The sequence below is a fragment of the Nuphar pumila genome, chromosome 11 (genome assembly GCF_984573655.1).
Source record: "Nuphar pumila chromosome 11, dmNupPumi1.hap1.1, whole genome shotgun sequence".
Lineage (NCBI taxonomy): Eukaryota > Viridiplantae > Streptophyta > Magnoliopsida > Nymphaeales > Nymphaeaceae > Nuphar > Nuphar pumila.
Genome location: NC_143259.1, coordinates 15,930,421 through 16,074,599, shown reverse-complemented (window position 1 = coordinate 16,074,599; position 144,179 = coordinate 15,930,421). Strand labels below are relative to the sequence as shown.

General features: G+C 37.3%; 1 protein-coding gene across 1 annotated transcript; it reads right to left on the bottom strand.

The window, feature by feature from the left end:
- Window positions 1-41,802: 41,802 nt before the first annotated feature.
- Window positions 41,803-138,061, bottom strand: LOC149822095 (uncharacterized). Its single transcript, XM_089980611.1, has 14 exons — window positions 137,542-138,061; window positions 137,304-137,396; window positions 114,515-114,577; window positions 113,586-113,672; window positions 113,342-113,494; window positions 112,939-113,090; window positions 101,359-101,593; window positions 101,093-101,203; window positions 47,603-48,661; window positions 47,180-47,446; window positions 45,341-45,526; window positions 43,228-44,379; window positions 42,731-43,081; window positions 41,803-42,479 (listed from the first exon to the last, which is right to left on the bottom strand). The coding sequence occupies exons 1-14, from the start codon at window positions 137,950-137,952 to the stop codon at window positions 42,267-42,269; spliced, it is 4,533 nt and encodes a 1,510-aa protein (XP_089836737.1). The 5' UTR covers window positions 137,953-138,061; the 3' UTR covers window positions 41,803-42,266.
- Between the last annotated feature and the right edge of the window lie 6,118 nt (window positions 138,062-144,179).

The following is a 144,179-nucleotide window of genomic DNA, read 5'->3' as shown; positions in this document are numbered from 1 at the left end:
ATTGCGTGTTCGGGGAGAACACTCAACACCCTCTCTGGTGACAGGAGTAAGACTTGCCTTGTAGAAATTAGCCAAAGACAACAGGTATACCTCCAGCTAGGGGTTAACAGGTCTTGTGCCAAACTATCAATAAAAAAGTAACACCTGTTGTGTGTAGTTAAGGGCGTCAATGAGTCAGATTTGGTTCAGACCTAGGTAAATCCAGACTCAGCTCATGGTATCAGATCCAAACTCAGGTTTAATTGAATCCCAAGTAAGAAAAACCATACCCTGACCCGATAAAAACTACATGAACCAGATCACTAGGGATGGCAGTGGACTGAGAGAAAATGGGGCCCCAACCTGCATAAGCCCATTTGGACCATGGATGGAGGTTATAATCAAAACCCATGCGGTGATGGAGGCAAGGATAGACTTAAGACTTACTCTTGCCTCCGCTCCGCTTCGCTCAGCCCCGAGTTTCTGTTAAAAAAATTAGTATCATACCCTTATACATATTATAAAATCATATATATATATATATATATTCTTAACCTTAAAATCCTTTCATGAATCTCTCATCTATCCTTTTTTTTCTTCCTCTAACCAGTAGCACGAGCTCTCATTTCTCCTTTTTTTTTCCCTCTACTATCGAGGGCGACAAAAAGCAGCAAAAAGATTGAGGAATCGGGGTCTCACCCTATTTGGATCGGGGATGGAGGACAAGAAATGGGGAATGATCGGAGATGGAAGCTAAAATCAAAACCCATGCATGGATGAAGGCGGGGATGGAGGGAAAATTTTTCAGCCCCTGACTTAGTCCACTGCCATCCCTAAACCATACCCGGTAAAACAATATTTTATATTGAAAAATTGATCAAAAGTCATGTCAAGCCCAAGTCGGATATAAAATTTCACAAACTATACCGTCGTTCATGTATTAATCCGACCTTCGGGTCCAGACATGAGTCTTAATTGGGTTTTCTTATTTATCACCAAAGACCCTATAGGGTCTGGTACTAGTCGGGTAATCGGGTCTGGATAAACCTGACCCGTTGACAGCCCTATGTGTAGTTACAGATTTGCGTGCCAAACAAGACAAGTTTCATCTCTTTTGTCGTGTTGGGGGAGTTGACTGCTGTAGTAGTCGTGCATTTATTAAGCCCACCAATCGCGGTTGACTCTTTCTTGTCACTGCCTAATGGCCATTAATTTAGTTGTCGCTCTTTTAGCTATCATTGTGCTTATGCAGTATGGATGATTTTATCATCTGCCAGCTATGTCACACAGATAATCCATTTCGACTCCCGTTTAGCATTCCCGTATCTGCAAGTCATATTAGAAGCTTCGTACAAATTACTGTAAGCTTGTGTCTGCAGTTATATGCATGTGATATAATCTATAATTAAATAAACAATAGTATTTCAGGTTGGATGTCTAGCAGGTCAGACTTCTCTTGATTGGATTTATGAAGCACCAACATGATCCAATTAATAAAAGCTTGGACCAATAGATCATAATTCAAAAACAAGAGACCATATATAAATTTGCTACAGTCGTTTGTACGAGCATTCTATTAGAAAACACTATTTTTTCACATTTTTTGTGGATCTAATCTCATAGATATATAAAATAGATTTTGAATCATATTTTTGCAATGTGTAAGTTGGTTTTTAAGTTCCTTAAAAAATCAACAGCCTACAATGTACCAAAATTTTATGACTCAAAAAATCATATTTTACATTAAAAAAGATTATTCAAAGTGCCATCTCAAGCAAACAAACCATGATGAACACATCTATGAGGTCAGATTGGGTGCATACAATTTGCACCTATAATTTTCAGCTAAATTGTATATATAGTAGACGGTAACAAATTTATATGCCCCCCAAAAAGACTAGTAAATCTAAAAAGTATATAATTAAGTCCAATTGCACCATTTCAAACATAGTTTTTCTTCTAAAAGGTTAAAAAACAGTTGTTTGTCGCCTCAAAAATCATAGTCTCCAGTTCTTGCTTGATCCCATTAGGTCCAACTCAATCATACCAAGATCAGAACCTAACGAAACCTGCTTAGTCCTTGCCGTGGGGATGTATAAGAGCCAAGCTAGGCTGAGCTTGTTCTTGAAAAAATACCAAATTTGAGTTTATCTCAAGTCTCTTAAAAAGACCAAGCTGGAGCTCGAATTTCGGCTTATCTCAAGTCTAGCTATCCATGACCGAGCTTGGCAAATTCACAAGCTTTATGTATGAATCCAAGCGCTGCTTCAGGCTAAGATGAAAAAGAAAATTGTTCACTGACCTTTATGGCATTTATTCTAAGATGCATATTATAAATGTATACTTTAATAAAACTTCAAACGCAAAATAGCATTAAGGGAAACAAACCAAGGCCACTGACTAATAATTATCTAGTTAGTGTTGGGACTGGTCCAGCAACGCCTCCCCTGTGACAGGGCAGAAACAGAGAAACTGTTTTCGAAAACAGTAAAACACAAGAGGACTATGCACCCGAGGCAGCCATTGGCAGTTTGTTGTAGGTGGTGGAGATCGGCTGGAGCAGAAGTCGTACTGGTGGTGGTGGTTGATAAAGGAAGGGAAAGGCTTCTCCTCAGTCCGATTGCAGCCCTCCACGAGCGCAGGCTGCTGAATGCAGTCAGTGAGCATGACTGATTCCCTCTTGATGGAAATCGACTATATGGAGAAGTAAGAACCTAAAACCCTCTCTCACGATTTCCCTGTGTTTCACCTTAATCAGAGTTGCTCATGAAACCCCCTTTTTATAGGCACAGAGTGGGAACTGTTGTGCAACCGTTCTCCCTTTATTCTGCGTGGGTTTAACAAAAGGAACACATTTCGTGGGGGAGCGTTATCCACATCGTGGGTAACCACCACCAACGTGGTGGTTTATCCCAACATTCTCCCACTTGTTCCAACGATAAACCCTTAACCGGAAAACCTTATGGGAATAACTTGATGAATAGAATGACCTTTTTATTCTATTCTATAGGTCCTTAGTTGAATCTCTAATCCTTATGAGATTAACAACAAAAAATAATGAGAATCATGAACTGTAAGTGATCACTTTATTTATATGCATATGTCAAAAAGAGTTCAACAATCACATCCTCATTACATGTTCAGAATATAATCCCGGTACTAGCCCTTTAGTAAGAGAATCAACGATCATCTCTTTGGTATCAATATTAACAATATGCACTAAATGATTCCCTGTTCTTTCTTTAACAACAGAATACTTCAATTCCATATGCTTACATGACGTAGTACTTTTGTTGTTATTCGAAAAGGACATCGCAACTTCATTATCACAGTAGACCTTCAGTAGCTTCCCAATGGAATCAATCATCTTTAACTGTGATATGAAGTTCTTTAACCATATAGCATGCAAATTAATCTCGTACAATGCTATGAATTCTGCCTCCATGGTGTGGGCAGTAGTGGTCGTCTGCGTTTCGCTCCTCCAAGAGATCACGCCCCCAACAAGTAAGAAGATGTACCCAGTAGTAGACTTTCTACTATCAAGGCATTCTCCTAAGTTCATATCTGAGTAGCCAATGACCTCGATGTGATCAACTTTATGATACGTCAACATACAGTCTTTTGTCCCTTGTAAGTACTGCAAGACTTTCTTGGCAGCCTTCTAATGGGGGTAAACTTGGGTTAGACTGAAATCTTTCAAGCACACCTACTGCAAAAGAAATATATAGTCAAGAACATGTCTGCTGCAAGCTGCCAACAACTGATGCATATGGATAAGCACTCATGTGTGCTTTGTCAATATCGTTCTGTGGACAATCCTTTAGGCTCAGCATGTCACTCTTTGATATGGGTGTTGAACTAGGAGAACAATTCTCCATCTCATATCACTTTAACACCTCATCTATGTAGAATCTTTAGAAGATGCCTAAAAAACCTTTTACTCTGTCTCGACGGATCTCAATGCCAAGAACATAAACAGCCTCACCCATATCTTTCATATCAACATGTGATATAAGAAACAATTTTGTCTCTGAAAGCAATTTAAATCGTTGGTTGCAAGTAAAATGTCATCCACATACAACATCAATATAATGAACTTACTCCAACTTTCCTTAAGGTATATACATTGATCAATAATGTTTTCTGTAAACTCGAAAGTCACAATGACTTGGGAAAATTTAATATATCACTGTCAGGAGGCCTATTTAAGTCCATATATTGATTTGTTGAGCTTACAAACCAGACAATCATTTTCAGAAAAACCATGAGATTGTTCCATATATACCTCTTCATTCAAATCCTCGTTGAGTAACGTTGTTTTCACATCCATCTGATGTAGCACTAAGTCATAATGAGCTACGAGGGTCAAAATTATCCTCATTGACTCTTTAGTTGAGACAGAAGAAAACATCTCATTGTAGTCATTGCCCTCCATCTGGGTGAATCTTTTAGCAACCAATCTTGCTTTATGTCTCTCTATGTTACCTTTGGAGTCCTTCTTGGTCTTAAAGACCCATTTACACCCTACGAGCTTTACTCCTTTAGGTAACTCGACAAGATCCCTCACTTTATTTTTAGCCATAGAGTCTAACTCTTTTTTCATGGCTTCTATCCAGTGTGTAGATTGTTTGCTTTCCACAACTTCCATAAAAGTCAATGGGCCATCATCCATATCTATGAAATCACCAGGCTCCTGAAGGTACACCACATAATCAGGATGTATGGCAGATCTCCTAATTCTTGTGGATCTCCAAACAGGTCGTTCTTCAGGTTCAGATTGAACCTGATCATCCTGTTCGTGCTCTTTCGCATTGTCCACAATAGGTTCATTTTGGATTTGTGCATCAACAACCGAATGATCAACCACGTCATCATTAGAAATAATAATATGGTATCTTTCGGTGTTTTCCTTAACACGTGACAAAACTGGATCTTGTACTTCCTCAAAATTAAAGCTTTGAAGTGCACTTAATCCTACTGAACCATCTTCTAGGAATTTTGCCTTATCCGTTTCAACAATCTGTGGTGAGTGAGATGGGCAATAAAGCTTGTACCCTTTTGATCTTTCTGGATAACCAATGAAATATCTATTGATTATTCTTGGATCAAAGGCTTTAATGTGGGGGTTATACAACTTAACCTCTACAGGACATCCCCATATGTGCATATAAGACAGTGATGGTTTTCTACCTATTCATAACTCATAAGGAGTTTTAGGCACATATTTTGTAGGAATCTTATTCAAAATATGCACAACAATCCTTAAGGCTTCACCCCATAACTTTATGGGAAATGTTGAATAATTCAACATGGCCCTGACCATTTATTTAAGCATACGATTTTAACTTTCAGCTACATCATTCTGATAGGCACTACCATGCATGGTATATTGAGGCACAATGTCTTCCTCTTTGAGAAATCACGCTAATGGTCCTTCCCTTTGCCCCATCTCAGTAAACCTACCATAATATTAACCACTTCTATCAGGCTTGACTATTTTAATAACTTTATTAGTTTGTTTCTCTACTTCTTTTCTAAATTCTTTAAACGTCTGAAAACATCAGATTTTTCAAAAATCAAGTAGAGATACATATACCGTGAATAGTCATTAATAAAGGTGACAACATATTTCTCGCCTGTGTAATAGGGGGTAAACGGTCCACATACATCCGTATGGACTATCTTTAATATCTCACTACTGCGTTTGGCACCCTCTTTATATGTGTTTGTATGCTTAGCCTTTATGCAATCAACACATGGGTCATTGTCGGTAAAATCTAGAGATTTTATGATCCCTTCACTTACGAGTCTCTTTATTCTCTTTTCAGAGATATGACCCAACCTTCGATGCCAAAGCATATAAGATTTATCATTTATCAAGATATGTTTATTTTCAACCAATGTGTATTCAGAAGTCAGAGACTCTTGAGTTTGGATCTTCATATTCAATCTATATAAACCATCATAAACTAATGCAGAACCAATTTCAATTGAATTTCTATAAATAAACAATTTGAAATTCTCAAATTTAAAACAATATCCAAATTTATCCAACTTTAAAATTGAAATTAAGTTTCTATTATACAATGGAATATAAAAGACATCATGAAGATCTAAAACTATGTCTGTATCTAGAGTAATCCTGGAGGTTCCAACACCCTTCACATGTGAACGTATCTTGTTTCCCGAATAGGTGCTCTTCTCATGCATTATTGGTTCCCTTCTGCTCAGGAACAACTGTAGATAGTTGAAAATATGAACAGTAGCACCAGAATCAATCCACCAGCTATTTTTCAAGAATTTATAATAAATTACATTCATGAGAAACAAATGACAAATTACCTCTCTTTTCCAACCACTTCTTATACTTTATGCAATCTGCATTTATGTGTCCCTTCTTCTTGCAAAAGAAACATTTTATGGGACCAGAGTCAGATTGCTTGCCTTGGTTTGACTTATCTCTTGTTGGCTTCTTCCTAGCATTTCTCTTAAATGCATTATTCTTTGGTCCTACCTTGGATGCATGAGAAACTATATGTGCACTCTGCACCTTCTCTCATTTCAACCTCTCTTCTCCTTCAACACACTTGGACATAAGTTCATTAAATGTCCATTCATCATTATGTGTGTTGTAAAAGATTTTAAAAGGTCTGTATTTCAAGGGTAAGGACGCTACAACTAAATGCACTAGGAAAGAATCAGAGATAGTGAGATTCATGTCATTTAGCTGAGACGCTATGTTCCTCATCTCCAAAATGTGTTGGCGAATATTTTCCCCTCTAGAATATTTCATAGTTATAAGCTTTGAAATTAAGGTACTGGATTTGGCCTTGTTTGAACTCACAAACTGTGTCTTAATGGCATTCAGAAATTTCCTCATTGTTCTGCATTGTGGGATAGCACTGCGAATATTCTTAGCTACTTTAGATTGCAAAAGCAACAAGCTACGCCTATTCGAGCGCTCTCGCTTCTTAAAAGTAATCTTTTGATCAACAGTGCTTTGATCAGTGAGGGCAGTGGGTTCATCTATCCTTAGGGTCAAATCTAAATCCATATACCCTAATGTAAAAAGAACAGTTTCTTTCCAATCACTAAAGTTAGATCCATCAAGAAAATGTATAGAGCTTGAGCCATCTAAAATGACAGGACTAGAAACTACACGACAAAAGACACGTATCAAGAAGCATTCATATGAGACTAAAACTTTAATGGAAAAAGCAAAAAAAAATAAAGGCCCTTAATATGCTTAATTCCAGGCGAGTGAAGGGGGTCATCAGAGTCCTACTTTGGTAAGAGCTCTGACACGCGAAACTACTTTGCCTACCGACCATATTCGGTAAAACTAAGGTTCTTGTGAAGTTAGACCATCAACACAAGGTATCTTTCGATGCACATGTATGATGTATCTCGGCACATTTACCTTATTCTACCCTACTTAAATTCCAAACACAATTAAACAACATTTGTGTTGCTTATCGTTTCATGAATCTAAGTACAACAACAATATTGGCTAAAACTATATGATAGTATAAAATTTTGACAACATACATGTATTCAGTCACTTTGGTGACATGAATTCACTAAGTCATCTAGCTATCCTTGATGCCAATATTTAAACAATCATTCACGCATGCATAATTACAAATAAATGCATGAACTATAACCCAAGTCAAGCTTAAATGGGTAAAACCCTGGGTCCTCAAGCAGGAACCGGTTTGAAAGCACTATGAACCGGTCTGAAATAACCCCAAACCGGTTATTCAAGGGTCTTAACCGGTTCTAAACCTTATGAAACGGTGTCAAGTATGAACAAAAGTTCATAAAAACCCTAAAACTGTATGCCAAAATCCCTGTATTTTCTTATATTTATGAAAACAGGGTTTTAGCATCTCAGAACCGGTGAGAAAATGAAAGGAACCGGTCAAAAACGGCTTTTAACTGGTCCCAAAAGGAACCGAATCAATCCCTGATTCAGTTCAGGCCAAATAGTGCCTGGACTCTGGTGGATCCGGGTCAAAATCAGTTCAAACTGGATCTGGGTCAGACGTGACTTTAAACTGGATCCAGGTCTGACCCAGTTTGATCTAGTTTCAGGTCAGACCCGGTATGAACTGGATTCGGGTCTAACCCAGATAGTAACCAAATTCGGGTCAGACCCAGGATTTAACTGGATTCGGGCCAGACCCGGTACTATCTGGATCTGAGTCAGACCCGATTTAACTTAATCTGGGTCAGACCCGGTATGAACCAGATTCGGGTCTGAACCAGTATTGGACCCGATCCGGTTCCACCCGATAAAAATCAGAAAAAGAACAGAAAACCCGAGGGTTTTTCTAAGAAGAAGAGGGTTTACCCTCTTGGCTTGTCGGTGACCAATGTCGCCTGCCGACGACCCACGCCGCCTGCCGACGACCCACACCAGAGCCCTGTCGGTGACACATCTCTGGCAAAACACATTAGAGCCCCGCCGCACACGGAGCCCCGCCAGCAATGCACCACCGGCAAAACCTACCGCTCGACACAGCCTGCCACCCTGAAATAAAACGGTGGAGTGCCCCGGATGTCATACGTCATCGGATGGTCCTTGACACCGGCGAATCGACCGTCGAAGGCCGATGTTTCCTAGCAATACTTCCTCATGGCAACCCCCCATCGCTCGACGGTAGAGGGGGGAAACGAAAAGGGGTTTTTAAAACCCTTATATTGCATGTTGTCGGATGCAATACCCGAGATTCGACCAAAACAACCCCCCTTTTCTGCAACAGTCCACGGCAGCCACTGGCGATGACGAAAACTCCTGCAGTCCGACGGCCACAGGTAAAAACCTTAATGGCTATTTTTTTTGTCCGTCTCCCGACAACGACTATTGTCGGCTGTCGTCGACACCATGTCACCCCACGACGATCGTCTGTTGACAACCTACAACGTCGCCCCACGGCGACTTCGCTCTGCCGGAAAACACTGTCGCCCAATGACGACAGTTGCCAGAAAAAATCACCATCAAACCCTCACAACGGAGGGGTGGCATGGTGGGCCCATAACCCAATGTTGGGACTGGTTCAGCAATGCCTCCCCTGTGATAGGGCAAAAACAGAGAAACTGTTTTTGAAAACAGTAAAACACATGAAGACTGCATACCTGAGGCATCCATTGGCGGTTTGTTGTAGGTGGTGGAGATCGGCTGGAGCAGAAGTCGTACTGGTGGTGGTGGTTCATAGAGGAAGGGAAGGGCTTCTCCTCAGTCGAACTGCGGACCTCCACGAGTGCAGGCTGCCGGATGCAGTCGGTGAGCAGGACTGATTCCCTCTTGATATAAATCGACTGTATGGAGAGGGAAGAACCTAAAACCCTCTCTCACAATTTTCCTATGTTTCACCTTAATCAGGGTTGCTCATGAAACCCCTTTTTTATAGGCACAGAGTGGGAACGGTTGTGCAACCGTTCCTCCTTTATTCTGCACAGGTTTAACGGAAGGAACACCTTCCGTGGGGGAGCGTTATCCACATCGTGGGTAACCACCACCAACGTGGTGGTTTATCCCAACAGTTAGAGCTAGATGACTGGTTTAAAAGCGTAAAATTAACAAGCCAAAAATGTATCCAAATATAATAAAAAGTAAAAAAAATTATAACTTTCAAGACTAAATTAATTTCAAGTGATTTTAAACTTTTTGAATATGAGCACAAATACACACACACACATTATATATATATATATATATATATATATATATATATATATATATATATATATATATATATATATATATATATATATATATATATAGAGAGAGAGAGAGAGAGATAACATAAAAAAAATAATGGAGTTGTCTGGTAGGCGCGTTGGAGTCTAAAACCACATGCAAGCATGGTATGATTGCTGTGTGAGAGAGAGAGAGGTTCATTCTTTGGGAGAGCAGTTCATAGAAAACGTTTGATGTAAAACAGTAGTACAAGCATAACATCTATCCTGCATAGTGGGACCCACTAGCCATTTGTGTGCCAATCGGGACAGGATGGAATAAGTAATGGGCTTGTCCGTCCAAGGACCTTGGACAAAATGGCCTAAGACACCTTGGATGTCATTCATCGCCAAGATCAGGCAGTCTTAGTTGTCCACTTTTTTGCCTTCGATGTTGTTCATTCACACATCAAACAACAATAGAAACTTTTTGTGGGGCCAATCTAGGTGGGTGCCAGTTTTTTTACAAGTCCTCAAAGCTGTTCATTTTGGTGATGAACGATATCCAAGGTGCCTTAAAATTGTTTTCTAGACTGACCCAAAATTGGGCTCGACCCATTAATAAATGGTTTGGGTTTCACATCCATGTCTAACAGATTATAAGTGTCTTGATTCTCCATAACTTTGACCCAAACCTGGCCCAACTTCAACCATGTTGTTGGGCACATTGCCCACCCTTAGGACAGGTTTTATATCGTGTTGTTTTCTATTTTCTGTCATTCTTAGAGTGGATCAAGTAAAACATCTTATGTAAAACCGAGCAAAATTGGAGTAACTAAGACTTGCTTTGTGTAATGGAACCCTCTACTTATTTGCATGGCTAAGAAGACAAGTGTCATATTGAAACATTCAAAAAATTTCAATATTTAATAATTAAAATTCTGAAAATCAAGTCTTAATGAATTCTAAACCAGTTTGGATATGATTTGAAGTCTAAAAAACTTGATTTTCTTAGTAATTAGTGGATCCAAACAATGATCTGAACTCATATATGAATTTTATATGGATCAAAACAGAGAGTTGTTTTAAATCCGGAATTTAAGGATATTTTTGTCATTAATTAAATTATCAAGAGCAAAATAGTAATTTGTCACTCCAATAGCATTTTTTGATAAATTTCTTAATTATATAAGGGTAAAAAGGTATTTTTTATATCAATAAAATTTTCAAAAAATTAATAAATTTGCCAAGAGTAAAACAATAATTTGCCAACCCCAATGGCAGGTCCAATAAATTTCTAAACTACCAAAAGGTAAAAAGGGTACCTTCTTATTTGTAAAATGGCATTTGTGAAACATGAGACCTGAATAGGGGTAAATTGGGTGTAAAAACTAGTTATTAAAATAAGATATAATATTTTAATATATAATATTCACCAACCTATGGTTTTGAAAAACCATCTACCCAAAATCATGGGCAGACATGATTTTCCAAAACCATAGATTTGAGGTGTCACCCTCACATAGGAGATGTGACACTCATCATCTCTCTCTTGCCAACACTTGGCAGAGAGTGGGGAGAGTCATCACCTCTCTCTCTAAAAATAGGACACCTAGCTAGGTGTGAGGCCCACAAGGGGGGGCACCTCCTCTCTCTCCAATAACTACCCTCTTCTATCAAATATAATTCTTACTCTCACTTTCTCTCTCTAGTACTCTCTCTCTCCTAAAAATCACTCATTTTTTTCTCTCTAACTCAAGCCCTTCTCTTTAATTTTTCTAACCCAAACCTCTGTCAAAACCCAAAGTTTTTTCTGACAAACCCTTCTAGCCTCTTCTCTCTCTTCATAGGTGGTCTTCATTTCCTCGAAAGAGTTCTGACAGGCCAGAATCGGTCTCTAGAATGCTGCCAACAGAAGTTTTGCTTTAGTTAGCAGAAATTCTAAAATATTGTTGTGGAAGCAATGCTCAAATCTTAATAAACAAGGTTAGTACTGATATCCTTCCTCTATAGCCTAATTCGTCCAATAGCAAACACTTGATATTTATTTTTCATGAGAAATAACTAGCAAAACATTAAGTAATCATCAACTAATAGCAAATAATAGTTGAAACCTTCCCAAGAATCCACATGCGCAAGGATCCAGACATATGCATGCAAGAATTCTAGAGCCCATGAATTGTTGGATTGAGAGTGACCAAAAGGCTATTTGTGAGCCTTTCCAATGAGGCAATCAACACAGGTTTTTATTTACGTATTTTTATCAAAACAAATAACATTGCTAGATTTAAGGAATGGCACAATTATCTTATCGATGTGTTTAAGCCACTGATGCCATGTATCAAAAGATTCACGTTTTTTCACATATGCTGGCATCAATGAAGAATCACTGCTTGCCTTGGTTGGATATAGGCTCGCACTAGTTTTCAGTCTCCAAAGTGGAATCTTGCATGTAATGATCCTTAACAATAAAGTGAGATGAAGTAAATTTAAAAATACAATTATTATCCGTAGTAAATTGACCAATAGATAATAAGTTCTTTGCGATAACAAAAACATGGAGAACATTCTTTAGTGCAAATTGAGATCTTCTAGATAAAAGAACTATATCTCATGTATGAGAAATAGGGAGAGTCTTACCGTTTCCTATCATGATGGACTCACTCTATCATTTGCAAAGTTTTGCTCATTCATCGTCAGATGATTAGTAGCACCCATATTTGGGTACCAATAGTCTGTTAGGAAAGTTTTAAAATATTAAATCTTGATGATTTTGTTTAATACCAAAAGTGTTTTGAAAAAGTTTAGTCCCATATCTAAGAGAGAAAAGCTTTTCAAGAGGTTTAAATAGAGAGTTTGTTATCTATTCTTTACTTTGGTAAGCCTTGAGTCTTTAGGTGGATTGCGGACGTTGTTGCGCATCGTGCAGCAATGGATGCGCACATGCACGCGCAAGGGTGCTTGAGGCGCAATGTGGCATTTTGATGGCGCACTTTGCACTTCGCACACTCGCAGCGGTGCGAGGTGCAAATATCCGTTTTGGATTTTCGGTTTTGAGATATTTGGCCGTTTGAAATTTTAATAGCATTTATAATGAGTTTATGGCACTTTGTGACTGTTGGACAGTTTTGAAGGCCTTTGATTGACAGTCAAAGGTGGGTGACCATTCAAGGACCTTTTCATCCTATTTTCAAAACATCTGGATTATGGCCATTAATCTCATTTATCTCAAAATGTTTTGGCCTTTCTCACAAGTCTATAAATCTCTTCCTTTTCCGTCTTTTGAAAAATCAAAATTTCTGACTCTCCAGTTTTCTCCTTTCTTTCTTCTCGGTTTGGCTTGCAGAGTTCATGTGTGGGAGAGGTCATCTGTTCTTGCGAAGCATTGACTCCCTTGAGGTTCAAGCCTAGTTGTATCTTGGGAACTCAGTCGTAACAAAACCCTTTTTTCGCATCTTCGAAATTCCAGGAGTGGGGCGATTGAAGTTCTAAAGATAGCGATCTTAAGAACGTGCCTCTGGGCTTGAGATCTCTTTTCTGAAATCCTTTTTTCACAAGGTTGGAATAACAATTTTAGAACTTCAATATGGTCTCTGGTTCAACTTTCAACTCCATCAATTTGCTTAGCCGTGACCTTGAAAAACTAGATCGATTTGATGGGTCAAACTTCAAGCGATGGCAATCAAAGGTCTCTTTCTTACTGTCCGAGTTGCATATCGACTATGTCCTCAAAAAGCCTTGTCCCACTATCGTTGTTGGAGAAGTTGAGACAGAAGAACAGAAGAAAAAGCGAGAGAAGTGACATTCTGACAACTACCGATGCAAAGGGCACATTCTGAACACTTTAGCTGATTCTCTCTTTGACCTGTATTCACCATTGGAGTCGGCTGGAGAGTTGTGGAATGCACTTGAGATCAAGTACAATGCAGAAGATGCTGGTAACAAAAGGTTGATCATAGATCAGTATGTTAATTTTTCTATTGTTGATGATAAGCCTATACTTGCTCAAATTCATGAGATGCAAATTTTGGCCTATAAGATCAAAGGAGAAGGTATGTATCTTGATGATGACTTCCAAGTTGTTGTCATCATTGGGAAACTACCGGATTCTTGGAAAGAATATAGGAATCACCTAAAACATAAAAATGAGAAAATCACTTTAGATGGTCTTCTTAAGGACATCCGAATTGAGGAGGAGACTCGTCTTTGTGACAAAAAGAATTCGAGTCCTAAAGAAGGTTATCCTAAAGTGAATTTTGTTAGTAACAAAGGTGGCAAAATCATGAAAACCCAGAAAATAAAAAAAAAAATCGTGAAAGGGAAAAAGCCAACTGATAAAAATAAAATTAGTTGCTATGTTTATGGCAAGTTTGGCCATTTTGCTAGAGAATGCAGAGAACAGAAGATGATTGGTCCTAAGCCAAATGAGTCAGAAGAGAAGCTTGTTGATGTAATCTCTGAAACCTTTATGGTGGCTGCAAATAAAGACTGGTACCTGGATACTGGAAGCACCGTTCATGTGGCAAACGACAGAAACTTGTTCAAGTCGTATAAAGTAGTGGGGGAGGGATGCAATCTCTTTATGGGAAACTCTTCCTCAACTAAAGTGCTGAGAAAAGGGAGTGTGAAAATTAAGTTCACCTCCGAGAAAGTTCTAACACTTGAGAATGTACACTATGCTCCAGAAGTACGAAAAAATTTAATCTCTGCAGATCTACTGTCACAAAATGGCTTTAAGATTGTTATTGAGTCTGGGATTGTAACTGTGACCAAAGAAAAAATCTTTGTAGGAAAAGGGTTTGCCACTGGTGGTATGTTCAAGATGAGCATAAATGAAGATATTACTTCTGTTTATATGATCGACTCCTATTTTCTTTGGCATTCACGATTAGGACATATAAATTCTCGTTGCATTCATAATATGAATAACTTTGGTCTTCTTCCTTGTCATGTTAGAATAGAACATAATCATAAGTGTGAGACATGCATTCAAACAAAGCTAACTAGACTCTCGTTTCCTAGTGTAGAAAAGAATTATAAATTGCTTGAATTAGTGCATTCTGATGTGTGTACGATGGATAATGTTTTAAGTCGTGGTGGCAATAGGTACTTCATTACCTTTATAGATGATTACTTGAAATTTTGTTATGTTTATTTGATAAAACATAAATCTAAAGCATTTTCCAAATTTCTTCTTTTTCTTGCTGAAGTACAAAATAGGTTTAAAACAAAGATTGTACATTTAAGAACAGATAGAGAAGGTGAATACTTAGGAGGAGAATTTGATAAATTCTGTGGAGATAATGGTATTATTCATCAAACTTCAGCACCTAGAACTCCTGAACAAAATGGAGTAGCAGAAAGGAAAAACAGGACCCTTGTAGAAATGATAAATGTTATGCTTCTTAATACGGGTTTGCATTCCAACTTATGGGAGAGAATATACTTTCTGCTTGTTATATTCTTAACTGAGTTCTTTATTCCAAATCTGATAAATCACCTTATGAATTGTGTTTTGGTAAGAAACCTAATCTTAGTTATTTTCATGTTTGGGGTTGTTTAGCATATGTTAAAATTCCAGAAAATAAAAGAAAGAAGGTTGGACCTAAAGCATTTAAATGTGCATTTGTTGGGTATGTTGAACATAGTAAAGCATATAGATTTCTGGACATTGTTAATGATGTTATTGTAGAATCTAGAGATGCATCTTTCATAGAACATAAAAATGCATTTGATTTTCTTCTTGATGGCAGCCGGATTATAGTAGATGAACATCATGTTAATGACATGATTGAATATTCTAATGATTGTGTTGATGAACCAGAAACTGAAGTTAGACACAGTAAACACATTAGAAAACCAACTAATTTTAGTTCTGACTTTTATACATTTCTAATTGATAATGATCATGTGTTTTTTCAAGAGGCGATGTCTTCTCAAGATGCTGCCTTTTGGAGAGAAGCTATTAATGATGAAATATAATCAATTATGTCTATTAATGTTTGGAAATTAGTGGATTTACCTGTTGGTTGCAAAACTATTGGCTGCAAATGGATTTTCAAAAAGAAATTAAAAGTTGATGGTACAATCGACAAATTTAAAGCTCGTTTGGTTGCAAAAGGCTTTAAACAAAAAGAAGGTATTGATTATTTTGATACTTTTGCTCCTGTAACCAGAATATCTACTATTCAAATTCTGATTGCCATGGCTGCCATATATAAGCTTCAAATTCATCAAATGGACGTGAAAATGGCCTTTTTGAATGAAGAATTAGATGAAGAGATATATATGAAGCAACCTGAAGGTTTTGTAGTTGTAGGGCAAGAGCGCAAAGTTTGTAAACTTAAGAAATCCTTATATGGATTAAAGCAAACCCCTAAGCAATGGCATGAAAATTTTGATAGTTCTCTGGTACATAATGGTTTTAAAATTTATGATGCTGACAAATGTGTCTACAGTAAAGTAGATAGTAGCTCAATTATTATTATTTGTTTATATGTTGATGATATGCTTATTTTGAGTAACAATAGTGAATGCATAAATCAAACAAAAAGATTTTTATCTTTCTTGTTTTGTATGAAAGACTTGGGTGTTGCAGATGTTATTTTAGGAATCAAAATTATAAGAAATAATAATGGCATTGTATTATGTCAATCACATTATATTGAGAAAATTCTTATAAAGTATGGATATTTTAATAGTTCACCAGCATGCACCCCACATGATCCAAATATGAAATTGACTCCTAATGTTGGTGCAAGTGTTCAACAATTAAAATATGTCAGTGTTGTAGGTAGCCTTATGTATGCAATGAGCTGTACAAGGCCTGATATTGCCTATATAATGAGTAAAGTGTGTAGATACACTAATAATCCTGGTCATCAACACTGGAATGCAGTGAAAAGGATTCTTAGATATCTAAACCATACTTTAGACTATGGAATTCACTATACTGAGTTTCCTGCTATTATTGAAGGGTATAGTGATGCAAGTTGGAATACCGACTTTGAAGATTCCAAGTCTACGAGTGGTTGGGTTTTTACCCTTGGTAGAGGAGCAGTTGCATGGAGGTCTAAGAAACAGACATGTATAATTCATTCTACAGTGGAATCTGAGTTTATTGCTTTGGCATCTGCTTGTAGAGAAGCTGAATGGCTTAAGAATATGCTCGTGGATATTCCACTAGGTGAGAAGCCTATACCTGTTATTTCAATGTTTTGTGATAGCCAATCAGCTATATGTAAAGCAGGTAATATGAAATACAATGGGAAGTTTAGACATATTAGTCTAAGACACAGTTTTATAAGATAAATGATTGATGACAATATTATTTCATTGAAATATGTGAAGTCATGTCAAAATTTGGCAGACCCATTTACGAAAGGCCTTTCAAGAGATGTCATCAATAAAACATCGAGGAGAATGAGAATTAAGTCAATTAAGTCATCGCCTAAGGATACCCAACCTAGAGCGCTGGAGATCCCACATGCATAGGTTTAATGGGAAACAAATTGGTGAATGGCAGATATTGAGCATATTTATGTAAGCACATTACTGATGTGTGCTCATGAGCTGTAACTAATGTAAGGGTTGAGCTATTAGCTCTTAATGAGTTTATAGGCCTTAAGGCTAGGGTGTGTGTTACAGTACACCTAGACAAACTCACTTATATGAGTGTAGAAGTGTGAGCCGTTTCTTATGAGAATTGGCAATTCTCTCTAGAGCACTCATGAATCCAGGGAAGCACAAGGCTCTAAATGTGCCAACATGAAATCCACACAATTGAACTTTTGGAAACCTATGTATGATTGAAAAACTCCGTTAACAATATAAGAACTAAGTTCAATGTAAGTCCACTTAGCACCTTGGTTAATTTAGGTTTTCTTTCAAAAAGTGGGGGTTCAAGTCTTGCAAACACTCTCACTAATGCATAAGTTTCTATGACAATAGGTACTGAAGCCAAAACAGTTTAAGCTGCTGCATTGGCGAGGGCTCAATATTTTGTTTCAGTGCTTGACCGAGACATCGTATTTTGTTTTCAAGCACTCCAATATATAAGATTTGGTCCAATATACACAGTGTAATCGCCTGTAGATTTTCTGTCATCAACATATTCAGTCCTGTCGGCATCTGAAAAGGTGGAGATAGATGAATCCTGTGACGACCATGATCCAGAATACCTTTTAAATACCGTAGAATCTCTTTAACTACAGCCTCAATGAATGGTAGATGGTCGATGCATGCATTGACAAACTTTATTTACTGAAAGAGTTAGTTTTGAACGAGAAAGAGTAACATACTGTAAAACACCTATGATTTGCTGATATAAAGTCGAATCATCAAATGGCTCACCATCATTGATGAACAATTTTGCTGAAGCTGGTAAAGGAGTGGTGATGGCTTTAGCGCCATGCATCGCAGCTCGAAGGAGACTAATAATGTATTTTCCTTTACTTAATATAAGCCCATTGGGACATGAAATAACTTCTATGCTCAGAAAGAAATGTAACTCATGACCCTGTCAATGCAAACTCTTTACCAAGATTTGAAATAAGCTGGTGAAGATGTCTCGAGGAGCCGCTTGTGACATATATAACAAAAAAAAAATTGAATAAGTTTCTTATTTTTTTGATAAAACGAGATAGATCGGTTTTGGACCCAATAAACCCAAGATGCTTCAAGTAACTGCTCGAACATTGAAACCATGTCAGGGTCCTGCTTAAGTTCATATAGAGCTTAGCACAGACCTCACACATGATTTAAAAATTGAGGATTCACAAATCTCAGGGGTTGACTCATATAAACTTTTTCTCAAAGATGCTCATGAAAAATACATTGTGAACATCTAACTGACAAATGAACCAACTTATGGAGACAACAATAGTTAAAACTAGAATACCAGAATGAAAGTTTCATAGTAATTGATGCTCTCCATTTGAGTAAACCCTTTGATGACTAAAGTAACTTTATACTATTTCAAACTTTCATCAACCTCACTTTTGATTTTAAATATCCACTTACAACTAACAACATTTTGATTGAGAAAATAAGGGACCAATCTCCAAGTGCCATTGTAAAGCTCTCTGCAATGAGGGTCACAGTTGCTTGAAGGTGGATGGCTCCTTGAATAACTTACCTGAGCAAGGCTATAGGTAAAGATAAAGACTAGCTTGGAAAACCCTTTAGTTTTAAGGAGCTAGTTACACATGGTGGGTTTGAAGTGGTTGGGGGTGATTCAATAGAGATGAACATTATAAATATGTAGTTAAATAAGGGAAAAGTGGTAGCTGTGCAACCCTTAGGTGTGCAATTACCAGCGATGCTGAGTGCGATGGATGCTCAGAGTCGTTTTCTTCGCCAAAATACATATTTTTTTGGCCGAAAAACATGCTGAATGTCCATCGCGCCGTGCGATTGACACTCAGCGTCGTCCCACTTTTTGTTACGCTTGTAATGGTTGTGCAGCTACCACCTACTCGTTAAATAAGAATTTATAAGACCTACAAGGGCTCGGCACACATGGTTAGGTGGGTCGGTTTATTGTTTTCAAGTTGATGGCTGGGTTCTTAATGATCAGGCTGCATGTCCTTTTATCCAAGGCTAAATCAAAATAACTATTCTTGCTGGAGAAGGAGGAAATACTTACAGAGTTTTACATTGCAATCACTGACTCAGGTCCACGGACCCGGTCAACATGACACCTCTCAGCTGATAATAAGGCATCCAAACCATACCAGTGGTTTCCCACGTAAAATAAAAGAAAAATAGCATTAAGGAAAGGGTGCAACAACTCGCTATGGGCTAGGCCTAGGCGACCCTCACAAAAATCGAACCTTGACCTCGCCATCTTAGGCCCCGCCCCACTAATCCACAAATAGAACACAGGAATTGTGCTTATTAATGGGAATACGTGACTAGGTAGCAGTGACTATCAAACCAAGAAACTTTGAGCTCTGATCAAACTCCGACCTGAGCTAACGTGACTAGGTCTTCGAGCCCAAATGCAGTTTGTTCGGGTGATAAACCACAAAAAGAACTTTAAATAAGGGTCTAACTTTCAGGCATGAATATGAGGAAATTCAAACAAAAAATCCTAGTGCCTTTTAGAACTCGGTCTGTCAGGCTTTAAGTGCAGCCCAGCCCAGCCCAGCCCAGCCCAGCCCAGCCCAGCCCGGAGATGGCCCGGCTTATTTACTAACAGGTCGGGCTTTGGCCTGGTTCTTAACGAGCTTGGGTTTGAAGAGCAGCACATGGCCCGTCCCATTGGCCTAATGGGCCAATTTGAAGTAGGCTGGGCTTTCGGCTCAAACCCGATTAATTAGGTAAATAATAAATAATTAACAAGTTTTCATGTACCCAACTAATTGCCTTTCTAGTTTTCATAAAATTAATGCAACTAATTAGGTAAATAATAATAGTTACAAAGTTACTATACAATTAATTAATTTTTAAATTTTGATATTATTAAATTTTAATAAATAGCTCAGGCCTGTTAGACCGGGTTGACCTAGACTCGGCATATATAATGGGTCGGGTCAGCTTGGCACATCGGGCCGCCCGGCCCGCTGCACACCCCTACTAGTGTCATGTGAAAAATGGATTGAAACAGCTAGCAGTATTCAATTCGAAGCAGACCGACTCGGTGCAATGGTTTTAGCATTGAATGCTGAAACATCGGGTTTAGGTGCCATGGAGAAACCGCGTTCCCTTTGGATTTTTTAAATGATAGAAATGGGCCAATTCAATTTTACTTTTCCGATGCACCAAAATCCACACGGTTTTCTGATTTAAAGTCCAATAATGATTGCTCACAAGGGCGCCGATACAGGTGACTTGTGAACTTCACCAAGTTGATGGAGTGTCACAAGTTCGAAACCTATGGGGGCATCTCTTACCTTAAGGTTGAACCTGGGGGAGGCCTCAAGAATTCTACTGACTGGAGGCCGGCCAAAGTGTATGGGGTTCTACCTTGGCTAGCCCAAAAAAAGACTTAGTTAAAATTCTTGGTTAACTCAAAAAAATAGCCTGGGTTGCCGAGTGACAGCAGGCTTGAGAAGAAGTTGCTGACCCCTTTGTCCCAGGTTCGAGTGTATGGTGTAGGTGCCTTGGTAGATTCTAAAAGGGCTTGGTTGTTGGTGACTCCACCCAGGGTTTACCTTGCTGGGAGCCCATTAAGTGACAAACCCTTGGCGAGAGTTGCTTGTCAAAAACAAAAAAAAAGTTGCGGGACCAAGTTGTTTGCTTGGGTCCCAAATTGTGGTGGGTGTTCTTCATTTTCTATTGGAAAGTGATTAACATGCACTTGGAGTTGGGGGTAGGGGTGTCACAACCTGACCCGACCCGCCAACCCACCTCTTAGGCGGGTTCGGGTTTGGAAAAAACGAACCCGTTTAATAAACGGGTCGACCCGCATAACCCGTTTATTAAACAGGTTGGGTTCGTGTTAGGGGTAGGCCAACCCACCAACCCGGCTGACCCGTTTAATAAATGAGTTAGGCGAGTGGGTCAACCCGCCATCCCGCCAACCGGTCTGCCAACCCGTCAACCCGCCAACCCGACCCGTCGACCTGACCCAAGAACCTGAGAACCCGTTTACTTGACCCAACCCATTTATTAAATGGGTTGGTGGGTCGTGTCAGGTTACCCGTTTATTAAACAGGTCGGGTTCGTGTTTGCCACAGCCGGCCCGTATAATAAACGGGTCAGGTTCGAGTTGAGGTATGCTGACCCGCCAACCTATCGGGTTGACCCGCCAACCCGACACGATTTCCACCCCTAGTTGGGGGTGGGCATCAGGTCAAGTACTTGATGTTGGATGTAAGAAGAGATAGTATATAATTCAAAGAAGAAAGCAATTTGGGGACCACTCTCTTTACGGATTACTTTTTGGACTTTGATGATATAGAATAGTCCCATATTGAAGAATTACAAAATGGTGGTGGGGTTTATATCCTACTTGGTGATTCAATCACTTGTTTCAAAGAACAAGGGGGTGGTACGGTAACTACACATGTGTGCGTACCCGCCTACCCAGCCGAGCCGGGTACGGGTTCAGGTTTGGGTAATTGGCCCTTTAGGGTCATATCCATCAATCTATCCGTTCAGGGATTATAAAATGTGATTAGAGGGTTGTGGTTACGCAAAGGCCAGTAACTCTCAAGACCTTTTATTTTTTGTCTCCCTTCTCTCTCTTGCTTCCGTGTGGGTGTTTTCTGGAAACAGGATTTCTGCAGCATTCGTTCACAAAGGTTGTTTTCGAAGGGTGATCTACCATCGGAGTGCACCGATCTAGATCGTCGAGGCTATTGTATCCTGGGGGAAGGACGTTGGACCCTTCTTGCACCGTATGTGGGGGTGAATCTTCCCTAAGAGAAGTATTTTTATATGCCTTAGCCTATTGCAGAATATTAACATGGTTTCCTTGTTGTTCTTATTATGTTCTATGCATCTGTTTGATTTATTGTCTTTTGGATTTTGGTTTAAAACAGAACATGACATGCTTGAACCCTGGTATGGTTTGAATCAATGGTTTAATGTGCATATCATGTTGTATTATAATCTAATTAGGATTATGATACTATTTTTTATTTTAACAGTCTTAGAGAAGATTTTAAGCATGTCGATTTCATCCAGTTTTATGCCGAAAGTAGACATATCTTGTATGCCTAAAAAAATTGCCGATCAGAATTTCAAGCGTTGGCAACAACGTATAAAAATCTGGTTCACGACTATAGGCTTGATTTATGTTCTGAAGTTCAAATGCCCTATGGTTTCTGATACTGATCCTGATCCCACCACTGTTATTGTGGTTGTAGAGTGGAAACAGAATGATGGTATATGTCGTAGTTGCATTTTGTTGGCTCTGTCTAACACTTTGTTCGACGTATACAGTTCTTCCTCTACCACTGCTAAAGCCCTATGGGATCAACTTGACAAAAAGTACAATACCGAAGACCAAGGTCTTGAGAAGTAGTTGGTTGTCAAGTTTCTGAAGTATCAAATGGTTGAGGGCAAGTCGGTCATTGAACAAGCACATGAGTTTCTGCTATTGCTTCATTGTTTGGTTGAGGCTAATATGAAACTTCCTAAGAAGTTTCAAGTCATGACTATCGTGGAAAAATTTTCTAAGTCTTGGGTAGACTTTGGCATGTCTCTCAAGCACTGTAGAGGAAAGATTTTCCTAGATGATCTTATGGTAGCCATAGCCATTGAGGAAGAGCATAGGAGTCAGAAACAAGTTGTGATGTCAATTGAACAATCTAAAGTGAATATGATGACCAGATCTTTTAAAGACAAGAGCCAAAAAGTGAAACCTGCAATGAAAAACCAATGCAAACCTAAGGCCAAAATCTAGAAAGAGACAAAGAACAAACCTTGATGGAACTGTGGACAGGTTGGGCACTGGGCCAAGGAATGTCCTTCCAAGAAAGCCAAGGCTCATGGGACCACGGATGGTACTCTTCAAGTCAATATGGTGACTGAGGTCGTTGGGACCAGTGTTGGGTATGTTTTCGTTAACCCTCAAATCTATCATGTTTATGAGCAAACTAAGTGGTTGGTTGACACTTGGGCTAATTTGCATATTTGTGTTGATAAGTCTATTTTTGTCTCTTATCAGGCTGCTACAGGTAGATCTGTGACTATGGGCAACTCCACAACTTCAAAGATGTTAGAGATTGGACGCGTGGACCTGAAGTTTCCTTCAGGATGAGTTCTATCTCTACACAGAGTGCACCATGTAATTGTAGTTAGAATGAATATTTTAAGTGATTCATGTCTAGTTAGAAAGGGTTATGAGTTTAATTTTAAATGTAATAAAGTTGATATTTTACATTCTTGAACATTTATTGGCAAGGGGTATTTAGATGATGGGTTGTTTAAACTTTATGTTGAACATGTTTGCAGTAATAAATTAGAGAATGATATTTCTTTTGATTCATTGTCTAATGTTGCTTACAATATAGAATCATCTGATTTGTGGCATAATAGATTGGGTCATGTGAATTTTAATTCTGTAAAACGCATGATGAACTTGAAAATGATTCATGAACATTTCATATATAAAACTAAAAAATATGAAATTTGTATGCAAGCAAAACAATATAGGAAACTATTTCATACGATTGTTAGAGATTCTGAAATATTGGATTTGGTGCACACAAATATCTGTGAGTTTAATAGAGTGTTAACTAAAAATCATAAAAAGTATTTTATCACTTTTGTAGATGATGTCACTAAATACTGTTATGTGTATTTGCTAAAATCAAAAGATGAAACTTTTGATAAGTTTCTTATTTTTAAGAATGCGGCAGAAACACAAACTGGTAGAAAACTTAAAAGATTGAGGTCTGATAGAGGAAGAGAATATACGTCTAACAAACTTTATAAATATTGTCAATTTGTTAGCATAGTTCATGAGTTTACTGCTCTATATTCTTCTCAATCTAATGAGATTGCAAAAAGAAAGAATAGAACCCTAACTGACATGATAAATGCTCTACTTGAGAGTTCTAGATTACCTACCTATATATGGAGGGATGCTCTGAATACAGCTTGTCATATTCTGAATAGAGTTCTCCAGAAGCATAAGGATAGTAACACATTTAAACTCTGGAGAAAAAAGAAAACTATCTTAAAATACCTCAAAGTGTGGGGGTGCCTTGTAAAGGTACTTGTCCCATAGCACAATAGGAAGAAGTTGGGTCCTAAAATCGTAGATGTTGTCTTTTGGGGTTATATAGAGAACAGTTATGCCTATAATTTCTTATTAATTAAGTCTGAGATATCTGGCATAGATGTAAACTCTATTGTTGAGCTTCGAGAAGCTACATTCTTTGAAGATGTATTTTTCATGAAAGTTGGTGTACCTCAGAATCTTTCTTCTTTAAATGCACCTTCAACTTCTGGTTTCATTCTCGAACATGTGGAAAGGATGACAGATGTGGGGGTGAAGTCATCTTGTTCCCACTTTGAACCTAATGAGTCCAAGGAAGTGGTTGAAATAAGGAGCAAGAGACCAAGGATTTGAGAAGTGATTATATCACTTACCTTATCGAGGATGATCCTCTCACTTTTCGATATGCAATGGCTTCACCTAAAGCAAGGCATTGAAAAGAAGTCATAAAGAGTGAAATAGACTTCATTGTCTCTAATGGTACTTGGGAATTGATTGACTTCCCTCGTAGTAGCTCTACTATTGGGTGAAAATGGATCTTTAAGAAGAAGTTTAAATCAGATGGATTCATTGATAAGTACAAGGCTAGACTGGTTGTCAAGTGGTTTAAACAAAAGGAAAGAATAGATTATTTTGACACCTATTCTCCGGTTACACGAATGACCATAATTAGGGTGATTATTGCACTGACTTCCATTTATGATCTCTCGGTCCATCAAATGGACGTGAAGACTGCCTTTTTACATAGCGATCTTGAAGAAAAGGTCTATATGGATCAACCTGAGGGTTTTGTAGCTCTTGGTAATAAAAATCAAGTTTGTAGACTTGTTAATTCATTAAATAGACTAAAACAAGCCCCTAAACAATGTCATGAGAAATTTGATAAAGTTATTTTATCATTTAGCTTTATTGTCAATGAGCATGTATCATTTTATACCTGTATGTAGATGGCATTCTATTGTTTGGTTCCAATATGGGAATTGTGAATAAGACAAAGTCATTTCTTAGTAGTAAATTTGATATGAAGGATATGGGTATTGCAAATATGATCTTAGGCTTAAAGCTGACTCGTTCAGCTAATGGTATAGTTATTTTTCAATCTCATTATATTGAGAAAGTAATTGAAAATTTTGGCCATAACAAATAAAGATCTGTAGCAACTTCATATGACCCTTCTACTCCTCTTTATATGAATATGATTGGTGTTCCTGTGTCTCAATTAAGGTATTTCCAAATTATTGGAAGTTTGATGCATCTTGCGAATTGCACGAGATCGGATATTGCGTTCTCTATGATAAAACTAAGTAGATACACAAGTTATCCAAATCGCACTCATTATAAGGCATTGGATAGGGTACTTAGGTACCTAGACGGAACTATTTTCTTGAGTTTGCATTACAAGATATTTTTTGTCGTTCTTGAGGGATATAGTGATACAAGGTAGATAACCATGAACTCTGAGAGTTATGGCATAACAGGGTATGTATTAAACTTGGGTGGCGGCACAGTCGCCTGGAGGTCAGTAAAGTAGGTCATCTTGTCACATTCTACTTTTGAAGCTGAGTTATGTGCTTTATATATCACAGGAATAGAAGCTGAATGGTTAAAGGGACTTTTAAAAGAACTTTTTTTAATGAGCAAACCAATTTCTGCGATATCTGTGCATTGTGACAATATGGCCACAATTGCAAAGATTAAAAGCATAAAATATAATAAAAAAAAGAGAAGTCACATCCAAGTCAGACTAAAATATGTAAGAATTGATGTCTCAGTTAGTGGTTGTTGTGGAATATGTTGCATCCAAAGATAATACAACTGATCCATTAACAAAAGGACTAGATAAGTCATTAGTCTTGAAATCTAGAGAGGGGATGGGACTGAAACCCATCAGTAGTTCATCTATAGTGGCAACCCAACCTATATTAGTGGAGATCCCACAAAATAGGTTCAATGTGGTAATAACAAGTTGTAGGGTGAACTGAATAGCACCTTCTTAACATGATACTATGAATCTGTTTTTTTTTTCTTTGATTACTCTGGAAAGGTGATGTAGCTGCAAGTAAAGGAAGAGTGAAAACTCTGAATGAGTTCAAAGCCTTCTAGGCGAGATGTTAGTAGTGTATCTCTAGAGAAACCCACCTATGTGAGTGTGACTGTGTGGCCGCAGTTTAAGAAATTGAGTTATTTCTGAAGTCACTCATGAAACAGGATTCGGGCGCATGGCCATTAATACACCGCCCCTAAAGATTATAACTAGAACCTTTATCATGTTGTTGCTAATGGATACTCCTACACCAAAGGTTCACGTTCAAGACTTTAGTTCACTTCGTTCTTGTGGGGGTAAAGTTAGCCAACTAAGGTAGTGGTTCAAACCGAAAGGTAACATTATTGAAAGCATGATATGTTCTGCTTCAGATAACTCCATCTTGCATCTTTGTTTCCTCCTATTTTCATTCTTTGAATTTATAAGAGAATGTTGGATGTAAGAAGAGACGAGTATATAATTCAAAGAATAAAACAATTTGGAGACCACTCCCTTTATGGAATACTTTTTAGACTTTGATAATGTGGAATAGTCTCATATTGAAGAATCACAAAATGGTGGTGGGGTTTATATCCTATTTGGTGATTCAATCACTTGTTCCAAAGAACAAGGAGATGATGGTAACCACACGCGCGTGTCCACCCGCCCCCCGCACCGTGTTGAGTCGGGTTCGGGTTTGGGTAATTGGCCCTTTAAGGTCATATCCATTAATCTAAGTCTAATGTTCTTTTTGTCCTGCATTAATAGTTTTATTTGGATTAAATAAAGGGAAAAGAGAAATGGATAATGGATCATTTCATTGACGGGGCACGTTACGTTGTGACCATGTTTTTAGTATCCGTTTAGGGATTATAAAACGTGGTTAGAGGGATGCGGTTACGCAGAGGCCAATAACTCTCGAGATCTTTTATTTTCTCTCTCCCTGCTCTCTTTTGCTTCCGTGTGGGTGTTTTTTGGAAAGGGGATTTCTACAGCATTCGTTCACAGAGGTTATTTTTGAAGGGTGATCTACCATCAGAGTGCACCGATCCAGATTGTCGAGACTATTGTATCCTGAAAAAAGGATGTTGGACCCTTCTTGCACCGTATGTAGGGGTGAATCGTCTCTAAAGAGAGTATTTTTATACGCCTTAGTCTATTGCAGAATATTAACATGATTTTCTTGTTGTTCTTATTCTGTTATATGCATCTATTTGATTTGTTGTCTTCTAGATTCTGGATTCTGGATTTTGGTTTAAAACAAAACATGACATGCTTGAACCCTATTACAGTTTGAATCAATAGTTTAACATGCATATCATGTTGTATTGTAATCAGATTGGCATTATAATACTATTTTTCATTCTAACACTTGATAGGTAGTTGAGCACTTGACCAAAGATCGATCAAGTTTGGGTTGCTCTATGTAGACTGCCCAATAAATCTTGGCCCAGCTGCCCGGCCCGATTCCTAAATGTGCTGAGTTCTGATTAGAGCTAAAACATCTTGTCAATAGAGCCTCATTCAACCCATCCCATTTACTTTTCAAGCTTGCCCAACCCAACATGACCTAGACACAACCTGATAAGTCATGGACCAAGCCTGAACCAGAAAGGCTGGGGTGAGGCTGTCAGTGGATCAAGGTCAGATTCAAGCCTATCAGGCTCTAATGGCCTCAGGTTAGGGCGACCCAATATCTATCCGTAATTGTTGTAACACGGCACTCTTACTATAGACTCTAAGGTGATATTTGATTTACGGATGAAATGTCGACAAAAAGTGTTCCCCAGAGAGACTTTTGTTTCTTGCTATTTTCCAGTTGCACACCTGGGGGTCTTTTTGTTAGATCGAATTTTGGATCACACAGTCACAATCATCATCATGATATAAAACGGGAAATATAACAGTATAGACATCATGATCAACAGACGATCGAAACAATAACAAGGAGCAAACATATCGGGTTCTACCATATACCAAAATCCAGACATATGCAAATGAACAAACATATGCATAGAACATAATATAAACAACAGAAGCATATTAATACTGTATAAACGGCTAAGGCGTACAAAAGTACTCCCGTTAGAGAAGATTTGCCCCCACATACAGCGAAAAACAGGGTTCGACGTCCTTCCCCCAGGATATAATAGCCTTGACCATCAGACTGGTGCACTCCGACGGATCGGCCTTCGAAAACAACCTCTACGAAGCGAAGTTGCGAAAAAACCCCTTTCGGGATGACTCAGAAGAGAGAGAGAAAGAGAGCAACAAGGAAATGAAAAAACGCAGAGCTTTTCTTCAGAAATCAGTGTGTCTCGGATCTGTTGTAACCCCAGTCCTAACCACGCTTTTATAACCCATGAACGGTTACAAAGCGTGGAAGGAACCCGTTACGGAATCCGAGGAGGCGTGACCCATTAACAGAAATCGAAGAGTCGAGATCCGTTAAAGAAATCCGAAGAGCCATAACGGGCACAAACTACGAGGAGTCGTGACCCGTTATCATTTCTCATAACCCGTTAAAGAATTCAAATATCCACAGAAACTTTGGGCAAAAAGGTACTTTGGTCTTCATTGGATATGACCCTAAAGGGCCAATTACCCGACCCGACTCAGCATGGCGGGCGGGCGCGTGCGCACGCACATGTGTGTGTGGTAGTCATCCCAACCTCTTGTTCTCAGGAACAAGTATAAGAGTTTACATGTGGGTTATAAAGCCCACAACAAACTCAAACACAATCAATACGGGACTATTCCACGTTATTAAAACCAAAAAGAGGGAAAACAACCCACGTTTCATATTTGAATTCTCTCTCCCCTCCTTTCTTACACCTAACACTTTTTACGAGTGCACATTGGGTCGGCCTGTCCACCATTAGGGCCTGACAGGCCCAAGCCCAACCAGACTCAATTATATTAATTTGTGCTCAGGTCGGGCCAGGCCCTTTAAGTCTGACCTAGTTAATGGGACGGGCTTGTGCATTTTGCACATGGGCCCGACCCAACTTCATTCGGACCTGGTCTGCAAAATGCAGCCTGAACCTGACCTGACAGCCCGGCGGGCACCCGGCCTGATGTCCACCCCTAGGTCTTTTTATGTTGGAAAGTCTCTCTCTCTCTCTCTCTCTCTCTCTCTCTCTCTCTCTCTCTCTCTCTTGGCCACTAATTGAAGGGTGATGTTGCTTTCATGAATGTGTGTGTGTGTGTGAAATATGATCCGCCGAGAAGTGTGGTGATGAAAGTAATGGTGCATATTGCACATGAGAAGTTTGGTTTTGAACCAATGAACCACGTGTGTGCCACCAGCCATCATATTTTTCTGACGTCAATTAATTTTCTTGAATAGCAGAGCATCATTCAACAATGAAAACAAAACGGTATTAAAAGGCCGGTGACGATAAATGACTACCAAGATGGAACAGTACAACGCAGCAGTCCAAAAATAAGGTCCAGAATTCAAGATAAAAAAGCAAGAATAAAAAACATTAATTAATGAGGTTGGGTTTTTATTTTTTTATTTAGGGAGAATGAGGTTAGTTATATGCCATCACATCAAAAACGACCTGGGATGGTTCATTAAGGTGAGATGGTTAAGTTTTCTATGGTCCATTAATTTTCTTTGAAAGGTTTTTGCTTTTTTTCTTTAGAAATCCTGTGTATGTATAGTAAAATGATAAGATAATTCTGTCATATCTTTAGTTAGCTAGGTAACCTGAGTTTGTTGGCTCATCCATTAGCTAGAATCAAGGAGGGCATCCATACGGATTTCTCCGATTTTCTTTTCTGTTTTGTAACTGTTGTACAAGGTGTCTTTTTTCAAAAAAACTGTTGTACAAGGTGTATACTGTCCCACGTATTCTGCAATAGGAAGTGAATGAGAAAAATCCCACGAGCGTCTCCTCTTTGCGCAAGCCGACGATGCCCAGCATAGGCCTCGGGGGCAGGGATCCTAGCTTCGGAGTTTTATGCCCCCAGCACGATAGGCTGAGCCAACACTATCAGGTCATCATGCTGGGTGTAGTTTCTTCGAGTTATAAATCCAAAAAAAAAAAGTAAATAAGAAAGTTCTTCATTGTTCCTCTTCTTTCTGTTACCAATTTTTAAAGTCTCAGCATGGGCATTGTTCAAGATAGATAATGAATGCCAAAACTGCTTAATTTCTCATTTGGTACAAAGTATAAAAGGGCCCATATTTTCCTTAAGCACAGTCTTACTTTCACTCTGAATATCCTTTGTTATTTAATCATTGCATCGCAAGAAATAAATCTAGAAATGCATCGGGTGAAGCCACAACCATTTTGCCCCAACCTAGTTGAAAACTATATAGGGCTAAAGGCTGAACTGTATTGACTCAATTTGATTAAGTGTCTTCCCCGTCTTGTGCAGAGCTATATTGAATTGAAGCCTAAATTGGCAACAAACACAAATATCAGTATCAGAGTTTTGTAAGTGACTAATAATCAAGATACAATTTTTTAAAAAATATTAAAAAATATCGGGAAAATATAACGCAGAAAGGTATATGAAGTATGCATATCAAAAAGTATATGAAGTATACAAAAAAGTACAGAAATATATATGCATATATAAAAAATAAATAAATGTTTTGATCTTTTTTATTACAAAAAATGATCGTACAACAAAAATGACATGTTTCTCGAAATGCCAAATTTTTTGAAATTTGTCTCATGTCCAAATTCTCAAATGCCCTACTTTTTTAGAACATTTTTATCATTCGCATGAGCGAACCTCTTGAGGTTCGTGGGATATATCGGTACACTCTCCTGGTATTGCAAACACTCATTAAAATGTAGATTGACACATTTTATTGTAGACCTCACGAAGTTCGCATAACCAAATTTGTGAACTTCACGTAACCAAAAACATGTGTAACTTCGCAAATACCATACTAAATTTGCATATACCTATGTGAGATACCGTGTGAACCTCCTTTCAATAACTATTCATCAAGGAGATTCACAAATATGTGACGATTTGTGCATATAACATGTAAAATATAACATATTGTGGATTCCTATGAAATTTGCACTCCGAAACAACTATCGCAAATAAGGTATTGTCATGCAAATTTTTGAAAATTTGCATGCTTGTTGAATTATATATAAAGTCATTTTTGTTTATTTTTTTTATTTTTTTTTCTAAAAAGAACCATACCCTTTTTTCTATAGAACCCTCAACATTTTCCTTCTCTTCTTGCGATGATTCTTGTAAAATTTTGTTGTTGCATTATGATGAGGTTGTGATATCCTTCTCATCAACTTTTTTGATCGGGTTGAAAGGTGAGTTTCATACAAACAATATATATATATATATATATATAGAGAGAGAGAGAGAGTTATGGGTAGGTGTTCAATGAAAGATGTTAAATGATACATGCTAAATGGTTTTTTTAGATTCTTTTTCATTTTGTTTTTAAATTCTAACCATCCCGATGTGATCTATGTACTTGATTTTATAGGGATTGGCTGTTTAAGTGTTCGATTATGACACATGGGTAGGTTTTTATAAGATTTGAAAAATCAATGGTTCAAAACCTTTATAATTTTTCAAGGCTCCAAATATCATTGTTTTCATCAAAAACATATGGTTCAGGTGTGGATTCCTCATAAATTGACCATGCCCAACACATTTATGGGGTCCGTATTGCGTAAAAACACTAGAAGAGCAGAAAAAACCATTTAGCACGTATCATTTAGCACCAACCTATATATATTGTTTTATTTCATTCTAGATTTTTTTCTTCTTTTGTAGATATGAACATTTAATAGCTTGTTTGATTATTGTTGTGAATATTTTGTGTATATTTTTCTATGTTTAGGGTTTTTTCATATATATATATATATATATATATATATATATATATATATATATATATATATATATATATATATATATATATATATATGTTTATTTGTCCTTCAGTTATTATTTTTGTGTTTTTGTGTTGGTATAATGAGTTTAGGGTTGACTTTGCACAAGCATTGAATAAGGGTTAGGGGTTATTGTGGGTAGTTGGTTTTTAGAGTAGTAGTTGTAGATAGTTATATTAATTGAATGTATAAAGTGTATATAAATGGTTTTTTCTCGCATGCTATTTTCATTAGATGAATGATATGTCATGTGTTTTGTGTAGGCATTTAATGTTGACCTCTGAAAGGGTTAAAATATACTACTATAGCATTGATCACCTTACTTGAAAATCTATAGTGGTATCAAAAAATAGTAACCATGAGAAATTTATAGTTTTGATGTCTTGTAAAACCAAATATGTAAAAGAGTCAATGATCCTTTGGTATAGTTGTTATCTAAAATTATATGGCCAATATATATGGATAGATGTCTTGAACGATGATATAGAATTGATGTTAATTAGTGGTGAAATTTACTTAGTTGTTCACAAAGTTAAAGAAGTTGTTGCTTTCAGAGTTAAATAAGAAACAATTGATGAATGAAATGATGAAAATCATGCAGAGAATGTGCATCTATCTCAGGCATCATTTATTGAGTTTAGTCTTTTGGCGAACATCCAGCTATCGAAAATAGTGAACGATATTAATGTCTCAAACATTGATCTCAGGCACGCGGAGGGCACATTGTTGGTCGAACTAATTAAGGATATAGATGTTTGACATATACACAAAGAGGAACTTTCACAAACAATTGATATTGTATATGATCAGATGATCATTGCACAGAATATGGAACTGCATAGGCAAAACCAGTGCTAGTGATCTTCATTGCAGTAATGTGAATGACATTAAGTCTTTCAGGGAAGATGACAAAGCTATGTACAAGTTATTGGACTTTGTAATTTATTCTTGAGATGTAGGTGTGATGATGAATGTTATATTTTTATGGTTATTTTTGAAAGTTTGAAATGCATGAATGTTGTATGCATAGAAGCAAATAAAGCGATAGATATAATGAATTTTGATTTAGTTTGTACAACAAACAGTCAATCAGTAGTAACAGTGATGACGTAGACAATGGAGAATCAGATGATGATGATGATGATGACTATACCATGTCTGATGAGCCGGACTCATAAATGATAAGAGAGGGCCAAGACATTGATGACATAGGACAAATAATGGCAGGTGAAAGTGATGTACAAATGGCAATTGAAAAGTTTAACCCTTGGTTTGTTATATAAGTTATGTGAGCATATGTTAGGCAGTAGAACCGCTTTATGTTTTTACATTAATGAGACATGGTTGAAAAAGTTTTCATCCAATGGATTCTCATACAATAAAGCGCAATTGAAAATCATCAAAATGAAGGCATCTTAGTTGTATGACGAGTTGTATAACGAAAAACTTAATGATTATGAATATTTTCAGTGGCAAACAACTAGATCAAACGATTAAAGAATTGTATTCAACAAAAGATTTAATGATCTTTAGTACTATTGTGAGTTTTTGAAACATCATGCGATTAGGAATAGCTATAAGGCATTGTCATATGCATGAGAAAAGAACCTGCAGAATACAGTTGATTACTCTTGGTATATCCATTACACAAAGGTATGCAAAGCAGTGTTCTTTTAAGTGAAGAAGTATGAAAGCGAGCATATATGTGGTGGATCATTAGATAACTTTGTAGTGAAAATAGTGCATTCAAAATAGATTTCAAGTGTTATTCACAAATGCATGCATGATAACTCGAAGATGACTATAAGAAAAATTATGAATGATATTAGTCGCGAGAAAGGTGTATATGATTCATTCAAAAAGTCCTTTAAGATGCTTGATGTCTATTTACATCATTTGATAAAGGTTAATCGAGTATCGCTAGGGTACATTCAGACCAATTAAAAAGATTGATTTATGTACATGTTATTATTCTTTTGTTCATACATCAATGGTCTTTTAAAGAAAACCTTCCAGTTCTTATGGTAGACGAAACTTTCCTAAAAGAAATATACATGGGTATATTGTCATCGGCTCATAGTATTGATCATTATGGTGACATATTTTGGATAGCATTTGCAGTTGTAGATAAGGAGTCAAAGGATTCATGCACGTGGTTTTTAGAGCATGTAAAGGAAGTGCTCACTATCTTCGACGAATATAAAGAGAGATTACAGTTACATCTATCTCATATTGACTCAAAGGTCTAAAGTATGGTGTCCCCCACACAAGACCTACATGTCATATTGAATATTGCATAAAGCACTTCACATAGAACTTTTTTAAGAAATTTGGTTCATCACTTAGTGCAACTCGAGCAGCCACAAAAAATAATGCACTTATTTTCTTCAAAAAATGTGAGAGCAAGATTTAACCATATACAATTATGTTGTCACTGACCTGAAACTAAAACCTTGGATTAACAGACACTTTCTAGCAAAAAGATATGAGTACTTAACTTTTAATATAGCAAAGAGTTTCAATTCGTAGATTTTTGTCATACATGTTAAACCCCTAATTCCTATTATTGAAAGGTTTTGTTTTATGTTGATGAAAGTTTTTTTTTAAAAAAAATATCAAGTAGAAAATGTCAGTCATTATGATGTCTGAGATCAAAGAAAAGGTAGAGGCACTTAAGATAAGGGTACAACAACTACATGTGAAGGTGATGCATTGTCACTAACATCAGTACGAAGCCTGTGACCGATCTCACGGTTATAGTGTTGATCTTAAGAAGTAGTTATATTCTTGTGAAGAGTGACAGGTTAGTGGGATTTCATGCAATCATATGCATTTCCTATGAGGTTAAGCTACCAAAGAATTACTACAAGTTCTTCATGGTTGAATCGTATTGATCTGCATATAATGCATATATGCTTTTTTTAATGGTGAATAATGTCTCAAAAATCTTTCTATTGACTCTTATTCTTTTATATTTACAAAAAGTGGTTTGTAAAGCATGGTGACCTAAGGTGAGGTTGGCCAAAATAAGAGAAAATACTAATAACAATATGCTTGAGTACATATGCTTTGTAAAATGTGTATTTGTTAAGAGTTGTTTAATAAATTATTTCTTTATAATTATTTATTATTTTTTAATAAACAACTTCAATGTCTTATGTCTTTTATTTATATCATAGGTATTTCGTGATTAATACTTGTACACAAAAAGAGAAATGTGGCAGCAGAAAGAGAACCAAACTTGCACCCCCACCCCTAAGCAAAGGCCCAATTGTAGTGCCTGAGGTATAATGAATGTCTTGAGTCATGTATGTATACAACCAGTGGTACTAACATGTATGTGTTTATATTTATTTTTAATTAGTGATGAGAACGGGTTAATGAGAAAGAAAAAGACGTGAAACAACTAAAAGAGTTGAAAGAGCATGAATTTTACGAAGAAACTATGTTGACAAGTGATAAGTGTTAGGTTTGCATGTTAGTTAGTTTATTTTTTTATTACATTTGTATGTATACTCATTTGAATCTAACATGAATGTATCTCATATTTTGATTATCTAGCATCTAGCAAGATTCACAGAAAGACCTTAAGCATCTCACAATCAAGACATGACAACATGAGCAAAACTGTCAATGACCATTTACCTTACCATATATTGCTCTGTGAGTCTCAAAAGCGATGTTTGTATTATTTTTCTACTGACTAATAAAAATTAACTGGTAAACATTAATTATTCGCAGCAAATAGTAAAAACTAAAGGGATGTAGGATGGGGTGTGTGGATGCTTGGAGACTGCATACTTACAAAACATAAATTTTTATATGTACAATGACCTTAAACTCAATTTATGTTGCAGAACTTAATTTCTGTCAACTGAGGCAATCAACATTGGGTTCCTTAAAAAATGAATATTAATACAAGGGAGTTCGGGCTTTATAATTTCATAAAGTCCACAAGTAATGCATATAAGAACATCAAAGAAACAACACGATAACATAAGTTATTCAATAATGTATTTATTGGTCTCTTACACTCGGTAGGTTTAATGTTGTATTACAGGTTCATTATTTTTTAAGGTGGTTTGGCTACGATTGTTACATCAATTGGATGGCTTGTCTCATAGCAGGTATTGCTCAATAAGAAAATGAGTAATTATTTTACATATATTTGTTAACTTAATTTGTACATGTACATGTGTTTAACTTGGTATATAATTTGTATAGGTATGATTGTGGTATATTTGTCCTACTATACATGCAGTACTTGAGCAAAAACACAAATTGAACTTCACGCAGGTATGTGTTTATATATAATGTTTTGTTGTATTTTTTTGATATAAGCTATAGTTAGTTGTTTGCTAATAATCTTTTTCAAAATAATGTAACAGATTACTGAAAGCGTATGATCAAATTTACAAAAACATGAGAGAAAAGATAACTTTGAAAGGTTCCAAAAAGAAGGATGAGACAAAGAGCCAAAAAGAACTGCAACAGAACACAAAAGGTTAAAGGGCAAATAAAGGGTAAAGGATGATGACACATTAGACAATGAGTTGTTGGATGGCAAAACATTAGACAATGAGTTGTCGGATGGCAAGATATCAAAAGTTGAGTAGTAGACAATTTTTTGAAGTATACATTGATTACTATTGTCAAACATTGGATATAAATTTGACCGAATTGTCAAATGTTGGATGTAAATTTGATAGAATTGCTCTGTAAATTATGAGTTTAAATTTTTAATGTTCTTTAAATATTCGTTGTTCTGCAAATTATGTTTTATAAGTTTTGGATGTTCTTTAAATGGACAAAAGTTTTGCAATTTTTTTATATTTAACTTCATTCTAGGTTTAATATTCTATAACAAGGATATGTGCAAAATATAGAAAATTAGCATTTTTAGGAGGAAAAGCTCATATTTAAGCAAAAAATTACATATTTAGGATGAAAACACATATTTAGAAGAAAATTACATATTTAGGATGCAACGAGCATATTTAAGAGGAAAATCATATATTTAAGATGAAATTGAATATTTAAGAGGAAAATCACACATTTAGTTGGAAATCACATATTTAAAAGGAGAAATGCATTTTAAGAGGAAATGGTATATTTAAGAAGAAAATTGTATATTTAGGAGGAAGTCACATATTTTTTGTTGCAAAAGTCTTAAATGTTCTACACATATTGGTTATTGTTTGCAATACTCTTTTGCAAACTTCCTGATCCTTGCAAATCTTGGTCATTATTTGCATACCTCCTTGAGTGAAGTTTTATAACTTTAGTCATAGTGTGTAAAGTTACATGTAATATTCAAATTTATAATTGAGCAAATATACAATTCACTTGTAACGTTCAAATTCACCGATAATATTCAAATTTACATTGAGTAATATTCAAATTTACAGCAAATACACAATTCACCTATTACATTCAAATATTTAAATTCACCATTAACATTCAAATTCACCTATAATATTCAAAACTATATGCATTCATTCGTAATTCAAAGTTAACTTGTTACAATCACATGTATATACAATTTCACATTGGCGTACATTTAAATTGTTAAAAAAAAAATTATAACTACATTTATAATTAATTAAAAAATATTATTTACTTAATTACAATGGTCTACAAAATAATCAAAAACAGAATTCACTATTATGGATGCATCATGCACACTCGTTCATCCTCGATGACCTTATTATTGTTAGCAATAAGGTCAGTTTAAGTCTGTATAATGAACTCCTTTGCTTGAAACAAATCCTCCAGCATGCAATTTTTGGTAGTACATTGCAAGAGCCAACTCTGCATCTACTCCACTTGCAGCTCTTCTATGCTTCAGACTCCTCGCCCCAAGTTTTTTCTTCTCATTAATGTCCTTTGTGATTGCAAACTGCAGGTTGTCAACAACTATATCCCTATCATCATAGACATATACCATGAATGATAAGTTAATGTTTTCATCATCATCGCGCCAATCTTCAAGTTTGAACTAAAACATCGTAGGGTAGTCCTTCATCTAATCCTTTAGTGTGCCAAAGACAGATATGCTAACTATGCGAGAGTGTTAGGGTAGTTGATGGGAAAACCCAAATTGTCGGATCATTCGGTTGGTAGTTTGGTGTTCAACTTCATTCATATTTTCCAATCAAATGTCTTTCATTGTAATGTCCTTCGCTTACACAACCACATCCTCATTATCCTCTTTGTCTTCTGTGTCTTCGTAGGAGCACTATTTTACCTATAGAATGAAGTTTCATTCATAGTTAATCCTATATCGCATTATTTATAAAAACATAAAAAAATATTTCAAGAATAGTTGTATGTGCTTTGGTCAGCATGCACAATGATGCAACACAATGGGCTCTTCTTGTATAAGGACCGAACACTCTTCAATAATTTTTCTCGTCTTTGTTGTGTGACAGACTCTACTTTGCAACACATGAAAATTCATATAGGCAGTCATGTCTCAAGGGCATTCCAACGGATATGTGCTCTCATATACAAACCTGCAATGATCAATACATGAATTAACATAGATTAATACATAGTATAGTACATCAATAATGTTAAATAATGTTTGAGTATAAATCAAAAGTTTAGGTACAATGAAGGAATAAATACTTTCGACAACATTAACATATTGAAGTTGTTTTTTTCTTTCATGTCTCACGCTACTTAAACTTGTATATAGGAGTGCAAGTGAGGTTGCTCCTCATGCATATTCATCGATGCGATCTAAGTCTTCAAATAGTTGAATGTACGATCCATGGAACGACTTTCCTCTAGTGTCAGTAAATATGCATGTGTTAAAGAAGTATAACAAGAATAGTGTTATCTCCTTCTCCACCATATGACAATCCTTCCCTCCAACACATGATACCTTCATCTTCATTATTCTCGCCTTGTTGGGATCATTGTATTTTATCAACCATGATAACTTGAATTTTTTAGCTTTGAACGTATCATCATTCACTTGTAAATAAACACTTAAAATGTGCTTAAAATCTCCTCACTGATATGCACTCATTGACTCCCCATAGCACTTAAATTTGGTGATGTGTCATGTCCTCCAATGTGATGGTCATCTTAATATCTCTAAACTAGAATGTGTTGATTGCCAGATTTCATAACTACACAATGGTTTCTAAGATACTATGATTGATGCTTCATGGTGTGATCTCCAAACATTTTTTGAAATGCATTTGATCATGTTTGTCCTTTGCTTCTTATATTAGTTTTACGAATCACTCGTGTTCTTGAAACCAGTAGAATTAATACATGCAGCTTGTTGAATCCGCTAAATCTTGTCGTTGTGGATCCTGCAATTACAATTCATTTTGATGGAATCAGCCAAATTAATCATTGAATTATACACATAAATATAATATTTTAACAAGTGCAGTGTAAAATGCAATCTAACTATCCTAAAAATATGTTTCACACATACATGAAAAACTAATCAATCAATTGCAATATTCAAACTAGTTACCTAAAAGCATGCTTCACACACACATATATATGATAAATTAATTAATATATATTTAAACTAGTTATCATAAAACATGTAAACATATACGATAAATTAAGCAACGAATTGCAATACTCAACGTAGTTTTCTTACAAACATGTTTCATGCGTACATATATATAGCATTTTACATATTGAACTGTAAGAATCAAATTAGTTATCCTAAAAACATGTTTCACACACACACACACACACACACACACACACACACACACACACACACACACACACACACACATATATATATATATATATGTGTGTGTGTGTGTGTGTGTGTGATAATTTAATCAATGATTGAATATAAAATCTCCAATGATTGCAATCGACTTACAAATGTATATACAAAATAACACTTACAAAGTACATGTCAATGAACACTAGACCATGTTTTCTGATGTGACTTCTTTCTCGAAGTATGCACTGCCTTCTTTGATCCCTCCAAATGATCTCCTTAGGACTTTTGTTAACCTGCACTTCTTGAGGACTCTTCCCATTAACCATAACTTTAAGGTTCGCATCCTCCCCTTACTGAGGTACCTCCTCTGCCCTTGGATAGGATTTTTGCCCTTTATTCTCCATACTCTTTATTTTTATCATGCCACTATCACTGCAGGTAACCATGTCTATAGCTTTGTCTATCCAGGCATTAAGGTTAGCAACAACCATAGAGTGAGTCAATGGGTCAAACTTCTTTACCACTGAGTCTCCCTCCCACTCCTTAGATGCTTCTGAGATAAGAGACATGAATGTAGCATCAAAGTCATCAATTTTTTTTTGCAAATTTTTTCCTTAGATATGGGTCATGAAAAAATTATTAGTTGTTGTTTGTTTGATCACATATTTTACAAATATAACTTGAAAACTACGTAATTCTTCCATAAAATTACTAACTCATGCTAATGTTTCAAAAAAATAATTGATTCAAGTCACTGTTTCAAAAAAAAATAATTGTTCTAGTCGTTAAAGATATGCTTACCAGAAAAAAACTCATCGTCAATGATTCTGAAAAACTCAACGATGAAGCATCGTCAATGGATTGCAAGAAAAAGTCATTGAAAATTGTTGTTGGGAGAGAAGCACATTGGAGACCATAAAAAACCTAGTTTATGCAAAAATGACCTTGAAGTGTGACCATTTAGTTTTTAAAATCGAGTACAAAAATCCACTAACAAGAAAAAAATGTGCATTGTATTCATCCTCAATGTTTGCGATGTTTCAGCAAATCGGCATATAAAGAATATATTCACAATGACTTATTTATTAAGTAATACCTTATTTGCAATGGTCATTTCGTAATGCAAACTTTATGAAAATTTGTATGTTAAATGCCAAATCGCCATAGATTTATAGATCGCCTTGCGAAAGTTAATGAAAAGAGTTTTACACTATATCTCACAAATGATGTAATATATATGTAAATTTAATACCTATGAGGTTATTTCAAAGTGTGAATTTTACAAAAATTCGCAACAAGTTATTAGCGCAAATTGTCACATATTTGTGAATCTCCTTAAGATCAATTACTAAAAGAGGGTCCATACGGTATCTCAAGAATGTTGTAATATACATGTGAATTTAGTACAGTATTTGCAAAATTATGTAGGTTTCAATTACATGAAGTTCGCAAATTTGATTATGCAAATTTCATGAGGTCCACAAAAAAAATGTGTGAATCTATATTTTAGTAAGAGTTTGTGACACCAAAAAAGTACCAATATATCATGTGAACCTCAATAGGTTAGGCCGTGCGAAGGGTAAATAAGTCCTAAAGAAGTTAGGCATTTGAGAATTTGAACATGGGGCGAATTTTAAAAATTGTGAAACATTTCTATAAACATGTCATTTTTTAGTTCATTAGTCATTTTCCAATGTTTTTACTGTGGTGATACTTTGGAAACATCACAATAGGTCTCTGATCCCGAGGGTGGTTTCCCGTCCTTAGTGGAAGAAAAAACTTGGCTATTATCATCATTATTATTGATTTTCAAGAGAACCCCAATGGAAATTTGATTCAACAACAAACAAACATGTAGACATATTTTCTATAGATAACAACCATGCTCATGTTTAACCACACATCAACTGGGCGGTAGGTGGTTGATGATTTCACTAGCCTAAGTAAAACATCCAACAGATAAACTCATACATTTTATCACTTTTACAGGAGATTACAGATATTATCATTCCAACCTGGACGGAAATGAATTTGCAATTTCCACTAAGCTGAACAGTAATCAGATTTGAGCCTTCCACTAACAATAACTATGATTTCTGGCTTGGGTGGCAGGGTGATATAGGACTGGACTTGACCCAAGGCCCAGCCAAGTCCTGAGCATGATCATGCCAAAGCCTCTTTTGAAGATGCAAACAGATCAAAGGAACTCAGTCGAGCATGTCCTGCTGTTCTGGCTGCCTCGGTCCATGTCGATTCTCCAACGTAGTGATTATCGAATCACCATAGAACAACAGAGTCGAAAGATCACTCCTCCATTTCAGTATCATCATTTGAACTACTCTCAGGCTGCATGCCATCCTCAGCATTTTCAACTGGCATACCATTATCACTGTGTTGGTGCACAGAAGATAAATCCTGATTTGCAACACCATTAATATCCCCCGGACCACTTCTACCATGAGGTACTGGTTCTGTGTATGTGTAGTATGGATTGGAAGGATGGTTCATTGCTTGTGCCTGTGTAAACAACACACACATTGTACATCAAGAGTTGAAGGCAGTAACATGTTAACAGATACGCTGAGAAGTTCAATCAGGCATCATTTTGCACAGGACAAAGTTCCATCATTCCTAGGCCAATGTCAATAGAAATAGAACAAATATAAGAGTTATACATAACATAGGAGGGTAAAAGGTTGATGGTACACATGCATCCAAAGGGTACGTTCAAGTAACAGCAACAATCACAAGATTAACTTGAAAAATACCTGGAATAGTTGGTGCATTCTGAAATTCACTATGCTATCCATCTCTTGAATGCCACTAACCAGGTGAGCCCTGCCAGTATCTCCAACATGACGGTCTGTGAAATTGGTTGCCTCATCTAGGGTAAGAGCAAGTTGATCAGGCCTCTGAAGTAACAAACGGAAAGTTGGCTGTAGTTCATAGCACTGCTCAAACAAAGAACGTCGGCAGAACACGTACAATCCTAGACGGGCTCTAGACATGGCAACAATAAGCCTTCTGACATCCCGAAGATGCCCAACAAATCGTGTGCGGACAAGAGAGAGCAAAATGAAGTCATTTTGTTGACCCTGGAATTTATCCACTGTCGCCACCTGCACATGAAACAATTATGCAGAATTATGTTTACCAACAAATCCGAGATGGATGAAAAGTTGTACGGGAGATCTAATATTATTGACATCAGAAAGTAAGTAAATCAAATCAGATGAAAGGACACAAACCAAAATTTTCAGCTTACCTTGCTTGGTGGACCAATTCCATATGGCATGCACCTCCTGTTGACAACATCACGTATGAGAAATTTCTGTCCATTGTAAGTTGTCAAAATGGATATTTTGTTAGCAGGGTAACCAAGCAACCGCATGTATATGTAAACACTAACAATATATTCTGCCTCCCCTTCATTTTGATAAAACCAAGGCGAAGGTGCAGTCTCACCATGACCATGGTAATCAGGCACATCAATAAGTTGATACTCATAGGAAAATCCAGCATTAGCCTTAAGGAAGATTGGCTCATTTTGAACATATGGAAGGTCGCCTAGATCCCGATATCTCCAATTGTAAAGCTTGGCTATACTAGGCCTTGCTCTACCCTGTGCGTTGAGCTCAATATATGGGATTCCTAATCGAACAAATCTTGTAAATAGACTCTGATCCATGTGACTATACTTCTGAAAAGCCATGTTTTTGACAACTGGGGGTAACTGATGATGATCACCAATCAGTATGCACCGCTTGAGTCGTGCATACCCATCTTCCTGCCTTTGAAGTAACATTGGTATAAATGTTTCTATCTCCAAAATCTGTGCACTCTCCTCCATAAGTAAATTGTCATATTTAAAGCCCAACTGAAGAAAATCCCTTCTTTTTAAAGCTGCATGAGTGCAGGTCATAGCCACAATTTTTGCCTGTTTGGTCATGAGATAATTGGCGCGATCAGCTGTTGATTTCAGCAATTCAAATGCCTTGCACTCTTCAATCTCTTGAAACATTGTTGTCAGATGGCGAAAACATCCCTTAGCAGTATTCATATTTCTCTCAAACGACTCACCTGTGAACACAGGCTGTGGTGCATCTGAGAAGAACTCTTGAAAGGGAAACCGGTCCTTGACAAATGTAGGATTATCCTGGTTATGCTCACATGCAGCAAGAAACTGTTCCCAACGGGAGTAAACATGCAGCAACCAGAAATAGCCTGCAGTTTCACAGGTATAGCCAGCATCTTCTGGCAGTTTAAGTGATCTCGCAAGCCTCTCGACTTCAGCAAGCAACTCTAAGCGACGAACAAGCATAGCATTGACACGACCCTGGCGACTAAATTCCAGATCAGTGTCCAGCTCCTGCTCACCCTGTCCCAACCGAAGAAGATAACGGGCAGGGACATCCCTCTGACAGAAGGAATACAAAGAGGAACATAGAATTAAACTGGTTAATTGTGTAGGCTCAACAAGAAAAAGAAAAATGTTTGGAGAGTCATGCCGTCAAACAAGATGCAACTCCAGTAAATTTAAATCTCACATGCAACATTAACAACCTGTAGTTTCTATAACATTCACAAGAATGGTATATAGAAAATGGCCAACATCAAGATCCACATTCACAATAGTTGAAATCACTCATGATTTCTTAAATAAAAATGGTAAGCATTTAGAAATGTATAATAGCTTTCTTTCTGTCAAGGGAATATTATGACTGATGCAAGTATTGAGTGAGGGAGATCGATGGGAGCATTTCTGAAAAGAAGCATCATTGGTTGGCACAAGGCAAAATGTTGCCACATGCACCATTTTCTTTTTAGAGTTCACGCTTGCCATAAATGACTTGATGTAACTGTTATAATGATTATTTTGTTTTGTCTTGACTTATTACTTAACATGTTCTGGTAGTGTACTCTAGGAACATGTTCTGGTAGTGTACTCTAGGTTCACTTGAGGTTCTAGAAGTTTTATAGCTTAAATTTGATTTTCTTTTTGAATTTTATGATTTTCTCTGCTTTGTCTTTTTTTTTATTTTTTTTATTTTTTTATTTTTTTATTTTTTTTTCTAAAATACTTTTTTCATATACGATAGATCAGGTACAAACGTATCTCGGACCCTTCCCATACAGGTTCTGGTACACTTTACAAATTTGGTGCTTTTTGCTTCTTTCATAGCATTTACTTCTTGGAAGATGAAAAAGTTCAAGCCAAAGCATGTAAAGAACAGTACACATAAATAACAAGTTTTAACCATAATCTTAGCTGTGCACCAAAGTCTTAAAAAAAGCGTGACCAGAAAGAATCAAATTTTAAAAGACTACATGCGCATTCTGCAAAACTGTCAGCTGAAGAACTAAATGTAGTTCATTACCTGCATTATCTTTTCAAAAAGATCATTCAAAGCTTGATTTGAATGAGTAATTATCAATGTCCTTTGAGAAGGACAGTTGTGATATAAAACATTCAAGATCTGCACGGCTGTATCTGTCTTTCCAGTACCAGGTGGACCCACGACCATTGACAATCCAGGTTGTATGCCAGAGATAATAGCTTCAACCTGCAAGGCACATCAGCATGTGTAATTTGATAACAGATGGTATATAAATTTTTGGATTCACAAATATATCACAAAAATCATCTTTAAAACATGAACTACACTAAAGCAATCATTTTGCACTTACTTGAAGCATTTAAACAGCATACCTGATATACGTGTTTCACATATGCAAAGAAATGCATGTGAAAACAGAATATTTCTCCATGTCTCTTTCACAGTATACGCACAACAGAAAATATGAAGAAAATAGCGATGCATGTGTATTCAATGCTACCAAGATGATCATCAGGCTAGTGTAGCACAACAAATTTGTCTTACAAATTTAAATTAATTACATTTTAATCTGGAAAGTAACTTCTAATAAAGGACAATATGGGTTCAAAAAAGTTCCATCCAGATAAATAGAACATTCAATTTTATTTCACAGGAGATCAGACTTACGCAATTGGTTGAACAACTCCAGGCTGTATCTGAAATTATATGAAGGTTGTTTCATGAGTTTTAATTTGCAAATGCTTGCTTTGCCATATTCATTGGAAGAATAGATAGAATCTTTTCTTAATATAAATTCACAAACATGGAACATCTCCAGGACAAAAACACAAGAAAACTGCAGCTTACAGTTCCTGTAAGAATAATATGGTGGCTAAAGATAAGAAAAATCTTTTAAAACTGTTTTCACCTTTTTAGGTATTGCTTTCTTTCACCTCCTTTAGGCTTCTAAGATCTATTTATTGGAAAAACAAGCAATATATCAGGAACTGTTGAACGATAAGAGGAAGTAGCTTTACATGATTATAAACTTAAACCTTTTGTTTTTTTATGACGAGGAACCCTCGCCGAAGCGAGGAAAACCTTGGGTGGGGCCCCACGACCACCCTGCCTTATGTGGCCCACCTCTTAAACCTTATAATTCAAAGGATTAAAGATTTTAAAGTTTCCAATAATAGGCTTTCTTGGCCACGGTGGAAATTGAAAAGATAATATGCTAATAACATGGAAAATGTATTCCCAATTACACATTAACCATAATCCTAAGGAAAGCAGATAAATAATTCAACCATATCCTGATCGAGACATCAAAATTTGGATGTAATCATATCCAATTTGGTGCCACTAACAAGTGGATCAAATATGACTGATTAATTGTTAGCATGGTCGAGACTCGGGGGTAAGTTGGCTCAAGAGGTGGTTCAATTGGTTCAATATGATTGGTTTGAGACATGTCAGGTAAGATCAGATCACTGCAGAATACATCAGATTGTGTCTGTGCAATCTGCGAAGTGATCTGCAGATCAGGTAGATGAGCCCAGGGTGTTGTGAGTTCTCATTGTGTGTACTGATTCGAATAATCGTCAGATATATCAGTCTCACAACATTCACAAGAGTTATTTTCTCAGAAGAACTAGAAAGAAAAGAACTTATCAGAAATAAAAAAAAAAGGTTTGGAAAGATCACCCACTAAATTGGCATGTAATATAAATGAAGCGTACTGACTTTTTGAACAATTGCATTAACTTCCAAGTGCCTACCTACAAGTTGACTTTTAAAAGACAAGGAAAAGAAAGATCTATGATGAATAATATTCTTGTTCATAAGATACAATAACCTTGTCAAAAATTTCAGTCGCTACCGAGGAACATTTATATGTACCTGGATGGGGGTAAATCTGACAGTATTTTTCTTTGGTTGATCTTGGGGATAAGGCCCAGGATCCGGAGGAATATATGCTTCCACAATAATCTTCTCTTTGCTAACAGCAGCCTTAGCTAAAACATCATCATTTATGGTACTCCCATTGCTAAGATTGCTAATACGTGGAGCTTCATGACCATGGCCCTTTAGTGTCTTCAGAAGCCTTATACGAAAAGGAGGTGCTGGATGCAGGTCCTCTGTTCCATCTGGTCTTACAAAGCAAACCTGGCCAAAGATCATCAGAAGTTCAATTATTATTACTATTGGAAAGGAAGATGCACATGGTTATTAAAAAGCTAAGAAAATGTTGGGGAAAAACACAACTTATTAATGCATTTACAAATAGAACATTTTCGCCATTTACATGAAGAAAAGTAGTACCTGATACTCTGGAAAGCTCTCTCTTAAATGGTCTGAATCAATAAAAGTGTCCTTGAAGTTCACCACATCCAAAAGATCTGGCATGTTAGTCCATTGAGCGCTAGAGGGATTTCCATAACCCAAAAATATATCATGCAACCAATCAGGAACTATACAGTATTCATTCATTAAGTCCCGTATTGATTCTAAAATTGCTTTAAAATTGTTCTCCTTGGGTTTCCTTCTCATTAAAACGTTGAACGTCCCATAAACATCTTCTGCACCATTCTCTGCAATAGCAGTGACATCCATATGATATTGTGCAGTATCCAGAGCAACAGTTACTGTGCGAAGTTCGCCTTTAGGTGGCTTCCATTCATCTCTTTTGATACGCCCAGTGAAATCATTCATAAGAGTACCTTCCTCATCATGGATTTCAATTATTTCACAACCGCGTACATATTGAAGCCCAAGCCTTTCTGGAACAGTTGACTTTGCAGCTTCCTCTTCACTCAGTGGCTCAAACGAAGGACGGATAGACAGTAAAAACAAAACATCATGTTCTTTAAGGGTGTTCCATTCAGACCTTATGTGTGCTTTATAGCTGGAGATGCTAAATGTAATATCTGCTGTAACTGATGACGGTTTGACCTCTCCAATGTTCGGCTGTTTTACCTCAGTGATCTTAAAGTTCTTGATTGGCAAAGCCATCCTTGACCAACCACGGAAAGCAGTTTCACCCTCATTATTTATATATGCAAGAAGGTGTGGCACAGCTTCTTGAATATCCTCACGAATTTCATATGTTGATTCAAGGCGAAAGAGATTGAAATTTCTCAAAAGATAATCATGAAGAGTAAGAAATTGTAAATTCAATTTGGGAAGAGCCAAGCAGCCTTCACCAGAGTAATTGATGTTAGGCACAAGACTTTCATCCCACATTATCTGCTCATTTGGATAGAGAGGGAGAGCATTTATTGCTTCCTTTTGAGATTGTCGTTTCTCGAAAAAGGACACCATGACTTCAATAAGAAAATCAGTGCTTTCAGCACATGAATCATTATTGCTTATCAATTTGAGCTGAAAAGAAAAGAGATCAAATTACAAGCATGAATAGGAGAAGTGTACAATTCAGACTAATGCCGGAATTCATCAATAGAAGCATTTCTATTACTGCTCAATAGCATAAAATTCAAAACACAGACTTGTACAGTTAAAAATGTGTTGTGCAATTAGACAGCACCGTTAGCGCAAGCATCACAAATGATATTGGCACAAGTTAAAATCTTGCATAACGACGGTTAGTAAGTCATCAAGTTTCTAGTATTTTCATATAGAACATATCCAATTCTACATTCAGGTATAAAGTGTCTCTCTAGTGTAGTGTAACGTCAAAAATCACATGCTCAACAAGAGCACTTTATGTCATCTAAAACAGAAGGAACTAGGTGCATATTGCTTAAGTCTGCCTTCAATCTGTTAAAGTGTGTGTGTGTGTGTGTTTCGTATATATATGTATTTATGTTCATAGTAGGATGTATTTAGGATAAATATATTTTTTATTCTTTCTTTCTTTCTTTCTTTTGTATTTTCAATGCCATTTATAGGAGTTGGGCCAGCCAACTAGCCGTTAGAGCTGCCTAACGGCTAGTTATTCTAGCTGTTAGGATTCTCTAATGGCTAGCTCTCCTCCCCCTTTTGTTTATATATGGGACTAAGTTTCTTGTGAATGTATGCATTCTTTGTGCATTTGAACTTTAATAAATTATTCATTTTTAAGTGTGTTCTTGTGCTATCTTTGGCCCTTAATGGCTCGTGCTTGTGCCCATAGTGGCTTGTATTGTGTGCCCTTTGTGGTCTGTGTAATCCCTTTCCCTACTTCATTACATGGTATCAGGGACTTGAGCTCTTGATTATTGGGATACCAGTGATGGGTGTGCTCGTGTGATCATGGGTCATGAGTTTGCGGTGCCCAAAGAGTGTGGCCATCTACCATCCATTTTTCTTTTCCTTGCCTTCATTCTTCGCTCTTATCTTCTTTCCATTATTATGGAGGACCACAATGAGTATATCACAGTCGTTCCAATGAAGCTCAATGACATCAATTATATGATGTGAGCTTCCATTATGAAACACCACATTTGGGGCAAAGGGCTATGGGGATTGGTTGATGGCATCGAGAAAGAACAAAAGCTAATTCTCACTAAGAATGACAATGGAAAGAAAGTTGTACTTCAAGGAGAAAACATGAATAAGGCTGTTGTCGACTATGAAAAGAAGCGGAAAGAATGGAAAATGGGTCATTCCAAAATCATGACATGTCTCATAAATAGTGTGGATATTAAGTGAACGAGTTTCACAAAATTTGACTACGCAAATGATGCATGGAAGTATCTCCAAGACATGTGCTCTCTAAAAGATATTGCTCATGTGCAACCTTCAAAACAAAGTACTATGACACAAGGGGATATAATCATACGCAAACACTACAATGCTCTATCTCTTCTTTGGGATGAGCTAGCCCTACTTGAGCCTAAGCAGCATTGTCCTATGGACATTGAACTTCGTGAGAAGCAAGTGAAAGCAAAGCACTTCTATCAATTCGTCAATGGACTTAGGCAAGGCACAAAGTTTGTTCTTCTCCATAGGGGTGGTATTCCTTTTATTGTAGTGACACTTGAAGAGTTGACTATGAAGGAAAATAGACTAAAGAAACATGCTACTAAAGAAGATTTTGTATTGGCTATGTCAAGGCATGGATTCAACACATGTACCTACATGCTTGCTCATTTTAGAAGGTCCTCTAATGAACACGAAACCAAAAAGAAGATCGTTTGCCACTTTTGTAACGAATCGGGCCACATCAAACCTTTTTGCTTGAAAAGGAGAAGAGATAAAAAGAAAGAAGAAAAGAGAATGGCATCAATGGGATCTTCACTTGAGAAAGCTGGTGTTGATGAAGGCTTCAAAAGCATTGCAGCAATGTCGCTCTCCTAACTAATGGAGGTCCTACAACCACTTCTCAAGAATCAATCATCTTCCTCGTTCGGTGTTGTGGTGTCCACATGCATTGATCCCAGTAAGTCTTCTTGAATTCTTGATTCTAGCGTGTCATTCCATATGACTCTTAATGAGTCCATACTATCTGAATGCCATAATAATCCAATTGATTTTTATGTGTCCACCGCTGATGGAACTTCTTTAAAAATCAAAAAGTTGTGTTTTGAATGATTCTTTTAAAAATAGCTAAATTTTTTATGTACCAAATGTTAGAGTAGTGTCTAATTTGAATTTAGAACTTTTGATTTCTCAAATTTCCAACTATGGAGGTAAGATCACATTTTCACCTAGTGGTTGCTTAGTGAAGGAACTCCAGTTCAGGAGACCGATTGGGCGAGGCCATAGAAGAGGGGATCTCTACTTCATGGACAACTTATATAACCAAATCATTTTTTTTGTAACTACGTTAAAAAGAAAGATCTACAAAATTGGCATAGGAGATTAGGACATCTGAGTATGTCAAAATTGTATTTGTTCCCATTTCTTGAAAAATGTAATCAAAAGGATTTGGTTTGTAAATATTGCATCCTTGGAAAAATAAAATTATTATCATTTAGATCTAGCAATTTTATCTTTAATAAACCATTTGAAGTAGTAAATTTGGATGTATGGCAACAGATGTTGGTAATGTCTTAAAGAGTTTCTTGTTATATTATATTTGTTGATGATTATAGTAGACATACTTGGATATATTTTCTTAGACTCAAATCTAAGGTATTTACTAGTTTTCAAAAAATTCACAACCTTATTAAAAATCAATTCAAAAAAACATCAAAAAATTTCGATCAAACTTCAAGGGAGAATTTTTATCTAATGATTTTAAGAACTATCTTGATTATTATGGAATTGTACATCAAAACTATTAGCATAATACCCCACAACAAAATGGTGTAGTTGAAAGAAAACATCGACATATTATTGAAACAATAAAAACATTGCTTATTTCAAAAAATGTTCCCAAAATTTTTTTGGTCGAAGCTTCTCTTACGATGGTTCACTTAATCCATAGAATGTCTTTGTCTTCTCTAGAAAATATTTCACCCATTAAAAATTTGTTTAAAATCTCCTGATTACAAAATATTAAGAATTTTTTGTTGCAAATGTTTGGTCTTCCCAACAAAAAATGATAAACTTTTCCCAAAGTCTATTACATGTACCTTTTTAGGATATGTCAAAAACCAAAACGGATCTAGATGTTATGATCTTAAAAAACGATAAACTATATGTTTCAACAAATGTTATTTTTCTTGAATACAAAAATGAATTTGACAAGCTTGAATCTAAGGAAAATTATGAGTATTCTTCCCTTTTTAATCTAGTTAATGAGCATAATGCTAGTGTTGATATTCATGATAATGATAATCATGATGTTCATGATAATGATATGCATGAGAATGACAATAGTGACATATATGATAATGATGTGCATAAGAATGATACTCATGATATTCATGATAATGATATGCAAGAGAATGTGGATGAATCACATAATAACATACAAGTTTATACCCACCATGTTGATGATCATCCACCATGTGCCATAGAGAAATATTTCCAAAACCAAGACTTTACATTTTTGTGTAATACATCTGTATTAGGACTTATTGTACATACCCTATTATAAGGGGGTATTTTAGTTTTTTTATTTCTCTTTGTTGTACACTAAAGGGGTCGACCCTTTTTATGTAAAGTGGGAAGCCCTCACACAATATTGAAGGGAATAGCACTTTTGTTGCTTCTCCCCTTTTGTGTTCTTGGTAAACCCTAGCTTCTTTCCCTCTCTATTCTCATAAGTTTCAACATGGTATCAGAGCTAGAGAGTGCAGGGAAGAGGAGCAGCTGATTCTGGAAGGAAGAGAAGCTTGAGGACCGGTACAGTGCTAATGTCAACAAGGGAGGGACGATTGGTCTGTTCAGACAAGTTTTGGTTAGTTTGAATCCACGGCCTGTTAGGGCTTGATTTTAGAAGATCTACAAATCAAACCCCATTGGATTTGGATTTGGATTTGGATTTGGATTTTTGGTGATTTTTTTCAAGATTTTCTGAGTTTCTTGAAAAGTTCAGTCCAAATTTGAGAAAAACAGTGAATCAGCATCAGTTTTTGGTTTTTGAAGGCTCAAATCAGTCCTAGGTCATTTTTGGTATAGGAGGTTGGAGAATCTGATTAGGTCAGTTACTGTGGGGTTTTAAAAGACATTTGAGTGGTTTTTAGGGTGACTATAGCTGGTGGTAAGTTATATTTGGGGCTTTAAGTGCACAGCTGCTCCTTATTTGCTGAGTTTGGGTTGTGTATGCGTTGTTTCAGCATCCCTTGTGTGTAGAGGGCGCCTTGTGACTACCACTTTGGTGTGTTTTTGTTGGGATTTTGTTGGGCTTATTTCCTTTTATTTTTTAGTAATATTGGTTGTTTGTGTTACTATAAAGAAAGAAGGGATTCAAATTATCCCAGTTAACTTGAATGGAACTAATTATGCATATTGGGCTGATTTCTTGGAAGCATGGTTGTTGGAAAAATGATTGGGAGGTTACTTGGACGGTTCTAGGGTAAAACTCAATGTTTTTTAAGAGGGTTTTGATAAGTCTATAGAGGAGTGGATCATGAACAATGCGAGAGTCAATGCATGAATTCTCATGTCTGTGGAATCGAGAATTTCCATGAATATTTTTAAATTTCATAAGGCAAAAGAAGATTGGGTGTACCTTAGGCAAGTCTATAGACAAGAGAATTGGGCAAGGCATTATCAACACACTCAAGAGTTGAGAAGTATGCGCCAAGGAAACAAATTCATTGAAAAAATTTATTCAAATATGCAAAGAACCTGAGATGCTCTTGCACTTATGGAGGGCCAAAAGAATTGAGAGAAATATACAAAGTGTGTGTCATGTACATCATGCCAAACCTTTTTAGGGCTTCTTGATCAGCACAGAGAAACTGATAGAGTTATTGAGTTTCTTATGACTCTTAGACCAGAATTTGATTAAACGAGGAGTGTCATTTTGCATCGCTCTTACTTACCATCTATAACTCAAGTCATTGCACAGTTAATTGCAGAAGAGACTAAGATGAAGTCTCTTGGATCATATTCATCTGGGGATAATGTCATGGTGGTATTTAGGAAAATGGGTACTAGAGTTAGAAGAGGAACTGGTAGGACTAGAGGACGAGGAGAGTGGGATTTGGTGGAAGAGGTGACCTTAGTTCTGTTCAGTGTCATTATTGCAAGAACTTTTGGCATAAGAAAAATTATTGTTCTGTTCTCAAGAAAAAAAAGGTGGTGCATATGCAGCTTCCTCTGATAGTAAGGGTGTAATGCCCAAGGATGAGCAGTCACTTGGCCTATCAACTGCGAGCAGCGAAGTGATAAGTAGTGAGCAGTTTCATAGGTTAGAACAAGTTCAGCATGAGATTCAGCATCAAATTCAACAACTACAGCTTTTTGCTCAGTCAGCCATTGGTCCTTCTACTACTCTTGCCTTCTCCTTTGATATTGCTTTCTCAAGTATCTCAGGTCATTCCTCTAGTTGGCTAATAGACTTTGGGGCTTCATTGAAAAGAAACTCACAAATAATCAAGTTTACTAATAACTTGACAATAATATTCACTCGTTGAATGCACTAAGGCATAACTATCTCAAAATGCACTAAGGCACAAGACACACATATGAAATATTGATCTTTATTGAGAGTAAACCTCACTACAAAAAATACACTTTACAATGGGGCATTTACCCCAATATTTATACACTTAGAGAAAGAGGATTAGCTGTTGGGCTACCTCCCAATAGCTCTATTTAGAGTCATTGGGAGTAGCCCAATGGCTAGTCAAAGAGTCAAACTTTGAAAATAAAAAATGAAAAAGAAAGAAAAGGAAAAATAGAAATTACAAAATGGATTCCATCTACATACGTATATACATAAATATATATTTATATATATACACATATATATTCAAGTATATACATATATATAGCATGTGAATTTCTAACATTCTCCCTCAAACTTATGGTGAAATCATCGAAAGCTTGTCAAGCAAAAAATTGAATCTTGGCGAGCACAGTGCCTTGGTGAATAAATTAGCAAGTTGATATTTTGATGTCACATAGGGAAGATTAATAGTCTTCACGAACAAAGTGGCAGTTCATTTCTATATGCTTAGTTCGTTCATGAAACATGTGGTTTCGAGCAATGTATATGAAACTCGCATAATCTTATAGGATTCTGAAGATGAACTCCCATATCTGAAATTAGTTGTTTGAGCCATACAATTTTCATGGTGGTGGTCATCATTGCTCTATACTCCACTTCTTTAAATGATAGCGACACTTTTTGTTGTTTTTTGCACTTACACAAAATCAAGGATTTACCTAAAAACACGCAAAAACCAGTTGTTGAATGCCTATTATTTGGATCCCCTCCCCAATCAGCATCTGAGTAAGCAGTGAGATCTAATGAGGAAGAGGATAGAAAGACTCCTTTATTGATTGTGCCTTTAATGTATTTAATGATTCTCGTGACTGCACCCATATGAGTTGAAGTTGGAGTATGTTGAAATTAACTAGCCATGTGTATAGCATGAGCTATATCAGGTCTTGTAATACTGAGATACATAAGAGATCCAACCAGTTGTCTGAAGGGAGTTGGATTGTCCAAAGGAACTCCATTATCAGCCTGCATCTTCATTCCAACAATCTCTAGACTATCAACAACTTTGTCATCTGATAATCCTGATCTGTCAATGATATCTCCAGAAGTATTTTTGATAAACAAAGATGTGTCAGTATAACATGGTTTGAAACCATATTTGGTAATAACATTGTTAAATATATCAAACCAAGCTTTAGGTGCTTGTTTGAGCCCATATAGGGCTTTTCTTAATTTAAGCATTTTACCTTTAGGAGCTATCAACCCAAGTGGAACATCCATATATACTTTGTCATTGAGGTTGCTATTTAAAAAAGCATTTTTAAGATCCATTTGGAATATATTCTAATTTTTAAGAGATTCAATAGCTACAAGGATTCGAACAGTTGTCATCCTAGTAATAGGGGCAAAGGTTTCTTCATAATCTACTCCATATTCTTGAGAATATCCTTTGGCAACTAACTTGGCTTTATGTCTTTCCAAGAATCCATCACTTTTTGTCTTGATTTTGAAGACCCATCTACAACATATGATTTTCTTTTTGGGGGGTAAACTTAAGATTTCTCAAGTGTTAGCTCCTTCAGGTGTATCTAATTCTATATGCATGTCTTTTTCCCATTCAGGTAGACTTTTGGCTTTATTGTAACAGGAGGATTCAAAGTATGAATGAATGGCTAGAAGCTATGTCACATGGGTGCGGGGTGCGACAAAAAAAAAATCGAACACGGATCGGATTCGGATCCAACCCGGATCCAAACCCGATAAAACATACGTTGTGTGTTTTAAATAATCATGCAGGGTAGGGTTTCTATTCGAGAAACCCTCCCCACGTTGCTCACTCTCTCTCCTCGCTCGCCTTCTCCCCCCACCGCAGGCTCCCTCTCTCCCATTCGTTTTCCGACCACCTGATGCCGGCAAGCCCCACATCTGGCGAACCTTGGATTTCTGGCCACCCGACGACGGTCCTTCCTGTGCCAGCGATGCGACCTCTGGCTCCCTTTCAGGTGAGCTTCCTCTCGCCTCTCTCTTTCGTTGTTGTCTTCTTCTTCTTCTTTTTCTTCAGGCGAGCCTCCCTCGATGGGGTTTTCTTTTTTTTTTACATATCGTGTTGACCTCACCAGGTGCCGCACCCGCGTCACGTCGACGTGGGAGCGGCACCAGGTTAGCCGAATCCCTGTGACATAGGCTAGAAGGCATGCTCTATGTTTAAGAGAGGAGTCATAAGAAACAAATCTATTGGGAATCCTTGATGTTCGCTCAGATCTATGAATGATAGTTTGTTTAGAGGGAACTTCTAATGACCATCTTGGTTTAGATTTTCAGTGGACATGCTCCTATTTCTTCTAGTGTATACTATTGGTTCAACCTATGTTCCACTCTCAATAGAGGGCACCACGTGTCTTGATTATCATTATACCTGTAATTCGAAAGTAGTTTAAATAAAAAAGAGTAATCAACATTTACATCTTCTGACATATTTTCTTCAAATCATTCCTTGAGACAAGGAGTTTATCATTTTTGATATCATAACATTTAAACCCTTCTTGTGTTTCAGAATACCCAATGAAAGCACATGGAATGGCCTTAGAAGATAGTTCATCTCCTTTATCATTTAAGACATAACATTTGCAACCAAAAATTTTAACTTTTTGATAATCAGGTTTATACTTAAAAAGTTTTTCAAAAGGAATTTCATTTGATAAAGATTTTGAAGGCATCCTATTTATGAGATACACTAAGTTAGGGCAACTTCAGCCCAAAGGTTTTTAGGAACATTCTTAGAAATAAGAAGTGTCCTTGTAGTCTCTATAATACGTCTATGTTTTCTTTTTGAAATTTCATTTTGTTGTGGTGTTCTAGGACACAATATTTGATGTAAAATCCATTCATTGTCTAAAAAATATTTGAAATCATTTGATAAACTCTCCCCCAGAGTCGGTTCTTAGGATTTTGATCTTGCTTTCAAATTGATTTTTGATCATGTTATGGAAAGTTTTGAAGGTTGCAAACACATCGGATTTAAACTTAAGAAAGTAAATCCAACAATATCTAGTATAATCATCAATGAACACAACATAGTAGGAGAATCCTCCTTTAGAAATTACAGGAGCAGGACCCCACACATCCTAATGGACCAACTCAAAAGGCATGGAGGAGTAAAAAGTCTTTTATCCAAAAGGCAAAAAGTCGTTTTTTCAAATAAACATTCCTTGCATTCAAAATTGTATTTGCAAAGATCCTTAGTAATAGGTACAAAATTTAATTTCCTTACCAAGTCTATGATGTCAAACTTTGATATCGTTTGTTTGGGCAATATTACAAAATGATTCTTTTGGAATACAAAGGGAGTTCATGGAATAAAGATCTCCTTGTCTAGAACCTTTCCCAATCAATTTCTCGGACTGGTGATCATGCACGCAGCATTTGTTTGATGAGAATACAAATATCACATTCGAGATTTGAGAGACCGAAAGTAAGTTAAGATGTAATTTTGGTATAAATTTAACTTTTGGAATATAAAACTAGTGTTTTGTCAAATCATTTTTAAAATTTCCAACATTGTTTATATCCAAGGAAGTTCCATCGACAGTAGAAACAAAAGATGCATTTGAATTAGATTGACATTCGGATAGAATAGACTTATGTGGGGTTATATGAAATGAACCTCCTGAATAAAAAAGCCAAGAGCACATACCAGGAGTTGAAGAAGATGCAATGGTCGCTCCTGATATAGATCCTTTAAGCAATGATTGTAATGCCTCCATCAACAATTGTGACAATGATTTGAAGAGATCTTTGAGACTTAAGGTATCATCTTCTTGTTTTAACGGAGTTGCAACAACCTTTTTTTCATGAATAGGAGGAGGTGATGAAGAAGATAGCAAAGAAATCCTAATTTGCTCAAACTTGGGTCTCAATCCATAAAGAAAGGGAAAAAGTCTATCTTCTTCGACTTGAGCCCTCTGCATCTCGATACACTTTCCTTCCCATTTGGGTTTAAATTGAGCAAGTTGAGTCCAAATGGAAGACAATTCTATAAAATAATCTCTAATATTCTTATCTCCTTGTTTGATATTTCTATTTTTTTCTTGGAGATAATACTTATGAGCCATATTTTTCTCGATAAACATACTTTTAAGATATTCCCATGACTCACTTGCCTTTTTGTAACACAAAAGATTTGAGGCAATCTTTGTTTTGACCCCACTTAGCATCCAAGATAGAATTTTGGCATTTTTCATATCCCATTCATCTAATTTTTTATAATATTCCGCCATCGCTTTTTCACTTTCTTTTTCTTCGAGATTTGTCTCGACACCATTTTAACATATAGTAATTTTAGAAGTAGGTTTGAAGATAGTACCTCTAACATACCCCCCATAATCCTTGACCTTTTATGAATGTCTCCAAATGTCATGCCCAAATGATGTAGTTGTTACCGTCAAGCTTGAATGGTGGAATAACATTGGAGTTCCTTGAGTTATGCAGGAAAAATTCACCCATGTTAAAACAAAAGAAACCACGATCAAGGAAAGATCACAAGCACGCTTCACGAGGCAGACGACCAATATGCATTTTACGAGACAACCTTCACGAGTGAATATAGAAAAAAAATAGCCAACCCAGCTCTGATACCATGAAAAGAAACTCACAAATAATCAAGTTTACTAAGAACTTGACAATAATATTCACTCGTTGAATGCACTAAGGCATAACTATCTCAAAATGCACTAAGGCACAAGACACAAATATGAAATATTGATCTTTATTGAGAGTAAACCTCACTACAAAAAATACACTTTATAATGGGGCATTTACCCCAATATTTATACACTTAGAGAAAGAGGATTAGCCGTTGGGAGTAGCCCAACGGCTAGTCAAATTGTGAAAATAAAAAATGAAAAAAAAAAAGAAAAGGAAAAATAAAAATAGAAATTACAAAATGGATTCCATCTATATATATATATATACTCTTACATTATGAAGAGTATATATATATATATATATATACATATATATATTCTGTGAGAAACGGTGGGTTCCTTGTCACATGCACAAGAGTAAGCACAGGATGAGGAGAGGATACATAAGAGCTGCAGAATCCTTCATTGGAGACTGCAGTGCTGGCATCCATCAAGTATATAGTGTTACAATTACTAGGGTACGAAAATACCCATTACACAACAATGTAATTTACAATATGCCATTAATACAATTAATGAACATGTGCTTAAATCTGAAATTAGATAAACTTGAATTGGGTTTGGACGGTTCGTGAATAATGTCTTCTTTTCATCCTCCCTCAAGTTGTACATGGTTTTGAACCATGAACAACTTGCCTTTCAACATCCATAATTTGTCTTTGATAAGCCCTTTGGTAAACAAGTCAGCAACTTGATCAGTAGTCCGAACAAATTCTGGTTCAATTTCCTTCTCTTCGACTTTCTGTCTTACAAAATGTTGATCAATTTCAATATGCTTGGCACGACTTTGACAGATAGGATTGAATGACATGTTGATGGCACTTTGATTGTCACATAAGAGAATACATTTAGATATCGATTCTCCTACTTCTGTCAACTGATGTCTTATCCATGTTACTTCAGTTGTAGCAGCTGCCATTGATCTATATTCCGCTTCAGTACTCGATCTCGCAATAGCCCTTTGTTTATTATTGCTCCAAAAGACAAGATTTAGGCCAACGAAAACACAATATCCTGAGACTGACCTACGCTCATCTGGATCTCCTGCCCAGTTTGCATCTGTGTATACAAGAAGTTCATGCATGTGACATTCATTCATACTCTTTCTGTACACAAGACCATCCCCAATAGTTCCCTTCAAATATCGAAGAATGCGTTTAACAGCTTCCATATGCCCAATGCGCGGTTCATGCATGAACTGAGATACCTGATTAACTGAATAGACAATATCAAGGCGAGTAAAAGTGAGATATTGAAGCATCCCTACTATGTTGCGATATTCTGTAGGATTCTCATACAAATCTTCATCTTGGAAACTAGGTTTTTGATGAAGTACATTGGGCATGCTTAGAGGCTTGCAATCTTTCATACCTGCCTTGCTGAGAACATCAATAGTGTACTTATGTTGGGTAAGTGTCATGCCTTCAATAGTTTTGTCAACTTCTACTCTAAGAAAATATCGTAGTTGACCAAGGTCTTTCATCTTAAACTTGTGATTCAGGAGTTCTTTGACCTGCTCAATATGTTCATTAGAGTTACATGTAATGATTATGTCATCAACATATATCAATAACAAGGTAACTGTGTATTTACATTTGAATATGAAAAGAGAATGATCAAGAAGAGACCGACTAAAACCATATTTCTCTATTTCAAGAGAAAAACTGTCAAACCACGATCGAGAGGCTTGCTTCAAACCATATATAGCTCTCTTTAATCTACACATATTCTTTGGAGTTCCCTTCTGCATACCCCGTGGGTTGCTCCATGTACACTTCCTCCTTCAGAATTCCATATAGGAATGCATTTTTTACGTCCTGCTGACTGATAATCCACTGGTGCTCAATAACCAATGATAATATAATTCGAATGGTGCCCATTTTCACAACCGGACTGAAGGTCTCATCATAGTCTTGTCCTTGCTCCTGCGTGAATCCCTTGGCAACCAGTCTAGCCTTATATCGTTCAATAGTACCGTCCGGCTTATATTTTATTTTATACACCCACTTGGACCCAACCACATTTTGATCATGTGGTCTGGGAACAATCTCCCAAGTGCCACATTCATGAAGAGCCTCCATTTCTTCATTCATAGCTTCAATCCATCGCTTAGAATTTTTTGCTTGATAAAATGTTGTGGGTTGATCTTCCTTACCTAAAGAGGTTAAAAAGAGTTGGAAATCCATAGTGAAGTTCTCATAACTTACCCATCTGTCAATAGGATGTCGGGGTCGAGTGGATCTTCTGGGAAGAGAGGAAGAAGAATTCATCTCCTGATCAGAATTGGAGAGGGTCCCCTTCTCACGTCGAGAGTAAACAATACCTTTATACCTTTCGGGAGTCAAGGATAGATCTGAGAGGACACTTTCCTGAGTCCTTTGGAGAGCATCAGACATGTTTCCCTCATCTCTTTAATTACATTTTAAAGGACAAACATCATCAACACTAGAAAAGAGATCAGATTGTAACCAGGGGTGATAAACTTCAATTTCAGGAAGAGTGTTAACATTATGGTCAAAATTCAATTCATCAAATACAACATTCTTTGATATTTTGATACACTTGCTCACGAGATCATAGCATTTGTACCCTTTATAATCATCAACATATCCCACAAATCTGCACTTCAAGGCCTTATCCTGAAACTTGTGTCGCATTTAATTGTCAACATGAACATAACATACACACCCGAATACTCGCAAATCATGATAATTTGGATGAACGCCATGTAAAGAAAAGAAGGGAGATTTGTTTTTCAGGATATTCATGGGCAATCGGTTTATGATATGAATGGCTGAATAAAAAGCCTCTGACCATAAAGTAATTGGAAGGTTACTATCATACATCATGCTCATTGCACTCTCGACAATATGGTGATGCTTGCATTCAGCAATCCCAATTTGTTGAGGTGTATGAGGGAAAGACACCTGCCTACGTATTCCATTTGTCCGGAGAAAATTAATAAAGTCATTTGGGGAGAATTCACCCCCTCCATCACATTGGAAACAAAAAATATTATCAGAGAATCGATTTTGAACAAAGAAATGAAAGTTCTGAAATAACTTGAATGTTTCAGATTTACATTTCATAAAAAAATCCATGTATACCGAGAATAGCTATCAACAAAAATAAGATAATATTTGATGCCAGACATAGAGGGAACTGGAGCCGGACCCCAAACATCAGAACAAATGATTTCAAATGGTCTTGAAGCTCTTTTATTAATAGAACGAAATGGAAGAACATGACTCTTACATTGCAGACAACTTGAACATTTTTTATCATTGACATTTAAACTTAGACTTGACTTGGGAATAACACAGGATGAAACAAGCTTTTCAATGAAACGACTATTACAATGACCCAGACGACCATGCCAAAGGTTCGACTTATTACACTCAGAAAGACTAAAAATATTCTCAGGAAGGATCGAAGAAGATGATGATGTGAGCTTCAAGGTGAAAGGATTCTCTTGGAACACGTACATATTCCCTTGGCATTTTCCCTCAGCGAACGTTTCCCTTGTGTGAAGGTCCTTGACACGAACACAAAAAAGAGTAAACTCAACTAGAGCATTAATGTCATCTTAAAGCTTAGAGACAAAAACAATATTTTTCTTGATATTCGGAGCATAAATATCATTTGAAAGAGCAAGAGAAGAAATAGACATAGGAATGCAGAGTGAGAAATATGATGGTGAGACTCATCTCTAGTGACTATACTATTTCTACCAACATAAGGAACAGGAGTTAGGAGCTTACCAGCATCACCAGTGACATGAGTGGCTGTACCAGAATCGACATACCAAGTGCCCTGATCATTTTGTTATAAATTCAATTCAACTAGAGCAGATAGTAACAACTCATTGACTTCGCTACTGTTCTTCAATTTATCTGACCCCTTTCTTGCCTCTGGTTGTTTGCCTATATTTTGAGAATTAAACCAGCAATTAGCTTTGATATGTCCCCTTTTATTGCATAGAAAACAGGTGGGTATAGATCTTTGCCTCTGCCTATTAGGAGGAATATTGGGTACAGGTAATATTTCACGACTTCCTTGTTCATTTTTTTCTTGTTCTCCTCTTTATCGAAAATCATACCTACCACGTCCTCGTCCATAGGCAACTCCTGTGGCAAGGACATCGTATGCCCCAACTTGTGCATGAGTATCTTCAGAAAATCCCTTCAAGGTCATCTCATATTGTAAAAGCTTGGCACGAAAATCTTCAAATGTAGGTAAATCTGGCAAACACAATAAAGAAGTAACCATCATATGATAATCTGATCCCAACCCGCTCAAAGTTTGTTGCACCATATCTCTATCACAAATTGCGCATCCCACGATGGCCAATTGATCTGTAATGGTCTTCATTTTGTTCAAGTGCTCCATGATGGTCATAGAGTCCTTCCTCAACATTTGAAACTCTTTCTTCAAAAATAATACTTTGGCCTGAGAAACTTGAGAATATGTCTGAACCAATTGGTGTCATAATTGCATTGCAGAACAGTCATCTGAAATTGCCACAAGCACTTCCTGTGACAGGGTGGAAGTGATGTAGGCAACCAAAGCTTGATCTCGCTTCATCCAGGATATATATTCTGGATTTCTGACAAAAGTAATGGAAGTGTCACCCTCCCCAGTCTTGTCATCTTGTGATATGAACTCTGGAGGAACAGAAACAGAGCCATCTAGATGTCCAGAAAGATCCTGACTTCTTATAAATGGGATCGTTTGTCTTTTCCAGGTGAGAAATTGACTAAGAAAGTTGGAAGAGAGACCAAATTGAGAAGAAAAATAATTCATAGATGATTGAAGGCGGAGCAAGACTCAAAAATAAAGGAAGTCAGAAACAATACTGGAGTAGAACCAAAGAAGTCAGAACTAAAATTCAGAACTCGGAACTCAGCCTTTTTTTTTAGCAGACCCAAGACAGAACCAAAGTTACGCAGTAAACTGATCTGAGTAAAGATCGGTCAATGAAATGCAAAACAGAATCACGTTACTTGGCTGTAACGTATTTTCCTTTAAAAGAAAATGCAAAGAGCTGAATATTAATTTTTTTTGGAGGTAACGTTATTCTAAAGTGTAAGGAAAAAAAATCTGATATTTTACTCAGATCTGACCCTACCCTTCTGAAGAAGATGAGGGACAATTTATGAAATCATACAAAGATTTGCTCATGCGTGACCAAATGAAATCACGTGAAACAGCGTGACCAAATGAAATCATGTGAAACAGCGTGAGAAGGAGAGAGATTAGATGCAAATAGAGGGGAGAGATTAGATGAGAAAGATCAGTGGTAACTGACGATTAAATGAGAAAGAGAGATTAGATGGAGACTTTTAGAAATAGGGATGCAGATTTCAGAAATACGTTGACTGGAGAGAATCAATAGATTTCAAGAAAAATAAGAAAAGGAATATCTTGGAAGAAGACGTTGGAAAGAGGATCAATGCTATGATACCATGTGAGAAATGGTGGGTTCCTTGTCACATGCACAAGACTAAGCACAGGATGAGGAGAGGATACGTAAGAGCTGCATGGCATTCCATTAAGTATATAGTGTTACAACTATGTCACATGGGTGCGGGTGCGGGTGCGGGTGCGGGTGCGGGTGCGAGTGCGAGTGCTGGTGTTGGTGCTGGTGCGGGTGCGGGTGCGAGTGCAGGGATTCGGCACTTCCAAAAAACCCGGGTGCGGGGGTGCGACAGGGGCAAAAATGTAAATATATATATATATATCATGTATAGTCTATATGTATGAATGTATGGTAGTTGTTAAGGTCCATGACATTTATGCCCAACTTACTTTTTACCATTTTTTTTATCTTATATGGTTGTCCCCAAAGATGAAAGTGATGAGTTGTGGAGCCTGATTCATTGTTTTTGCCCTTGAAGGAAGGGGGGTCCGGGGGCTCCCCCCGGCGCGGGTCAACGCACCCAGGGTCGGGTTGACCGCACCCGGTGCCGCACCCGCGTCGACGCGGGTGCGGCACCTTGCTAGCCGAATCCCTGTGACATAGTGTTACAATTACTAGGGTACGAAAATACCCATTACACAACAATGTAATTTACAATATGCCATTAATACAATTAATGAACATGTGCTTAAATATGAAATTAGATAAACTTGAATTGGGTTTGGATAAAGATCCAAACTCAGTTCGTGAATAATGTCTTCTTTTCATATTCAAGTATATACGTAGATATAGCACGTGAATTTCTAACATTCATGTCATATGACACCTCATGAGTGTTTCCTAGATAACTGTCGACCCTGCAGTGGTGTCTTTCGCACTGCAGATGGTTTTTCTATGTCTGTCTCCAAAGAAGGTTTAATTACTTGTGATTCTTATCCTGATAGTAAATTCAATCTCCCGCAAGTTTACCATGTTTCAACCTATGTCACACGGACTCGGCTAGGGAGGTGCCGCACCCGAGTCGACATGCCCCGACACGGGTGCGGACATGGGTGCGGCTTTGGACTCGGCCTGGACTCGGTCAACGCCGAGTCGGACTCGGTCAACGAGTCCAGGCCGAGTCCGTCCACATTTTGGACTCGGTCAACTTTGACCGAGTCCAAAAATGTCTATTGAAAAAACTAAAAAAAAATGATTTTTTTATATAAAAAGAGCCTGTTTACTGTGCCTGTGCACAGTGCACAGTGTTGTGCCTGTGCACAGTGTTGTGCCTGTGCACAGTGCCAAAAAACTAAAAAAATGATTTTTTTATATAAAAAGTGCCTGTGCCTGTGCACAGTGCACAGTGCTGTGCCAGTGCACAGTGCACAGTGCATGTGCATGTGCATGTGCATGTGCATGTGCATGTGCATGTGCATGTGCATGTGCATGTGCATGTGCATGTGCACAGTGCATGTGCATGTGCATGTGCATGTGCATGTGCATGTGCATGTGCATGTGCATGTGCATGTGCATGTGCATGTGCATGTGCATGTGCATGTGCACAGTGCACTTTTTAAATAAAATAAAATAATATCTTTTTAAAAAAAATAAAATAAAATAAAATAATATATATATATATATATACAGCCGAGTCCCCGTGTCCAAAAATTTTAAAATTGCGCCGCACCCGTGTCGCACCCGCACCCGCACCCATGTGACATAGGTTTCAACCCTTGCTATGAATCTTATTTTTATTGGTCAAATTACTAAACTTAACTATAATGTTATTTTCGTTCGTGTTAGTTGTGTTGTGCAGGATCAGTTGTCAGGAAAGAAGATTGGGATTGAACACAGAAAAGGAGATTATACTACCTGGACTGGATTGATATGAGGAAGTATAAGGAAGTTGGAACTGGATATGGCGCTTTAGTTATATATGAGTCTATTTTGTAGCACCAGAGGCCGGAGCATATTTTCAGCTCTAGGTTGCAAAGTTTAATGTCCTTAGGAAATTATGAAAAATCTAAGTTAGTTGTTTCAAATCATATCAAAGATTGTGTGAGTTATAGATTGGCTAAGAGTCATGCTTTATCCTTCAAGTCTAGTGATAGGGAATCGGAGAGTCCTTTTGATCAGGTGCATTTAGATGTATGGGGTACTTCTCCTATTGTGTCAAAAGGAGGATCATCCTATTTTGGGACTTTCATAGATGACTGTACAAGATTTACATGGATATATTTTATAAAAAATAAAATTGACCTTTTTGAAATATTTAAGTGCTTTTGTGCCATGATTGAGAATCAATTTGCAGCAAAGATTAAAACTCTTTGAATGGACTCTGATGGTGAATATAATAGTTATATGTTTGAAAGGTTCCTGCAAGGGAAAGGTGTGGTTCATCAAAAATCATATCCATACACTCTTGAGCAAAATGGTGTAGTTGAAAGGAAAAAATAGACATATCTTGGAGACAGCAAGAGTTCTTCTGTTTGGAGGGAAAGTACCTAAAGTATTTTGGGCAGATGCAATTCAATTGAGCATTTATTAGATAAACCGTATGCCTTCTGGAGTACTTAAAGGCATATCCTCCTTTAAAAAATTGTATGGAAAAGCTCCAAACTATGATGTGTTGAAGGTGTTTGGTTGTGTATGTTTTATCTTGTTAGCTGACAGATACAGAGATAAATTATCTCCTAAGGATCTCAAGTATTGCTTTCTTGATTTCACCGATAATCAAAAAGGATACAAGTGCTATGATCCTATTGAAAGGAAAGTGTGAATATCTCGGCATGTTTTTCATGAAAATGTGTTATATTTTAGTCGTTATGGAGAAAAGACAAAAAATGAAACTGACTTGTCCTTTTTTGTTCCCTTCGAAGAAAGGGAAGGTGGGAGAGAGAGGATGGAGAGTCAAGGGAAGAAAGGAGAGTAAATCTTGACTAGAGAAAAACAGGTTTAGTCAAATTTACTTAAGGCGACACGAAGATGTGATTCAAATCTCATTTTTAGATCAAGTGGAAGAGCAAGGAAGTGAAAAGGCCAATCCTGATCCAATTCCTGCATCAATTGATCCAGGCCAGCAAAACTTAGAGTTGTCATCTTTTTCTTCAACTTCTTCCCAAGTACGTTAAAGTTCTAGACCGTCTGTGCTTCCATCTCGTTTTGCATCCTATGAGTCTTTTGCTCTTCATCATCATGCAGTTTTAGCCTTAATTTATTCCTATGTTGAGTCTGAGTCCTATACATAGGCAGCAGGAAATGAGTGCAAAGAGTCACATGAAAGGAGTGGCAAAGAGTCACGGTTGATGAAATGAATGCACTTAAAAGAATGCAAGCATAAGAACTAGTAAAACCTCCTACAAAGAAAAATATTATTGGTAGCAAATGGGTGTACAAGGTTCAGTAGAGAGATATAAAGTCAGGTTAGTAGCTAAGTGATACAGATAACGTTTTGGAATTGATTTTGTTGAAACATTTGCTACTTTGGCAGTGGCTGCCATACAACAGTGGAATCTTTGGCAATTAGATGTCAAGAATGCATTCTTAAATGGGGATTTGCAAGAGGAAGTGTATATGGAACTACCCTTGGTTTGAATCCATATTTCTAAGTAATAAGTCGAATAGGAAAGAATAGTCAATTTCTTCTTTAGATTTTTGAATTTCAAAACCATTTTGTTCTTGACATTTCTTGAAACATAAATTTCATTATTTTGAGTATCATAACATCTATAACCTTTTTTATTTTCACCATATCAAATAAAAACTCACTCAAGAGATTTTGGTGAAAATTTATCTTGTCCTTGAAAAAGAACAAAGCACTTACAATAAAAAATCCTCAAACTTTTAAAATCCGAAGATATTTTGAACAAGTTTTCAAAGGGAGAAACATTTTTTTAGGAAGAGGAAGCCATTCGATTTATGAGATAAATTGCAGTAAGAGTGGCTTCGGCCCAAAAGTTCTTTGGAACACTTTTAAAAACAAGAAGAGTCATTGTTGTTTCAATGAGATGCATATGTTTTCTTTCAGCAAGACCATTTTGTTGGGGGAGTTTTTAGACAAGATTTTTTATGTATAATGTCATTTAGTTTAAGATAGTTTTGAAATTCTTTTGACATGTATTCTCCTCCGGAATCAGATCTAAAAATGGCTTATGTTGTGTTGAAATTGATTTTGAATAACATGAAATTCTTTAAAAATGAAAAAGACATCACATTTGTTTTTTATTTGATAAAGTAAACCCATGTATATTTAGTAAAATCATCAATAAAGACAACATAATATGAATATCCTCCTTTAAACATAACGAGTGGCAGTCCCCATGCATCCGAATGCATTAGTTCAAATGGTCTTTTGAAAATAAAATTGCTATCTGGATACGAAAGAGAATGCATTTTTCCAAGGATACAATCATTGCAAGTAAATATCTTTTCATTACAAAAAAAAATTCCAAAAAAGAAAAAAGATACAACTTGAAAATACTAGGGTGACCAAGCCTTTTGTGCCAAGTCTCAAGATCTCTAGATTGAACGTGATCATAAAAAGATTTTGATAGCAAAGACAAAAAATCTATGTAATATAGGTCTCATCTTCTATGGCCTTGCCCAATCCGCTTCTCGGACCGAAGATCCTACACATAGCAATTGGTTGGTGAAAAATAGACACTACATCCAAAATCAATAATTTGATAGACGAAAAAAAGATTTAAATTAAGGTTTGGAATGATTCTAATTTTTGTAACATGAAATTCCTCTTTTTGACCAAAAACTTTTTCAAGACTTTTCATTCCTTCAATATCTAATGATGTTTCATCGGCCATGGAAATGAAAGATTTAAAAAAATTAAGACTTGGTTTTGATAAAAGAGATGCACTCGAAGTCATGTGAAAAGAAGCACCCGAATCAAGAATCCAAAAAGACATACCAGGAGTTGATGAGATCGTGGCACCGGATGTGGAAGGTATGAAAGAATTGATACTCATGAATTGTTTGAGAGTTTTGATAAGTTGTGCAATTGAGTCCTTTATGTCTCCATCCCTCTTTGAATCTTCACTTGAAATGCTTGGACACTCTCCAACAGAAGACACCTTTCTTTTGAGCTTAGGACAATCCGGTCGAAGATGATCTGGTTCATTACAATGGCGACAAATAATTTTTCTTCCACCACCATTGTCATTTTTCCAAAAATGAGGAGGTTTATATGTCTTCATGTTATTTTCTAGTCTAGATACCGCATGGACCTCATCAATATCTTTCTTAAGGGCCAAGCGAGTTTCTTCTTGGCATATGTCGACTAGGATTTCACTAATAGGGGTAGAAGCTCTATAGAGAATAGACCCTCTTAGTTGTTCAAATTTGGGACGAAGCCCATGGATAAATTAAAAAAATCTCTATCTCTTCATTTGCTCTTGCCTCATGGCAATAGCACTTCCTTCCCATTGTGGTTCAAGAAGAGAAAGTTCATCCCACAATGGAGATAGAGTACTATAGTAGTCTCTAATGCTCATATCTCCTTGCTTGGTTCCTCTTATTTTTTCTTGTAAAAAAAATGTCGAGCAAAGTCTTTTTGAGTAGTGTACATACCTTTCATGAGGAACCAAGCTTCATTTACTTTCTTAAATTTGGCAAGATTGTCGCAAATTTTGAGCTCACTTTCCCAATCTTCAACTTTAGATTGGTATTCTTGAATAGCTTTGGCCTTCTCTTCTTTATTCAAGGTTTTTTCTTCATTTCCCTCCTTTTTGGTAAGCTTCAATTGTGGTTCTGGAATAGTTCCACGTCTATGTCACACGGACTCGGCTAAGGAGGTGCCGCACCCGAGTCGACACGCCCCGACACGGGTGCGGACTCGGGTGCGGCTTCGGACTCGGCCCGGACTCGGTCAACGCCGAGTCGGACTCGGTCAACGAGTCCAGGCCGAGTCCGTCCACATTTTGGACTCGGTCAACTTTGACCGAGTCCAAAAATGTCTCTAAAAAACTAATTTTTTATATTTTTTATTTAAAAAAATATATATATAAAAAAGGCACTGTGACTGTGCAGTCTTTGCAGTGTGCACAGTCACAGACTGTGCACAGTGCACAGTCTGTGACTGTGCACTGTGCACAGTGCTGTGCCTGTGCACAGTCACAGTCTGTGACTGCACAGACACCTGTGGCATTTTAAAAATAAAATAAAATTATATATATATATATATATATATATATATATATATATATTTTTTTTTTTGCCGAGTCCCCGTGTCCAAAAATTTTAAAATTGTGCCGCACCCGTGTCGCACCCGCACCCGCACCCGCACCCGCACCCATGTGACATAGTTCCACGTACATATCCCCAAAGTCTTTTACCTTTGAGCAGTGTTATTAAAAACGCCCCTCAAGGCGCAAAAAGTGTGCCTCGCCTCAAGGCGAGGGGCTTTATGCCTTGAGGCGCAAGGATAAGGCGTAAAAGCCCCGAGGCGTGCACCTCATAGGCCTTGAGGCCCACGCCTCAAGGCGAGGCGCGCCTCAAGATGAGACGCATATTGTTAGACAGGGCAGATATCGTGCATTTGTATTTGTACTTAAGTTTGGATCCGGATCCGGATCCAGATCCAAACTACTTTTGTGTAACATGTCCAGCATATATTGGACATACTTATAAATACTTGTAACTTATTAGGGTTACTTGTAAAAACCATGTATTAGGTTTTGTTTCACATATTAAAAGAAAGAGATCACGATTTTTCCATTATGGAAAAACATGATTAGTTGCAGCCTCAATCTCTTTCCTCTCTACAATTTCTTGATCAATCATTTTGGAGAAATCTAACATGGTATCAGAGCAAGTCTGATTCGAAAGCTGAAAGTTTTTCCAGCTGGTGTGTCTCTAAGAGATCTTATTCCCTTTCCTATCTCCTCTCTAATCTTCTATTGTTCTGCGTCTTTTTATTTTGCATCTCATCTTTAATATTCTGTTTTCTATTTCTTCTTCTCTAGATTCTCGTTCTTATTAATCAATTCATTAAGATCTGATACACAGATAAGATCTGACGACTGACATCTTTCCATTCAGATCTGATACACAGATCAGATCTGACGTCTGACCACTATTTTTCAGCCATCTGGTTTGCGTCAAATCAGTTTTGGATCTTCCTCACTTCCTGAAACTGATTTGGGTTTGCGTCAAATCAGTTTCACGACAACCCTTTTATTCCCAAATCAGTTTCACGACATTTTTGGTATCAGATTTGCGTTAAACTGATTTCGGTCGAGTCTTTTTTTTCACCCAAATCAGTTTCACGACAATCTTTTTCTTCCCCAAACCAGTTTCACGACATTCCTTTTCAGATTTGTGTCAAACTCATTCTCGTTGTTCACCGGATCTGTGTGACAGATCTGACACCTCACGGTATTTCTCAGATCTGTGCATTAGATCTGACGACTAGTTAGAATCAGTCTGCAGTCTCGGTTTCACCTGTTACTCTTCGTATTCATCATTGTTGTGTGCAATCTCACATATAAAAATCTTCATAATTGTCACTTCCTTGATGCAATCAAATTAGATCTGTGTATCAGATCTGACTTTTCACATTCACGTTGAATACTCGAGCTTTCTCCTTAAAAAAAAAAAAAAAGACAAGTCTTATTTGTTGCATCTTGATCTGTGACAATTTTACATACTGATTGCACACGCCAAAAAAAAATTTAAGTCATGGATTCTTCTTCTCAGTCATTTTTCTCATCTAATTTTCTTGGCCAACTCATTTCTGAAAAACTTACCAATTCCAATTTTTTGATCTGGAAAAGACAAATTCTTCCATTCATTAAAAGCCAAGGTCTCTCTGGACATCTAATGGATCAATTTCATCTCCTCCAAAATTTATCATACACGAAACTAAGGATGGAAATGAGGTTGGTTTTATACAACAAATTCCAAATCCCCAATACGAGATTTGGATGAAGTGTGATCAAGCTGCAGTTGCTTTTATTATTTCTACTATCTCTCAAGATTGGTGGGAATTCCAGACGAGTGTTCAGCAAAGGAATTGTGGGACAGGCTAGTAAAGACATACTCTCGGATATCAGAGGATAGAATTTCCTTTCTTCAACGTGGATTTCAACTCCTGACTAAGGGCTCCATGTCCGTCATGGAATATTTGAACAAGGTTAAGAGCATCAGTGATCAACTAGCCGTGACAGATAAAGACAAAGTCAGGCAAACCTTGAATGGCTTGAGAACGGAATTTTATGTCCTTTCGACTGTTAAATTGTAATTCAAAAGACAATGTATTTTCTACATATATTTTATATATATAAAAGAAGATACATATACATATATATATTTCATATATATGTACATGTATCCATCTACTTATATATATATATATATAAATATATATTTCTTTCTTGTATTAGCTGTAGGAGTATTTTAGTCATTTCTATATTTTACGCATATTCATGTTTTTTAATATGATTGTAATTCCTCCTTTTTATTTTTTCTTATTTTTGTAATTTTTTTTCATTTCTTATTTTTCCTTTTTCTGTAATATTTATGTACACAGTGGCTGACTGTGTACAGTGTACAACAGTCAGCCAATGACTGTTGTACACAGTTTAAAAGATAGACGTTGGGCTGATTCCCAACATCTCTATTAAGAGCCGTTGGGAATAGCTCAATGACTCTTTAAGTATGCTTATAAATAAGGGCTATGTGATCCCATTGAAGTAATGTATTAATATTGTGCATTTATTGCACTTCTTTTGTGGTGTAAAGCTTATAAACATTGTGCATTTATTGCACTTCTTTTGTGGTGTAAAGCTTATAAACATTGTGCATTCATTTTGTGTCTTGAGTATTTGAAGTATCAAGTTATTTGAAAACTTCATTGTTTGCAAGGATTCTTTACATGGTATTAGAGCAAGGTTGGAGAAAGAAAGATCGTGTGGATTCTCACATTTTTGGGTGCCTCAAAAAGTGTGCCCTCAATTTTTTGGTGATTAGAGTGGATCCGCTCGTTCATCCAATATTTTAGAAGACTCTTCTATCAAGAAATGTCTAAAAAAACTTTGTGGTACGTATTCTTTTTCATCATCTCTCCTCTCTAATGGGTGAAAAAGACTCATTTTTCTCTCGGCTTCAAACTCAATGGGTCCAACTATCACGTCTGGGCCGAAAACATGGAGGCTCATATTAAAAGAAAAGGGCTTTGGGGTTATGTTCAAGGCTCGATTCCCGAACCGGAGCCAAAGATAACCTTGATGGAGAAAGGAGAAATAAAAAATTTTGAAGGCGAAGAAAGAGCCAAGGCTCTTGAAGACTACACCAAAAAGCATGAAGAATGGGAGATGAGGAATTTTAAAATTCTCTCATGGATTTTCTCATCCGTAGAAACAAAAATTAATGCCAATATTATCAAGTTTAAGAAGGCTTGTAAAGCGTGGGAGTACCTTGAGAAGATGTACACCTCAAGGCACTTGTCCCATAAATATTACCTTCAAAAGAGGGCGCTAACTCTTAATCAATGAGAGATGACCATAAGAGAGTATTTTGCCGAACTCTCTTCTCTTTGGGATGAACTTGCTATGCTCAAACCCAAGTGGAGTGGATAAGTCATAGAGCTTCGTCATAAACAATTGGAAGAAGATAGATTTTTTAATTTTTTGAATGGGATTAACCCTGAATTCGAACCCTTCACTTCTCCCCTATGTCACAGGGATTCGGCTAGCAGGGTGTCCCACCTGCGTCGACGCGACTCGACGCGGGTGCGGGTGCGGCACCGAGTGTTGTCAACCCGATCCTGGGTGCGTTGACCGCACCCAGGATCATTTAGGTCCATTTTTTTTTTTGATTTTTTTAAAAAATTGCCCTATGAAATGGGCTGCGGAATTTTAAAAAAAAAAAATCTAATGACAGCTGCTTGTTGTTGCTGCTCTTGTTTTATAAAGGGGCACTTTTAAAACCATCTAAAATTGAAGAGCCTTTTCAATCCAGATCCTTCTTTTTCGTAAAGGATTTTCTCTCTCCATAATAAATGATAATGATGGTGGTAGACTTGCTGATCCTTCTTTTTCGTAAAGGATTTTCTCTCTCCATAATAAATGATAATGATGGTGGTAGCCTTGCTGGCTATTAGTATTCACTGTTCTCCTGACGAAATGGGTGCTCTAGCTGTAGCCTTGTGTAGACCTCTCTTTTCCACATGTCCAATCCAATAAATTTCTTTTAGTTGTGGTGCAGTTGTATATAAAATGAAATTTGAAGAATCCTATGGCGTGGCAGTGGAGTCGTAGGCCTCATGAAGACTCTCTCTCCAACAAACCACATCAAACCTTGCGCTTATATTTTTTTTCGTGAAGACCAGGGAGTTTCAGACATGATTGAATCATGACAGTCATCAGAACGCAGCAGGTTGGGTCGATCAGATTGCCAATCCTTTCGTTTCATCATTTTTGTCTCGTTGCCTCAAAGTACACAACAAGCAGAACGTGGGTAACGAGTCTTCAAACAAACACACCAGCAAAAAAAATTGGACCCCCAACCCGTGTCGGGGGAACCCCTACATTTTTGCCCCTGCTGCACCCCCGCACCCGGGTTTTTTGGAAGTGCCGAATCCCCGCACTCGCGCCCGCACCCATGTGACATAGTTTCTCCCTCTCTTGAAGATGTAATTACTAAACTAAGTGGGGGAAGAGGCTCCTATGGGTATAAGCAAGAACAATCCAAGTGTTCTAGCTACACCTTCCAATAATGAAGAAAATGAAGGAATTAATATTGTCTCAATACCGAGAAGCAACTTAAGGACCTACAAGCCTCACTTCAAGAATCAAAACTCAAGTGGACAAGGAGGGAAGAAGTATTATAGCAAGCTTTTATGTCATTTTTGTAAGGAACCGGGGCACATCAAGCTTATTTGCCCAAAATGGAAAAAGTTACTTGTCATGGCTACATCCCAACCTCAAAAGCAAGAGTGCTCGTCATCTTCAAATAGAGCTCTCTCATTGCAACAAATTGTAGATGCACTTCAACCTCTTATAAAAGGGGCTATTTCCAGAGCTGCCATGTCAACATCTTCTCCTCCCGGTAAGACCTCTTGGCTTTTAGATTTTGGTGCTTCTTTTCACATGACCCCAAGTTTTAGTTATTTTTCCGAATAGTCAAAAAATCTCTCTCCATCTTTTGTTTCAATCACGGATGGAACATCTCTTGAAGTAAAAAGAATAGAAAATTTTGAAAAACAAGGGTTCTTTATTCCAAAAATTAGATTTATACCCAAATTAAACTTAAATTTGCTTTCCGTTTCTCAACTCTCGAATCATGGGTGTGATATAAAGTTTTCATCTAACAAATGTTGGGTACAGGATCGCCGGTCCGGGAGATTGATTGGGGAAGGCTCTAGGAAAGGCGATCTATACTATGTCGATTCCCTTCAAATTCCAAAGAACATGTTTTGTAATGTTGTCCAACAAAAGGATATTAATGTGTGGCACAAGAGACTTGGACATCCAAATATTGCAAAAATTTCTCATTTACATTTTGTTAAAAGTCTATGTAAAAGTGATTTCACTTGTATATAAAATATATATTTCTTTATTGTATTGGCTGTAGGGGTATTTTAGTCATTTCTACATTTTACGCATATTCATGTTTTTGAATATGATTGTAATTCCTCATTTTTATTTTTTTTATTTTTGTAATTTTTTTCATTTCTTATTTTTGTTTTTTTTATATAATGTTTTTGTACACAGTCAGTGGCTGACTGTGTACAGTGTACAACAGTCAGCCATTGACTGTGTACACAGTTATAAAAATATAGACGTTGGGCTGATTCCCAACGTCTCTAATAAGAGCCGTTGGGAATAGCCCAACGTCTCTTAAGTTTGTTTATAAATAAGGGCTATGTGAGCCCATTGTATGGAGGTATTAGAGTAAGGAGTTGTCTCCTTAAGCTTATAAACACTGTGCATTTATTGCAATTTCTTTGGTGTAAAGCTTATAAACACTGCGCATTTATTTTGTGTATTGAGTATTTGAAGTATCATGTTATTTGAAAACTTGATTGTTTGCAAGGATTCTTCTCACCATCTTCCTCAAAAATTAAAACCAAAATTCAAGTGCCTTTTGAAGTCTTTATCCTTTAACCATCCAGATCTTTCTTCGTCAAGGATTTTCTCTCTCCATAATAAATGATAATGATGGTGGTAGCCTTGGTGGCTATTAGTATTCACTTTTCTCCTTACAAGATGGGTGCTCTAGCCGTAGCCTGGTGTAGACCTCTCTTTTCCACATGTCAAATCCAATAAATTTCTTTTAGCTGTCATCCAGAGTCCAGACCGGAGATATGTGTGCAACTGTATATAAAATGAAATTTGAAGAACCCTAGGCAGTGGCGTGGCAGCGGCGGTGGAGTCGTAGGCCTCATTAAGACTCTCTCTCCAACAAACCACATCAAATCTTTCGCTTATATTTTTTTTCGTGAAGACCAAGGAGTTTCAGACATGATTGAATCATGACAGTCAGCAGAACGCAGCAGGCTGGGTCGATCAGATTGCCAATTCTTTCGGTTCATCAATTTTGTCCCGTTGCGCTAAAATGTTAATGGTTTTGAAAGAAGTGAACCCTTTAAAGAAAACATGGATTACTCTTTTTTATTTGAAATGTTAGCATATGATGATGATAGTGATGACGATTTCATTCATAACGACGCCAATGATAAAGAAGATGGCTCTTCCCATCCACCTATCTCGCAATATAGAAATGAAGGAGCATTGAGAGATCTTATAACATATACCTATAGAGATAGAAACAGTTTTAGGAGTGCAATTGAAAAGTTCAATGAACCTAGTCGTTTCAATTCAACAAATGATGAAAACCTACGAAGAACTGAGAGAAGTAGAAAGATGCTTCTAGGTTTATTTCATATGACTCGTTTACTCATAAACATAGAGTCTGCCTTAACGTCATTCATTCTTATATAGAACTTAGAAACTTTGAAGAAGCCAAAAAGAAGGATGAATGGATGAAAGCAATAGAATGTGAGCTTTCAGCTCTCAACAGGGCAAAGACTTGGGAGTTCCAAGATCTTCCTAAGGGTAAGAAAGCAATAGGGTGTAGATGAGTATTTAAGGTAAAAACTAAGAGCGTTGGGTCTCTTGAGAGATATAAGGCTCGATTAGTTGCAAAGAGATATAGTCAAGAATACGGGATTGACTATGAAGAAACCTTTGCCTTTGTGGCCCGAATGGTCACTGTTCGATGTCTCATTACCGTTGCTTCAATCAACAAATGGAACATCTATCAAATGAATGTTAAAAATGCCTTCCTAAATGGTGATCTAAATGAAGATGTATATATGAATGCTCCACCAGGAATGAAGACTCCAAAAGGGAAAGTGATTCGCCTTCAAAAAACACTTTATGGTTTAAAACAAGCCTCCAAGGCTTGGTATGATAGATTTAACTCCGTAATGCTAAAAAATGGTTTTCTTCATGTTTCACCGACACTGCCTTATTTGTTAGAAAAACCAATACAGAGATTGTCATTCTGCTCTTATATATGGATGATATGCTTATAACCGGAAGTGATTTTAAAGGGGTTAAAAGCATAAAATCAATTTTGAAGGATAGGTTTGAAATGACTGATTTGGGATTTCTAATTTATTTTTTGGGTATTGAAGTAGCTTACTCTCATAGAGGGTATTTTTTATCTCAAACTAAGGTTGCCTATGAGATTATTGACCGGTCAGGTATTACAGATGATAAGGTTTGTGAAACTCTTGCTATAGTAGGAGCCAAAATGAAGATTGATGATGATATTCCTCTCTCCGATCCCACCCCCTACAAACAGCTTGTGGGATCTTTGATGTAACTGAGTATTACTAGACCAGATATCTCTCATGCAGTTTATACTGCAAGTCAGTTCCAACATACACCAACATCACATCACATGAGTGCTATCTTGCTGATTGTGAGATACATAAAAGGCACACTAAACAAGGGAGTATTCTTATCCTCTTCTTCTGAATTAAAATTAATTGCTTATACTGACTCTGACTGGGAGGTGACCGTCACTCCACCACTGGTTTTTGTGTGTTTTTAGGAGACTCGCTGATTTCATGGAGATGTAAGAAGCAGCAAAAAGTGTCTCTATCCTCAACAGAAGCTGAATATCGTGCCATAGCGACTACTACCATGAAAATTGTATAGATTCATCAGTTATTAGAAGATATGCGGATCTCAATAGAAGGGCCGACCAAGCTATGCTGTGATAACAAGAGTGCAATATACATTGCCAAAAATCATACTTTTCATTAGCGGACTAAACACATTGAGATGGACTGTCACTATGTTCAGAAAGCGTATCTGAAAGGAGTTATAGATCTTCCATATGTAACTTTAGAATATCAGTTGGCAAATTTCTTCACCAAAGCTTTGTGTACTCCACGGTTCAATTTCCTCCTTGGCAAACTTTCGATCATCTTGCCCTAAGTTTGAGGGGGGATGTTAAATTGTAATTCAAAAGACAATGTATTTTCTATATATATTTTATATATATAAAAGTACATATACATATATATATTTCATATAGATGTACATGTATCCATCTACTTATATATATATATATATATATAAATATATATTTATTTCTTGTATTAGTTGTAGGGGTATTTTAGTCATTTCTATATTTTACGCATATTCATGTTTTTGAATATGATTGTAATTCCTCTTTTTTATTTTTTTCTTATTTTTGTAATTTTTTTTCATTTCTTATTTTTTCTTTTTATGTAATATTTTTGTACAACAGTTTAAAAGATAGACGTTGGGCTGATTCCCAACGTCTCTATTAAGAGCCGTTGGGAATTCTTTAAGTATGCTTATAAATAAGGGCTATGTGAGCCCATTGAAGTAATGTATTACAGTAAGGAATTGTCTCCTTAAGCTTATGAATACTTCACTGCTATGTCTACCCGACTTACTGTCATTTGAGGACTTGCACGCACAACTACTTCAATATGAGATGACTGTGAAGGGGATGTCACATGAGACTGGTGGACAGGTTCTTGCTAATTGCATTTCTTTTGGTCAGGGACGTGAGGATAGTAACTTTGGAGGCGGCAAAGGACGAGGATGAGGACGAGGTACTCCAGGGGTGCGTGGGTTACTTCCTACTCCGAATGCTATACCTATTTATAATGTGAAAAATGTACCCACATGTTATCTCTGTAACAAGCGAGGTCACATCAAAGCCAATTGTTGGCACAATCCACAGAACAAAGGAAAGTTCCAAAAGGGTGAGAACTCGTCAGGACGAAAGGAGAACTCTTCAAAGTTTGGTGGAGATGTGAAAGAGCTTCTCTTGGCCACGTTGTCTGAACTTGATTTGAAGCGCGATGATAAAGAAGTGTGGTACATTGATTCAAGGGCAGCTACTCATGTCACAGGTTATGCGGGTAAATTCTCTACTTTAATCCCTTATTTTGGAAAAAATAACATCGTCACTGGAGATGGGTCACACCATCCCATCACTCACATTGGAAACGTTTCTATTCCCTTATCTAAATCCCCACTTCATCTTTCCAATGTCCTTCATGCCCTAGATATTAAGAAAAATATAGTTTCTGTTTCTAAGCTTGTTGATCATACCAATTCTTCCGTTGAATTTACTCTGTCTTTTGTTTATGTCAAGGATCTACAAACGAAGGAGTCGTTCGCTAGAGGAGAACGCCGGAAAATATGTATGTCTTTCAGGAGGATCCTTTTACTTGTGTTCGACCTACCTTGAAGTCTCCTCAGTCTATGTCGTCAATGAGTATTCGTGTGTTTAGTTTGCAATCTTCAAATAAATGTAATAAGCCTGATTTTTGGCATTCTCGTCTTGGTCATTGTGGTCAAGTCTTTGTTGAACGACTGGTATCTAATGGGCTTATTCCTGAATCTAGCTTGATTCCTATATCAGATAAAATATGTTCCAATTGTCAATTGTGTAAGATTCATGTTCTTCCTTTCAATTCAATAAATAAGAGAGCTTCAAGGCCTTTTGAAATCGTTTGTTCTGATGTGTGGGGACCAGCCCCTGATTCCTCTAATTCTGGCAGTAAATATTATGTTATTTTTATCGATAATTTCTCTCGTTTCACCTGGATATATTTCATGAAGAATAAATCAGAAGTCTTCTCTATTTTTCGTTGTTTTCATGCATTTATTAAAACACATTTTTCTTGTAATATTTTACATTTTCAATGTGATGGTGGGGGGGGGGGGATACTCCTCTAGGGAATTTATCAATTACCTCCAAGATAGTGGAATAAATCGTAGAGTATCTTGCCCGCATACACCTCAACAGAATGGAGTTGCAGAACGGAAACACCGTCACATTGTGGACAGCGCTATGAGCATGATGCATGAAAGTTGTGTTCCCATAGGATTATGGACAGAGGCTTTTCATTCTGTTGTTCACATTATTAATCGCCTGCCCATGAAAATTTTAGAAAATAAATCACCTTATTTTGTTTTATTTAGAAAGCATCCTAATTATGATAACTAAAAATTTTTTGTTGCATGTGTTATGTTCATATTGACTCTTCTCTGCGCAATAAGTTTCAGGCTAAGCCATCAAAGTGCATATTTGTTGGATATGCAGATCATCATAAAAGGTGCAGATGTTATGATCTTGACAGCAGGCGAATCAAGATATCTAGAAATGTAGTTTTTGATGAAAATGATTTTGGAGATGGAGAATATGTTTCTGCCCAAACCAATATGAATGCGCTCTTTTATGATCCATGGATCAATGCAGAGCTTTTTCCTAAAACAAACAATGAGTGCTCTTCCTCCTGTGCTCAAGGGATATCCTGTCAAGATGGAAACAGTAGAATACAGGAACTTGAAATAGACAATCCTCTAGAGATTAATAAGTTTGTTGGGCAAGTTTATAGGAGAAGAGAAAGGTCCCTTTTGACCCCGAATGATATTGAACAAGAAGCTCTTACGTCTTATTCGCCCAATGACACCACTACTCCAGTTTCTAATACAGTGGCACTCCCTATCAGACGATCAGAAAGAGCCCGGTATCCTATTGAAAGGTGGGTTAGTTATGAGAATTTCACCATGGATTTTCAATTATTTTTGTCACAGATTGAGAAAGAGACCGAGCCTAGACATTTTTCATCAAGCTATTAACTCCAAGAAATGGATTCAAGCCATGAATGAAGAGATTGAAGCTTTGTACCAATGTCAAACATGGACCGTTGTTCCTCGACCTTCAGATAAGAATGTTGTTGGGTCACGATGGGTTTACAAGATCAAATACAAACCGGATGGGAGTGTTAGCGATACAAAGCTCATCTCGTAGCAAAGAAATTCACCCAAGAATTTGGACAGGATTATGATGAAACCTTTAGTCCAGTCGTGAAAATGGGCACAATTCGCATTGTTCTTTCATTGGTTGTAGATTATGGTTGGAGAATAAGTTAGCCAGATGTGAAGAATGATTTTCTTCATGGGGATTTGAAGGAAAAAGTATACATGGAACAACCGCCATGATATACAGAAGGAGATTCAAAGGAGTATGTCTGCAGATTAAATCGAGCACTTTATGGCCTGAAACAAGCGTCTCGATCTTGGTTTGAGAGTTTCTCCCTAGAAATTCAAAGACATGGTTTTTATGGATCGCAATTGGATTATTCTCTTTTTATTCATCGAGGTAAGGAGTTTACTACCTTCTTATTGATATGTCGATATAATTATTACAGGAAGTAGTGAGAACCATGTTCAAGAGACTAAAGATCTTCTGAGCCAAAGATTCAAAATGAAGGACCTTGAAAATCTTTGGTACTTTCTTGGAGTAGAGGTGGATAATCAAGAAAATAAGCTTACTTTGACCCAACATTAATACACCCTAGATCTGTTAGAAAAGGTTGGAATGAAGGAAACCTCTTGCTACTCCTAGTGTGCTTAACCAAAAATTAAGTACGCAAGACAGAGACTTATATCATGATCCCACCAAATATCGGAGTTTAGTGGGGATGCTTCAATATCTCACATTTACCAGGCCTGATATCACATATTCAGTCAATCAAGTTTCTCAATTCATGCATGAGCCAAGAACGGGACACATGGATGCAGTAAAAAGGATAATGAGATACTTGAAGAGTACTGTTGGAGATGGACTTTTGTAAATCAAAAGTAGATCCATAAATATTGCTTATGACGTCATTGCTTATTCAGATGCAGACTAGGCCGGAGATCCGAATGATCGAAAGTCAGCTTCAGGATACGGGGTTTTCATTGGTGCCAATCTTGTTTCCTGAAGTAATAGAAAACAAAAGGCAATGGCTAGATCTAGCACGGAAGCCGAATACAGGGCGATGGTTGCTGCTACGACAGAAGTAACATGGACTAGACATTTGTTAACAGAGTTAAAGGAACCAATTGCTAGTTGCTTTCTCCTTTGTGACAACCAAAGTGCTATTCAAATATCTCTTAATCCTATTCATCACAGCAAGACCAAACACATTGAGATTGATAAACATTTTATCAGGCAGAAGATTGAGGAAAAAGAGATTAAGCCTCATTATGTTAGAACATAAGACGAAGTGGCTGATTTGTTCACTAAAGGACTCACAAAGTGTTGTTTTTGGTTCCTAAAGAGCAAGTTGTCCATGATTCAAAATCATGCACAACTTGAGGGGGACTGTTAGACAGGGCAGATATCGTGCATTTGTATTTGTATTTAAGTTTGGATCTAGATCCGGATCCAAACTACTTTTGTGTAACATGTCCAGCATATATTGGACATACTTGTAAATACTTGTAACTTATTAAGGTTACTTGTTAAAAGCCATGTATTAGGTTTTGTTTCACATATTAAAAAAGAGATCACGATTTTTCCAATATAGAAAAACGTGATTAGTTGCAGCCTTATTCTCTTTCCTCTCTACAGTTTCCTGATCATTGATTTTGGAGAAATCTAAAACATATGCCTCATTGTTTTTTGTCAAATAAGAGTCAAAACCCTTATTTGACCAAAATTTAGGGCATAAACCCTTTTATTTTGTTGGTAGATCTCTCACACAGCCTCTCTCTCTCGTCTCTCACGCAGCCTCTCTCTCTATCGTCTCTAGCTCAACTTCTCTCTCTCGTCTCTCACGCAACCTCTCTCTCGTCTCTCACTGAAAACTGGTATTGTCTCTCTCATCTCTCATTTTTTTTTCACACGCAGTCTTAGCGTAAGTTGATGATTTCAGAAACTTTGGAGAGAAGTTTTTTTTACAATTTTCAATGTTTAGAGTCTGAGTGTGAAGAAAAAAACATGTGAACTTTTCTAAGACTGCATTCATATGATAACATGTGAACTTCTCTCGTTTTTTTTTTCACACACATGTTGATGATTGTGCTTTGCGATTTTGTTCTGAATCTGGTGCCCTGTAAATTTACCTTGCTTTTCCTTAAATATGAAATGATGCAACAAAAGCTTAAAGTTTCTAACGTTGCACACTTGCGATTTAGTCATCACAAGAAAAATATGTATTAGACTGGTCATAGCCTGTTCCATTCAAGAAAGTCAGATTATGTGAACTCTATTGTGAGTGCTTGTGCACGTAAGTCTCAAGCTACCCTTATCACTCATTCTTTTGCCTTTCTATTCCTCCAAATTTTGAACTTTTTCTGTTGGCAATGCAAAATGAGAACTTGTCATTTGTCTGCTTAAGCAGTAAAAATGAGTCAGTTGATTAATGAAATACAAATTAGTATGCACTATTGAATATTTAATTTGCATATTATTACAATTTATGTAGTATGGATTTAATGATTGATGAATATTATTGTGTTGTATGACTGACTATTTGTTCGTTTATTATTTCTAAAACCATTATCACAGTTTAAACCCTTTTTTTTTGGTAACTTTCAGTCATAGTCATGTCTTGGTTGTAGGTAAAATCGTTGTTCTTGGGATATTATAAGCTTTTAAATAAATCTTGGCAAAAATCTCTGTACTAAAAAATACAATATAACAATAATAGTAAAATAAGTAGGTTTCAGTCATTTTCTTTTCAATAATGTAAAGAGAACACGGAAAATCTCTTAAAAATAAAAATAGAAACTAAGAGTACTTGTATTTAAGATATAGAAAGCATAAGCAAGGAAAAGTTTTGTAAATATAGTGATAAATATCAAGGTATTTTAGAAATGTTTTCAACTTCTAAAAGTTTTAAGCTTTTAGAAGTGATCAATTTTTTATTTATTTATAATTTTAGATATTTTTTATAGTTTTTTTAAGTTTAAAAAAAATTGAGGCTACGCCTCGCCTCAGATTTTGGTGGAGCGCCTCGCTACGCCTCAACGCTTTTCACAACACTGCCTTTGAGGTTGTTTTCCATAGCAACCACCCACATTCTGTTTCATTCAATTTGAATGAAACATCGACATTTGTATCTTTGTCGGCCATCATGGAGGGAATCAAAGAAGAACAAGTGAATGATATTTAAAACTACTCAAACGTAATTAAGAGTACCCCAATAATGCTTTCTCAACCAAAGCTTTGATACCATAAAATGAAACACTAATGAAAAGAGATAATGTCACTAAATAACTAAGAGATGCACAAGCACACAAGTAATAGGCCACTAACGGGCAAAAATACAATAAGCCACAAAGTGGTAATTGATTAACACACAATATGAGAGACAGAGAGATAAAAAATATGTAAACTCTTATTGAGAAAAGCTTAAACAAGCTTACAAAGTAGTGGGTCAAAGCCCCTTATTTATAGACAAAAGGAACCAAAGAGGGGCTCTTCATAGTGTCGTTAGAGCCCCTCCAATGGTCATATTTATGATCGTAGGAGGGGTCCAACGACTCGATGGTGGACCCCTCTTTACAATATAAAAAAGAAAGAAAAATAAGAAAATAAAAACAAAGAAAGTGGAAAAAGATATCCCTATTGGATATGCATATATACATGTAAAAAGCCTATTTTACCCCTAGTGGGTATTACAATATATAGATAGATAGATAGACACATATACATATAAATCTCTCTCTCTCTCTCTCTCTCTCTCTCTCTCTCTCTATATATATATATATATATATATATATATATATATATATAATGACTATATTTTAACAATAGCCTCCATCCATTTGTTAGATCTTGAGGCCTGATTGTATGATCGAGGTTCTTCATGGTGAGATATTAGCTAAAAATATTTGATGGTCCATGCTGAAATTTTCATAACATACCCATCTATCAATGGGGTGCCGCACTCTTCCAGATCTTCTGATTATTTGTCCTTGTTCATTGGGATCATTTTTATATTCAACATTTTCTTATTCTGAACTGCTCTCAGATGTATTTTCAGATTCAATGTTTTTAAATCCTGCCGCTGTATGTAATTCCTTTGAACCTTCCTTCTATGCCATCAGAATGATCAATTTGCGGTCCCTCAACATTTGGTTGGTCTGACCCATGTGCACTTTCTAATCTTTCATTGTTTGCATCATTTACTGTTGCTACCTCAATAGAGAACATACCATCATCTAACCAAGGCTGATATAGTTGTTTTGACTGCGGTTGAACACTTTGTACATTGTTGTCCTTTGAAACAAAATCAGATTCATCATACAACAACAACAACAACTACGCCTTCATCCCAAAACAATTGGGGTCGGCGATATGAACCAACAAAGAAAATCATTCTGGGTCTTCCACATGAATCCTTCTCCTCCATTCATTTCTATCCAATGCCATGTCCTCGGTGAAGTTCAAAGCATTCATATCCTTTCCTATCACCTCCATCCATGTCTTCCTAGGCCTACCCAGACCTCTTTTAACTAATATATTTTCCCATTTCACCATCCTTCTAACTGGAGCATCATTAGGCCTTCGTCGAATATGTCCAAACCACCGTAAACGTTTCTCTCTCATCTTATTTTCAATGGGTGCAACGCCTACCTTCTTACGTATCTCCTCGTTCTGAATCTTATCTTTTATTGTATTTCCACACATCCATCTCAGCATACGCATCTCAGCTACACTCATTTTTTGAATATGATGTCTCCTGGCAGCCCAACATTCCGTACCATATAGTAAAGCGGGCCTAATAGTCGTCCTATAAAACTTTTCCTTCAACCGCAATGGCATTCTACGATCGCACAACACTTCAGTTGCACTCTTCCATTTCATCCACCCAACCTTTATCCTATGATTTACATCTCCATCAATTTCTCCATACTTTTGAATGATAGATCCCAAATATTTGAAAGAATCATCCACCGGTATTTCTTGCTCACCAAGCTTCACTACACTCCCATCTCTATTTCGTTGCTTACTAAATCGACATTCCATGTATTCTGTCTTACTCTTACTCAACTTAAAACCTCTTGCTTCCAATGTATCAGATTCATCATAAATATTTCTAAATATATGAATGCATTTATTTTCAACAGCATAGCATCTATATCTCTTGTAGTCATTTGCATATCCAACAAATTTGCAGACATGAGCCCTTTTGTCAAACTTATTTCGCAGAGAGGCATCAATGTGAACATAACACGTGTAGCCATATGCCTTTAGATAATTATAATCAGGGTGTTGGCCAAACAATTCATAATGTGGAGATTTATATTGCAGCAATTTCATAGGCAACATATTTATCGCATGCACGGTTGCATGGAAGGCCTCTGTCCAAAGGAATAAAGGAACAAATCATGCATTCATCATGTCTAGTGCACTTTTACTATGCTTGTGTTTCCTCTCAGCAAGTCCATTTTACTGAGGTGTCCGGTGACAAGGCACCCTTCTATTAACTATATTCTCCTTAAGATATCGAATAAAGTCATTTGAGGAGTACTCACCCCCACCGTTGTAAGATTCTTCACTAGAATCTGTTTTGTGAGAAAGAGAAAAGAAGAGGAAAAGAGGGGTTGTGGCTGTCACGATTTCAATAATGAAATCGTGACCTAGAACATGTATTTATATGTTTTGATATATAATATGGGTCCGGGTCTGGTATAATATCCAGACCCAGTATAATGTCCAGACCCAGAATACATGGTATATTCGGTATGACATATGTGATATACAAAATACTACTTTTTCACCTCCCCTCAAGTTGATCATGGTCTTGAACCATGAACAACTTGCCTTTGAGCATCCAAAAACGATCTTTTGTTAAGCCCTTTGTAAATATGCCTGATACTTGTCTTTCAGTATTAACAAATTTAGGCTCGATCTCTTTTTCTTCAACTTTTTGTCTTACAAAATGCTGGTCGATCTCAATATGCATAGCACGAATGTAATGTACTAGATTGAAGGACATGTTGAGAGCACTTTGATTGTCACACAGCAAGGTAGACTGAGAGATCGTTTCTCCCACTTCAGTTAGTAAATACCTGACCCATGTGACTTCGGCAATAGCGGCAGCCATGGATCTATACTCGGCCTCAGTGCTTGATCTAGCGACAGCCTTTTGTTTTCTACTACTCCAAGAGACTAAGTTTTTTCCAATAAAGACACAATATCCTGATGTAGACCTTCGTTCATCTGGATCTCCTGCCCAGTCTACATCACCAGTCACGTGAGTTGCTGCCCCTGAGTCAACAAACCAAGTTCCTTGGTCATTCTGCTTTAAATTCAATTCTGACAAGGCGGATATCAACAGATCTCTAATCTCTCCACTGTCTCTGATACTGTTGGACTTCCTTTTTTGTCCTGTCTGTGGAGGCTTTCCTTTATTTTCAGGATTGTGCCAACAATTCGCCTTGATATGCCTCATTTTGTTACAAAGAAAGCAAGTGGGGATAGATCTTTGTCCCTGAGCATGGGTCGACATATTTGGAGTGGGAAGCAATCCACATCCTCCGTGTCCATTTCACCCTCGTCCCTCTCGCCCTCGTCATCGACCATAAGTCACCCCTGTGGCAAAAACTTCTTGAGAATTTGTATGTGTGGTTTTCTTCAGAAAATCCTTTCAGAGTCATTTCATACTGAATTAATTTAGCCCGCAACTCATCAAAAGTAGGAAGAGCAGGCAAGCACAGTAGTAAAGTGATGATCATATTATAATCGGATCCCAGTCCACTCAGAGTTTGTTGCACAATATCACTGTCGCTCACTGCACATCCTATAACTGCAAGTTGGTCTGTGATAGTCTTCATCTTGTTTAGATATTCCATGATGGTTATGGAGTCGTTTCTCAGCAGCTGGAATTCCCTCTTGAGAAAAACAATCCTCGCCTGTGAAACTTGTGAATACGTTTGAACCAATCTCTCCCAAAGTTGCAAGGATGTACAATTGTCAGGGATTGCAACAAGAACCTCTTGAGACAATGTAGAGGTAATGTATGCAGCTACTGATTGGTCTTTCCTTTCCCAGTTGGGATATTATGCATTTTTTGACATACACACTTGAAGTTGCCCCTTTATCATCTTTCTCTTCTCTCGTAACAAATTCTAGCGGGGCTGGAGTGTTTCCATCCAGACGACCTAAGAGACCATGGCTCCTTATAAAATGAATGATTTGTCTCTTCCAAATCAAGAAGTTTGAGGTGGTTAACTTTTTGGAAACAAGCTGATTGAGGAAACTCAAAGACTCGATTGAGAAGAATGGGAATCCATGATGGAAAAAAAAAGAAATTTAACAAGGATATTCACGAAGTGCCCAGTCTACTGCCAGAGAAGTTTGTTGGTCGGTCCCTTTTTCTTTTTTTAAGCTGGGCAACCTTCAAGAAACTAGCGATCAGAAACTTTCAGATTCAAAAGGAGAAACAGATCTAAAATTTTCTTTTCTCTTGTTATATTTATAAGGTTTGTGATTGACGCAATAAGAAGTTCTGAACAACACACGTTGAACAGAATTTAAAACTGATTGTGTTTTCAGACAAAACGCAGATGGGTATGATGTGGACAGAAAGCAGAATGCTATATGAATATCAGATGTGACAACAGGAAGAAATAGACTGTAGAGTGTAGACGCTTGATAGATTAGACTCAAATTGAAATCTGTTGTCAAATATCAAGTCTGGAGAGTAAAAAAAAGAAACTTAATATTTCGGATCTGATGCAACTTCACGCTTATATCTGAATATTTTGGTTCAAGTAAAAAAGAGAATGCGCAGAGGTGGAGTATTTCAGATCTGGTGCAGAAGCACGACCAGATCTGAATATTCCAGACGAAGAAGAAGATGGGTCGATTTTAGGGATTCACGTGAAACTAGGGATTCACGTGAAACGTGATCCTTCTAGACAAGAATAAGAAATAAGATAGTTTTAGAGATTCACGTGAGACGTGATGATTTTAGGTATTCACGTGAGACGTGAATCCTCCAGACAGAAAAAATAAGACTTACGAAAAGAAGAGATGGAAGAAATAAGGAACCTCGAACCTCTCTTGATTAAAACAGTCAGGTCGCACCTTTTGGAAGTTGCTTCTAACCCTAGGTGGATCTCGGCTTTGATACCATGCAAGATTCTTTGCTAGAATTTGTTTTGTGAGAAAGAGAAAAGAAGAGGAGAAGAGGGGTTGAAATCGTGACCTAGAACATGTATTTATATGTTTTGATATACAATATGGATCTGGGTCTGGTATAATATCCAGACCCGATATAATGTTCAGACCCAGAATACATGGTATATTCGGTATGACATATGTGATATACAAAATACTACTTTTTCAACCGTCACACTAGATAATAAGAATGGGTAAAGAAAATTTAGTGCGAACCATAGCATGAAAGTTTTCAAAAATTGTGAAAACTTCATGCTTATGTTTCATAAAAAATATTCATGTATATCGAGAATGATTATCAATGAAAGTGACATAATATCGGCTCCCAAAAGAAGAAATAGTTGGAGCCGGTCCCCATGAAAGAATGTGAGTGAGATGGGTTTCTTCACGCATCACCTGCACAGGAGACAGAAAGAAAAACAAAGATAAGCCAAAGGCTGGGGCGGCAGCAGAATACACGACCTCCAAGCCCTAATTCATAAATAAAAACATGAGGAATATGATATTACAATATTGTCATTAATGAAACATTATGAGGCATGCGTGTTTTGATATAACGTGTGTATGGATCTGGATCCAGATCCATACGCATACTATATTTTAACACCCTCCCTCAAGTTGTGCGTGGTTTTGAAGCATGTACAACTTGTTCTTCAATAGCCAAAATTGTCGTCCTGTTAACCCTTTGGTAAACAAGTCTGCCACTTGATCTTCTGTTCGAACATGACGTAGTTCTATCTCCTTCATCTCGACTTTCTGCCGTATAAAATGTTGATCAATCTCAATATGCTTCGTTCTGCTATGTTGAATAGGATTACACGCAATGTTTATTGCGCTTTGATTATCACATAGAAGAAATGATCGAATAAGTGTCTCCCCAAGGTCACTCAATAAGTGTCTAATCCATGTAGCTTCTGCCGTGCCTGCAGCCATCGACCTGTATTCAGCCTCTGTACTTGATCGTGCCACTGCCTTTTGTTTTCTGCTGCTCCAGGACACTAAATTGTGTCCAATATATACACAATATCCAGATACAGACCGTCTCTCATCTGGATCTCCTGCCCAATCTGCGTCTGTATAAGTGATGAGTTCATGCCCTTTATATAGGTTATTGTTCTTGCGATAAACAAGTCTGACTCCTATAGTTCCTTTTAAATAGCGTAGAATACGCTTCACAGCTTCCATATGACCTTCCGTTGGAGCATGCATAAACTGGGATACCTGATTAACAACATAAACTATATCAGGTCTGGTAAAGGTCAAATACTGCAGCATCCCCACGAAACTTCTATACGTTGTAGGCTTGACACAAAGATGGCCATTTTCAGAGCTCAGCCTTTGATGTAATATACTGGGAGTACTGACTGGTTTGCAATTCGTAATCCCGGCTCTTTCCAGAAGATCAAGAGTGTATTTTTGTTGCATGAGTGTCAATGTGTCCTGTTGTATGTCAACTTCCACACCAAGGAAGTACCTCAACTCCCCTAAATCTTTCATCTTGAAAGTTTTCATTAAAAATCGTTTCACGTCTTGCACATGGTTATCTGAACTCCCAGTGATCACAATGTCATCAACATATATAAGAAGTATAAAGATGTCTGTCTTTTGATAAATAAAGAGCGAGTGATCCAGAGAGCATCTTCTAAAACCATAGCCTTGGATTTGCATAGAGAAACTTTCAAACCAAGAACGAGACGCATGTTTCAACCCATACAGAGATTTCCTTAGTTTGCACACCCAGGCAGTAGGGTCTTTCTCAGCATATCCAGGTGGTTGCTCCATATATACTTCCTCCTTTAAAGTTCCATGCAAGAATGCATTTTTAACATCCATCTGGCTAAGCCTCCATCCTCGATCAACTGCTAGGGATATGATGACACGAATTGTACCCATTTTGACTACCGGACTAAAAGTCTCATCGTAATCTTCACCATATTGTTGTGTGAACCCTCGAGCAACAAGTCGCGCCTTATATCGGTCAATACTACCTTCAGGTTTATACTTTGTTTTATAAACCCATTTTGAGCCAACAACATTCTTTCCTTCCGGTCGAGGTACTATTTCCCAAGTCTGGCACTCATGAAGTGCTTCCATTTCTTCATTCATAGCTTCAGTCCAATGACGAGATTGAAGGGCTTGATTAAAACAGGTGGGTTCCTCCTGTTTTGTGAGTTGAGACATAAACAACTGGAAGTCAAGGGAAAAAGTCTCATAACTCACCCATCGTTGAATAGGATGCCTAATGCGTGATAACCTTTGAGCCGGATCATTTGCGATGCTTCCCACATTCCTCGGTCCTGTATTTTTGTCCCTCGTGTATATCTGTCCAGAAAAACGTTCTACTGGAGGTGGCTCTACTGGAGGTGGCTCAACTGAAGATGGTTCAACATGCATCTGTGAGTCATCCAACTCTCTATTCAAGCCGAAGGAAGGACAATTCGCCTGACATGATTCTCCTGTATTGGCAACAAGATCTGCGCTCATCCATGGATCATATACCTCTAATTCTCGAGATGGCAACTCATCGGGGTCATTGATCTGAAAATTTTGTTCATCAAAAACAACATTCCTGGAGGTCCTAATACGTTTTGTAGTAGGATCATAACATTGATAGCCTTTGTATTCATCTGCATACCCAACAAATCTGCACTTAGCGGCCTTGTCCTGAAACTTATTTCGCAGTGATGAATCAATATGTACGTAACATACACAACCAAAAACACGCAACTCATCATAAGAGGGATGTTGCCCAAATAAAGTATAATAGAGAGATTTCTGATCCAGAAGTGCCATAGGAAGACGATTTATGTCATAAACAGATGTGTGAAAAACTTCTGTCCAGAGACTAACGGGTACATTGCTATCATGTAACATGCTCATCGCACTCTCGACAATATGCCTGTGTTTCCTCTCCGCAACCCCATTTTGTTGAGGGGTATGAGGGCAAGAAACCTGTCGACTTATTCCTTTATCCCGAAGAAAGGCAATAAACTCGTTCGATGAATATTCTCATCCACCATCACATTGTAAATGCACAATATCACAAGAAAACTTGGTTTTGACCATCGAATGAAATTCCCGAAATATTTGGAAAACTCCATTCTTATGTTTCAAGAAGTATATCCAAGTATAACGGGAATAAGAATCAACAAAAATAACATAGTAACGACTGCCAGAAAGAGAAGGAATAGGTGCAGGTCCCCAAACATCGGAACAAATCATCTCAAATGGCCTTGAAGCTCTTTTATTAATGATATGAAACGGAAGAACATGACTTTTGCAGAGTTCACATGAGGAACATTTATTACTTTCTAAAGATGAAGATAAACTAGACTCTGGAAGAAGACCATCAGATACAAGATTTTCAACAAAACCCCGACTACAATGTCGCAAGCGACTGTGCCAAATGTCTGGCTTATTACAATGATATGATGAATTAAAAACTTTCAATGAAGGGAAAAACAAAGGCTCTGAAGGCGAAGACACTGAAGAATGCTTGGACGACTTCAACTGGAGAACTGGGACTGAAGACGATGACACTGAGGAAATCTCCTTGAAGACGTACATGTTCCCTTGACGCTCCCCCTTAGCGAACATCTCCTTCGTTCGTAGATCCTTAACATAAACAGAAGAGGGAGTAAATTCGACGGAAGAATTCATATCATCAACAAGTTTAACCACAGAGACAATGTTCTTTTTAATATTAGGGGCAAGGAGGACATCAGACAAATAAAGTGAGGACTTTGACATAGGAATATGTGCACTGCCAGTATGAGTAATGGAGTGAGAGGTTCCATCTCCCGTAACTATACTACCTTTTTCAAAATAAGGCAATAAGTGAGATAACTTACCTGCATTACCCGTGACATGAGTGGCAGCACCAGAATCAATGTACCACTCGCCTTGCTCATTTTGCTTGATCGTCATCTGTGACAATGCTGATAACAAAAGTTGTTGCACATCTGTAGATGGCGCTTTCATGTCCACAGTAGAAGTTTTATTTTCAATTTTGTTTATTGTTCCTCTGTTCTGCGGGTTAAACCAACAATCAGCTTTCACATGTCCTCTTTTGTTACATAAGAAACAAGTGGGCACTCTCCTCTGATTCCCTGCATTAGAGACACCCGAAATATTAGGTGTGGGTAAGATACCACGTCCTCCCTGTCCAAAGCGACCTCGGCCTCTGCCCCCTTGATGCCCTGCATTCCCTCGTCCAAAACCTACAGAAGTCCCCATAGCCAAAACTGAATGAGAACGAGCTGATTCATTTCCTTCTGCCCTTTGTTTCATAATCATCTCATGTTGGAGAAGTTTTGCTTGAAGATCGTCAAAATTGGGCAAGTGAGGAAGACATGTCAAAGTTGTGGTAAACATGTCAAAATCAGGGCCCAACCCATTAAGGAGTTGTTGTACTTTGTCTTTATCTGAAATAGCACTCCCAATAACAGCCAATTGGTCAGTAATACTCTTCAAGCGGCCTATGTATTCCATAACTGTCATGGAGCCTTTCTTTAAACTTTGAAACTCATTCTTTAAATACATAACTCGGGCTTCTGATATCTGAGAGTATGTCTGAGAGAGCTTACTCCATAAATCTGCCGCAGTGCAATCATCTGAAAGAGTAGCCAACACTTCTTGAGAGAGTGTTGACGTAATATACGCAACCAAAGATTGATCCCGTTTTCTCCAAGTGGTATATTCCGGATTCTTAATAGATTTGGTAACTGCATCACCCCTTTCATCCTTGGTTTCCTGCAAAATAATCCATGGTGGTACAGGAATGGAGCCATCCAGATGTTCATCGAAATCCTGACTCCGGATAAACGGAAGTATTTGTCTCTTCCATGTTAAGAAATTGGAATGAGTAAGTTTTTCTGTGACAAGCTGATTTAAAAAAACTTGCAGAGGGACCCGATGACGAGTATGAATCCATATTAATGGCAACAATGAATAGGCGAACAAAAAGGATTGAAGAAAGCAAACTAAGTTGAGATCACTTAATCAATCAGCAGTGCTGCAGTAAGAATATGTACTTGTGCAACCAGCACTTTGAAAGGGAATCACTTTTTTTTTAAACGAGAATGTAATTTGTTACAGTCTGCCTATAGGCGTTGTACAGAAAACTCTGATTTCACTGCTGATTAAAAAAAAAAATTGGAAAACATCAAGACTTGGGAAAATATTAACGCACGTTAAGTGCAGTTGGGGATAAAAGAATGATGACGTTGGGAAAAATATTAACGCACGTTAAGTGCAGTTGAAGATTTTAGAAGAAATCGATGTCAACATCAGTTGGGGATAAAGGAAGTGATATCAAAAAGAGGAGATACAATAAGATGGTGATATTGAAGAGGAAGATGAAGGAGATGACCTCACGGCTGAAGGATGTTGAAGAAGACGATGTTGAAGAAGAAAGAACAGGAGTCTTCACGAGTCTTAAGAAAGAGGGAAGAGACGCAGCCGAAAAGTGGAAGAAGAAAGAACAGGATGTCTTCACGGCTGAAGGAGTCTTCACGCAGCCTAAGAACAGGATCTCGTTGAATGGGTGGCTGGTAGAGTTCCACAGCTACGGCTCTAATACCATGAAAGAATGTGAGTGAGATGGGTTTCTTCACGCATCACCTGCACAGGAGACAGAAAGAAAAACAAAGAGAAGCCAAAGGCTGGGGCGGCAGCAGAATACACGACCTCCAAGCCCTAATTCATAAATATAAACATGAGGAATATGATATTACAATATTGCCATTAATGAAACATTATGAGGCATGCGTGTTTTGATATAACGTGTGTATGGATCTGGATCCAGATCCATACGCATACTATATTTTAACACCCCATACATCAAAGTGCAAAATTTCAAACAATGTAGAAGCTCTTTCATTATTTGAAATGAATGGGAGTACATGACTCTTAGACACTTGACAACTACGACAAATTTTATTTAACTCATGACTCAAACTAGACTCTAGAATCAAATTATTGGAAACAAGCATCTCAATAAAAGCCTTATTACAATGGGCTAAACGACTATGCCAGACACTTGACTTGTTGGACTTTAATTCATTGACCAAATAACGTGACTTTTAAGCATCTTGAACTGGAATACGAGCCAACGGATTCTCCTTGAAGAGATATATATTCTCCCGTCTTTCTCCTTCATTGAATGTCCTCTTCATGTGAAGAACCTTCACATAAATAGGAGTAAAAACAACATAAGAATTGGTATCATCAATAAGTTTAGAAACGAAAACAAAGTTCTTTTTTATATTGGAAACAAGAAAAATATTTGATAGGCAAATATTTGAATAGGACATGGGAATGAAAGAATTTTCAGTGTGTGTAATGGGGTGACGAGTGTCATCTTTGGTAATAACTCTATCTCTACTAAACTAAGGAGACCAATTTTAAGATTACCTTCCTCCCCAGTAATAATGATTTGTTGCCCTGAAATCAACGTACCAAACTCCTTGATCATTCTGCTTTAAATTTAACCCTGCTAAGGCAGCCAATAGAAGTTGTCTATCCACCTGTTCCATCCCTGATCCCCCAGTCGCATTTGGTGCACTTTTACCCTATGAGCTCTGCTCTCCAACATATCTAGGATCATCTTTATACCAGCAGTTTGCTTTAACATGTCTAGGTTTCTTGCAAATGTAGCACGTGAGTATCTTCTTAACCTAATAAGAAATAGGAGGTGTATTAGGAAGTAGGAACAGCCCACATTCTCCCTGATTACCTCCTCGTCCTCTCATGCCTCCTCTTTCTTTCCCAAACGTGTGCTTGAAATAAGTACTCGATGACTGTCTGCTGCCCCCATAGGATTCTCAACAGATCCTCCTCCTAAATTCATCTCAAATTGCAGCAACTTAGGATGTAAAGCTTCAAAAGTAGGTAGTTCATCAAAACAAGGTAATATAGATAACGTTGTATTTGGTTCTGAATCCATTAAGAGCCTGTTGTACCTTATATTTATGATGTGACCAATCACAGCAAGCTGGTTTGTGATTTCCTTCATCTTATTAAGGTACTCCACGATAGACATGGATCCCTTTTTAGGATTCAGGAACTCTCTTTTGAGAAACATAACTCTGACCTCAGAAACCTCTGAAAATGTTTGCACAAGTTGGGTCCACAATTCTATAGTTGTGCAATCATCAAGAATGCTTACCAAAACCTCCTGTAACAGTGTAGAGATGATATACGCCACCAATGCTTGAATGTGTTTCATCCAGAAAATGTATTCTAGGTTCCGAACCTATGAGGATTTAATAACAGCCCATTTCTCATCCTTTTCTTCCCTTAGTATGAATTCTGGCAGAGTCTGAATCGATCCATCCAAATGACCAGAAAGATCTTGGCTTCGAATAAAAAGAAAGATTTGTCTTTTCTAAGTAAGAAAATTTGAGGTATTTAATTTTATGGAAACTTACTAATCGAATTAGCATGATGAAAAAACTAAAGAGAAAGTAGAAGAATCCATGGTAGGTAAAAGGAAAATGAAAGGGATCAAAAGAAGAAATGTTGCAGGAATAATATATATTTCCCCTTTTTTTAGAAAAGAATAAGTATGGGTTCACGAGTTCCAGATCTGAAGAGAAAACAGGTTCAGGTCAGGAAACCTGAATCTGGATTCACTTTTAAAGGGAGGAACATCTTCAGATCTAGATTCAGATCTGAAATAAAACACGACAGATTCTCATATTGGGAGATTCAGGTTTGAAAACTAATCTCAGATTAGGAGATTAGAGTTTGAAAACTAATCTCAGATTAGGAGATTAGAGTTTGAAATCAGATATGGACTCAGATTTAGACCTGAAGCAAAATAGGACAGAGGGTTTTAAAATTAACGTTAAGGGGATATGATCTGAATCTTAGTCCAGATTCATATCAGGAAAAGACTTGAAAAAAAGTGGAAAACCCAAAACCAAAATCGTGGTCTAGGGTTTCAGATTTGATAAAAGGAAAACACCAAGATCTTTCGGAACTCACCAAGATCTTTTGTAACTCACCGTGATGGAGCTTTGATACCATATAAGATCTGCACCAGAAACACAGTTTGTAGGGAAGAAGAGAGAAAGGAAGAAGAAAAAGGTTGCAGCAACTTGTTCTCCACACCCTTCCTCATGGGTTGTAGGTTTCTTTATATTAATCATTAGGTTACATTCCAATAATGCCCTTAGTTATAATACATAGAAAAGATACATAATAAGGGCAACAAAAGAAACATTAAAATATAGTTACAAGCAAAAACGTTCTAAACCTAGAAGTTCGCGTCTCAATAACAAACAACATTGGTTCAGGGTATTTTCTCAGCGAAGGCATTTTCTCGAAGAGATTTTCAAAAGATGGAAAATCTGGGGAGTTTAAAAATATTGAAAATATATAAATAATAAGAAAAAATATAAGTAATAGTCCTGCATGATTTTCCTTGCAAAAATATAAAGAAACAAGTTTTAGAAGCTTTTAAAATATAAAAGAAACAAAAATAGAAAATGCATGCTTTAAATATTAAAAAATCAGTTTTTTCCAAAAAATATTATGATTTTATCATGATATTCCAAGTATTGGCAATATTTTGAAATTACCATGGTAAATTGCATATAATATCAACTAACTTGATATCGTTAATATTATCGCGATATTTTCAAAATATCGGCAATATAGGTGACATTGCTTTCTACCATTGTTCATCTTCCTTCCATTTCACCAACACCAACACCACTTATTCACCGCCATCACTGTCAACCCTTCATCACCACCACCAATCCCAACCCTTTACCACCATCACCATCATCACGACCATCACCACCCGTTCTTCACCCCGACCACCACCAACAGCTATTTTTCACCACTTCCATCACCATCATAATCACTATCACTACCCATTCTTCACCGCCACCACTTCTCACTACCATCACCACCACCTCCACTACCATTTACCCCTTCTTCACGACCATTTTCACCAACACCACCACTATTGCCCATTTATTCACCACCACCACCCCTTCAACACCAAAACCATCACCACCACATGCCCAATACTCACATTCCCCATGTCTCTTTTTCTTTATCCTTTCTCATCCACTACTTTCTCCCTTCTTTATTCTAGTTTAAGAAGTTTGTAGTCCAAACTTTCACTTAATTATTAATAAAGGCAAAATTCTTCTTTATAAAATATACTTTATTTATGTTTGTAAGCAATAAATGAACACACATAACTCACTCATTTTTATGATTATTTTTAAGACTAAAGTCTGAAACCAACATAATGATTAACTGTCTTAGCGTCAAAATACATGGTTGGCCAGTTTGGGATTTTTCTGAAATCTAAAAGACCCTCCCATCAAGCTATCACATATCTTAGTAAAATAACATGGTTATGAACAAAAATGGCTATTATTCTTGAGATTGCATGTGTCATGCTTCATTGCTACTACTGTTGAGGGCCCTTGCATGAAAATGACTGCTGCTTTCACCAAACCTTTTCGGGTGATAAACTTTTTCAAGCCCTGCCTCATGGTGAAATCTAATTGAAGATTTTAACATTGCTCCTATGAGCAAGATGGTGGAGGGAATAAAGGTGGCTGCCGATTTGGACACTCGTTTGCCTAGTGACATTTTGAGCTCCACTTTTATTTTAATAGACATGGCCAGAGGACCTTTGCTTGTCGCATGCATCTTGGTCAAATATAAATCAAGATTTTAATATCACTCCTATGTGCCAAATGGTTGGGAGAATAAAAGTGGCTACCAATTTGGACACTTGTTTGCCTAACGAAGTTTTGAGAATGACTTATTTTGACAGGCATGGCAAGAGGAGCTCTTGCTTGTTGCAAACCAGGCGCAGGCAAGAATTCTGTGAAAACCTTTTATTGTTTTTTGTAGAGCTAATGCAGTGTTTTCAAACAATTAAAGATAAGGAAATGCAAAATATAACATATTAAATAGTTATCAAAATGCATAATCACAACATCCAATGCTAAACCCTAACACGTTAAATAGTTATCAAAATGCATAATTGTGGCATGCAATGCTAAACCCCAAAGCATCAACTAATAACAAGAAACCATCAAAGTTAAACCTAAATATGGAAGCCATAACTAATGTTCAGGTAACAGTGCAAATAAGCATGTACCAACTACCACCAAGATAAATGACGAAGTAATTAAAAAAGTGGTTTCCTTGAGACAGTCATCAAGGTTTTGGTACAAAAATTATAACAAAACTGTCAATTTCTTCAAAACTTCATCTCAAAATCTTCTGAAGATGTTGGCCAAAGGTTTAAAAGTCTGTAATGACACAAGGTATTCATTAAAAACAAGCACTACTCAATGGCTGCAACACACAAAAGAAGAAAAGAGGAGAAGAAAGACCACCACCTTGTGAGTCTAAAGTGAAAGGAGCAGGCCATCAGGTGCTCCATGGTCTTATCTGTAGAAACACATACTTGAACCGCAAGTAATCTTCACAGCTCTCTATACAATGTTTAACACTTTTACTTGGTAGCTAGAAACATTCACAACTCTACACTTTTACTCGGATTCCATGATACCATTACAACTCCCCATAGAATATTAGTGTTTTATGGGAAAGACACAAAATTAACAAGTATGCTATTAAAATTACAGCACAATAAAGAGCCATAACTGGACCAAACTGGTAGGCCAGAAGAAAATTTACAGAAATACCCCTGATGGGTATAATGAAAAAAATGTCCCTTATCATCCTAGCATTCATCACCACTAAATGGGTGGAATGGACAAACCTATCCACATAAGTAACACTATAAGGATTACCTTAGAGTTGTTAGCAAACTTCACAACCTAACCAAAGAACTAGACAGCCAAGAGGTTCCAGTCAACTGGGTGTGGTCTAAGTAAGTTCCAGGGTTGCAATATGGGTGAGTCCAAAGAGAAATCCATATAAAACACTTATCAAAAGGTACAATGATAACCTAAATCGGGTATAACCTGCTAGACTAGGTAGCAACCACATCTAGGTAACACTTATTTTTTGTTACCTATTCCCAATGGATTCTCAAAATCTCATTAGCTTACACCCATTCTTGCAGCTTTAAATTCTTTTGCACATATTAGTGCCTTCCTATCTTCCTGTCCTAGAATAGAAAGTACTATTATTGCCAGGGACATCTCCAATAGTAAAAGATTAGCATAACATCTGGCCTCAAACAAAAAAAAAGTCACATTCAATCTCATGTAACTAACCTTACTGCAGATCAGATCTTTCAGCTCTTCATTTGATAACACAGACAATTTCTTCAAGAGATCAGCACGCTTATGAAGAGAGCCAATGTTTGCCAATGCAAGATCCCGCAACTAGAACCAACACTTATATGTTAGGAAAAATTGGGATGAAATTAGTAAAAGGGAATAATGCAGTTATTCTCATCACAATTTATCTACAGGAAGTAAATGAACCAGTCAAACATCTCAGAAAGATTGTTCATAATACAAACACTTTGCATACAAACCTTGGGAATTTTCTTAAAAGCTAACAGCTGGAAAGCTTGCCAACGAGAGTAATGAGAAAGAAGGACATCATCATCGCTTAGCTGAGTGCCATCATGATCGTCAATCTCAAAACCTTCATAAAATTGGAGCAAGTCCACCAATTGGGAGAACAGCCTTCCCTTTACATGGTTATACAGAGAACTCAAATGGCACTTAGCTACAACAGCAACATCAGACACAACAGATTTTAGGAATCTGCAAAATTCATGGAAAACCCTTAGAATATTCACATGAATGAAGGTTATCAGGTTCTGAAATATAACCATCTACCAATATTTTATAATGACAGGACTAGCAGACCTTAACCCAATTATACATTGATGAACAGCTAGAATCAGTGTATTATAGGAAACCACCTAATCATCATGAGTTACAGTTGTCAGACAGGTTAGACTTTGTCAATGAAGTGTAGTGGCCTGTCTGGTGTTATGTCATGTCAATGCAAGACACGCATGCTAAGCCAAGTGTCTGTGTAAAGTCCGCACATTTTTTGGGTTTTTCAGAAATGATACGGGATTCTGCCTGTTACTTTTCTGAGAAACTCGTAGACCGGGTTTGGAACGATGAACTTTTTGATGTTTGCCAGGTTTCATCGCTTAGACAATACCATCAGGATCTGGATCCCGATGGGGGATCCAATCGAACATAAGATAACTAGGGGTTTGGGTCCATTCGGACCAAACCAAGAACTCAACCGAATGGAATTAAGACTAGATGTGGATCCAAATTTGGGTCCAATCCAATCCTTAACCCTTGCAATCTACCTTAAAATAAGGTTTTTGTGACAATTTGGACCTCTGTGATCCAAATCCAAAACCGCATTCGTATATATATATATATATAGTAACGTAGAGATAATTAGTAACATAGATTGAGTTGGATCGAACCCAATCCAGAAACAAATATATATATATATATATATATATTGTTTCTGGATTGGGTTCGATCCAACTCAATCTATGTTACTAATTATCTCTACATTACTATATATATTTTTTTTTGATTGACTTGTGCCCAAATGGACCCAACACAATCCACACACACCCCCTTTTTTACCAAATAAAATCGGTCGGATCCAACCCGGATTCAAACTAGGATGTCGACACCTCTGCCGACATCCCCTCTCTCCCCCTTATTTAAACCCCCTACAGTGGCCAAGCTTCTGGCCTCCCTCCTCCCCTCGCTTGTCCTCCTCCCATTTCCCCTTTTTGTCAACTGGCCGCCGACCTCCCAGTGTTGTCCGCTGATCGTCGTGGCCACTGCCTCCAGCAGTGGCCTGGCCGCCAGCCTCCCTCATTTTGAACGGAGCCTAGCTTGGTTCTCTCAGTACAAGGATCGAGCCTAGGCTCGGTCCTGTCTCATTTGGGCTTCAGACTCAACTTGGCGTAATAGCCGAGCCCTCTATCTCCTTTCTTGTTGCGCTCGAACAACAGCAGCTCCTAGTGTTGTTGTTGTCTCGAGCATGGTCGAGCCGAGCAAAGCTCGACTATCACCAAGCACAGGCTGGGTTGGTCCAGTACCCGGGGCCGACTCCTGTGCGTCGAATTTTAACTCAGTTTCAGCCAGTCAACCGGTCGGGCCTGCCTGTCCTCCCTTTGGCCTGCTTGGTCAGGCGTCGTCGAACTAAGCTCAGCTTGCATCGAGCCCAGCTCGGTCCAATCGACTCAAATTGGGTTCGGGTTCAACCCTTGTGACTCAATCGTCGCTTACACTTTAAAATTTTGTTATATCATTCTATTTGCAGCACGAAAAAAAAAACATTTACAACACACCATTCGACACGGTTACTGAGGCACTGACAATATTATAACCTACATTCAGAATCATGAGGTAAGGAAAAGTTGCATGTGAGAGCAATGTTGTAACACTTCCAATATATATGTATTATATTTATGTTATATATATATATGCTTTTAACCAGTGTTATCAAAAATGCGCCTTGAGGCGCAAAAGGCGCGCCTTGCCTTGAGGCGCGGCCCTTTGTGCCTCAAGGCGTAAAACTGAGGCGCGGCCCTTTGTGCCTCAAGGCGTAAGCCTGAGGCGCTAAAAAAAAATTACAACAAGATTTCTGAGACATAATAACACTTCCAATACATACATATTATATTTATGTTATATATATATATATGCTTTTATCCAGTGTTATCAAAAATGCACCTTGAGGCACAAAAGGCGCGCTTCGCCTTGAGGCACAACCTTTGTGCCTCAAGGCGCAAGCCTGAGGCTCAAAAAAAAATACAACAAGATTTCTGAGACATAATCAACAAAGTTTTTGTAGGTTAACCTCATATATTTTCCAGTTATTTCAGTTATGTAATAAGTTTATTAGTATATTACTATATTTTAACTTTTGTTGGTTAATCTCATATATTTTTCAGGTATTTCAGTCATATAATTAGTTTCTTAATATATTTTAACTTTTGTTGTTTAATCTCATATATTTTTCAGTTATATAATCAGTTTTTTAGTTACTTTTATATGTTAATCTCATATATTTTAATTTTTATAGGTTAATCTCATATATTTTTCAGTTATTTCAGTTATGTAAACAGTATCTTAGTATATTTTAACTTTTGTTGGTTAATCTCATATATTTTCCAGTTATGTAATTAGTTTTTAGTTACTTTTATATGTTAATCTCACATTTTTTAGAATAATCTTATATATTTTAACTTTTGTAGGTTAATCTTGTATATTTTCCAGTTATTTTAGTTATGTAATCAGTTTCTTAGTATATTTTAACTTTTTTGGGTTAATCTCATATATTTTTCAGTTATGTAATCAGTTTTTTAGTTACTTTTATATGTTAATCTCATATTTTTTAGAATAATCTCATATATTTTAACTTTTGTTGGTTAATCTCATATATTTTCCAGTTATGTAATCGGTTTCTTAGTATATTTTATCTTTTGTTGATTAATCTCATACACTTTTCAGTTATGTAATCATTTTTTTAGTTACTTTTATATGTTAATCTCATATTTTTTAGAATAATCTCACATATTTTAACTTTTGTAGGTTAATCTCATATATTTTCCAGTTATTTCAGTTATCCAATAAGTTTCTTAGTATATTTTAACTTTTTTTTGTTAATCTCATATATTTTTCAGTTATATAATCAGTTTTTAGTTACTTTTATATGTTAATCCCATATTTTTTAGTACTTATTTGAGATTTTCTATTTCTTATTGGTTGTTATTTCATCAATAAAGCATTTCTTTATTTATTTGTACTTTCAGATATTTTTGTATAATTTTTTAAAAGTTTTCAAAAAAAAATTTGAGGCTTACGCTTTATGCCTCGCCTCGGTTTTTGGTGGAGCGCCTCGCTACGCCTCAACGCTTTTCACAACACTGCTTTTAACTCAAGGACGTAGTTTTGCTTATTCTTGTCCATTTTAAATTATATAATTTATTTTGTCATCGCGTTGTAATGTGCACACGCTCCAGCTTTCTACAATTTATTTATCTTGATGTGTGGTTTCACACATCAGGTCATGCTTTATGTCATTTACTTTGTTGTCACGTTGTAATGTGTACAGGCTCAAGCTTTCTATAATTTATTTAGCTCGATGTGTGGTTTCACACATCGAACCTTGCTTTATGTCATTTACTTTGCCGTCGCATTATAATGCGCATAGGCTATTGCTTTAAACAATTTATTTAGCCCGATGTGTAGTTTCACACATCGGTCCTGCTTTATGTCATTTACTTTACCGTTGAGCTAAAATGTACACAAGCTTATGTTTTTAACGAGTAACGCAGTTTTGCGTACTCTTGCCTGCTTTAAATTATGCTAGCATATATGTATTTAAAGACACAGATTTGCGCATCCTCACCGTAATTCAGTTTTATTAAAAAATCCCCAAGTGAGATTTCAAGCTTGCATTTCTCCGATGTCTTGAAAAGTAAAACTGATATTTTACGGTTGTATATTTGCAACACCCAGCAGTTTCATACATAGCTTATCCCAAGTTTATAGCAAGTCTCCCTTGCATACTTGGATCAATGATGTCACGTCCGTACTTACCGAAAATATCATCTAGCATTGGAAAGTTCCTCTAAACCCCTTTTCAATCCGGTCCCGACCTAAAGTGTGAGATACATTGTGGTTGGGGTTTCCTTTAGAGAAAACCCGCATCGTCCCCATCGTATTTAGTATTGTTATACATGCATGACTTGTTAGTATAATGATGAATGAACTAGAAGTTTATTTATGACCTCAATGTGTGGCATAGCATCTGGCTAAGTGAAATCACATAAATGAAATGATCGCCTTCACAGGCAAGATGCTCGTTTGATTTAAAAAACCAGAGCATGTAGAATGGATCGTTAGTTAAAATAAAACCTGACGTACTCATTCATCCTTTGATTCTGTAAAGGGAGAGGATAGGATTGTACATAAACTCCTATGGACAAGTTGTTAACAAATATGTTCCTCGAGTAACAACGACTCGGTGTTCACGGTCATCGAAGTTAGGGGACTGGGCTACCCAATATTATCCTAGGTGGTAGATCTTAATGACTTTTACAGAAATTCGGATGCATCCCTCGGTAACAAGTGACCTCTGGGGAATTATCGCTCGGTCATTGGGCCGTCCCCTTGGGAGCGGACTCACTAGTCATTCGGGGTATCAAAATACATAGAATAATAAACCCTCAGACAGTCGCAGTTGTTTCTACGTTTTATCCTATGCGTAACCACAGCTCAGTAATTATCGAAACAAGTTCACCATGCTCATTTTAAGTTATTCTGAAATTGAATGTTGTGAAATAATGCATATGTTAGTCTTGTTCTGACATTTGATATCAATGCACCTACCAGGCTTTCATAAGTATGACCCGTTTTATAGGATACAGGTGATAATTAGGTTGATGCGACAGGCGATGGCACGATGACGTGATGATATCAAGAACCCACTCTCTGTTGTTTTGCTCTTGAGCACGTTTTGTCATTTTGTATAAGAGTTTTTTTTGTAATACCTCCTTTTCTGTAAACTTTATTTATCAAAAACCTTGTTTTGAATCTATGTGGTTTTAATGAATATATGGAGATACAAATCCATTGTGCAGAGGAAAGTTCGCATGTAATGCGCCCAAGGTCCGTTGACTTGTTCTTTCAAACATTGTTTTTCGTTGAACTATCATTTTAAACTCTGAAAAAGGATTAATTGCAAAATTTAAAATTTTTCCTAAAATTTAGAAGTCTAGGATTTTAGGGCGTTACAGCTTTGGATCAGAGCAACAGAGAATAAAGTGATTCTTGATCATCCGATATTTGTACGTCACTGTGAGTATTTTGTTTTACCCTTTTTTTATCTATCATGATTAAGAAAATTTCTTTTGGTTTAGATGTCACACAATGAGACCGTCAAGGCAATGAATATCTTGATCGAAGCAGTTGAGCAATTTCAATCGATTGTCTAGAACATGAATCATGGGGTGGATAGTAGGTTGGATTGTGAAAACACCAACCTAGGACGACCTGAAAACAAAATGGAATGCTATCAAGCCCACCCGAGTCAAATGTGCCACCGAGATCCTATTAATTATATATTATGTGGTGAGGTGGGTCATTGTGTGGAAGAATGTCATCTTAAACAAGGTCACGACAAGAGGCAGTTATCCGCGCAAAGCCTTTAGGATGAAGCTTTCTTTGTGAGAGATTCTCCTGATATACCTGGACTCATTGAATACTCATCAGACTCAATGGGTACACGAGGCAACAGGTTGCCCAACTACTCGCCAAACTCACCACATTATACGCCAACGTTCCCCTGCATGCCTGGATCACCTACTGGCACTTTGACCTTACCCCCGTCTCCTCCACACAAGGTTAGGCGCCCGAGAATTCCAAGGAGCAATGTTAAGCAGCACCCGAACCATTCTTAGGGGGGGGTAGAGAATGTTAGGATTTTTGTTTTTTTATGGAGTCGGTGAACTCTTATCCGGCAGGTTTTTAACCTTCGATAAAATCAACTAGCGGTGTTGGGTGTTTGTAAAGTGTTTTGTATTATATAAAAATATTGTCTTGTTTACCACGATTACTTTAACAAATCTCGACTTACCCATCCTTCGGTGCGAATAAAGGATTACGCAAAGTACGAATGGCGAATCGCCTGACGAATGGTTCATCATGGATTCTTCGTAACAACCCCAACTAATCCTCGTAAAAATAGTGAATTTTTTTTAATTGCAGAAACAAACCCAAGTATCTGGGGTCTCATAGATTAAATATACCAAACCACAAACAGACTGTGCATTAAATCAAAGAAGAATGAATCAAACTTTATTAATTAATGAATAAATGTTAAATAAACCAAGACAGTAAAATCGTCTATCACAAAGGAGCCACTTTGTCAGAGAACCCAGAACTAGTCACGTAAGGCTCGCAGTTTCCAGCTGGCAACTTAAGACATCACTGAGCATCCAAACCTGTAAAACAATTTTCATGAAATCGGGTAAGAACCAAAGTCCTTTGTACGAATTTCTTTAAAAATTAAAACAGTAAAGAAATAGCATAAACCAAATTCATGCATAAATTTCAGAGAAATATCACAGTAACAATTACTATAATCAACTTATCATTCAAGTATTTAACAAAATATCATGCAGTAACAATTATCATGTGAAACAAAATATGCATGAATGCATGAACTAATGTTGAACAGTAAATATGCATGAATAACTTAGTAAGTATTTATCAGAGTTGCTTTTGGATGCATGTCCCTATTAAATACACACAATTTTAGTTTTCATTTTTCCTTAAACTCGTAGATACTCAAAACGGGCACAAATTCTCGAAGTCTAAGTTAGGTTCTCAGTTGTAGCTTAACACACAATTTGTATTTTATTACTGAGTTTCACACTTGTTCTTGTACCGATATCAGGAATCCTCACCTCCCATGGAATCTTCACCTAATGATGGGACATCAATGGAAATCATCGACCATTGACGTCACTTTCTTGATATACCAAAACTATAACTGAGTCAACACTACCACTCTCAGGCAAAGTGGTTGAAATCTCCCTAAAATCGTGACCGGGAGGTAAACCACCACATCGAGTTCAGGGGCAGAATTGCACACGGAGTTCTTATATCTTCAGTCCTCCGAGACCGCCATCAAAAATTCTCACATTGTGGATGGGACATGAAGAAAGAGATTAATTACACATTTTGGTCCTTTTTTACCTTTTCAAATAAATTTCAATTCTTACACGAACCGTTTTGCAAAACTAACTTCAAGCCCTGGTCCGCAAAATGTAATAGTGCAATTAATTTGGAAAACCAATAATTTTCAGAAATAAATTTTGTAATACATAAATAAAATCAATAATAAGTAGAGCAACACACGCACCTTGCCTACACTGCCTGCAGTGGTTCACATCTGGCCACAAAAGCATGTCAAAAGTGATTTATGCATCATTTGCAAAATTTTAATGAACATGCAACACACACCTAGTTTCAAAACATGTTCACAAAGCACATTCAAACACGCAACATGAATGCGCATAAAGTCAAATGCATATGCATGCGAAGAGATGCTTGTAACACGCATTATCATGATCAATTTCATGCAAAACCTTCGAAGAAAAATTCAAGGACGAAATTCTTTTAAGGGATGTAAAGTCTGCAAATTTTTTGGGTTTTTCAGAAATGATACGGGATTATTCCAGTTACTTCTCTGAGAAACTCGTTGATTGGGTTTGGATTGATGAACTTTTTGATGTTTGTCAGGTTTCACCATTTAGACAACACCATCAGAATCTGGATACTGACAGAGGATCCAATCAAGGCCCGAACAGGGTCTCAAATAAGATATCTAGGGGTTTGGGTCCATTCGGAGCCAACCCAACCAAGAACTCTACCAAATTGCATTAAGACTAGATGCGGATCCAAATTTGGGTCAAATCCAATCCTTAACCCTTGTAATATACCTTAAAATAAGGTTTTGTGAAAATTTGGACCTCTGTGATCCAAATCCAAAACCGCACTCATATTATATATATATATATATATATATATATATATATATATATATATATATAGAGAGAGAGAGAGAGAGAGATGTAGAGATAATTAGTAACATAGATTAAGTTGGATCCAACCCAATCAGAAACAAATATAAATAGTAATATATATATATATATATTATTGAGTTGGGCCCAAATAGACCCAACCCAATCCACACCATCAGAATCTGGATACTGATAGAGGATCCAATCGAGGCCCGAACAGGGTCTCAAATAAGATATCTAGGGGTTTGGGTCCATTCGGACCCAACCCAAACAAGAACTCTACCGAATTGCATTAAGACTAGATGCGGATCCAAATTTGGGTCCAATCCAATCCTTAACCCTTGTAATATACCTTAAAATAAGGTTTTGTGAAAATTTGGACCTCTGTGATCCAAATCCAAAACCGCACTCATATTATATATATATATATATAGAGAGAGAGAGAGATGTAGAGATAATTAGTAACATAGATTAAGTTGGATCCAACCCAATCAGAAACAAATATAAATAGTAATATATATATATATATATATATTATTGAGTTGGGCCCAAATAGACCCAACCCAATCCACCCCCCCCCCCTTTTTTACCAAATAAAATGGGTTGGATCCAAACTGGGATGTCAACATCCCCTCTCTCTCCCTTATTTTTCTTTTTAAAAGAGCGAGGGCCCGACCGCCTCTCTCTCTCTCTCTCTCTCTCTCTCTCTCTCTCTCTCTCTCTCTCTCTCTCCTATTGCACCACCCCTGAAAGGGGGTGCCAGAGAGGGTGAGAGCCTCATTGTATCCGGACCCTGTCGCACCACCCTTCACCGTGACATGGCCTGGCCGCCGGCCTCCCTCCTTTTAGACCGAGCCCAGCTCAGTTTCCTCAGTAGAAAGACCAAGCCTAACCTCGGTCCTGTCTCGTTTGGGGGCCAGACTCAGCTTGGCGTAATAGCCAAGCCCTCTGTGCCTCTATCTTTTTCCTTGTTGCGCTTGAACAGCAGCAGCTCCTAGTATTGATGTTGTCTCGAGTATGGACGAACCGAGCAAAGCTCGACTATCACCAAGCGCAACCCAGCTTGGTCCATTACCTGGGGCCGACTCGTGTGCGCTGAATTTTAACTCGACTTCACACAATCAACCGATCGGGCTTGTCTGCCCTCCCTTTGGCATGCTTAGTCAGGTGTTGCCGAGATAAGCTCAGCTTGCATCGAGCCCGGCTCGGTCCGGTCGCCTCGAATTGGATTCAAGCTCAACCCCTGCAACACAATCGTCACTTATTATGTTAAATAAAGTTGGTTATATCATTCTATTCGCATCACGATAAAAACCATTTACAGCACAGACAAGACTCCATATTTTTGGCATGATTATCGAGGCACGAAAATATTATAACCTACACTTGGAATCGCTAGAGATCTAGACCATCTTCGAGGTAGGGGAAAGTTGTATGTGAGAACAATGTCGGAACACTTCTAATATATATACGTATTATATTTATGTCATATATATATATATATATAAAGATATACATATATATATATATATATGCCTTTAACTCAAGGATGCAATTTTTTGTATTTTTATCCATTTCAAATTACGCCATTTACTTTGTCGTCGCGCTGTAATGTGCACAGGATCCAACTTTCTATAATTTATTTAGATCGATATGTAGTTTCACACATCGGGCCCTGCTTTATGTCATTTACTTTGTCGTCGCGCTATAATGTGCACAGGCGACAGCTTTCTGCAATTTATTTAGCTCGATGTGTGGTTTCGCGCATCAAACCTTGTTTTATGTCATTTACTTTGTCGTTGCGCTCTAATGTGCACAAGCTACTGCTTTACACAATTTATTTAGCTCGATGTGTGGTTTCACACATTGGATCCTGCTTTATGTCATTTACTTTACCGTTGAGCTAAAATGTGCACAAGCTTATTTTTTAACGAGAAACGCAGTTTTGTGCACTCCTGTCTGCTTTAAATTATGCAAGCATATATGTATTTAAAGACACAGATTTGTGCATCCTCACCGTAATTCAGTTTTATTAAAAGAATCCTCAAATGAGATTTCAAGCTCGCATTTCCCTGATGTCTTGAAAAGTAAAACAGATATTTTATGATTGCATATTCGCAACACCCAGCAGTTTCATACATAGTTTATCCCAAGTTTATGGCAAGACTCCCATGCATACTTGGATCAATGATGTCATGTCTGTACTTACCAAACAAACCATTTAGCATTGGAAAGTTCCTCTAAACCCCTTTCCAAACCAGTCCCGACCTAAGGTGTGGATATCATTGTGGTTGGGGTTTCCTTTTGACAAAACCCGCATCATCCCCATCATATTTGGTATTGTTAGACATGCGCAACTTGTTAGTACAACGATGAATAAATTAAAAGTTTATTTATGACCTCAAAGTGTGATATAGCATCTGGCTAAGTGAAATCACATAAATGAAATGATCGCCTTCACAAGCAAGATGCTCGATTTGGTTTAAAAGACCAGAGCATGTAGAATGGTTCGTCAGTTAAAATAAAACCTGACGTACTCATTTATCCTTTGGTTTTGTCAAGGGAGATGATAGGATGGTACATAAACTTCGATAGACAAGTTGTTAACAACTATGCTCGTCGAGTAGCAATGACTCGATATTCCCGATCATCGGAGTTAGGGACTAGGCTACTCAATATTATCCTAGGTACTAGATCTTAATGACTTCTGCAGAAGTTTGGATGCATCTTCCGGTAACAAGTGGCCTCTGGGGAATTCTCTCTCGATCATTGGGTCGTTTCTTTGGGAGATGACTCAGCTAGTCATTCAGAGTATCAAAATAATAGAATAATAAACCCCCGAACAATCTCAGTTGTTTCTACATTTTATCCAGTGCATACCTACAGGTCAGTAATTATCAAAACAAGTTCACCATGCTCATTTTACATATTCTGGAATTGAACGTTGTGAAATAACGCATATGTTAGTCTTGTTCTGACATTTGATATCTATGCACCTACCAGGCTTTCATAAGTCTGACCCGTTTTATGAGATACAGGTGATGATTAGATTGATGCAACAGGCAATGGCGCGATGATATGATGATATCAAGAACCTACTATCTCTGTTGTTTCGCTTCTAAGCACGTTTTATAATTTTGTATAAGTGTTTCTTTTATATACCTCTTTTTGTGTAAACTTTATTTATCAAAACTTGTTTTGAATCTATTTGGTTCCAATGAATGTATGGAGATATAAATCCATTGTTTAAAGAAAATTTTGCTTGTAATGCGCGTAAGGTCCGTTGACTTGTTCTTTCAAACACTGTTTTCTGTTGAACTACCATTTTAAACTCTGAAAAAAGGATTGATTGAAAAAATTCAATTTTTTCCTAAAATTTACAAAAAATATAATATTGTGTGTGTGCTTATGTGTGTCTTTGCATGCTTGCTTATGTGCATTGAGTTGTTCACACCTAGGTTGCAAGAAGAGGGAGAACATAAGTTTGTGGAAACAAAAACATGCTTTTGTGAGTAGAAATACCTCCGCGTAGGCAGCTGGCTTAGCAAATCAATCATGAACTCCACAAACCTCTCGCAGTACAGGACACAAGCCTCGTCAACTTCGCTGGCATCAGCTGACTGCATCACTTCAGTATCTACTTGCTTTTGTAATAAAACCTTAGAATCTAGTATCTGAAAATAATGATCTACCATCAGAAATCTCTTTCATGAACATTACAAGAGACAAACAAGGGAAATGAAACAGGAAACTTGAGCTGTCACAAATTAGTATCAACTTGATTTGTAACAGTCTAGCATATAAAAAAATACTGCTGAAAGTTGGCACACATTTTATGGCCATAGCAAGTTATGGACAACAAACAAAGAAAAAGAAAAAACAAATTGAATAAAACATGAAGTAACAAAACTTATGCAAACAATACCTCCAGAAATTCATCAATCAATCTTCTCAAGAACCTCACTTCAAGCACAGCTGATGGATCATAAGCACCCCCTTCTCTCTTTGCCTTTTTGGCTTCTTTTCTAGTCATTTTTTTCCATTTATCAACTAGGTGGGGATGAAGGCAGAGTTCCATCTTGACACAGGAAAACAAAATTCATTTCTTCATTAAAATTGCAAACAACGAAATGTCAAAGAAATTTTATGTAAAGCAAGCAAGTCTCCACCTTGAATCGGCCAACAGAAAGGTTGTGCCACAGCTGCAGGCTAACTAACTTCAAGACAGTTTCACGGACCACTTCATCCTCCAAACTCTAAAAGAGTAACATGAAACACCAATTAGTCATATTCAAAAATTGATATGTAAAACAGTTTTTTTATCAAAGAAAGAAATTGAAGAAACAGGGAGGCCTCTCAAAAACTAGTTGATTTCCCAATAATTTAAAAACTGAGCACTCACCCTACTACAACCATCCCTCTAAATACTTTTGGCAGCATCAAATCCATACTTTATGAACATCTGGTGCACAATCGCCATCAGCCAATTGTACACTCTATACCCCTATCTAACAGGCGACACACTCCATCACCCATCACACAGCCAGATCAATTTAAGACTAGGTTGTGGCCAAGTTTATGAAAGGAAGAAAGTTCAACATAAACAGCCACAGCCTCCAAGACAAGAGGCAAGTACCCCGGCTAATGAAAGAAATGATTGACCATCATATGCTTCTCTGAATTTTGAAAAAAAAAATAGGAAAACTTCAAAATATACAAAGTGCATTCGGTACAAAGTTCTTCTCAGCATTCTTCTTCCATTGAATCTGGTATCACCATTTCTTTTCTTTTGGAAGGATAACTTCTTTTTAAGGATTAGTATCACCAAAATATCAGGGAAATATTTTAGCCACATAAGATCTTTGAGACAGGAAGATCCCCTCTCCTCAGTCATTATGCAATTCTATGAATAAATACTTGAGATAGTTTCCAGTGAAAACAAGAATTCTATGTGCACCAACACTCACAAGCTACTTTATATGTTACACAGAAAAAAAATACAGACAGCTGATGTACTGTACTTCCAACGGCCAACATAAAAATAACACATCATAGCAATAGCAACATAATATAAGATGGTAATGGGCAAGTTAAATACCTGAAAAGCATTAATCATGAAAAGCAAGTAATTTGTCTTCTCTGCTATGCTTAAGTCTCTTCCCTACAAGAGCAAATAAAAATGAAACAAAGAAATTAACCCTTTAATATATCAGTCCAATAATGTAGCAGCACAATCAGGTGTAATTGGACAAATTTTTATATTGCATGCACATTTAATTGCTCGTTATAAAATTGAAAAAAAAAAAAAAACAATACTTTTAGTGCATTAAAAAATATAACCACCAGATTTGATGCACAAAACCTGATGGAATTAAAAGATCAATGCACTTTTCACCACTAATATTTTCTAGATAAATAATGCCACGGACTACAAGTACAAAGGAATCTCCATCATTTGCTAATATATTATTGAAGTATCAATCATTCTCAACGGATCCATAAGAAGTGGTCCAATTATTTTCATCAGGGCTGGGTGGAGACCAAAGAAATTGAGTGACCGATTCTTTTTATTTTTATTTCCAATCTTTTTTTCTCTTTCTGCTTGGTGAGTTTTTTTTTAGGTCCATTTTTATTATTGGAAGTTACAGAAAAATGCCCAAGAACATGGTCTTTAAGGGAATATCACCCCTATCATGTTAGCATTGATCAACAATCTATTTTTTTAATATGTCAACTTTGAGTAATAGAGAACTGGAGAACACTGAGTGCCGACTAGGTGAAAGACCCAAAATTTTACACTAAGAAGGAATTGAATTGAAGCTGAACTATGTGAATGGTTAGTCTCATGAAGCTGCCGTCAGACGGGAAGCCTAATTGTATAGAGATTCTTAGGGATGGATAAATCTCTCATCTTATATCTTTTTTTGACAAAACTGGTTGATGTGCAGGTTTCCAACCAAATGGAGAATCAGATTCTGTTATTCGGCCTGTCTTCAAGGAATGGAGTTGTTCACATGATTGGTGTGGACAGATGGGATTGAAGCCCAGGAGTTGACTTGACATTTGTTTTAGTTTTGTGTGTAAACTGATTGGTAGGTTTCATATATATAAGAAAGCTAGTCTTGGTCGCATGAATTAGGAGAAATGGTAAGAGATGGAAGAGACCTGGAAATGGTGGTTGTATGCAACGCAGAGGTGTGTATGGATGGCAACACATACATAGTTGCAAGTTCTAAATAAGAACTTTAAAAAGAGAGAACACAACAGTTGCTAGAATTCTGAAGTTGTCTCGATTTAGCTCTTTTAACCACTTAATAATGGGGTTTGGTGCTTCCATAAGGGAGATGTTCTATGGGGCCTTTTGATTTTGGAGAAAACTTTACTTAGGAGTAACATGTCAATGCACCATTCTTTTTTCTTGTTCTTATGGAGGCTCTGTTAGAATAGCAGTATTTTCTTATTCTTTGGTTGGAACGTGTAAAGGGGCATTTTTGTAATTTTGCATTGTTTGTAACCCCTTATTATCGTGAGGGGTAATATTGCAATACTTTTTGTGTTTAAATATAAATAGAGAAGATACGAGAGGACGACCCATATTGGGTATCGTTCTTAGTTCAGCCCCAACGTAGTACCTCGATTCCGGGGAAGTACATCATGTGACAAGAGCTTCAGGTAAATTCGTACATGCTATGCCTTATCATGGGTTAGGTTGTATTACTACAGGAGATGGTAAACATCACCCCATCCCTCATATAGACACTATCTTAGTCCCTACTAATTTTGGTCTATTTTATTTGTCCAATCTCTTCTTTCTCCCAGCATTAAACGCAATCTTATTTTTGCCTTTCAATTGTCTAATTAAATAAATTTGCTCGTTGAAAAGAAGAGATGTGGTAGTCTTTATGTGGTGAATGAAGTTCCTTCATCGTCGGCATAGTTGGCGAACCCAGTGATCTGAATTGCCCGAATTGGATCGGATTTGTAACAACCCCAACTCATACCCCTTGAAAATGCGAAAATTTTTCTTTTTTAAACATTGCGAAAATCTTCCCAGAAACCCGGGGCCTTTACAGTTCTACTCCCAATTGGATAAACAATCAACCACAATAGAGCTTACAATTATCATCCATATCAAACCAAACCTTTACTGAAATAACGAAGAATAAGTCTAGAGACAATTGCATAAATGAAATGTTCATAGTGCAATAACAACTGAATGAAACAAAAAGGAAATAAAAGTAGATTGAGTCACGTTGTCCATCGGTAATCTGTCTAGCAAGTGCGTGATACCCGTGACTCCTTTAGAAGTCATTCACTTCACTGATCACCTGCGGCTGCGAAAAATCATAGAAAGATGGGGTCAAAAATCCGAAGAATTCTGCGTCTAGATCCCTCTAATGAAATAAATGAGCATAAAGAACACATATATGATTTCATGCAATAAGACAGAAGAATACAATATGACAATTACATAATTCAATTATGCATTCATGCATCATGGGGCATTTATTAAGCATGAAAGAACATTAATCAACAACAAGAATCACATATTAAGTGAGCAGAATATTTGACATGCTTTAGAAATTAAACATTCATGCATCCACCAACATGTAACAATTAAGAGAACAGATAAAATATGCATGTCCTAATGATAACAGGATTATGCATGATTATGTGCAATGTATGAACATCTTATTGTCTTTCATTAAAGTTTTTCTTTCCATATGCATGCCCTATTAAATGCATACAATTTAAGTTCTTCTTTTTAATTACCGTTGTCCGCGGATACACCACACGGATAAAAATCCCTGAGGTCAAGTTAGGTTCTAAGGGTAGCTTAGCACACAAGTTGTATTTTACTATTGGGTTCCAAACTTAGTCATCGACCGAATCACCTTCGGAACATTAGACCTCCACATCTAATGTCGGAAACACTAGGGACACTCCACGCCCACAAGTGTCACTTTCTTGGTATACCAAAACAACAGCTATGTCGAACACACCACCCCCAGGTAAAGTGGCAGACCCTTCCTAAAACCGTGGCTAGGAGAAAGAACCTCAATATCGGGTTCAGGGATCAAAGTAAAGCACACGAAATTTTTGTATCCTCGTGGTCCCCCAAAACCGAACCTCTAAAATGTTCATTCTTTCGATGTGAGATCTCAGTATATATATTACATTGTTCTTATTCATTATCTTTTTAGTTAAAAGACATTTATTAAGTTTTGTAATTCAACATGCAAAAGCAAAAACTTGTATCTACTCCTGCGAGAGTCGTCATGGGACTTTCACCCGTGAAAACACATAGAACAGTGCAATACAGTGCAATAAAAGTAAATGTGACTTTTGCAATGCATTTGATATGCTTAAAGAAAAGAGCAAGTCAAAGCTCAAGGCTTACCAAGCCCACGATGATTCATTACGATCATCGATGCACCCTAAGCAAAAATCATACAAGTCACAATTCATATGCTTTTTAAATGCACATTCACAAATGCAGTTTTCAGCTGTGTGCATGAAACAAAGATGTTTAGAAGCATGTTTACAGTCAATTCATGTGATAGTGACAAGTGCACGTCTTCATATAATGCACCTATTCAGTCCATTGTATGCTTTTATTCACTATGTATAATATGTCAGATGCATGTTCTCATTTAATGCATTTACTCCTTTCGAATGCATGTTTTTCCTTGAGTATGCATATTCATGTAAATTGCATGATATCAACAACTTGCATACACCTATTAATGCATATTTCCACCATGTGCATACAGACTTGTCGCTGCATATTTTTCATTGAAATAACATCACATGCTCATTTTTATAAAGTGCTCATGTACTATCAATGCACTGATTCTATTTGGAATAAACATCAATGCCTAATTCCTCTTCAAGTGCATACATAGATGTAAATGCAATGCTCCCTTTTGAAATGCACATACACATCATACTACATACTGTAAGTAAACTGTTTCTCAAAGACATGGACAGCAACGCTAACCCGGCACATGCAGGCAGATTTTTTATTTTTTTTGTAAACAGAGCAAGAACCCAGCACCCTCTATATGCCCCTTTCTTTCTTTTTTTTTGGCTACCGTGACCCAGCCGACCCAGTCAGCTGGGTCAGTCATGCTGTCCAACAGGACTCAGCCGACCCTAGGTCGGCTGGAGCCCAACAGCATTAATACAATTTTTTTTTCGGACTGTACCAAGCCAGCAGGCTGGGATGCTGCCCCAGCCCACCTGGCAGCCACCATTCGGGCCCAACCGAGCCTGTGGGCAATCCGCCAAAGCCTGGCAGTCGGCCCCTGTGAAATTGTCTACGAAGAGACAATACATAAACAAGAATAAAAACTTTATAAAAGAAGTGCACGAAAGCACTCTCACAACACTTGAACAAAATACACAAAAAGTGTATAAATAATAAACATGCAATAATGCATGTATTTCAATATATAAAAGCAAATGCTTGAGACTCTCAAGCTTAGGAAATACAAGGGGGGAACACCCCTATTTATACAAATGTTAGAAGGTGCAAAGGGGGGGCTCCCAAAGGAGTCGTTGGGGGCCCCCAACGACTCTATTGAGGGACCCCCAATGCACATAAAATAAATCAAAAAATAAAAAAGAAAAAAAGAAATTACAAAAGTAAAAATAAAAAGAAAAATACAGCATATTCTAAAAGTGAATATGCGCAAAACAGGAAATGACAGAAATGCCCTTTCGGGTAAAAATATATAAATATATATATTTATATATATAGAGATATATGTACATATAATATATTATATGTAAATATATCTCTATGTATATAAATATATATATTTATATTTACAATGATTTTAGGAGCTACATTTTAACAGCCCCTACCTAAAGAAGGGCTGTTAACAGGAACCCAAAACCCTTCTTTTAACAGCCTGTTATGATTTTCTTTTGAACACCAAGATATACCATATGGTTATCATTTTACAGGCACATGAATGCATGTTTAGTTTGCATGTAACAACACAGGGTATAGGTCAAATACATGTATCAACCCAAAAATTCGAGCACAAGTCTACATGCATATTCAAAATTAAGAACTCACGCATATCTGGATTGCTCATGATGACACGCATGCTTATACAAAATTTCTTTCTCACAAATTGCATACACTCAATGGCAAATATAAAAGCATAAGCATACTAACACTCCGTGTGTTTCCAGATTTACATTATATGATTCCTTTCCTTGTGATGAACACACACATATGAAACGAGCTATCACAAGGATATGTACATGTAACAGCCCACAACATATAACATTCATGGAACTCGATTTTCCCCAAAGAAATAGGCATTGAACGGATGCATAAACAACATTGAAAAAATCTGTTTTTAACACAGAAATAAGTATACACATAAATTTAGTTTTTTGAAGGGTGAAAAAGTCAAAAACATGTGCATGGAAAGAGATCCATAGATCCTATTTCGAATATCATAGAGTGATCACATAGATCAACTCTTTCACCATGATTTTTTATCATGGTGTAGCATGAGAATCAAATTGGTATTCGATTTCTCACTTAAGTCAAAAGAAGAACCTGTACCTTTGATAGAAAACGAAAAATAGATAAAGACCAACGGTGGAAAGGGCTTGAATGGGCTGTAGAAGAAGATCCTCTTCTTCTTCTTCTTCTTCTTCTTCTTCTTCTTCTTCTTCTTCTTCTTCTTCCTTTCTTCCTTTCTCTCACTCTCTCTCTTTTCCCTCTTTCTTCTTTTCTTTTCCCCCTTTTTTTTCCTCTCTCTCTCTTCTCTCTCTCAATAAAGAGTGGGAGAGGGGGTAACGCCCCCCGCCCTTTTTCTCCAGCTCTTTCTCTAAGAGTTCCCAAAAAAAATGGAACTCCTCTCTAGTTTCCAAATTTTTTGGAAAAACCATCAAATGTTGACTTTTCTATTCTTAAGACTTTCCAAACTTTCTAAAACTCTCTTAACCCCTCTTGGGTAAGAATATAGACTCTTTTAGAGAGTCCCACCCTGCCCAACAATACAAACTCGGAATTTATATTAATTAATTAATTAATTATTGAATATTAATTAATTAAAAATATCTAAAAATTACCAAATTAACCTAGGAGGCTCCCTAACCTTATTTAACCCCAAAATAAAGCTTGATATTCAATTTAAAGCTAGAAAAAAAGTTGGGCTTGGATTTGGATCCGGATCCAAGATCCAAACTCATGCCCAAAACAAAATTTTGAGTAAGACCCGGATCAAGTCCAGATTTTCGTAAGACCTAACTAGGACCCAAATCCATAAAAATTCGGATCCTAGTACTTGGATCCAATCCGATCCAACTCCGGATCCATATCGACAAACTGCTAAATTTTCATAAAAATGTGATTTTCGAACAAACCGAAGCTCGAATTCAGAAAAGTAAAATATCATCGAGCTCAGAATTCCGAGACGCATCCAACGATATATTATACAAATACCAAATTCCAAATTTTGCCTGAAAATGACCTAAATTTCGCCCGAATTTCGCTTGAATTTAAAAGTCAAAATTAAAACTCTTTCCTACGTTTCGATTGGCTCGCCTTGACCTTGTCAATGAGACCTGGATCAAGCCCAAACTCAATCTAAAAATTGAGCCTCAAACGATTTTTCTCCCAGACGTAGCCAATTTTTTGTCAAAATCATAAAATCACTAAGTGCTAAACTACGAGATATTACATCTGCCCACTAATTAGGCAGCTAATCCAGCTGCCCAATCCTAGTTTAACCAGGATCGGCTGGGAATCAGCTGAATCAGAGAGTTCGACGATTCAAGACTAAGACATGATTCGGTGATTCGATACTGATTCGTTGAGTCATCTCGAATTGTGTACCAGTTTGTTTCGATACGAACCAACTTAACACTTTAAGAGGCAGTTTTTTTCGAGAAGGGTGTTGACCCTTCTCGTTCTCTCTTGCCTCTTCTCATTCACTCTCGCCTGGAACTCGAACCCTAGCCCTCCTCGGTGATAGAGGGCAACCACCGAAGACCGTCGACAGCCACCATCCGTTGCGTCGCCGATAGCCAAGTGCTCTCTCTCTCTCTCTGCAAGATGAGTCGAGGCCCTTGTTAAAATATGTTGTATGGATCATATATACATATATATATATATATACGTAAATATATGTGTAAATATTTATTTCTATCTATGTAACTAAAATACGCATCATGGGTATTTCAGTAATTTCACATTGTAATAGGGATCTACCTATAGAACTATTCCTTTCTTTTTCATTTTTTTCTTTTTTTATATTATTTTGTTTGTGGTTGTTGAGCTGCTCCCAATGATCTTAAATATGACTGTTGGGGGCTAGCCTAACTGCTAGTTTGGCTGCCCCCACTCTCCCTCTGTTTGGTTATAAATAGGAAGGTTTTCCCCTTGTATTATACAATTCTTTTCTAAGCATTTTGCGTGAAGTAATACAATTTATATTTTTTACATTGTTGCACTCTTGTGAGTTGTTATTGTTGTTCCCTTTTGTGAGATTGTAATTGGTTCATTAGAGGCCCTCTTGTATTTATGCACTTTTGTAGCCCTTTGTTGGCATTGTGTTTGTGCACATCTTGTTTCATTTCACTTCTCTCTCTCTCTCTCTCTCTCTCTCTCTCTCTCTCTCTCTCTCTCTCGTTGAAAATGGTGAAAACCTCCCAATAGCATGTGCAGTGTGGCATTTTCCTATAATTTTTAGGAATTTTTTACCTTTTTTCTTTGTAATCGTTAAAGTATGCAATGTGCAGTATTGCACAACTGGGGGATGTTTGCACAACTTTTATATTTTGTTATGTTATGCATGGATTGTATTTTATGATTTAGATTCAAGAACTTAGAAAGTTAGTGACTATTAGTTTACTTCATTTTTTACTTTTTTTCATTTCATTGTTGTTCTTATGTATATGCAGCTATGAAGTTTTTTTTTATGCAAATATTTTGTAGTTTCTATTCTTTGATGATTTGATTTAGTGAATTTGATGTTTGGAGTTTGATTACTTGCATTCACATTGTAGAAAACATATTGTTATATTCAATATTTAAAAAACTAAAGTATAAATTAAAAAAGCACTAAAAATTTTTAGGTCATAACCCATCTGAGTTACCAAGTCAACCCTTGACCCGCGAGTCAAGGGTCGGGCGATCCGAGTCCAAGTCACGATTTTGCCGACTATGGTCATCAAATTCTCTCATGTCCCCTCCCGGTTGTTTGTTGCTTTTGTATAGAGTAAATCATCTTATTAGTGATATTGAGTTATGGCAACGTAGGTTAGGTCATTGTCATTCTGGATTCGTGAGCTTTTTGTGTAATAAGAATCCCATTTTATTAATAGCCAGTCAAAGGGTTGTTTATTTCTTGTGACAGTTGTCGTATTTGTAAGAGTCATAAATTATTGTTTGGATATTCTAAAAAAAGAACTTCATTCCCATTAGAACTTTGTTCACTCTGATGTTTGGAGACCAGCACCTATTACGTCTCGTTCTAAATCCAAATATTATGTTATCTTTGTTGACAATTTCAGTAGGTATACTTGGATCGTTTTCGGAAGTCCAAGGATCGAGCTTTTCTTATCTTTAAACAATTCAAAGCCTATGTTGAAACTCAATTTTCTAGGAAGATTTTTGTCTTTCATAGTGATGGGGAAGGTGAATTCACCTAAAATTATTTCACTGAATATCTTCATAACTATGTCACATGGGTGCGGGTGCGGGTGCGAGTGCGAGTGCGGGTGCGGGGATGCGGCACTTCCAAAAAACCCGGGTGCAGGGGTGCGGCAATAAAAAATTTAAAATATATATATAGGACTTATAACCAGTTTTTTTTTGCTGGTGTGTTTGTTTGAAGACTTGTTACCCACGTTCTGCTTGTTGTGTACTTTAGCGCAACGGGACAAAATTGATGAACCGAAAGAATTGGCAATCTGATCGACCCAGCCTGCTGCGTTCTGCTGACTGTCATGATTCAATCATGTCTGAAACTCCTTGGTCTTCACGAAAAAAAATATAAGCGAAAGATTTGATGTGGTTTGTTGGAGAGAGAGTCTTAATGAGGCCTACGACTCCACCGCCGCTGCCACGCCACTGCCTAGGGTTCTTCAAATTTCATTTTATATACAGTTGCACACATATCTCCGGTCTGGACTCTGGATGACAGCTAAAAGAAATTTATTGGATTTGACATGTGGAAAAGAGAGGTCTACACCAGGCTACGGCTAGAGCACCCATCTTGTAAGGAGAAAAGTGAATACTAATAGCCACCAAGGCTACCACCATCATTATCATTTATTATGGAGAGAGAAAATCCTTGACGAAGAAAGATCTGGATGGTTAAAGGATAAAGACTTCAAAAGGCACTTGAATTTTGGTTTTAATTTTTGAGGAAGATGGTGAGAAGAATCCTTGCAAACAATCAAGTTTTCAAATAACATGATACTTCAAATACTCAATACACAAAATAAATGCGCAGTGTTTATAAGCTTTACACCAAAGAAATTGCAATAAATGCACAGTGTTTATAAGCTTAAGGAGACAACTCCTTACTCTAATACCTCCATACAATGGGCTCACATAGCCCTTATTTATAAACAAACTTAAGAGACGTTGGGCTATTCCCAACGGCTCTTATTAGAGACGTTGGGAATCAGCCCAACGTCTATATTTTTATAACTGTGTACACAGTCAATGGCTGACTGTTGTACACTGTACACAGTCAGCCACTGACTGTGTACAAAAACATTATATAAAAAAAACAAAAATAAGAAATGAAAAAAATTACAAAAATAAAAAAAATAAAAATGAGGAATTACAATCATATTCAAAAACATGAATATGCGTAAAATGTAGAAATGACTAAAATACCCCTACAGCCAATACAATAAAGAAATATATATTTTATATATACAAGTAGATGAATACATATACATATATGAAATATATATATGTATATGTATCTTCTTTTATATATAGAAAATACATTGTCTTATAAATTAGAATTTAACACCGCCCCTCAAACTTAGGGCAAGATGACCGAAAGTTTGCCAAGAAGAAAATTGAAGCGCGGAGCACACAAAACTTTGGTGAAGAAATCTGTCAACAGATATTCTGAAGTTACATATGGAAGATCTATAACTCCTTTCAGATATGCTTCCCGAACATAGTGACAGTCCATCTCAATGTGTTTAGTCCGCTAATGAAAAGTATGATTTTTGGCAATGTAAATTGCACTCTTGTTATCATAGCATAGCTTGGTCGGCCCTTCTATTGAGATCCGCATATCTTCTAATAACTGATGAATCTATACAATTTTCATGGTAGTAGTCGCTATGGCACGATATTCAGCTTCTGTTGAGGATAGAGACACTTTTTGCTGCTTCTTACATCTCCATGAAATCAGCGAGTCTCCTAAAAACACACAAAAACCAGTGGTGGAGTGACGGTCACCTCCCAGTCAGAGTCAGTATAAGCAATTAATTTTAATTCAGAAGAAGAGGATAAGAATACTCCCTTGTTTAGTGTGCCTTTTATGTATCTCACAATCAGCAAGATAGCACTCATGTGAAGTGATGTTGGTGTATGTTGGAACTGACTTGCAGTATAAACTGCATGAGAGATATCTGGTCTAGTAATACTCAGTTACATCAAAGATCCCACAAGCTGTTTGTAGGGGGTGGGATCGGAGAGAGGAATATCATCATCAATCTTCATTTTGGCTCCTACTATAGCAAGAGTTTCACAAACCTTATCATCTGTAATACCTGACCGGTCAATAATCTCATAGGCAACCTTAGTTTGAGATAAAAAATACCCTCTATGAGAGTAAGCTACTTCAATACCCAAAAAATAAATTAGAAATCCCAAATCAGTCATTTCAAACCTATCCTTCAAAATTGATTTTATGCTTTTAACCCCTTTAAAATCACTTCCGGTTATAAGCATATCATCCATATATAAGAGCAGAATGACAATCTCTGTATTGGTTTTTCTAACAAATAAGGCAGTGTCAGTGAAACATGAAGAAAACCATTTTTTAGCATTACGGAGTTAAATCTATCATACCAAGCCTTGGAGGCTTGTTTTAAACCATAAAGTATTTTTTGAAGGCGAATCACTTTCCCTTTTGGAGTCTTCATTCCTGGTGGAGCATTCATATATACATCTTCATTTAGATCACCATTTAGGAAGGCATTTTTAACATTCATTTGATAGATGTTCCATTTGTTGATTGAAGCAACGGTAATGAGACATCGAACAGTGACCATTCGGGCCACAGAGGCAAAGGTTTCTTCATAGTCAATCCCGTATTCTTGACTATATCTCTTTGCAACTAATCGAGCCTTATATCTCTCAAGAGACCCAACGCTCTTAGTTTTTACCTTAAATACTCATCTACACCCTATTGCTTTCTTACCCTTAGGAAGATCTTGGAACTCCCAAGTCTTTGCCCTGTTGAGAGCACATTCTATTGCTTTCATCCATTCATCATTCTTTTTGGCTTCTTCAAAGTTTCTAAGTTCTGTATAGGAATGAATGACGTTAAGGCAGACTCTATGTTTATGAGTAAACGAGTCATATGAAATAAACCTAGAAGCATCTTTCTACTTCTCTCAGTTCTTCGTAGGTTTTCATCATTTGTTGAATTGAAACGACTAGGTTCATTGAACTTTTCAATTGCACTCCTAAAACTGTTTCTATCTCTATAGGTATATGTTATAAGATCTCTCAATGCTCCTTCATTTCTATATTGCGAGATAGGTGGATGGGAAGAGCCATCTTCTTTATCATTGGCGTCATTATGAATGAAATCGTCATCACTATCATCATCATATGCTAACATTTCAAATAAAAAAGAGTAATCCATGTTTTCTTCAAAGGGTTCACTTCTTTCAAAACCATTAACATTTTCCAGAAAACTCACATTTCTGGAAACATATAGCTTGTCATTCTCATTATCATAACAACGAAACCCTTTTTGGGTTTCAGAATATCCAAGAAAAGCACGGGCAATGGCTTTTGGCGAAAGCCTGTCATTCTTGTCAGTAAGAACGAAACATTTGCAACCAAAAATTCTCAACCGACTATAGTCGGGTTCTTTGGTATACAATTTTTCAAAAGGCGAGATATTGTTCAAGTTTTTAGAAGGTAGCCGATTTATCAGATAGACAGATGCTAAAGGCGCTTCAGCCCAAAAACCTTTTGGGATGTTTTGAGAAACAAGTAATGTTCGAGTTGTCTCTATTATATGTCTATGCTTTCTTTCGGCTAATACATTTTGTTGAGGGGTTTGGGGACAAGATCTTTGGTGAAGAATACCATGACTTTCAAGATAATTTTTTAATTCACTTGAAAGGTATTCTCCACCAGAGTCAGTTCTAAAAATTTTTAGATTCTCATTAAATTGATTTTTAATCATCATACGATAGGTTTTAAAAATTGAGAAAACTTCATATTTGTGTTTAAGAAAATAAATCCAACAATATCTCATGTAGTCGTCAACAAAAATGACATAATATGTAAAGCCTCCTTTTGATAGGACGGGTGTCGGTCCCCATACATCCGAATGGATAATTTCAAAAGGTCTTATTGTAAACATAGATCTTTCACAAAAAGTCAATTTTTTCATTTTCCCAAGAATACAGTCATTACAAGTTAAATCACTTTTACATAGACTTTTAACAAAAGGTAAATGAGAAATTTTTGCAATATTTGGATGTCCAAGTCTCTTGTGTCACACATTAATATCATTTTGTTGGACAACATTACAAAACAGGTTCTTTGGAATTTGAAGGGAATCGACATAGTATAGATCGCCTTTCCTAGAGCCTTCCCCAATCAATCTCCCGGACCGGTGATCATGTATCCAACATTTGTTAGATGAGAACTTTATATCACACCCATGATCCGATAGTTGAGAAACAGAAAGCAAATTTAAGTTTAATTTGGGTATAAATCTAATTTTTGGAATAAAGAACCCTTGTTTTTCAAAAATTTTTATTCATTTTACTTCAAGAGATGTTCCATCCGCAGTTAAAACAAAAGATGGAGAGGGATTTTTTGAGTATTCAAAAAAAGAACTAAAACTTGGGGTCATGTGAAAAGTAGCACCCGAATCTAAAAGCCAAGAGGTCTTACCGTGAGGAGAAGAGGTTGACATGGCGGCTCCGGAAATAGCCCCTTCTAAAAGAGGTTGAAGTGCATCCACGATTTGTTGCAATGAAAGAGCTTCATTTGAAGATGACGAGCACTCTTCCTTTTGAGGTTGGAATGTAGTAGCCATGGCAAGTAACTTTTTCCACTTTGGGCAAATAGGCTTGATATGCCCCGGTTCCTTACAAAAATGACATAAAAGCTTGCTATAATCCTTCTTCCCTCCTTGACCACTTGAGTTTTGATTCTTGAAGTGAGGAGGCTTGTAGGTCCTTAAGTTGCTCCCCGGTCTTGAGACGGCATTAACTCCTTCATTTTCTTCATTATAGGAAGGTGTAGCTAGAACACTTGGGTTGTTCTTGCTTATACCCATACGAGTCTCTTCCCCACTTAGTTTAGTAATTACATCTTCAAGAGAGGGGGAAGTGAAGGCAGATAAAAGAGAAGATCGGATTTGTTCGAATTCAGGCCTAAGCCCATTCAAAAAATTAAAAAATCTATCTTCTTCCAATTGTTTATAACGAAGCTCTATGTCTTTTCCACTCCACTTGGGTTCGAACATAGCAAGCTCGTCCAAAATAGAAGAGAGTTCGACAAAATACTCCTTTATAGTCATCTCTCCTTGACGAAGAGTTAGAGCACTTTTTTGGACGTAATATTTATGAGACAGGTCCCTAGAGGTGTACATATTCTCAAGGTACTCCCACGCTTGAGAAGCCTTCTTAAACTTGATAATATTGGCGTTAATTCTTGTTTATACGGATGAGAAAATCCATGAGAGGGTTTTAAAATTCCTCATCTCCCATTCTTCATGCTTTTTGGTGTAGTCTTCAAGAGCCTTGGCTCTTTCTTCGCCGTCAAGGATTTTTATTTCTCCTTTCTCCATCAAGGTTATCTTTGGCTCCGGTTCGGGAATCGGGCCTTAAACATAACCCCAAAGCCATTTTCCTTTAATATGAGCCTCCATGTTTCCGGCCCAGACGTGATAGTTGGACCCATTGAGTTTGAAGCCGAGAGAAAAAATGAGTCTTTTTCACCCATTAGAGAGGAGAGATGATGAAAAAGAATACGTACCACAAAGGATTTTTAGACCTTTCTTGATAAAAGAGTCTTCTAAAATATTGGATGAACAAGTGAATCCACTTCAATCACCAAAAAAATCGAGGGCACGCTTTTCGAGGCACCCAAAAAATGAGAATCCACACGATCCTTTTTTTTCTCCAACCTTGCTTTGATATCATATGAAGAATCCTTGCAAACAATCAAGTTTTCAAATAACTTGATACTTCAAATACTCAATACACAAAATAAATGCAGAGTGTTTATAAGTTTTACACCACAAAAGAAGTGCAATAAATGAACAGTGTTTATAAGCTTTACACCAAAGAAAGTGCAATAAATGCACAGTGTTTATAAGCTTAAGGAGACAACTCCTTACTCTAATACCTCCCATAGCCCTTATTTATAAGCAAACTTAAGAGACGTTGGGCTATTCCCAACAGCTCTTATTAGAGACGTTGAGAATCAGCCCAACGTCTATATTTTTATAACTGTGTACACAGTCAATGGCTGACTGTTGTACAAAAACATTATATAAAAAAAACAAAAATAAGAAATGAAAAAAAAATTACAAAAATAAAAAAAATAAAAAGGAGGAATTACAATCATATTCAAAAACATGAATATGCGTAAAATGTAGAAATGACTAAAATACCCCTACAGCCAATACAATAAAGAAATATATATTTTATATATACAAGTAGATGAATACATATACATATATGAAATATATATGTATATGTATCTTCTATTATATATAGAAAATATATATAGAAAATACATTGTCTTAGAAATTACAATTTAACAGATGGATCATCATTTCCAAGTTAACAGTATGTTTTCCAACGCTGTGAATTCATTGTTTGGAGGCAGGAATAGCATGGGATGCCAACAAAGCTCGTCAGATGTTGTGGACACAAGTGCCCCTTTATAAAACAAGAGGGGCAGCAACAAGCAGGCATCCACGCTTTAGCTGTTCGGTCCTTTCATTCTCTCTTCACTACCTGCAGGGATCCAGCAAGGGGTGGGGAGAGGTGAAGAATCTGGAAGTCCTCGTTAGGGAATAAGCAACTCTAAAGAGACAGAAGCTATCAAGGCCAAAATCAAAATCCAGCAAGGAGCGGGTCCCGCTGCGCGGTCAGCTGTCAGCAGAAAAATTTTTTTTAAATTCCGCAGCCCATTTCACAGGGCAAAAAAAAAATTAAAAATCAAAAAATCAAAAAATTGGACCAAAATGACCCTGAGTGCGGTCAACGCACCCAGGGACGGGTTGACCGCACCCGGTGCCACACGCGCACCCGCATCGCGTCAACGCGGGTGCGGCACCTGTCTGGCCGAATCCCTGTGACATAGCTTCATAATAATGGCATTGTGCATGAAATCCCAAGAACTGCAACTCAAAATGGAACAGATGAAAGGAGTACTCGTCATGTGGCAGAAATGGCTATGATTCTAAATTAAGAGCAGACTTGTGGACAAAACATTTTCACACCGTCATGTTCCTATTTATCGGATGTCTTTGGATGGGTTGAATGGAGACATGCCTTTCTTCAGACTGCTTGAAAAACATCTTATTTATTCTATACTTTGTGCCTTTGATTGAAAGTGTTAAGTTCATATTGATGATTCCCTTCGGAACAAGTTTGCCCCGAAGGCCCAAGTCTGTAAATTTGTTGGGTATAATGATGAGCTTAAAGGTTTAAGGTGTTATGATTTAGAGATTAATCGTCTTGTTATTTTCAGACATGTTATATTCAATGAAAATGAGTGCAGTTTCTGCTGAGAAACATGATTCAGATCAGTTTAGATGCCTGATAAAATTCTGAGCTGTATCAATTACAACAGCATCCAACTAATCTCATCAACATGCGAGATCACCTTCAGATCAGGTTCAGTCAGTCGGCAGCCAGTTGGAGATTCGACCAGCAACTAATGATGTGCAATCTAGTCGTAATGGTGATTGGGATCATAAGTTCAGCATGCAGCAGAATTTGGATATTGGTCAAGATAAAGGAATCAGGTTGTTCACTGTTGTTTCTAACAAAGATTCACGTTCACTTTTAGCAGTTTCCCTTAGTATATAAAAGGTGTTCTAAGGAGCAGCTGGAATCACAACACAATCAGCAGGCTAATGATGAAAGGGCATTAAAAGGGACTGTAGATAGCCCTCAGGACACAACATAAATGAGTTCTAACGTTGTTGGACAGCCTGTACAATTAAGGAGATCAACCGGACAAGTGGATAAGTTATGATGCCTTTTCTGTTGATTTTAAATTGTTTATGGCTTCTATCAATCAAAAAAAGAAACCATGCAGTTTTATTGAGTCATGCAAAAATAGTCAGTATGAATGAGGAAATCAATGCCCTGCATGAGTGTGGTACTTAGGAGGTTGTGGTGTATCAACTTGATGTGAAGAATGTGTTTCTTAACGGAAAATTATATGAATAAGTATATATGGAGCATCCTTCCGGTTATCCCAAAGACGATGTTGTGAAGACAGCTTTGAAATTAAGAAAGGCCATCTACGAGCTCATGCAGGCTTTCAGGGCATGGTTTTAGACATTCAACACAACGGTTAGATCTATTGGCTGCCCAACGTAGTCAATGTGATTATTCTTTATTCACCCACATTGATAATTGTGATATAACATTGATTCTTGTCTAATGTTGATGGCATAATTATAACAGGGTCAGTCAGGCATTCAAGATCTCAAGACCTTCCTGCATCACAAGTTTCACATGAAAGATCTTGGTGTTCTCCAAGTATTTTCTTGGTGTACAGGTAGACAAGACATCTAATTCTTCGGCTCTTTCACAAAGTAAATATGCCCAGGATCTTTTGCAACGCAGTGGTATGGCAGAATGTAAGCATGCTATAACGCCAAAGGCATTAAATACAGAACTGCATGGAGATAGCGCTGGTGATGACTTGTTAGCCTCTCGGAAAAGATTCAAAAACAAAGTAGGGGCACTTTAATATCTTATTTTTACAAGGCCAAATTTGGCTTATGTCGTTAACCAAATATCATAGTCTATGCATGTTCCTTTGCGAAGTCATATGGATGTTGTGAAGAGAATCCTTAGATACATCAAAGGCACGATTACTAATGGCCTTGTATACTCCATGTAAAAACCAAAAAAAAAAAAGATTTGGGCCGAATCCGACCCGAGGTCACCGCCTCTCACTGTCTTTAAGAGACAGCGAGGCAGGTGAAGGGTTACGATTCCCCCTCTCCTGCTCTCTCGTTCTCTCTGCACTCTCCCCTCACCGCCTCTCACCCTCCGAGCGAGCGCCGACGACCAAAGTCGCCGGCCATCACCTTCTCTGTCTCTCGCACTCTCAGCCTCCCCCCGACTCTCTCTCGTTGGAGACCCCCGCCGCCGACGACGACTGCCTTTGTTCCCTCCGACGCCGACGCCGTCGACTTCCAGGTACGCTCCTTCTCTCCTCTTCTTCTTCTTCTTCTCCGTAAGGGGGTCGACCGACAGGGGGGTAGAGCCCCCTGTCGTCGCCTCTCATCGGTAGGGGGTTACCCCCTTGCCTTTCTCTTGGGATCGACCGACAGGGGGGTGCGGAGCCCTTGTCGTCGCTTCTCGTCGGCAGGGGATTACCCCCCCTGCCTTCCTTTTGGAGTCAATCGACAGGGGGCTGAGCCCCCTGTCGTCGCCTCTCGTCGACAGAGGGACTCCCCCCACCCCCCTGCCTCTCTATTTGGGTCGACTGACAGGGGGGCGGAGCCCCTGTTGTCGCCTCTCATCGACAGGGGGACTCCCTCCCTTGCCTCTCTCTCTCTGGGTCTACCAAGAGGGTGGTGTCGAGCACCCCTCCTCGCTGTCTCCCTCTCTTTTTCTTGATTGGGTAGGCAGGGGTCGAGCCCCTTCCACCTCCCTATGTGTCGTATCTGGCGGGGGAGGGGTCGGTCCCCCTCCCTGCGTCTCCCTTTTGGCATGGGAGGGGTCGAGCCCTCCCTGTGCTCCTTGCGGTCAGGTGAGGGGTTGAACCCCCTCCCTGCACCACCTTTAGCAGGGGAGGGGCCCAATCCCTCCCTGCTTCTTTTCCTGGCAGGGGAGGGGGTCGAGCTCCCCTCCCTGCTCCTTGCCTTCGTAGTACGCAGGAGGGACCGAGCCCCTCCCTGCTCTCTTTTACGGCAAGGGGAGAGGGCCAAGCCCCTCCCTGCTCCTTGTTATGGCAGGGGAGAGGGTCGAGCCCCTCCCTGCACCCCCGTTGTTAAGGGGAGGGATCAAGCCCCCTCCCTGCTCCCTCTTCTCGGGCGTCAGGCAGAGGCTTCACCCCCTACTTGTTTACGTGTTCGACAGGTAGGGGCTTGGTCCCTTGCCTCTTTGCGTATTCAGCAGGCAGGGAAGAAGCCTCCTGCCTCCCCCTTTTGTGCTAACGGGTAGGGGCTTAGTCCCCTGTCTCTTTGCTCTTCTGGCAGGCAGGGTGATGCCTCGGCCTCCCTCGTTGCCTTCATCAGGTAGGGGTGCAGCCCCCTGCCTCCTTATAATTTGCTGACAGCAGGTCAGCAGGGGCTCGCAGCCCCTGCCCCTACTTCTTGCGCTATAGCAAGTGCGCAAGGGCACGATGACCCTGTCTCTGCTTCCTTCGCGTTAGGTCAGCGGCAGTGCCCCCGACCTCTTGTTTTTGGTATTAGCATGTTAAGATCGTCACTTTTGCAGCTCGTACGACGGATGTCGCTCGCGCTCCGCAACCCGAGCCGTCAATCGCTTACACCTGCAGGCGCCAGCAAGTTTGTAACTCTCCGAGGTAGGAGAAGATTGCACAGAGAACTTGGACAATTGAATTGAGTTCAATTAACTAAAAAGGACAATTAAATAAATATATATTTATATGAGTACGCATTTAACTCAAGGATGTGGTTTGCGATCCTTGTCCTTTACTTTCTGTCAGTCTTTACCTTGTCGTCGCGCTTTGCGCTCAGGCTCTTGCTTTTGCAAATGTTTTGTTACTGCCTTGCTATTGCAGATGACGCTCAAGTTTTCGCTCATTGCATGTGCTATAAAAGCATCCGTGTGGAGGATGCAGGAGGCTTTTACTGCTCTCTCTTGCGACTAGAGTTGAGTCGAGAGCTTGGCGATACATCCTCGTCTAAGGAGAGGGATACCTCGCAAGGATCCTGGCTCTTCGAGTACGCAGTTCCTGCATAGTAAACTTGAGATTTGGGGAGTTGCACAAAAGCATAAAAGACCGCCCAAGTCGAAGCTTTTGGAAGAACGTGTTTTGGCTGGTTCTGTTCGTCTTTTCGACATATCTCGAGTAATCCCAAAGTGGCGCTTGAGCGAACTTCTTAACGGGGGTTCTGTTGAAAAACATGTATCCCGTCTATCGAGGCTGGTATCCAATCTATTGCGTCTCTTATGATTGATGTGATTGCATACAGCTCGTAAGCTACGAACTGGTGGCAATTAGGAGTGATGTAGTCGTTTGTCTTATAAGCTGCTTACATGTTGTGATATAACTGCTACTGTATGATTGCTTATCATGTGTAGCTTATGAATTGCTTCTGATGCAATAGCTTGTGCCTTACGATTAATGTAGTTATTTGCCGATAGACTGAACCATTTAATGGTAATAGTATGTATTGTGAGCATTGTTATGAGTGTTTATCTTATTTAGTTGTTTCGTTTGGCTGTTGGATAGAGTTAGTTATTCTTCGCCTATAGAATCAGTTGGATTGCTATAGTTGCTTGTTTAACACTATGGTCCTTACTGCCCTTGTATTTAGCTGTTTGCTTTATTAGAGTTTGTTTACTCTGCAACATATGTGATCTTGTGTTTTGTTTTTCTATTTGAAGTGATATGATGCATGTTGCCGGTATTCATGTTTGTGCCCATTTTGGTAGCTACTGACCCCAAGAGCGATCAATTGTTCGAAACAGTCGATTGTATAGATGCATGTATCACTGAGTATGGTATTTGTTGAGGACCTGATCTTCAAAGGATTATCTGCGAGTGTGTGTATGATCAAGGATAGGTGACCCGGCTAGAATGGTACATTCTCTGTGAGGATGTACATTGTTCACGAATGGGTAGACGCAAAGACAATGAACTCCTATGAGGAAGTGTATGGTCCAAGACCAAGTATACCATCTAGTGCAGTAATTCCTTGTGAGGTTGTACATTTCCCAGACCAGGTGATGCAGCGTTGATCTTATTAATTATAATAGTGGCTATCGATCCTAAGAGCGGTCATTTGTGTTGATGTGTGTATCGCAATAACTTTTATTGGATATGGCATTTGTTGAGGATCGGGTTCACAAAGGATTCTCTATGAGGTTATGTATGATCAATATCTGGTAATCCGGCTAGAGTGGTAGATTCTCTGTGAGGATGTACACTGTCCACGAACGGGTAGTCGCAAAGACAGTGAACTCCTGTGAGGAAGTGTATTGTCCAAAACCAGGTATACCATCTAGTGCGATAATTCCTTGTGAGGTTGTACATTTCCCAGACCAGGTGATCAGGCGTTGATCCTTGTTGATCCTTGTTGATTCTTGATCATGATATAAGATCATGTTTTGGACCTTCTATAGAAGGGTGAGTTTTTCTGAGAAATTATGACGCCTTAAGTGAGTCATAACAGATAAGAGTTGGTCGCGTAAGGCCTTAGAGATGAGAATAAATTAAGGTTGTTCAGGGCAAAGAGTTTGCTAGAAATAGTGAGAATGACAAACGATATCTTGATACTGATTAAATGCAGAGACCCTATTCTAGGAATGAAAACAAGCTTGTTGTGTGGTAGTTCACAGCTTACGATCAAATGAATCGTCATGTTGCGTTTGACAGTTGCACTGCTTACTTGCTTTGAACTGCTTACTTGTTGGAACTGCTTACCCGCTTACACCGCTTACTTGCGTGCACTGCTTAACGTTTGCACCGCTTACCCGCGTGCATCGCTTACCTGTTTAACTGCATATCTGCTTTAAACTGATTAGCATACTGAATTAAATGTACTTAATTCAGTTTCTTATAGTCTCTCTTGTGCACCTACTAGTTTTTCGCGAAACTAACTCATTCTATGGGTACAGGTGATATTTAGGTACACCAGAGGCGATGGCGCGATCGCAAGATGGCTTCAAGACTTCTTCTTCCTGCTCTTAGGTCGCGTCCTGAACGTTTTTGGGTTTTGTCACGGATTTTCCTTTGGATATCCGAATTTTGTGAGTTTTGGTTTTTTTAGCTAACGTACCCAAAGTTGTCAGCTTGTCTTTCTGAATTTAACAAAAGAATAGTCTTTGGCTGATTTCATAAACAAACTCTGAAGGAAAGAGATTTTTATAGTCTCTTGCCTGTTTTCTGAAAGATTCACAAGTTTGAAATTTTGGGGCGTTACACTCCAAGCCGATAAATCATAGATATCCAATGAACCTTGTGATGACTGCATATTCGGTAGATTGGATAGGTGATCCCTCCACTAGAAGGTCAATTATAGGTTATGGAGAGACATTTGGTTGAATGGTCCAGCAAGAGACAAAGAACGGTAGCCAGATCAAGTACGGAGGCAGAATATAAGTCCATGGATGTTGTCACGACTGAAACTTTATGGATTTGTCACCTACTTTCAGCCTTGAGGCAATGGATAGATAAATCTCTCATATATTGTGATAATCTTAGTGCAATGACGGTTGCAACTAATCATATTGAGCATTGGAAGATGAAGCATGTTGAGTTGGATTAACATTTTTTTTGTGAACTAGTGGAAGATAAGTGCAGCCACATTTTATTTCTGGAGAACATCAAGTGGTTGATCTTTTCACCAGGCCATTGCCCTTCTTTCACCATTGGATACTTAAAAACAAAATGCCGATGGTCTTGACCCTTGCACAGTTTTAGGGGGAGTGTTAAGGATAGAGATGATGTAAAGGGCATTTTGGTCATTAGTAGTATACCAGTCCTATTATGATTCGGACTCTAGGTGACTTCTTGCTAAGGGTATTTTGGTCACAGTGTTATATCAGTCCTAGTGTAATACAAATTCTTTGTACATCTCAATAATATATATGAATACATATGGATAGGGTGTCCTCTTGTGTGTCAAGAAAAGGAGGAACGACGCGTTCTTTCCCTCTGCTCTCTTTCTCTCTCTTTTCCTTCACTGTTCACGCGCCTCAAGTGCTGCGCCTCCGCCAAATCTGACACTTTACTACTCGGTATTACTCTCCCCCCCCCCCCACACCACCCACCACACACACACACACGCACACAGTTCATTTTTCACATAGAAACCCAAGTTTAGTCTTGCATAACATTATCAACAACCTATCCGATTCTCTCACAAAATAAAGAACCCTTCAAACATTTTACTTATTAGAGATATGTCCAAAAAAAAGAGAAAAATAATACGGGAAAACAGGTCGTTCAAGCAATTTTACTATTATCGGACATGTTCTTCTCGAAGATCCCATGAAAAACTGTTCCATAAGTACGTATTTCTAAACCTAATTCAAGCGCAACATATTGAACTTTTGGATTCTATCCAAACAAATAGTTAAGTATCAATCCTACTATTATAACAACTATTTGAGAACATGAATTTGACAATCCAAATCAGCTCCTGTGAAAAAATTTACTGTAACAACATATAAAACAAAGAAAAAGAAAAGCAAATAAAACTTCCAAACGAACGGTCTTAGATCGATACCTGCTCCTTCAGTAAAAGAACTCTTCGCAAGAACGCCTTGAAGACATCCTTCATGTCTTTAAAACAAACCCATGCTGCGACATTCTCCCGGAACTGCATCATCAACAATTCCACTATCAAATCCCCTGAATTGACGAACACTAACATCCCCTTTTTCCATCTTCACTCATAGATAGCGAAAGCAATTAAAAGACACACGCTGCATGAAACCCTAAAAATGGATCCTGGTATAGGTCACCTTCTCATTGATCATGAGAATCATCGACATAACATGCTCCAAACTCGCGGTATCCGGGTTGAAATTCGGCCACAGATAGTTCTCCAAGTACTGGCTGACCTCGAGGATCATGACCCTCTGCAACGGGACGGTTTTCCCGCCATCCGAGACGAGCAGCTCGGTTTCGTAGATCTCCTTGACGAGCTCCGGCCGGAAGGGCAGCAGGGGCGCCGATCCCGGATCGTTGGAGACGGACCAGTTGGCGGCGGCGATCTTCGTCAACCGGTCCCTCTGGATGTCGACAAGGGTGATGGAGGAGCTCCCGGCCATCCGCCGCTCCGGCGGGGTGTCCGTCGCGGCCGGCTGCGCGGGGTACTCCGCCACCCGGTGGCGCTTGAAATCGTACACCCCCGTGCCGTAGACTTTCGTCATCTTCCCGAAACCCTAAATCTCTATGGATTTTCCTTCTCCCGCCCTCTCTGCGGAGTCCGGAGGTCGGTGCAGAACGCAGAGAGACTGCGCTCTTCCTCTGCTACTTCTCTTCTTTTCGTTTCGTTCCCTCCCGCTTTTATTTCGTGGGGTATGATGTGAATGGTTTCGGATAGGATCGGATCAAAAGATTATCATATCCGACATGGTGGGGTTACAACTGCGGTCGGATTTGACCCGGACCCGACCCGTACCGAACCCTATCAACTCAGGGTTTGGTGACAAAGGAGCTCCGACTAGAACCCAGGTCAGATTCAAAGAGTCCGATTCTTATATGGAGCCGGGTATGGTCTTTAAAATTTCATATCAGAGCCAGGCCCGACCCAATGTCAAAATAAGATCTGTAATTTTTAAATGTAAAAAAGATGGAAATTGTTATTTTACTGGGTATGGTCCGATGAAGTCCTTATAGAACCGGGTATGGTTTCTCTTATTGTGTGTCCTACTAGACCCGGTACCTAACCCAATACCAGCACCTCAAATAATATCCAGGTTTGGTCTCACCTGGCTCCAAACCAGATCCGACCGATTGACACTACTTATAACTATAGTGACAAACATTAAAAACGGCAAAATCTCATTTTTCAAAAACTCGCAAGAATTTGAAAAAAATTCATTAATCTCTCATTTTTTTGGCAAAATCTTGGCAATAGAAAATTTAATTAAAAATATATAAATTATTTTTATAATAAATTATTAATAAAATTTATTTAAAACTAAAAATAAATGGTTTTTTCATGATAAATAGCAGTTTAAAACATAAATATCATGTTTAAATCGCGGTATTTATGTTTTTCATAAATCTCGCAATATTTTGAAAATCTTGGGAGAAATTATCGTTTTAAACTTTCACGCAATTTCTCATGAGATTTTCATAAATCTTGCAATATTATTGAGAAATTGTCATAAATCTCGCGATATTGGTCACTATGCTTATCCCATACAATCATTATTAAATATGGATTTGGATCTTTTCAAACTGGGATAAAAAAGATCAGAAGGGAGATCATGGGTTTATTGTATTTGAGAGTGGAGAGTTTTAGTTGGATTTGGATCTTCATTGGGTTTTAAATTGGGATGTGAACAGCATTGGTTATGGATCGGATCTAGGGAGGATCATATACAACCTGATGTGGTACGAGCATTGTTGGATCCGGAGCTGGGTTCATAGTGCCTGGGATTTATGGCACTGGAACGTAGAGCATTCTATTAGGATTTGGATCTTCATTGGTTTTAAATAGTTTGGATTTTTTATCAGGTTTTAATTTGAAACTACCTTGTAGGTGCAAGTTCGACTTGCAAGTTTGAAAGTTTTTTGGAAAATATGACAAAAGGACATGTAATTTGTCAATCAATAAAAGACTTTTTTTTAATATTAAAAAACATTTTTTATTGAAAAAACCTTGAAAGATTAAAATTAATAAAATAATATCAAAATATTGCTTGTATGTGTCAGTGTTTGCGTCCAGCTTATTCACTCATGTTATGCACCAAGGACATGGGACAAATGGCATTTGAAAAGTGAAAACCTTGGTATCTTGTGTATGAACATTTGTTGGGCAATATAACTATTTTATGTTATTACACTAATGAAACATGATTTGAATAAGTTCTCATTCAATGGATTCTCCTACATTAAATATCAATTGAAAATAATTGAAATTGAGGCATCTTGTTTGTATAACGACTTGTGTAACAAATAACTTAATGATTATGAATAATTTCAATGACTAACAATAAGCTCAAACGATCAATAAATTACTTTCAGCAAAAGGTTTAATGATCTTCAGCAGTATCACAAGTTTTTTGAAGAACATGTGATCAGGAATAACTATAAAGCAAAAAACATAAAGAGCTACAATAACAGAGTCATTGTTGTATGCACAAGAAAGAACCCTCAAATAACGGTTGATTGCCCTCGAAAATTCATTGCATAAAAGTACGTGAAGCATGGATCTTTCAAGTGAAGAAGTATCAAAGTGTTGTGGATTACTTGGCAACCTTATAGTGAAAAAGAGTCTTCCAAGTAGATTTTAGGTGTTATTCACAAGCTTGTGCACAACCTAAAGATAACTCCAAGAAAAATCATGAGTGTCATTTGTCGCAATAAATGTGTGAAGGTTACTTACAAACAAGTATGGTATGGATGGGAGGTCATCGAGGTCCACAACAACCTCCAAGTTAAACGATGGGTCAGTCTTCTTTACTTTTGAGTCACCCTATCCTTCCTTAAATGCTTTCAAGATGAGAGACAAGATTGTGGATACAAACCCATCAACCTTTTCTACATATTCTACCTTATATATAGGCCACTTTAAAATTGTTAGCTACTATTTGCCCAACATTTTTGGTGCTTGCTATCGGTTGTTTAAGTGCAGACTTTTAGGTTTTCAGAGGCTGCATTTTTTGTAAAAAATGTCTGACACCCAAACTCTTGGTGGTGGATGTGGATCCCTCTCTATCCACGTGTCAAGCAAGCTCTACGTTTCATAGTATGTAGGATAATCGGGTTCATAATTTTTCTTCTTTGGTCTTTTTTGTTGTGCTCCAACAATATAAGATGATGTTGTGGACCCCTCTAACACATTATTCTCAGTTGCCATATTGTATTATATAAATTCAAAATTTCCTACAATAGCAAGACATGGAGTATAGGTAAACATACGATATTGAAAAAGCATTGCAAAAACCCAAATCGTTAAGAAAATAAAACAGTGTCCCCAACCTACCATGTTTATCATGTAAGATACACAACATATAAATAACAAAATTGAAGGATAGAGGCATACAAATCGTCAAAAGAAATGGAAAAAACCATCATTTAAATAAAATAATTAGTTTAGCCATTAAATGTGTTTAAAAAAAAATAGTTGATGATTCCAAGATATTTGAGGATGAAGTGCTGCCAGAATAGTTACCAGAAATGTCGTTAGTGGAAAGCAGGTTGAGGACCACTAGTTGAAGCATAAAAACCCTAAAAAAATATATGTGAAAATAGCCCTTGGTGTGAAGAATTAGTTTTTATACCCAATCGTTAAGGAGTGTGTGAACTTCGTGAGGTATAAGCGCACTTAGTCAGGTATTTGTGAGAATACAAGGTTCAATTGAACAAGATGTTCACATCTATTTTTATGCGAACTTCTAAGGTATTTGTGAACTTAGTCACATATTGGCAAAATTTTGAGGTTTTTGAGGAAGTTCACACCTATTTTTATGTAATCTTCTGAGATATATGTGCACTTAGTCTGATATTTATGAAGTTTTGAGGTTTGAGATTAACAGGATATTCACACATATTTTTATGCACATTTCCTATATATGTGCACTTAAATATGGTGAACCTCATTTTAAGTGGGAGTATATGGCACCTGACGAACAGAGAGGCATTTCATATAAACTTCATGTGTTTTGTGCAGAGAATAATATAAAAAATTGCAAGGAATTTTGGAAAACATGTCAATTTAGTTGTACAAAGGAATTTTGGAAAACATGTCAAATTAGTTATACAACATAATAATTTTCTGCCACCAAAATGGTGTGTCCTTGTGACAACATTTCAGACCGCAACTTATATCATCACAAATTTACATCTAGCAATGTTTTATAAAAATATTCAGATCTCTTGCTACCATACTAAAAATGTGACTTTTTTATTAAGATAAACTCAAAAAGATGAAATCCAGATAATTTTGAAATATTTTTATAGTATCACTTCTTAAAATACCAACATTTATCATGATAATAACATGTTTTAAATTTTCGTTGTATATTTTGTTTTTTCATATATTTTCTTAATTTGAACCATTTAAATATGATGAGCTTTTTTCATAAAACTATTTTTCTACTGTAAACACCCTAAATTTTCACTCTCAATCACAAACACCTACCTCTCGCCACTGGGACCCATTCTCTAAATCCTTTGGAGAACTAGTTGGTCGATACTTGATCCAGGGCTATTCAAAGCTCGAATTCTGCCCTAAATTCAGACATTTCAAAATACAATATCCAATTTCAATCATCAATTCTTACCTTTGAACATAAATGTTCAATGCATTATTTCTGCCAGGGGTTCGGTACTTTAAATCCCTTATCCAGGGTTTTGCCTTTTACAATCATTTCATAACATTCAATATCATTTCATATCATTTTACATAATTTCATTGCATTACATATCATTTTTGAGATCCAGTATTTTGATTTTTTAAAATCCTTCAATCCAGATTCAAATTTTAAAACTTTTCTTTCAAAATCAATTTAAAAAACTAGGGTTTTAAATCCACATTTAGCCATTTACCAACCACCGGGATTTTATTTCAAAATATTTTCCTTACAAAAAGATCTGGATTCATTTTAAAATCAATTTTTAACTGGTCTTAGTTCTCAAATAAGATCCATATAGGTGGTGTCACTTCTGGATTCCTTCATTTCTCAAAATTCTTAAATTTTTAGAGTCCTAGTTGGATCATGACTCTATCTTTTTTCACTTTTTTAAGCATTTTTCAAAATTCCATTTCTGTTTTAAACTAGAAGTATTCCTACCCCTTTGTCTATTCCTTTCATTTTGGCCAAAATCTCAGAGTCCGAGTTGGACTAGAACCCTTTTTCAGAGTTTCAGTCGGATCATGACTCTACCTTTCACTTCTATTTTTACTTGTTTTCAAGAAAACCTTTTAAAGTCTTTCATTTTGCCCAAAATTTCAGAGTCCCAGGCGGACTAGGACTCTGTCGCAGAGTTTCAAACGGATTAGGACTCTATCTCGATTTCATCCTTTATTCCTATTTTTCACCTATTTTCAAAAACCTTCTTGAACTCTATCACAGAGTTTCAGTTAGACTAGAATTTTATCTCTCATCTCCATTTTTATTTGTTTTCAACAAAATTTATCAAAAACTTTCATTTTGGTCAAAATCTCAAAGTCTCAGTCGGATTAGGACTCCTTTTTAGTGTTTCCGTTGAGTCAGGACTCTATATTTTGTTGCTATTTTTACTTGTTTTCAATAAAATCTTTCGAAATAAGTCAAAATTTTAGAGTTTTAGTAAGATTAGGACTCTGCTCCAGAGTTTCAGCTGGGTCAGGACTCTAACCCTGACTTCATTTCTTGAGAAAATCTTTCAAAAACTTCTTTATTTATCTTTTAAACAATCAAATTTCAAAATTTGGGACTTTATTGTAGAATTTCAAAATTTTAGGACTCTACCCTAGAGTTTTAATCGATCTAGAACTCTACTCTGATTTCCTTTTTTACTTTTATTTTACTTGTTTATCCAAAACAGATTCAGTTCTAAGAGTTTCAAAATTCTGGAACTCTATCCTAGAGTCCCAGTTGATTAGGACTCTGACCCTGGTCTCGCATTTTGTTGATTTTCACTAATCTCTTAGAAGGTCTTTCAAAATCTCTTCATTTGTACTTCAAAAAACTCAAAATTTAAGAGTTTTAAAATTTCAGGACTCTGTTTCTGAGTTTCAGTTAGTATAGGACTCTGTTTTTAAAACTTCTGATTCTCATTGGCTGATGTCGACTGCGTTTCAAAACCCGTTCCAGTCTTTATTTTAACCTTTTCAAAAACCCTGGTGTGGGGCCCACACAGCTGGCACCACATCTAAAAGAGTTTCAATCCATTTAGGACTCTGGTTGATTTAGAACTTCGGTTTTATTTCCAAACTTTTTTTTCAAAAAAAAACTTTCTTTCTTAAAACTTTTTATTTCAAAAACTTGAATTTCAAATCAGTTTCAACTTTCTTGAGGCGGAGCCCACCCTGCAGTGGTGCAAAACCCTAATTTTCAATTTCATTTCCTTTTATATCATCCATATGTCAAAAATACAAAAAAAGTATTAGTTAGTTTAGATGTCCTTTTGAAATTTTGAGAAAAATCATTTTAACCCCTTTGTTTTTAAAGTTTTAAAATCATTTTTTAAAAATCAAGTGGGATCCACTATGAGTGGTGCCACATTTGAAAGAGTTAGGGTTAGCTTAGAGTTAGTGAGTGTTCTACTCAGGTTAGACTTTTGAAAAGTGTTAAAATCGACTATAAAATTCCATTTTCACCTTGATATTCTAAACCTTGATTTTAAAGCTTTAAAAATATAAATGTGGGCCCACTAGGGGAGGCACCACATTTGAGATCCTTCTTAACCCATTAGGTGTTGTAGTTAGATAGAGCCTTCC

Coding starts and splice junctions, on each gene's coding strand:
- LOC149822095 (XM_089980611.1), bottom strand. CDS start 137,952: ATGACGAAAGTCTACGGCACGGGGGTGTACGATTTCAAGCGCCACCGG. Junction 113,495..113,585: donor TTTCTGTTGGCCGATTCAAG/GTGGAGACTTGC, acceptor TCCTGTGTCAAG/ATGGAACTCTGCCTTCATCC. Junction 45,527..47,179: donor TCAGATTTACCCCCATCCAG/GTACATATAAAT, acceptor TGTGCCTTGCAG/GTTGAAGCTATTATCTCTGG.